This window comes from Homalodisca vitripennis, chromosome 4 (genome assembly GCF_021130785.1).
Source record: "Homalodisca vitripennis isolate AUS2020 chromosome 4, UT_GWSS_2.1, whole genome shotgun sequence".
NCBI classification, from domain to species: Eukaryota; Metazoa; Arthropoda; class Insecta; order Hemiptera; family Cicadellidae; genus Homalodisca; species Homalodisca vitripennis.
The window spans coordinates 155,699,538-155,818,043 of record NC_060210.1 but is presented as its reverse complement, the minus strand read 5'-3'; the positions used below and the strand labels follow the sequence as shown (position 1 = coordinate 155,818,043).

At 32.9% G+C, this 118,506-nt stretch overlaps 2 protein-coding genes across 9 annotated transcripts; one reads left to right on the top strand and one right to left on the bottom strand.

Annotated features, from left to right (window-relative positions):
* The first annotated feature begins 23,924 nt into the window (after positions 1-23,924).
* Positions 23,925-86,695, top strand: LOC124360360. 8 transcript variants are annotated; one of them, XR_006922241.1, is made up of 10 exons: positions 23,926-24,124; positions 60,444-65,041; positions 66,103-66,579; positions 69,937-70,107; positions 72,780-72,880; positions 73,020-73,146; positions 74,502-74,602; positions 82,659-82,744; positions 83,226-83,355; positions 84,413-84,536. XR_006922241.1 is itself a non-coding variant. In XM_046813917.1 (9 exons), exons 1-9 carry the CDS (start codon positions 23,970-23,972, stop codon positions 84,549-84,551), a joined length of 5,955 nt encoding a protein of 1,984 aa, XP_046669873.1. In that variant the 5' UTR covers positions 23,926-23,969; the 3' UTR covers positions 84,552-86,695. The 8 variants fall into 8 exon arrangements, 7 of the variants coding, with proteins under 7 accessions (XP_046669876.1, XP_046669875.1, XP_046669873.1 ...); XM_046813917.1 differs by lacking the exon at positions 83,226-83,355 and having other exon boundaries at positions 84,413-86,695; XM_046813918.1 differs by lacking the exon at positions 83,226-83,355 and having other exon boundaries at positions 82,659-82,740; positions 84,413-84,550.
* Positions 84,723-108,210, bottom strand: LOC124360362 (Bardet-Biedl syndrome 5 protein). The gene is made up of 8 exons (XM_046813924.1): positions 106,885-108,210; positions 102,477-102,625; positions 99,354-99,403; positions 95,383-95,510; positions 91,481-91,616; positions 90,971-91,072; positions 89,034-89,225; positions 84,723-88,855 (listed from the first exon to the last, which is right to left on the bottom strand). The coding sequence occupies exons 1-8, from the start codon at positions 106,929-106,931 to the stop codon at positions 88,616-88,618; spliced, it is 1,044 nt and encodes a 347-aa protein (XP_046669880.1). The 5' UTR covers positions 106,932-108,210; the 3' UTR covers positions 84,723-88,615.
* Between the last annotated feature and the right edge of the window lie 10,296 nt (positions 108,211-118,506).

The window sequence follows — 118,506 nt, the reverse complement described above, 5'->3', positions numbered from 1 at the left end:
TATCGTGACGCTGGACATCTCAGGAATAAAATGAGCTATAGATTAAACATTTTTCATGCAACCTCAGCGAAGCCTGTTATGCGGACACGTGGTACATTGTAATATTGTGGTGTTGAGAGTTTGGTTCCGAAACATGTAATAATAACTCAAATGTTACACTGGTACTGTGCTAGGTTTTAAGTGATTTATAATACATTTATATATGGGATTCTAATAAAAAATAGTGGCTTTTTAAAAATACTATGCCAATTCCAAGAAACTTACGTAATAGAATATATATGTATGTATTCCTATGAAACAATGAATATACTTTAATGTGGACATTTTGTTCTTCTCGTTAGAATTTGATAGAAACATTGCGTAATGCATATTTATAAATAATTTTAACCATGCATTAATTACATACAGTACTGCTGGTTTATTATAGTAGTCAGTAATTATCTAATTGAAGTAGTTACGACGTTTTGTGTCGTTATGGTGGTTTTTAAGTGATGATATAAAAAAACTTAGCACAACGAATATTTTTGAACAGAAACTTTTTACACGTATTAGTGGCATTGTAGAACGACATATAGTCATGGGTAAGTTTACAGCTTATACAGAACACTATTTTGGGGTAAATATTTATAAATCAATAGTCACAATAATAAACAAACATTCGTAAAACGTCCTTTCTTTAAATAATTCTCTACCCCTATGTTTTCTTATAAATACGGTCCTGCATTATTTTCAACTACGACCGAAAGTTTTATGCAGATGGTTATGCAAATACTTGTTTTACACGAATCCAGTTTGACAAAACCTGGAATTGGAATTACCCAGTTGCAGTGACGATGTGAAGGCAAGAGCCATCTACCGGCGACATGGAGAAACAATTATTAGACTCTTGTTAGCGTAGCGCTCCCAACAGTGCAGTGACAACACAATGAACTACAAACTAGTGTTCGACCTACCGATACATGATAATATATCGATGGTTTTAATCGAAACAAAATTAGTGTGTTATGACCATTGCGATGTTAAAAAGGAAAGAAAGTGAATTTCAAGAACGTATTGTAGTTTAGATACCATTACGTTTTATGTGTATGTATAAGTTATTTTAAAATAGCCTAATAGTAGTTTGTAAATGAAGACTCATACAAAAGTTAAAGCACATTACGTGACTATGGTAGAAGGGTTGATTCAATAGGAATGTTGAGTTCAGCTCCATTTCACCTTCCGCTCAGCACAGTGCCTCAAATGTGACTCTCCTAGAACCAGAGTCCACAACCGTCTGAAGAGGTTTAAAAAAGTCGGCGATGAAGACGTTGAAATCGAACTCTGCATCCTTTCGACATCAGGAATACTTAGACGACAGAGCTGGGTTTCCAGCAGCCACCCAGTGTAACATAGATGAATAGGTCTCTCACTAGGCTATATATCATCAGGTGCACAATTGAGTAGACAAACGATGTTTTGAGGCACGATCCCAAAAATCGGTGGAGTAATCTAGTTACAAATAAGGTAGGTCTGTGACAGTGTCAGATTCCAAATGCGCCAATAAGCGGAGGGGGAAGTAGAGCTAAACTCAAAATTACTAAATCTTATCAATACTCTTCTGTTAAAGCCGTATTTTTACCAGATAAAATATCGTAAATAGAGTAATGTTGTTTTGCGATTGGAGTGCTTATAGTGCACACGACGGGTGGAACGCACACTAACAAAAAACCCTCTATGCCATATAATTTCTTCACATATATCAAACATAGCTCGACAATCACGCCTCTGTGATCACCCGAATACATCATCAACCATTTCAGATACTACTATAAAATTTGACCATACACTTTATGTATTAAATAAGTAATCACGAGCGTAGCGTAGAAAATATATTACAAATGAAGCTTGAGAAAAAAGCTAAAAATACAGGGTATGCCAATGTTATTTTTTTCCTGCCGCACTTTGCACTCGCACTGTTGGCCATCCCAGTCGCGCTGAACCTTGCTGACAGGACACGATGAATTCTTGCATCGTGATATGGAATGTGATCATCAACATTCCTCTGACACCACAGAATATTAATTGTACTCTCTTACTGCGCGTAGTTACAGGGATGCAAGGCTTTTTATAAACTATTTTGACTGAGATGTAATTCTTTAATTTATAAGTCCTAATTCATTTCAAAGATGAAGTCAGATTTATTATTTATTTTAAATTTCATTGATGTTTATCATGAACCCAACATTTTCAGAAAAGACTGGAATTGAATTAGTGCTGCTATCTTACAGCGAAACGTATAACTTTCGTAGTATTCTTGTACTAAGGATAGTCTACTTAGACGCTAGTGTCGCTTGTGCCTAAGCGCTGCTCGCAGCACGGCCAAATTTTGATGTACCAACTGAATGTATACAAAGTCCGCGCCTTTGCAGTGTAAGGCTAACAAACTGTTTCATGTATCTGTTTAGTTGTTTTTGCCAGTTTTATACAATTTAAAAGATGAAAATTAGTGATTTTTGGTGCCAAACTTAAAGGTTAAGTGGGAGAACTCAAATGGAAGTGAAAGCAGACTTGAACGATGAATCTAGGTCTAAAGCTAAAATGTGACTACTGGGCAAGGTGAGCCTTGTTCAAAAATACTTCTTTAGAGCTATTTAATATGAGGGTCCTAACGCCAAAATCGTTTGTCCTGTGTCAATATGTTGGGCAGACCAACTGTATGCTGATTTTAGACGTAAGAACACGCCGCTTATTATTGGACCAGAGCTACTATGTGAAACACACAGACATGTTTCAAATTTAGGTTCTGCTAAACCCTAGAGCCTTAAATCTGTTAACAATGGGTACAGGGCACTGTGAGACCCAACTGGTCAGACCGAGTCCAGCAACACCAATCGCTGAGGAACAAACATTTGAACATAAGAACTCCAAAGCTTACCAAGCGGTAGAAACTATTCATGCTTTGGCAAAAAAGATATCAATTTAAATATGTTTTGCATACATGCATAAAAAAGAGCAGGAAAGTACAAAATGATTTTCCGCACAGCACTATTGGCACTATTGAATAGACGAATTTAAGAGTTTGAATCTATAATCGATCAACAATGGACTAGACATGGGTCTTATCCTCCATCCCAAGGTTTGCATGTTCAAATATTGTTCATCACATTTCAAGAGAAATTCAGAGAGACTTGGTAAATAAATTGTTAGAGAATAATAGTAAGTTTTCTCTCAAAATCGATGAGTCCACATAGTTCAGCAACAGATCGTGTTGTATTGTATGTATCAAAACAAAATTAGAAGGGATGGATTAGAACAATAAAAACCTAATATATGTTACTACTGACAGTGAAGCTGTCATACTCGGTAAAAAAACAACTAAAAAATAATTTCCCATTGTGCTATTTTGGTATTGTTATAATCGTCTTGAGTTCTTCTGTATCTTTCTTTGAAAAACCTCCCTTTATTCATGATGTTCTCGAAGAACTTCCCGAGCTTCTTCTGCTGTTACAAAAATCAAACTTAATCTTGATTCCAGCCCTCGAAAATATGTCACTTATAATAAAGGTTTTAAAAAGTATAGTCGATCAGATATTTCCTTGAAGTGGAAAGTTTTCGAAGCAGAGAATGCAATAAGTAACATGACTTTTAAAGGTATCTTTCTACAGAGAAAACCCAAAATTCTTAACATACTCTGGAACACAATTTTACAGGATTTAGTCTTATGTTAAATCTGTTTGTGACTTATTATTTATAAAACAAGTTTGATCCCCTGTTTACCAATACAAAGTAATCAGTAAGATTAAACGCCACGTTACATCTTAGTATTCAAAAGGGAAACATTCAGAAAAGATACCTACGAACTCAAAGGAACGATCGAGAAAATAATAAATAAGGACAAGTATGTTTATGAAACAGTCATTTATGAACATTTGAGTTTATGAGTTCTTAATGAATTATACGATGATAAATAGTTAATAGTCTATTTGGATTGTAATGTCAGTCTTAGATGAAAACAGTACAAGACGTTAACTACAGTATCTACACACATTCTTATATTTGTCCAATATTTAATTACAAATATAATAAGCTACATTGAGAAATATATCGTATTTTAGCAATGTTTTAATATTAAAATATAGTTACTACGGATGATGTATTGCATTGTATGTATTAATATGTAATTCTAAATTTTAAGTTCAAATTAACACTTATTTACTATTGCTGGAAATAAGTTGTTTCATTAACCTTTCCAGTCGTGTTGCCTATGTTTGGAATCACGAATTTATACGAATAATATAAAGTAGTCTGAGTTTAAAAGTTATTAACGCCTACATTGTGTTAATGATCTGTGTTCTAAGTATAATAACACTAATATACACTGTTAAGTTATTCGGTTCCACGAACCCACTATACTATAGGGATCTTCGGCTGTGCACATTTGAATTTCAATTATTTTATTCTATCAGGTAATCCTGCGTGCTTGGAAGTTGCGCGTCCATGAGAAATTGTTAACTAAAATTATTTAGTAGACCAAAACCCCAAAATTGCAATTCAAAATCTTTACATTTTTAGCGGGAGGCCTTCCGGGCCCTTCCCTTTTCTTGGGGATTATTCCATATACCCCCGACCGAACCCCGATACTTCTAATTTTAAAAATTAAGCTCTGCTTGAACGTCAGTTGTGATGAGTACTTCCATCATCAATTAGGTGATAATCAGTCCGACTCCAATGCCTTTACTTTGTATACTAATATAACGTAGTTACAGAACTGACATATATGATGATTACTTCCATCATCAATTAGGTGATAATCAGTCCGACTCTCTTTATTATGTATATTATTACAACTTACATAGGCGTAATTTGGGGGTGGCAAGGGGTGGCAGTTGCCACCCCAGAATTGTGGAGCCCGGTATTTTGCCACCCCAGAATTTTGAAGTAAATGTCTAAATAATTTACATATAACTTACTTAAAACTGGAAAATACAAGTCTACCAATAGGGAACCTTTTAACTTTATCAATTCTCCATTAATTTTGCTTAGTTTAGCACAGAAAGATAGCACGTCTTTTAAAAACTTGTAAATCATAAACTTAAAATGAAATATTGGTGTAGTAGAATTTACGAAATGAAATAAGGAACATTAAATGCGTGAAGAGCGAGAATGAGCAATGTAGGCTGCTTCTCGTCTGCCGTCTGGAAACGGCAACTCTGTAATACACAGTTGGCGAGGGAGATTTGGCAACAGGGCACCTGTTGTAGTATATTGTCTTTACAGCTAGAAGCAGACAACGTCTGTCGTGTCGCCTGCCTACTTTAACCTTACTCCTCAGTAGATGTATTCGATTAGTGCAGTTGCAGTACGATGTGAATTACATTTCAAGTGAACCGTCGTATGATTGCATGGACTAAGAGATGGTAAGTTTAGTTCAGTTATTTCTTATTTCGTAGGTTAAACTTAGGTGTTGGTCAGTTTCTGGAGTTTCCCCATCTTTGTTTACATCCAACTAGGCCTAATGCTGAAAAAATAGAAAATCTTTTTACTGACTAGATTTCAATAAATGGCCCCCAAAAAACATAACCTCAACTTCTAACTTTATTAGTTCTGCCAGTTAGTTCTGCATTGTTACGGTTATGGTTTTAGTTGTTTAAACATTTTATAGGTGTAATTGGTTGGTATAGGAGAAGTTTTTGCATATATAAGGGAAGTAGCTTGTTTTATAGTACGGTATGGAATACTAGGTTTATTTTTGTTTGTTTGGCCACCTAAATGCTTTTACCGATGTCATATAACCTCACATTTTAAACGCAACACTACTTTAACCTATATATGTAAAAATAACAACGATACCATCCAATCACCTGAAATTAAGTAATTTCAGCTTATACCTCTAATTAGGTTATGTTACTGTCATTTTAATAACTCCCGCCTTCCTGTGTTTGACAGCTGTTTTTGCAATGCCGTGGCTGTCAGGCTGCAGACGTTTGTGTCGAAGAGCCAATGACTAAAAAGGTCATACAAAATAATTAGTAAACATCCAGATCTTTTATGGTCTTGCAATTATTTAAAATACATGTTTTACAATCAACTCGTAGAGTAAGGCACTAAATGAACTTTATCTTTAGGCAAAAAAAGATTATGTGTAATAAAAATACCAGATTAATAGCAAATTTTAAACTATTTCGAAACCTGGTAATGTAGGCAGACTTGGGTTTTCGTGTACGCCTACAGCTTCTTAAGTACAGTTTACAGTATGCAAATAAAAAGTATGACTGTTTTAACTCATTGGCTGTTAGGCTGTGTTTATTCCCGATACAAATTTTACACAAAATTTCCCAAAATTACAAAACAAAACTTTGGTAGATAAATCAAAATAAAGTAAAAATGAAGAATAATGGTTTTCTTAAAAACACCGTTTTTGAGATATCTACCATTTTGTTTTATTAAATTTTTATTTATATCTCGAGAATGTTTTGACCGATTTAACTCAAACTTGGCATGGTTTTTATCTAATACAATATCCATATTCAGAAGAATTACCAATTTAATTCAATCATTAGTTTCAAAATGATTGCCATTTAAAATTTCTTAACCTAAATTGTATGAAAACCATAAACTTGAAGTCAAATGTCAGGGCATCTTTTTTGTTGCCCTTTCAATCCCCTATCAAATGGTACGATGTCAAAACAAAGAGATGAGAAATAGTGTCACACACAATAGCGCCCAAAATCAAAAAAATTGTGCAAAGCCTATGCATGTTATATTAGACTTGTATTAATTTTAGGTTTAGGACTCTGTGTTCTAGTAGCATTTTGCCATTATTTAAATGTTCTTTTGCTATTTCTTAATGGGGTTTTTTCAGGCTCAGAAGAACAAAAAAGGGCAGAGTTCGTTGCTGTCCTACTTTAGCTCAGGCCCAGCAAACAAAAAGAAACGGTTAGAAGATGAACTACCAGAAGGAGTTGTTTTGGAACATGAACCAGAACCGGCTGTAGTAGACGTTTTAGATTCGTCATCGGCTCAGTTAAACAACCACAACTACAAATGAAGATACCACAACTACTCCTACAGATGAAGTGCAGAGTCCTAGCTGTTCCTCTAGTTCATCTGACCAATTGACAATCACTGTAATTAATAAACGTGATCCTGCTCATGGCCCAGGTTTGGCTAAGGCGTTTTTTAGGGAAGGCTCATTCCAACCACGAGAATTAAATTTCCCTAAAACGGATGGTAGGAAATTTAGGCCAGAGTGGTATAAACTGTATCCTTGGCTGGAATACAGTCCTCTAACTGACAAAGCGTTCTGTTTTGCCTGCCGTTCGTTTTACAGCCCAGAAGAAAAAAATGCAGAAAATGTATTTACACTCAGTGGGTTTTCCAAATGGAAGAAAGCTGTAAAAGTATTTGAGAATCATGAAAAGAGTAACTCGCATCGAAGTAGTAACACTAAACTCAGTTCTTTAAGAGAAGCCGACAAAAGTGGCACTGTTATTGAAAAAGTAAATCAAAAGTATTCAGAAGAAGTACAAGAAAACAGATTGTACTTAGAGGCTTTGTGTGAATCCCTGATATTTTGTGGGAGACAATCTATTGCTCTAAGAGGTCATGACGAATCTACAGATTCAAAAAACAGAGGAAACTTTTTGGAGCTGATGAGGCTTCGTTCCAAAGATAATAGTTTAGTAAACAAATTCTTTGTAGAGCATCGCAAAAATTTTCAATATACTTCAGCGACTTTCCAGAATGAGCTTCTGTCCATAATTGGGGAACAAATTAAGTTGCACATTGCCAAAGAAGTTAAAGATGCAAATGTTTTTGCCATTATAGCTGATGAGACCCAAGACATAGCAAAGCACGAGCAAGTAGCTATTGTCTTGAGACATGTTAATGATAAACTAGAAGTTCATGAGTCGTTTGTGGGGTTTTACCGTGCTAGAAGAACTGATGGCGATACACTGGCAAATGTACTTAAGGACGTTTTGATTTCACTGGACTTGAATATTAAAACATCTGCGTGCTCAGTGCTATGATGGGGCTTCGAACATGAGGGGTCCCTACAAAGGAGTGGCAGCTAGAATTATACAAGAAGCCCCATGGCAATGTACATTCACTGCAATGCACATATATTGAACTTGTGCATTGTAAGCTGTTGCACAAGCGTGAATTCAATAAGAAACACCTTCTTTGTGCTTCAAAGTCTTTACAACTTCATTGAGAAATCAACTAAAAGACATGCTGTTTTTGAAAACATTCAAAAAAAGTGCAAAAAGCTTTAGTGGTGGAACAGCAACATTGAAGTCTTTGAGTGATACCAGATGGGCTTGCCGTGTCGAAGCAGTGCGTTCTTTGTTAGATAATTTTGATGCCACTCTTACGACACTACGAGAGATTTCTGAAACAGACCCTGACAGTGGTGGACAAGCCAATGCTTTGTTGAAAAATATGGAGGACTTCAACTTTGTATTTGACCTTCTATTACTCAGGAGAGTTCTAACACAATGTGACATACTGTCAAAGACCCTTCAGTCAAGCAGTGTGACCTATGAAGTTGTGAAATCTGTAAAAAACAGCACACTTGAAGTTTTGCAATCCTTCAGAACAGATGAGTTTTTCACCAAGTTGTTCAATCACTGCACAGAAATTGCTGACACGTGCGGGTTTAGAGCTGCCGAGTTGCCAAGAAAGGGCAAAATTCCCTCAAAAATCGGGGGTGGGAGTAAAGCTCCATTTGAATCTGTACAACAGTACTACAAAGTTTCAATCCTCTGGCCAGTTATTGATATCCTAAGCGAGGAGATAGAGGCCAGGCTTCAAGAAAACAACCTAGATGTACTTAACCACTTAAGCAAAGTTCTAGGTGGAAGTGATATAGACACAGCCAGTGTACAGTATGTGTGTAAATACTATAGTTTAGACTATGACATTCTTCTGTCTGAACTAAACTGTTTTAACAGAACGGAGGAATCAAGAAGCAAAAGTATCCAAGAAAGAGCTGACGTTTTTGTACAAACATCTTTGAAAAGTGTGTTCCCTATGCTTTTTGAACTTTTTCGTTTGTACTATACAATTCCAATGAACTCGGCATCGTGTGAGAGATCCTTTTCATGCTTACGGCGGTTAAAGACATATACTAGAAACTCTATTGGCCAGGAGAGGTTGTCTTCGTTAGCCCTTTTGGCTATTGAAAGGAGTGTAGAAATAGACATTTCAAAAGTAATTGATGACTTCAATTCAAGCCAGAAGAGAAGGCTTCATTTTTGTTTAAAACTAACTTGTGGATGCAGTCTGGTTACATAGAATAAAGTGAAATTTGTTTGATCATGTTTACTTGATTTTTCCTTTTATAAAAAACAAACGGGCTGGGCACACATAAATTAAAATTGGGCACACTTTTGAGTTGTGTGTGAACAATAATTACCTCACTTGTGGACCTTGTGGTTTAGTTAATAACTCAATTCATTAAAAATTATTGTTTTAGGCTAAGTTGTTAGCAGTAAAATTTTTGTAAAAATAGCTTGAAAAAGCTTAAAATACTAACAAATTTAAAGCCAGTTTCTTACAATTTTCCGGGGGAGGGCCCCGGACCCCCCCTCCACCTGGGGGGTATTCCATACCCCCCAGTAGATCTTGCCACCCCAGTTAAAAAGCTGAAATGACGCCCATGACAACTTAGTTACATGAATGAGCGCTAAGGCGTGTACTTTCATTATAATATCCCATTGTTATTATGTTGTAATGAACATTTCTTTGATACCACAGTCTCCATTTTGAATAATTCGACCTCTTACTCATAATAGGTATAATAGGTTCCAGTTGGAAAAGTAAAAATCTGCATTAATTCAAAATTCTTGTACTAATTCTGTACTAATTCTTGTACTAATTCTGTACTAATTCTTGTACTAATTCTGTACTAATTCTTGTACTAATTCTGTACTAATTCTTGTACTAATTCTGTACTAATTCTTTTACTAATTCTTTTACTAATTCTTGTACTAAGTCTTTTACTAATTCTTGTACTAATTCTGTAATAATTCTTGTACTAATTCTTGTACTAATTCTGTACTAATTCTTGTACTAGTTCTTGTACTAATTCTTGTACTAATTCTGTACTAATTCTTGTACTAACTCTGTACTAATTCTGTACTAATTCTTGTACTAATTGTAAAATTCTTGTAATTGGTTCCTTATTCTGCACAATTACACACTTTTTTGTGTTTTATAATTACGTATAACGTAGCTATTTTCTAATTTAATCCCATTCATCTTAGCTCTTATTTATTTTTTTTCTGAAGTAACAGAAATTACATAGAAAAAATACACAAGTGAACAAGCACAGTTACGTAGGAAACATTTCCTTGAAAATTCTCTGCTTTGTTTAATCATAGTTTAAGTCAACAACCACCCAAAACTACCTAATTAAGTCATCTAAAAAAGTTTCTTTCAAATTCTAAGAATATTTTTCCATGCATGGTGCATAATCTTTTTACAATAAACAAATCATATTCACCTTAATTATGGGTTAAAATTAAAACAGTAATTTCTCTCTTACTTTTACTTAACTATAATACAAACGGTAAATCTAGTTAAGTAAAAGTACAGTTTTACCTACCTTATAAGACAAAAATCAGTTTCTTAATTTCAAAATTTAACTGTTCAGTCTTAGAATATTTCTATGGTTTTACTATGATTGAGAATTATTGTTTAATTAATATTGAATAACTTTTCAAAATCGTCGATACTCTATGGACTATTTTTAAGTAGGTCACCTTACACTAATATTTAGATAATATTAAAATCTGTGTTAATATCATGCAGATATAATAAATAGTGTGTAACTCATTTCGTTAAACATTGGCACTGAACATTATTAGATGAAAACCTCCCGATCCTGTGGTTGATCTGTATGTACCAACTACAGGTCCGTTGTGTATCAACATAATGACCGTTGTGTCTTCATGTTTCAGAGCGAATGGTCCTCGCAGGAGTCGGCCGACCGAGTACCTCTGTGTCACTTCTACTTCAGTCACCCGTTTCGAGTGGGAGACGTCTGCCATGGTACACTGCCACTGCGACACCCGCGTCTGCCCGCCCCGGCTCCCTTGTCAGTAGTCTACACTTGTCTAGTTCGTAACAACTCATTAGTATTTATTAATTAAATTAAACTTATCTAATCATTCGTGGGTTATCTAATTATACCGTTTATAACATTTAAATTAAGTGTAACCAATGATTGTGGGATTGATTTATTTTAAGAGTTAAGGCTGTTCTTCCGGCTATATTGATTCTAGTTGCTTAAAAATAACCTTTTAACCTTAAACACTTAACGCCATTGTTTTTGCCATACAATTATCGTAGATGCCTAATTTCAAGAATATTATTATTAACCATTTCAACGTTATTTATTGGTTTTTAAACATTGTTAACTAAGAATACTAATTTTAATATTTTAAATTCATAGCTTTAATATACACCTATAATAATTCGGCAAAAAATAAGGATATAAAAGTGTTTTGAGGTTAAACATTGTACTTATGGAGGTAAAATCCAAGATCCAACTCTTAATACTGCAATGAATTTCCAAATGCCTATTACCAGATTTGCTTCAGATGCATATTTCGATATCCCAGTAGGAGTACTAGAAGTTCAAAAATTACACCATGCTTCCACTAATTAGTTGTATAGGATGTATCTACTAAGTAGTAGTTCACCATGTATCCACTATTTAGTAGTGTGGGCTGTATCTACTAAATAGTTGTATAGGATGTATCTACTAATTAGTAGTATAGGATGTATTTACTAATTAGTAGTATAGGATGTATCTACTAATTAGTAGTATAGGATGTATCTATTAATTAATACACACATAAAGTTATAAAACACAAATTTTCAATTAATCACAAAAAATCACACACCTATCGACTTATATTGCACTGAAATGAATGCAGACATTGTATTGCGACCTTACTGACTAATTGCTTGTTCCTGGGCAGGGCGTGGCGGAGGGGGAGAACCCGCGCCAGACGTCGCGGCGCACGTCGCTACGCCCCGGCTGCTCACCTCAAGGCTCACGTCTTCCTACACCCACCAGGTGAGAGACCCAAATTTGAGGAAATGCTTCCACCGCTACCACTCAAGCTTTAGTAGTCTAATTTACTAAATTTATACATTAAGGAACTCTCAGGTAATAAAACAGGCTACCTTGCGACACTCAGTTATTTGAGGCAGCAGATTGTCGTTACTACGTTGTTCTACTAGGCTCCAACACTTTTCTATTGATGCACATGAAACCGAATAACCAGTAGGCTACACAAATACTTTATTGTGTGGAACCAATACACCACCTTCATAAGTGACATAATAATACAATAATATTTATTTACTGTAAACGTACGAGTATGTTTGTAAAGACGTAAAATTTAATTGGAACTCAAATCAATTGGAGTCAAATCCGAGATAAATCTCTGTTTACACAAAACAAATCTCTGTTTATCCGAGACAAGTCTCTGTTTACCCGAAACAAATCTCTGTTTATCCGAGACAAGTCTCTGTTTACCCGAAACAAATCTCTGTTTATCCGAGACAAGTCTCTGTTTATCCGAAACAAATCTCTGTTTATCCGAGACAAGTCTCTGTTTATCCGAAACAAATCTCTGTTTATCCGAGACAAGTCTCTGTTTATCCGAAACAAATCTCTGTTAAGTCGAGAAAAATTATGTTTATTCGAGACAAATCTCTGTTTATCCGAAACAAATCTCTGTTAAGTCGAGAAAAATTATGTTTATTCGAGACAAAATCTCTTTATCCGAGAAAAGTCCCTATTTATCCGAAACAAATCTTTGTTAATCCAAAACAAATTTTTGTTTATCCGAGATAGTTTCCTGTTTACCTGAAACGAATTACTGTTTACCCGAAACAAATATCTGTTTATCCGAAACAAATCTCTGTTTATCCGAAACAAATCTGTTTTATCCGAAACAAATTTATTTTTAGTAAAAAAAATTCTGTTTATCCGAGACAAATCTTTGTTTATCCTAAACAAATTTCTATTTAGTCAAGAAACATCTCTGTTTATCCGAGACAAAGGCAATGTTGGAACATTTTGACTGAGACTGATAGCGCAATCTAAATAAAACAATTTTTGACTTATCAACAGAAATGGTCAAATTAACTATGGTCATTGTGGAACTAAAGTGCCAATCTCGGCTATAATACGGACGTAGCCTGGTGTGTTGTGGTGTGGGCGGGGGTGGGGCGAGGGCGCGAGGATGCACGAGACTCGGTCAACAACCCCTCCTCACATTATTCCACTTTCTGAAAAATATATGCTAGTTGTGCCGTTCATTATGCACTGACCCGACTGTATTAGCCGAGTCGTGTTTAATCCCTTGCCTTTAGAGATGGCAGATTACTTTTCGTCGGATAAAATAACACATTTCGGAAAGCTAATTTCTTTTGAAAAGTAAAACAGATCATTCCCGAGAATACGAAGAAATACATTTGAAATTAAAAATTCTCCTTGGGTAATTTATAAGGAAAATTAGGTCTTAATTAATAAATAATATTTAATTTGCTATGGTATATATAATAAATCTTGGCTGTTAAACTATTTGTTAAAATGATCAATACATGTGACACACACACATTTCGTCACTGTCGACTTGCTGACGTGTATATTTGATACATGAGCAATATAACGCGAAATAATATTTGGTCTGCCTACAATGATTACTAAAGTTATTAATAAATGTTGGTCACAAAATTATATTTTTATTTTTTATTAATAATTAAGTGACCAAATAACGTATTTCTTATTCTCGACGTATTCTATCTATGTTCATTACAAGGGTATGCCCTAATCGATAAGCAAACAGTACGATATGTGGTGTAATACATAAAGAGTTTAGAGGAACTGGGCCTTATTTTGAAGTCAAATGATGTTTATTGCGAGTAAAATTCAGAAGTTACACTTTAATAGTAATTTATTAACAACGTTTGTATATTGTTTCTTTGCCAAAACATAAACACATTTGACAACAAAACATGTTGTATATATAAAATATTTAAGCAAATAAAATTAAGCAAAGGTCAATTTTGCTCAGTCCACTATAGTAAACAAAAAGTAAGTGACGCCACTTACTAAACATTTCAATTATGTCTCATCAATTTGGTAAAACTTATTATGGACAACGCAATGTTATATATTTTCATTCTGTACCTAAATTTAGAATAAATTTGTAATATTTCGGACGTCAGATATTTTATACACTATAACGATGCAATACAACTGATGTTTGTTGATAGAGATCAGTTACAGATATAATTTATTGACTTGATCATGTCGTCAAGATACACAATATTCATTGATAAATCCATTTTAAATTGTAAACATCGAATTTGCATAATGGTTGATTAGCATAAATTATTTTGCCTGCGTTATTATTATGATATAACATTTCAGAATTATATTCCGATGTTTGTTTCACTTATAAAATAAAACAAAGTTTATTAGATTAATACTCAAAGTTCATTATTTCAACAGTGTGTCACGTTTATATAAAGCAAAGTAAAACAGTTCTTTGTTATTTAATAACAAGTATCTTATAGATTAACTAAAACAGGAAACATAGTGTAAAAGCCGTTGGTTACCTCTCTGCTACAAGGCCAGATCATTATTGATGTTACAGCAAGACAGTAAACTTCCTTACAGCAGAGATAAAGATACAGAGTAAGAGAAGGTAACAGAGGGACCCATTAGTAAATTGACATTTAGTAGTATTATCTGTATTTATTCATAATATAAATAACATGTTTTAATTTTACTATATTGCTATTAATAAAGAACTAATTTGAAGTACTGTACTTAAGTAATTCGATAATGTCAGGCTTCCAAATTTTGCTCTTTGAACCTTTTTATCTACTCGTATGAGTTGTATGGGCAGAGAACAAGAAGAGTTTCTGCTTTAAAATGGCCTCTGCTACAAGGCCAGATCATTATTGATGTTACAACAAGACAGTAAACTTCCTTACAACAGAAGTAGTGATACAGATTAGGAGAATGTAACAGGGGAATCTATTAGTCAATTGACACAGTTAAGTATATAAAATATGTCTGCATTATTTATATTTCACATACCATAAAATATATATAAACCAGCTGTTCCCCGAGGCTTCTCACGCTTTTTGTAAGCTTTGCTCGTGTATGAGCACTTCTGATTCAAGTGTATTATATTGTCAACGCCGATGTAGAGTTTACCTTGTTGACACTAACAAGAAAATCTGCCAAAAGTGTATGTTTATAGCCATTGTACACGTACATGTACTTAATAATAAAGTGGTCTAATATTCAAGCTATAAGGCCAAATAGAAATTCATTTGAAAGACAAATATCCATAAAAACTTAGCGCATTCACATAATGTGTGGTTATTATACACAACTATATTGTAATTGTAGTTTACAATGTGCAGGCGCTTTGATAACTTATATATTTTACAGCGCCTCCTGGTGGTGAGTTACATCAATGGGCATAGCATATAAACCTTCTACGTGGAAAAATACATATACATACAAATTTTCATAATGATCGGTCAAATAGCTTCTGAGTCTATAAAGGACAAACACACAAACATTCATTTATATATATATATATATATATATATATATATATATATATATATATATTATATATATATACTAATCACTGTGTTGAATAGAAGAAAACAAAAGAACTATTTTTCACTTCTATATTTCGGGGGATTTAATACCCCCGTCTTCAGGAAGTTCTAAATAAAAATTAATACAGAACTATAACATGTAAACAAAAATTAATAAACCTAAATATATATATAGATAACCAATTTGAAGTACTGTATATTTGCTAATTCAGTAATATTAGGTTTCCCAATATTCCTTTTTGAACCTTCTTTTATCTGCTCGTCTGAATTATATGGACAGAGAACAAGAAATGTCCCTGCTTTAACTTGAATTTATATCTTATGAGTCCGCTCTAAGAATTTTAAGAAAGTAGCGTTTAAAGGTTCAGATTAATTTAATATATTAGGTTGAAACAGTAATTGGTCACTATCTATGGCATTAATTCCCTGGGCATTCTTATACGGGGCATCGAAGACTCCCCAACCACCTGCGAGAACAGAGATGTTTATTGAGAGAAAACTCCGCCCCCTTTATAGGAATATTGTTGCTCACATCCGGATGTTATTAGTACATGCCTTATATGTAAATATCCAGTAGTATATGACTTCGGTTTTCATCGGGCACCTTTATAGGCGATGTCTCTAAGGACTACTGAGGTCACTGGAGAAAAACTAAAACTCCACAATACAACTCGCCGAAGTGGACTCAAGAGCTGGAGAATCTACCAAAAATATAACTGCACTTTTGTATGTGGATGATGAGGTGTATGTATTCTGCATTAAGTATTTTATACCTACTTAAGTTATGTAAATTTAAGGCGGATAAGAGTGGAGGATGAGTTAGTAATATGTAGGTAGTCTTGTTACCAGCTAAGTTCAGCTGGTTCTTAGCTCATACACAATGGAAACCAAGAGAGTGCAACCTGCATTTGACGTGTAGTCCGAACTATGTGGGATTCCGGTGTTGGCTGATTGAATCATTTTCCATACCCTTATATTTACCATTACTCCGTGACATTCAACGCCACATGACAGAAAACCCCGATTCCAGAAAAACTTTAACTTACACCGTCCTCAAAATAGTTAGAGTACAGGACTTCGCCACCAGTCTTGAGTTTATTCATTCTTGTCATTAATGATGATTATTACAAACAAACAAAAAACCACTTAGCATCCGACCTTATATTGCCCCCTCCATTAGTCCTGGGGTTTGATATCCCCAAGAAGAGTAACTTCATGCATCTCTATTTCCAGGTGAGATATCTCATTGTATATTGGGAGTAATCCACCCTATAAAACTCTATAACACACCCAATCTCGTTTCCACATGTCCAGAAATTTGGAAATTTCAGAAGAGGCTTCATCGGGAGGCTGAACGATCACTAGATTTTACAGTTACTTTGGATCTCACTTCAGAAACACATGTCACGTTAAAATCCTCTGTATTTGGCTTCGTGCTTTACGGAATAATACTCATCGTGTGTAACTATACCGTTACGAAGGGTGGGTAAAAAGTTAGTATCAATTACTATAAAGAGAAACACGTATCGTTTTGACAACACACGTAGTAGATGTCCAAGAGATAAAAGTTCAAGCAAACTTCTCTAACTGAGCTCAGTAGTCAGAGAACTTTTTCATCATATTTGAAAAGATAACTGCATCAATTAGTGAGTATACTAGGTACATCGATTTACACCAAAGTCGAGGTTCTGAATAAAGGTTTGACAGGCATTGTATGAACAGTATAAATGTCAGGACTAGATAATGGAATTGCTGTCAACGACAAGGTTTCTATCAGTTTGGTAGATACAGTTAACTGACTGAGCCATGCATGGTTGACGCTGTAGCCGAGGTACGATGCTCGTCCTACCGTATTGAACACTCTCGTGAACAACTACTCGGTTTGATGAGTGCTGTACGATTACGCAAGAATACGTTAATGTGCCGGAGGTTCAACTGGTCGGGTACACGAGTACGTACACAACAAGGCAAGACAATTAGCCAGTGTATGAATGGTAGCACAGAAGGGGGCCGTATCGACCGAGGCGGTTGGTGATCGACTTCTTAGTCGCCAACCCCCCACCGGCCACCACACAGAGCCAACCTTCAACCAGCAGGTGAGTCACCAATGTTTATCTAGGTGAGTCGCACGTCACATTTCCGCTTACATAGCTAACTAAATTTACGAGTTTTAAAATGTAATAAATTCTATTTGGATTGTTTAAAAAAACTGTTAAACTTATGTTTTGTAATGTATTATATATTCCTATGGTTAATAACCGATCCTGTGTGGTGTACAACACTCATTATACGTAAAGTACTTATATACTCTAGGGTTGTTATGTTTTGCTGCATTTTATAAACTTTTAACAGCTAATTAAATTGTATATTTCATCTATAGACAACCTATACATTTTAAGGTACCAAATATTCAAGTTAGATAATAAATATAAACAGTTCCAAATTTAAATGAACTAAAAATGAATTCAAAATATGCAGCTAAGTTCTTGAGTGACCAAGTTATGGTGTGTATTTGCGAAAAGGTGATAAGGGAGAAATGTGAGTGTTGCTTACATCAAACCATCGGAGCTTATTCGTTCAACAACACACAGGAGGACCGTGTATCTATCTATTCGTTATTATTTGGTCAAAGCACTGATAAGGGTGGGAGAGGGGAATTTCAGACCTCTTGCCGATCCGGATTGTTTGTTTCATCGAGATTGTTTTGGTTGCACGTTGTTTTAATTTTTTTCTCTTCAGGAAATGTATCTCAAGACGCTGATTATGGTTATTTATACTTAACGAGGATTAAACCAACCGGATACCAACTTTAAAAAAATCATACCTTAATTTAAAAATACAAAACCTTACTTCAGAGAAGCATAACCGTTATTTCCCTAGCAGCTGGGAAGTGGAATTTCACGCTAGTAAACAACGAAATCTAAGTGATCTTGGATATTACGAAAAGACGGTATTACTGATCTGTACGTTGTAGGTCTGAGTTCAAAAGAATCTCCGCGTCGGGCATCTTTCAACTTGGCCCGTAAATATATAAACAGTTGATCTCCACCACTGTTAAGGCATTCAAAGCCCAAGCGATTCGTTTCTAAACCAATCGAAGTCGGAAACCGCTGTGAAGATCAGGGATCATGACTTGACATAGCTTTGTAATCTCCCATGTAGTCAAACCTGAAGATGGAAGTCAGATAAGAGATGCCTAGTTTACCCTCATACACGTTATAATGGACCTTAAACACGTACCAGAGCAATCAATCGATCTCAGCTTATGGACGAAAATGTAATAAATACGAGTGATGAGATATTAAACACAACGTTTTCAAATTCTTCTGTGGATTTCAAAAGGGCATTATTTGTCCGATCGAGATATAGGCTGTGAATAAAAAAGCCATATAATTAAAGCCATAACTAACGTAGGTTTTCTGGTTCATTCCTCAAAGTACTTTTGCTAATACATTAAAATTCTTGAAACATTTCAACTGCAACTGAAAATTTTAGCCCGAAAATCTGGTAACTGAATATGGCTCTCAGCGAGGTCGAAACATTTAAAGAACACGATTGTGTTAACGACCATTCGGAGTGGTCGGAACCGGATGTAGATTATGAAATCAGATGAGCATATATATATATATATATATATATATTTATATAGGTACTTCTTAACAAGAGAACTCTTGTGTATTTAGTCCTTAAGTATATATAATACAAAATAGTGAGAGTTGGGATTTTATGTCTGTTTATATATTACTTAACGGACTACTTATTTCTAGTTTTACATTTGGTGCCATGTTAAAAGTATTTGCGTAATGCATTTATTAGATTAATTACATTTCCATAGTTAAATAACATTATTTATTTTATAGGTTTAAAATATTTTTTGCTCGGCCGTTGTAAAAAAGAGACGTATTTTATAAAATACGTAGATAAAACCTCGTAAGAGACATCTATATTATTATTTTACTTTACCTACAATGATAGTATGTGATGATAGTAAATTATGTATGACAGCAAATAATACTTGGATCACCATTAACCATTATACGTTTAAGTATTATTAAATACCAGCTTAATGTTCAAAATGTATTATTATTTATTATATTTTTAACGTTATGGAGACTTGAAGGTGATAGGACACACAGCATCACTAATGGTCTTACAATATTTGATAATTTATTATGTATAATCCTAATATCCAAAAAAGTCTATATTATTATACTCTTTTGAGTGAAATAAGACAGAATTTCCTTGAAAGAAGTAAAGAAGACATACAATTTATGAAATATGTTTTATGAGACGTCAGGATTTTTCACAACTGTTCAATAACACTTATTCGATCTGTGCCGTGCAGTGTTATTAGTGAGTAAGGTCACACAGATCGAAGGTATCATCTATCATCGAGGACAAAAAATAGAACACTTACTTATTGATGTGTGCACTAGTCACGAAGGCCTATAGTCAAATCTACAACCCCAAAACTTTACAGCAGAGCAAAAGCTGCACGTACTAACTTTTTTAGTTCTCTCAAATGTTGAGCATTGTTGATATTTTTGGGTAGGCTCATTTTTGGGAAGACAGAAGCACTTCTCTCACTGAAAAATACAATTAATTATTGTCCTGTGCTGTAACTTGATATTGACATTAACAATTATGCGACAATCATTAATTATAATAGCATGATAAAATTTGTTGTTCACATTTAATAACTGATGTTTAAGTCTCTTAACTATGTTGATATTCATGAGTGCACATGTCCAACCTTACCCAGATTTATTCTTTTTAGTATAATCTTTTACTAAAAATTATTTTTCCTGTTCCATAATGTTATTCACCACGAGCAGTTTTAAATTCTTTATACTATCTCTATCTGAAAATAAATTACCAACTTGAAAGATTTGTGTAAAGATTGCAGTTTAAGTGGTCGGAATAAACCACATAAGAAGAAAATAAAAGAACAAATCAACGCAATGTCTAATTTTATAGAGTAGGTTTAAACATATATACAAGTCTAATATTTCTAACAACACCTTTTTACCTCTGAAAGTTTAGGCTACTTGTATTGAAACGGTTGGGGTATGGGAACTTCCAATATGGCAGGGTTCCCGAGAGTATGGTCTCTGTTGCTAGTGGGCTCTAACAGTTTCACCATTTGACATTTCTGGCTGTTATAAACTTTTGGTAAATGGAAAACCGCTATGAAATAAAATTGATATACACTAAACTCGTTTTCACCTTTCGTCCAAAATTCATAGTCTTTTGTTTCGCCTATGGAACTATTTCGATTCATGCCATTTTCGCTAAGGTTAATGCATTTAAAGATGCTCTGGATTCTTTTAAAGAATGGGAACTCCACTCTTCGACTGTGAAAGTGATCACAAACACAATTTAATTAATTAACGTTCATACACTGTGTCTATAATTTACGTCATTCTTATAAACTCTCATACTTATAACATATGTACGGAGAAACGTTTCCGGTATCGGTATCATTTTTCGTGCAAGAGTAGATAAACACTGTTTTACAAAAACATTCAGGTTTGTGAAAAATTTTAAAGATGCATATATTTTTTATGTTAGTTGCATAGAAAAGAAATCTAGGTTGGCCCTATCGGGTTTAGCGCTCTAGTTTCTAAAGGCACTCTAGAATTATGCTTAATTACACTCTACCCAACACAACGTACATACCAGTTTGGTCCCAATCCATGTACATAGCTATTGAATAACTATCCTTGGATAGGCTACCATTGTCTGTAGATTGTGCACTCCAATACTGATTAACACCATGGACGGCTGAAATTAACGTTATCATGTTTCACCTTTTAATGCTTAATAGCATTACAATTTTACAATTTGAAACATAAAATTCAAGCAATTAAATACAATTGTAAAAAAAATATTAACCAATGGCGGGCCTATTACGGGAAATGTAGAAATATTCAGGTTTCGATTTACACATCGGCTTAAAGTGCTATAATCACGGGGCGGCAGATTTTTTTGGGAGGGGTGTTTTGCAAATTTTGGAGGATAACAAACAGAAATACATATGAACTAAAAAAAGTTCAAAAGAAAGTGATAAAATATATTATAACAAACCGTTTAAAACATAGGAACTTAGATTATAGAGCCGAGTAAGCCTCTAATAGTATCGTTGCTAGAATTATTAAGACTCTGACTGCGGTTCGATAATTATCCTTTTGCTTTGCTGATTACTGTACTTGTACAGTATTACAAGATATTACGTCACTAATGGAAAATGTATCGATTTCTCACTCACGATTATAGTGCAGATTTGATGAAAACGTCGTAGAGAAAGATTGACATGTTCCTTCAACGTGCGGCCATCGAAACAATACCTACTGCACGCTATATACGAGTACTACCTCTATAATCTCCAACACACAGATTTCATAATGTTTGCTAAACCTGTGCAACGATCTTTGCAATAGTTGTGTAGTGAGTATGGGTCCTGTCGATCGCCATTGGACAACTCTGATACGCAATCCACAATGATCACAGTTGCGAAAAAAATTACTTTGATAGTAGTTTTGTAAAATATATAATTACTTTAAAAATATGTTTTGAAACCTTAATTATCAATATTTTTCATTTAATATAAATGTGGCGCCTTCCATAAAATATAAAAACAGTTATTAAAAACTCGTTTATTAAAAGCAGTTTTTAATAAACCATTTAATTTATAGATTTTTTTGAACGATAAACCATATGTAAAAGAATCTTCAAGTGCATGATATATATATATATATATATATATATATATATATATATATATATATATATACACACACACAAGATAACAATATAAATATTTGTATCATCATAACATTGAAATAAAAATATTTATATTGTTATATATATACAAGATAACAATATAAATATTTTTATTTCAATGTTATGATGATAAAAAATTGAAATCAAACTAGCATGATGAGAAAATAAATAACTCTTTGAGGCCTCAAGGCACAGAGATACTGTATGAACAAGGAAACGAGGACGTTAGAAACAAAATCCCTCATCGCTCAGATTTCCATTATTCATTTCATTCATTTATACGAACTGTACACAGCTCTATTGTGTCGGTATGTAATGGTTTAGTGAGTGGCCTGTACATCTCTGTGTACTTAACTCGTACCAAACGTGGAGGCTGGAGGGCACTATTTCGTAAGTACTTTTTAATATCAGGCTAATGTACGTGTGGATTTCTAAGATTCACTTCAGTCCAACTCCTTCTATCAAACTGGATAATGTTTAAAAAGACATTACAATACTGTCTATTGTTTAACGATTTTGATTCCAAACACTTACACTATTTGTCTGTATTATAGCATTTTTTTTAATTTTCAGAACAATAACGAGTTTGAACAAATACAATAACATCACTTTGTTACACTATTGATTGAACTTTGAATCGTCGCTAAAATATTGATCAGTGCCATGCAGTGATTGATTGTATTACCACTACTATTTCCTACTCGATTGTAACTAATGTTCTCTATTAACCCTTTGGACTTTACAATTTAACAGTATTGTTGCATGCATACCCTTAAAGTAAGTAGGTTGTTGTTATTAGTAGTTATTATTATAATGTGCTTGAAATCGATTCCACACAGTAGGCCTACCCTTACTTGGCATATTACTCATTATTAGTACATTCACAGCCAACAGAAGCATGCTAAAACTACGAGTAACTGTAGTTCCAGTCACACAAACTATTGGTTTTGTTAGTAAATCTGTATTTATATGAACACATTGTAAAATGCCCGTTTTAAACGTTTTATGCAGCCCGTTACAGAAATTATAGGTTATGTCTGATAAATTTATTTCGTTGTCATTCAGGAATACCCCTCCTTGAATCTGCCTCTGTATGGCTATTTCTGTTGTGAAACTTAAATAGATCGCTTTCGCACTCTTTATTTTTGAAACGAATCTTAATTGATTGTTATAGCTTTTCAAACCATTCTTTAACTTTCATTTCTGTTGAGACACTGTTGAGGCTGACTTTTAATTTCTGTTGAGAAAAGTGCTATATGTGTAGGGTTTTTACATAATATTCATTCAGATCAGTGCCACTAACGCACTTCTTCGTCACGTGACCTGTAGGCTACACGTCATTGTCCATATGCAGCAAAATGACAAACTGTTTGTGGTATCCGACTTATTAAACATAGTCTACAATTTCGGTGTCGGTAAACTGTGTGTTGGTGGTGATGGTGAGGGGGAGGGGGGAAGTGATGCTCGCTACAACGTAGCGGACCAGTCAATTGGTGAGAGTCAATTAGTGTTGTGTGGTGTAGTCAGCATGCAGCATGGCCGTGTGGTGGTGCCTGCCCTCACCGTGTTACCTGGTTACTGTCGCAGGAGCTGCCCTCGTGCCCCGGACACCCCCCACGATAGAAGAGCTTCTCTGGACCATCCGAGACGCCTGGCCGCCCCCGCCTCCCCGCAGCCTCTCCCTTGACAGGTAAACTTCTCTCTGTCAATTCACATTTTCAGATGTGTTGTGTCTTAGTAACAAATGCATTCTATTTTTGCATACCAGACACAGTTTATTTTTCAAGTAGAGGCACAGCCTTGGCACTGACCCCCGCACCAATATTTGATGAGCCTTTGTAGCTAAAATATGGGCTCAAACAAACTTAAATACAAGAGAATATAAATTTCTTTGTTGCAAAGTTTTTAAACATAGTTTGTGATCACTGTCTAGTCTTAGCATGTAATCTAAGGGAAATCACGTAATTATTGCTAGTTGATTGGAAATCGTGACTGTTTTCCTCGAAGTAATTCCTTCCTTACAATCAATCGTATTATATAACTTTATGTATCCTTGATGTCCTCACCATGATAGTAGTTAGTTGTGAAACACTACACTTTGCATCAATAATGTTACATTTAGTGCAGATGCTATAAATTTAATATGATTCATCGTATAATGAATTCCATTCGATTTCGGACTGGTCTAGAAGTCATAATTCCGAGCAACATCAATCCGAAACAAGTCCAAATCCAAAACTTATTAAACGAATTTAAAAACATTTAATTTGGGTTTAGGTTTTTGTACTTGTAATATGTGAGATAAATTATTGTGAAAATTGCAACAATATTCACAATTATTTTTTTAATTTTCATACGTTTCCCCGAAGATTAAAGTGAGTGTAGGTATAAGTTATTAGTTGAAAGAATGTAAGTAGAACTAGCATGTCCGATGCGGATGGCAGCTCGCAAGGACGTCTGTTGTGAGCTGTGCTGGTGCTAGTTTCCAATCCCAAGAGACACAGCGAGCTTTTGTCTTGATGTCAATGAATGGAGTACCCTGGTAGCCGAGGGTTTAGAGTTTTAAATTACTTATGGCTCCTCACCGTTTTGATGGATTCGAAATTGACGCGCTGACAAACGAATTGTACTTTGCGTAGTTTTAATATCAAGTTATACTTCCTCTGCATCACAATATTGGAGGTACAATACTGAGGACTCCGAGAATATATAGGGTGGGTAACGTCAGTAACCTGTCCTACAGATACTTTCATGAGAATATATTATCAACCAGGACTTCATTAGTCTCAAAGAATAGGTTTTGATCAGGCAACACGCAAAACAAAATATGAATTAAAATACGTACCCAGTGTTAATGTTGACCAAATATAGGAACAGCACGCAGTATAACAATCTGTCGGTCAGAAGCGTAGCCAGAAAGTTTAAAAGGTTACAAATCGCCTATCCCACCATGAAACTTCATAAGAACGCAAGAAATTTAATAAAAGAGAAAAATGGATTGGATAAACAATCCACGATTAAGAAACGTAACATATGCTTAGCATAAGTCACAGTTATGGGATCGTTTCATCCTGCATGAACAAAGCTCTCCGTGCTTCTTTGAATATCCTGGTTACGCCTTTGCTGGCAACTCCGATACCTTAACTTACGATTCGTAGGTTATACGAAATTAAACAATATCTTGTTTTTCTCATCTTCCATATCTCTTTTTTTACATTTCGAATACCTGTACGAAAAAGTAAGGCGATGATGACATAAATAGACATCTCTAAAGTTTCTTCAGGCTGCAATGTAATGAGTTCAGAATAGTAAGTAAATGCTCACGGGACCTTGTAAGCTAACCGCAAGTCTCTTTTACGTAGTGTACACACAGAAGGAGTTCTACCCAACCAGTGAGCCCTAGCCTATATACGTACAGTAGTGTTGTCTGTCTGTCTGTCAGCCTCGAGCAGGGGGGGCCAGCGCATCACATCCACATTTAGACTCCAGATTCCACAGTCAGCTCGCCTCCCGCTCCCGCTTCCCGAGTCTCATCATGCTGACTTCTCGGTACTTGTATCAGTTGTAAGTACCTAACTGTCATTACTCATACCGGCAATGACCACCAGTGTTCGGCTGTGTATGGTAGATACAAGGGGGGTAAACACATTATATGTTGCCTATTTTCGTAAAACATGACAATTTTTTAGTACACATCTAATAGATGTACATTGTACACAATAATAATTATTAACTGTGGAAAGAAGCCTTAATTTTATTTTTGGTTACTGTGTTGATAAGCTTATCTCGCAATCAAGAAGTATCTCTGCACGCACTCGACCAATATTGAATCTGGTCACATACAGCAAACACAGAACACGACATGGCCCAAAACCACTTGAAACTTGGAAAACATATATACATCTTGGAAACAATAAAAACTACTAGGAAGCTTTTATTCGTCATTTTACATAGTCAATCTTAAAGTAGTAGTTATGTGTACTTGAGGTTATAATTAGAACCTCTATTATTTTAAGGAAACCAATCATCACTTTAATCATTTTACATTAACTTGGCATTGCCTCAAAACAACTTGGTGGTTCATTACATGGGCTAAAGAGATAACTTCAGGAGGGAAGGACTTTTATTTTGTCGTTGTATAAATCCGTTGTCACATGGTCTGAAGGTGTCAAAAATATATTCAGTGATAGTATACGGTTTATGTGATGCTTATAGAGATAGGATTTTATTTTTGATTCGAGCAAGTTTCTTTGCTCCAGTTCGCATTAGGCTATAGAGTACTGGTGTTAAGTGTAATCTTCCTCCACGAATAAAGCAAGCGCTTTGCATAAAAGAATAGGAAGCTGAAGAAGTGTTTGAAGCGGAAATCTAAGTCAGCGGATTTTGCTTGATACTTTGGAGAAATTCACATTTCGGATAATAGTTTAAATGTATCAGTGTTTCCCGCCTCTCTTTGCTTCAATTTGGCTACATACAGTAACATCTCAAATAAGTTTTGCTGCTTTCTTTAAACCTGACTTCTGGCGTTCCAACAGAAGAAGACCTGAAGACACCTGAGATTTATCTTCAGCAGCATTTGTTATGAAGTCCTCGCAAAAAGCCACAAGAAATTATTCAATAAAAATGTATTAGTTGTTCTACTGGATTGACCGAGTTTTCTAATAACATCACTGCACAATCTAGAAACATCGTTCTGTAGTATTTTGAATCCTCGGATTTATCTACCGTATTTCCTTCATTGAGAAGAATGACAAATGGTCTTTCTCTCCAACGTGGAATTGTCTGGATTTATAAAATAACGTCATATAGAGTTCTTGGCGGGATATTGGTAACTCTATCGTGACAATAAAAATATATGTATGTACTATGTGTATAAATTATATTATTTTTCCTTTAACTATTGCTAAAAGTTTGAAATATGTTAAAGCATGTTTAAAGACGTTTTACTTTAAGCGCAATGGAATAAACTGAATAATTCGTTCATTCACGATTCTTGTATGCACTTCGAAACTGAAATTTCAACCACCTTTAAAGCGGGCAAGTACAGGCGATTTATTCTTACACCACAAAAAGTGCGTGGATTGAGCTTTACAACGATATAGTATCCAACGCCGGGACTCTTAGGATTCTTTTAAAGCTTTGCATAAATAATCAAGACAGGTACTTTATCGTGTATATTTTATTTTAAAGTTTTTTAACTTTATTAAATGGGAGAACGATTTTCAAATACCCCTATCCTAATTCTAATAATATTATAATGCGAAAGTGCCTTTGTTTGTTGTTTTGCTTTCACGCGCAAATTATTTAACCAATTGTACTGAAATTTTACAAGGACATTCAGTGCAGAGTTAAAGGACAAAATAGTCTAACTTTTACTAGACACTTAAAGACTGTTATGAAACCTATCTTATTTGTCTTTCGACTGAAGTAGGCGTCTCAGAACTGTGTATGTCTTTATCAGGAAAAAGGAAAAATCAACTTAGGAACAAAAAATCTAAGACAGGGGTAAATTACAATGGCCGTAAATATAACCTTTTCAACAAATCTTCTTGATCGTGGCAAGAAGGCAAACTCAACATTAACGTCGAAAATATAATTCACTGGAACCAGAAGTTCTCATATAGGGACGAAGGGACGGGTAACTGCTAGTAATATTATACATCCAACATTGCCTTTGTTTGTTTGTTTTTGCTTTCACGCGTAAACAATTCAACCTATTGTACTGAAGTTTTACATGGACATTCTTACATTCCCTGGGATGAAAATAGGCAAAACCTACGAAATTGCGTGCGGAGCCACGGGTAGCTGATAGTAGTATTATAATTGGGAACTATAAAAAAAGAAACAAACTGAAGGAATATAATATTGCTTACATTATTAGTACTCAGAAGTCTTGTAAGTATAAAGCGGTTATCATGTCAAATTAAAACTGCAGAACCAACCAAAGCAACATATATCAACTATGAACCATTGCAATAATAACGAATGATGAAAATGAAAAATGAAAATGAAATATGCCTTTATTTAAGAGGCGGAGTTAGGGCTCAACCTCACATAATATACAGATATACTATGTACAGTGAATGATCTTAACTAATAACAAATTTTAAATTAAAATAAATGCTTATGAAATTAACCAAAATATATACATACTATTTAATAATTAAAAATAAAATTTATCAGCTTAATATGTAGAAAAATTCAAACAAAGTTAAATTAAAACTTAAATTAACAGATTACTTTTTAAAGAATTTCTCGTTATTACTACATTCATTCTCTCAAACACACAGCCCGACCACAAGCACGCCACGAGCACCGCCACCCGTCACCCCCACAGACCGGCCAGCAACAAGTCCTTGACCTTTGCCCCAAAACGAGCTCGGCCCTCTATAATGCGTATATCATCAGGAAGAGAGTTCCAGAGGCGACATGCCTGAACAGTGAACGACTTACTGAAGAAGTTCGATCGATGAACAGGAATTGACAGTAAGGTGGATCCCCTTCTCGTAGGTCGCTCACTTATATCGGAAATAAATTTGAAATGTTCGGACAGGTAAACAGGTGACTTGTTTTTGATAACTGAATGTAGAGTTGAAAGAATGTGAAGTTGGCGAAGTTGTTGAAGTTTCAGAAGCGATAGCTGTTTGAAAAAATGGAGTCACATGCTCATAACGTCTGAGATTGAAAATAAATCTGATACAATAGTTTTGAGCACGTTGAAGCCTGTCCGAAAGCTCAACAGTCATGTCACTGATCACAGCGTCACAGTAGTTGAAGTGTGGCAGTATGAGAGTTTTTAACCAGCATAACCTTGACACTGAACGGTAGATATAAAGCAAAACGCTTTAAACTGTGAATGCCAGCAAATATTCTATTACACGTTACCGTAACCTGGTCACTCCACTTAAGATTTGAGCTCATAGTAAGACCAAGGTTTTTCAGTTTGTTTTGAAAATTTAGTACGTGGTTATTGAGTTTCAGTTTTGGTGCAACGTTGAAGTCCAAACGGTCGATCAGTCTTGGGTTTCCCAATACCATTGCCTGCGTTTTGTCTTCATTTAATTTCAGCCCATGTTTATTTGCCCAACAAGCAATTGATTCAATGTCGTGATTGAGCAGAACCATAAACGTGTTCACTTCATCAGGCGAACAGTGTACGTAAATTTGTAAATCATCAGCATAAAGATGAAACTTAGAGTCATGATCAGAATGATGGAAGGATCAACGATCAAGGAACCAACAAAAGAGTTCCTTGATTGGTTTAGTTAAACCCTACAAATAAAATAAAGCCATGCCCAATGGTTGATCTTATCACATTTTGCCAAGAATTTCCCTATATTTTGGACTACTGTACATCGTATTGGTCTTAGGACTTTTACTAGGTAGACTAGCCATAAATATACGAAATACTAGCCTCCGCACATAATCAAGGTTGATTATTAGTCACAATTTATTCAGGTAAACAACAATTTTGACTCGAAAACTATGCATACGCTGTAATTTTTTTTTTATTTATTGATTATGGATATCTACTGACTATGTGTATTATTCAGACACTTATTTATCTTAATATATATATATATATATATATATATATATATATATATATATATATATATATATATATATATATATATATACCTAGACAAATATCTTTATTGGAATTGAATACTATCTGGCAGTACAAAAAAATCATCATCTGGAAAAGCATCAATTTACTGGATTTTAGTGAAGTTAAAATCATAATTCCAAAAGAAGTTCATCGTTTCAGAAACATTGTTTTTGTTTGCGTCAATTTTATTTGAATCACTGATCAACGGCATTTTTTATTACAAAGTTTATTTTTTATATTCATTTTATGCTGTAGCCTACTCCCAATTTAAGTGTTTTTTACGGTTACTTACTTTTACGTTTTTCATTACGTTTAAGAGTTTTATATAACGAATATGAAAGTGTATTCATTGAAACAAAGAAATTATAACAATTAGTAGTTATTTTTTAAATAAGTAAATACTAAAAACGCATCGTGTTATTTATTTATACAATATTGTAAATGTTATAAAAATCACAGTTTGAATCTTAAACAATACAGTAAGAACGTCAAGAAATAATTAATGTTAAAACCATACATTTTTCGAAACTGAAGCTGCCGGCCTTTTATAAGTGTAGGATGTTTGTGATTCGAACTATTCCTTTTCACAACAATAACTTCATAATTAATTGTGGCAATCATGTCGAAATGATCTCACAATAAAATATATGTTTTAACTAATTACGCTGTACTGTACAAAATACGTAAAACCCTTAAAAGATATCTCAATATACAAAAAAATTGTGAATAATCCAACAACTTTAACGTATGCATGTACTTGGTATTACGCCAATGTATAGCGTACAATCAAATAAAAACGAACAGAAAAAACCTTTTTTTTACCTAATAGCACTTATTAAATAAATGCTACATCCTACACTAAACATAACATTCCTTAAAGTACAGTGATTCACTGTAAAATACGTAGATAAGTTGGAACTATTCGTCATCGTTAAAAATAAACTAATCAGTCTCGCAGTGACGTGAATGGAGCGAATTGCCAAACATAGAAAACATTGTCTGCTCGTGACAGCCAAGCTCTTGCCCAGACATAGAGGCCACTTGCTGTCCGTAATAGGCAAGCCATTACCCAAACATAGAGGTTACTTACTTCCCGCGACTACAATCAATCACTAATTTCTAACATTAACAGCAGCAGTACAATAAGGACTATTCAGGGGCGGATTTCCCACTAGGCACTCTAGGCCAGTGCTGGCCCGAACTGTCGGCGGTGCACAGTGGGGCTTATTGACTCAAACCATTGTTTAACTAGATAGAATATCTTAGGCGCATTATATACGAGTCTATGCTTTATAGCATATGTACACACCTTTTTATAATATGAGGAAAAAGTAGTAATATAACACATTGTAAGGACACCAAACCACATCTAAGGTGATGAGTGGTATGTTAACTTCCTATTCCATAAAACATCTAGGCCCGCTGGGCCCCGCACTGTACACAGAGGTCATTACTATGTGATCGTGCAATGGAGCGAAGCTTTCGGCGCGCGCAGTGAAAAACCTGCAAGCCTTTTACGAAGTGTTTGGTAAAATATTATTAAGTTGCTGGGCTCGTGCTTGTGGACGGAAGGTGAGAAATACGTTTCAGAAGCACAAGGAGAGTACTTAACGGTTCCTGAAGATAGTCAAGACTTGGCTTAATGGAACGATTAACTTCTTGAGTAAAGGAGAGCAGCGAAATAAAAAGAAAATAACATCAAACCTTTTTACCAAACAATATTTTATTTGCGCAAATATAAAAAAATCTAATAATTATTAATTTATGTGTTCAAAAATAATATATTTTTACAATCTAAGGTAATAAATAAAATAATTTCAAAAATAATAATGAAGTTGAGTTGTTTTATAAATATTAAGTCTTTATTAAGAGTTGTAAAAATTGATTTATCGAGGTAAATATTGTACTTTATACGTAGCATTTACAATTTTGGGAAAGTATAATTCTTTCCAAATGTTGTACAAACATTCCGATTCCATATTCCAAAATTCTAAATTCCGATAAAAAGTCAACTATATTGTGGTCCTCATTTGAGTATATTTTGGGATTTTTAATCTTTATAACGTTAGGTCAGTTAGGTGTTTTCTAAACTTGTGAACAAGAACACTAGGGCTCCCTTTCAAATACAAGTATATAAGTGACAAAGGAAAGTTTATATAACTATTATATATATATATATATAATATAATATTATATATATAATATTTTATATTATATATATATATATATATATATATAATATTATGTGTTGATGTTTTATTTTTATTCTGTTCTTATAGCCCTATTTATATAATTTTTGTAATTTCCTGAAGACGGCTTAAGCCGAAATATAGAAAATGTTTATTACAATAATTGAAGAATTCTTATTGAAGATTAATATATATATAAGTAGATAGTAATATGGGGTTCCTGGCGCACTTTCGGAGCCGACCGAAAAGCAATGTAAAATACTGTTCAATGTACCATAAAGGAAGCTGAGAAATAACACAGGCAAATCTCAATGAAAAATTAACGAATCTACAGTCGTTCGTCTCCAAAAGCGATCGGTACATTACTATCTACTCTGTGGAATGAAAAATTAACCAAAATCTACAGCTGTTTGCTTCTACTTTCTTAAGCTGTGCTTTGTAAAATGTTGTCAAATCTGCTACGAATAAAGGAAAAAATCTTCGAAATCTTAATAAAATTTAATCAATTTAAAACATTTTTACTAAAAACATACTGTACTTTAATAAAAAACTTTTCTACTAAATAAACAACATGAACTCACCAAGCTCTCTTCAGTTTTCTAGCATTTCAAAAAACTTACAAAGAAAGACAATTTTAACAAGTTCAACGAATTACCAAAACATTTTAAAGAACAGTTGATACTTTCCTTAAATGATACAGAATTCAAAGAACTTGTAAAGTCTTTTGCAGAAAAAATGTCTAATGGAGTGTTTTACTATCGGCAAAAAAAACTAAAAAAGTAAGGGATTACATATTTAATATAATTACGAAAGATATTGAAAAGAAAGTAAAAAATAAACAAACAGAGAGTTTTCATCGTTTTTTTTATGACATTTTTCCCATATTATACGTCCTTTTCAAGATAATCAAGACTTAATTGATGAATTTCTTAGGAATTTTTGTGAGTATCAAGATTTATCAACACAATTCATTAAAGAGCATTATAGAATTTTTCTTATAGAATATAGCCACATTTTGTGTGAAACAAAAGTATTACTGTAGATAATATTCCATGTGATTCCTATGAAGAAAGACACCAACTATGGTTATCAAAACAGTACTATGACGTGGGGAGGGACTGCAAGTTTTAGAGTTAAAGACTTTATTCTACAAAGTTAATTGTTATAATTTCTTTATCTTTTATAGTCTTTTTTTCCGGTAACAATCAAGTGTAATTTTTCATTTTTGTTTAATTCTTTAATCTTTTTTCATCCAAAACAGTCATAAAATCTGTTCGGCAAGTGTACTTTACAATCTTCCAACTCGGCAATTATTGTAAACCCGAATTTATCTTTCATTTTCTCCAAATTCAAGATTCTATGTTTCTTCCTTTCTTCCAATTCATTTAACTTCTTATACTCTTTGAATTTACATTCACCAATATCATTTAACTCTTTCAAGAACTCCATTTAAAATAGAAAAAATTCAAAGTCAAAAAGTGCAAAACCATTTCTCGGTCGACCTTTTCTCCTCCCTCTGTCTCTTTTCTCTCTCCCTCTCTTTTTATGCCTATGACACGATCACTTCTGCCGTTTATAGGCTAGGATCTATATTCAGGCTAGAGAGAGAGAGAAGAGCGAGATACGGATAGAGAAATGGTTCCGGAATACGATCTGAATACTTCTGAACTTGGTGTTTTCTCCGCTATGGCCACTCGCATTGAAACAGTTTCAGAAGTAAACTTCCTAACCGACCAAACCGAATTCGCGGACATATATACTCAGCAACACAATAAAACAGCCCATCGAGAAGTAAAAATTTAAGAAATTAATTTAAAATATAATTTGAAAATTACAAGTAACAAAATGTACGCATATTTTAAAATAGGTAAAATTATCTAACATTTTTGAAAAAGAAAATGTTATAATAGTAAAACGGGAACACAATTTTTATTCTTAAAAGCAAATCTGCATTACCGACATTTTAGTTCCGAAAGATTGCGCTGTGTGTATCAATGACAGTCGAGGTGTGCTACTACAGACCGACCATCACGATAATCGCTTCGCCTGCGTCATATCCGTAGTGATATCACGCCGTGAGAGGCGCAATCGTTGGTTTACAAGCACCATTTAGTTAAATAAATTTTTCTATCTAAATGGAGCGCGAAAAAATATCATGTCCGTTCTGCAAAAAAGAAATTTTAAGAAAAACTATGATCGCCATTATAATTCTAAAAGTCATGAAAAAAACAAGCAAATTTACAATAATGAACTAAATTATTTAAGACAGTGGGCTAGAGAAAATAAAATTGCCGATCACGAAAACATGTTTAATATTGAGAAATTACGTGAATTAAAGAGAAATTTCAAAGTTGAAAAGAAAAATCTCGACCTATTTAATGATGAAAAACTTCATTCAATAGCTGAAAAGTTGGCTATCGGTACTAACGATAAAACCAAGTCTGAAATGATCGAAGAAATTGATAAAACTCTAAAGTAAAATCCGAAAATATCATTGATGTAGAAGTTTTATCCTCAATACACGGTCTTTTCAAGCAATACATTTTAAAACAAACTTGAACGACAATTCCATGTCAATTTACAAATATCTTTCAATTATGCGGTCAGAAATTAAAAGTTTAATCGAGAAATTTCAAGAAAATGTTAAAAATATGAAGGGCTATCTCTCTTTGGAATGTGAATACGAACGAACTTTAGTGAATGGTGAAACCGCAAACATGTCTAATGTATTTTACTATCAAAGCAGACGAAATCTTTGACGTAAACGACTTTATTACTAAGCAATTTAATAAATTAACACATCGAGAACAAACGAATAATCCAAATAAAGGTTCCGGATGGACATTTAAAAGTTGTAAACAACTAGTTTTGAGCCTTAACAAACACGAAATGATGAATGCAGGATCATACATCGATTTACCAAAGAATATCAAAGATAAAAAGCTTGTATAAATATAAAAAATAGAGATGATTTTTGCTTTATTTACTCAATAAGATGTGCTATTGAAAAACCAGAAAGAGACTGTGAACGTGTAAAGCAATACGAAAAAATTTGTGAATGACGAAATATTTTTCAGGTTTTGAGTATCCAATGTCTCTGAAAGATATACAAATATTTGAAAAACGAAGCTACAATTCCAAGTATAAGTATCCAACAATGTCTATCAATGTCTACAGTTTTGATGAAAATATTAACATTGTTCCGTTACAAATTTCTGAAAAATATGACGCTGAAAACAAACATTGATTTATTGTATGTTAAACAAGATGATAAATCTCATTATGTTTTGATAACCGATTTAAATAAGCTTGTTTCTTCGCAGTTGTCTAAACATAAAGAAAAGAAAATTTTTGTGTAGAAGATGTTTAAGCCATTTTTACAAATCTGGAGATTTAACAGATCACTTAGAAATTTGTAAAAATCATGAAGTTTGTAAGCCAATTATGCCATTTCCAGGTCAAACAACTAAATTTACTAATTATCAAAAGAAATTTAACCATCCGTAACGTAATTTATATGGACTTTGAGAGCATATTAGAAAAAATTTCCGACATGCAAGAACAATCCACAAAGATCGACTACAACCAAGATTCAGAGGCACATTCCTTATGGTTTTACTCTATATTTAGTGTCGAATGTGACCAATCGCATGTACAAACCGATATGTTATCGTGCCAAAAATGAAGAAGATTTGAAAAACGTCCCGACAAAATTGTTTGAAGAACTCAATAAATTATCGAAATACATAGCGAAAAAAATATAATTCTAAGAACATGAAACCTATGAAATTGACAGAAGAAGAAGAAATTTCGTATCAAAATTCAAACGTTTGTCATATCTGTGAATGGTCTGCTTATGATGTTGTGTCAATTCAGTATGGTTTTACTCCTGATAGTTGGAAAGATAAGAGTTATAATAAAGTGAGAGATCATTGTCATTTAAACCGCAAGTTTCGAGGCGCAGCTCATGCATGTGCAATCTAAATTTTGAAATTTCCTCAGAATATTCCCGTTTTCTGCCACAATATGTCAAATTACGATACTCATTTGTACATAAAAGAATTGGCTAAACAATATGGAAATGTTGATTTGATTGCAAAACACGATGAAAAATATATAAATTATTCTGTAAATTCTGGATATGGCTATGAATTCGAAGGTGATAAGCCAAGAAAATTCATCAAGTTTTCGTTTGTAGACCACGTTCAGATTCATGGCCTCGTCTATAGAAAAGTTAGCGAAAAATTTAAAGAAAGAAGACTTCAAACATACAAATCATTTTATACAGGATGGACTGAATGAAAATTATAGAAAGACAGCCAAATGACGAAGAAGAAATCTTTAAAATTCTATCTGGAAAAGGAATATTTCCCTATGAATTTATCGATAGTATTGAAAAACTTGATTACACAGAAGAATTAAGAATTCAAGATTTCTATTCACTTTTGACAGATGAGTGAAGCATATCTGAGAAAGATTATCAACACTACTTGAGCGTTTGGAACAAATTAAAAGAGAAAAATCTTGGAAATTACTCTGATTTGTACAATATCCAAGATGTTTTTAATTGCTTTGCTGATATATTCGAAAATTTCAGAAACATTTGCCTTAATTGTTATAAACTCGATCCGGCACACTATCTAACAGCTCCCAGTCTCGCATGGGACGCAAATGTTAAAATTAACGAAAATTGAGCTTCAGCTAATTAACGATTATAATATGTAATTTGATGATTGAAAAAGGCATTCGCGGGGGCATTTCTCAGTGTATTAAACGATATGTGAAAGCAAATAACAAATATTTGAAAGATTTCGATAAGACAAAGCCCGAAAACTATTTGTTTATACGTTGATGCTAATAACCTTTATGGGTATGGCCTAATGCAAAAACTGCCGTTTAGTGATATCAAGTGGATGGATCCAAAAAACGTACACAACTGCAGAATGGAAAGAAAACAATTTTGGAACTCACTGGCGACGAAGATTATGGCTATATTCTCGAAGTTGATCTTGGATATCCAACGAATTTACACGAACATCACAAGGAATTTAACCTCTTGCTCCAGAACATTTTAAAAACAAAACTTTGCACAACTCTACTGGATAAAACTGAATACGTTGTTCATTCGAGAAATTTGAAGTTCTATTTGGAACAAGGTATGATTTTGAAACATGTGAATAGAGTTATTGCATTCGATCAGAAGCCTTTTATGAAAGAGTTACATTGATTTTAATACTAATATGAGGACCAAAGCTACAAGTGACTTTGAGAAGGATTTTTATAAGCTGATGAACAACTCAGTTTTTGGAAAAAGTATGGAAAATGTGCGAAATAGATGCGATATTAGACTAGGAAATGAAGAATTTTCAATGAAACAGGCCAAGAAAACGAACTTCAAAAGCTTCACTATCTTTGACGACAACTGTATAGCGAGTCACATGTATAAACAAAAGGTTAAATTTAACAAACCGATCTACATAGGATTTTCAGTTCTTGACCTATCAAAATTGCTAATGTACGAGTTTTATTACGATAAATTAAAGAGGTTTGATCCAGATTTGAATCTGTGTTACATGGATACAGACAGTTATTTTCTAGAATTGAAACGTGATCCTTTTAAAATTATTAAAGAAAATATAGATGACTTTGATACAAGTGATTATCCAAAAGATCATGAATGTTTCACTACTAAAAATAAGAAGGTAATAGGGAAATTCAAAGATGAGTTAAATAGCGAAGTTTTAGAAGAATTTTGTGGTTTAAGGTCTAAGATGTACTCGTACAAATATCTAGATAAAAACCCAGTTAGGTGTAAAGGAATTAAGAGAAGCGTTGTAAATAAAACAATAAATATCGAAAACTTGAAGAGATGTTTGTTCGAAGATAAAGAAGAATTTAGGGAGATGACAGTCATCAAAAGTTATAAACATGAGTTGTACACTGTTACCATAAACAAGCTGGCACTGAACGCTAAAGATGATAAGAGAATTGTCCTAGAAAATAAGATCGATACAGTACCGTATGGCTATAAAAATGAAGCAAAATCTGATATATTAGACGAATTAAATAAACTTGGAAACTTTGATATGTAAATGGAAGATGATTTAATTCACTGTCACAAGTGTAAAAAGAAAACGAAAAATATAGATTCAAAAATCGTTCAAACTCAAAATGGATTGTATAGAATTGCTGCAAAATGTTCAAAATGTAAGACAAACAAGAGTAAGTTTATAAAGAATCCAAATCCAAAACCTGTTAAGCAAGAATTGAAGACTAAAGATGAGATAGAGATTGAAGCTCGAGAAATTCATGCACCAGTACGAAAAAAGTTTAAAAAGAGAAAAATTATAACATTAGGAATTGACGATTTATGGGCAGCAGATTTAGTTATAATGTCTAACTATTCAGATCAAAATGATGGATTTAAGTATATGTTAAATGTTATTGATACTTTCTCAAAATATGCTTGGTCAAGAGCTATCAAAAGAAAAAACGGCAAGGATATTTCAAAAGCTTTCGAAGATATAGTAAAAGATGCCATAAGGATCAATCACAAACCTCCTAACCTACTTCATACAGATAAGGGTTTAGAGTTTAAAAATAAAGAATTTAACGATGTTTTGAGGAAATACAACATTAAGATTTATCATACTGAAAACGAAGAGAAATCAAGTATTGTAGAGAGATATAACAGAACTCAAAATGAAAGAATGAAGGTTCTTTTTGAGATTAATAAAAACTTTAAATGGATCGATATTCTTCAAGAAATCGTAAAGAAATATAACGATACTGTTCATAGCACAATCAAAATGAAGCCTAAAGACGTAGATAAAGATGCAGAAAAAGAGTTATTAGAGTCGGTTTTCAAGTATGTTCCACCTGAAATTCACACGAAAACTAAATTTAAAGTCAATGATCATGTAAGAATTGTTAGTAAAAAACAAACATTTTCGAACAAATATAAGAACAATTGGTCAAGAGAAATCTTTGTGATTTATCAAATTAATAACACAGATCCTGTAACTTATAGTATAAAAGATTTAAATAATGAAGAAATAACCGGAAAGTTTTATGAATATGAATTGAAGAAGTCAAAACTGTAATATAAATTTTCTATATATAAATGGCGCATCAAAAGAAATGTACAAAGTGCAAAGAATTTAAAGATTTAAATGAATTTTATAAAGATAAAAATAGGAAAGATGGAATGCATTATAATTGCAAAGATTGTGAAAGGGAATATCATAAAGAATTATATGATAAAATAGAAAAATTAACTTTGGAAGATAAAGAATGTCTTAAATGTAAAGAAACTAAAAAAATTTCAGAGTTTAATAGTGATCACTATAGTAGAGATAAGAAAGACTCATATTGTAAAGATTGTGTAAAGAAGAATCTTCATAGATTATATTATGAAGATACTCAATGTGAATGTGGAAGAACTATAAAATGGTTAAATAATTATCAAAAACATTTACAAACAAAATATCATAATTCAAGAGTTTAACATTTTCATCGTGTAATAATTTTTTCTATATAAATGGAGTCTCAAAAGAAATGTACAAAGTGTCAAGAAGAGAATAGAAAAGACTGTTATTGTAAGGAATTATACGATAAAATGAACAAATTAACTTTAGAAGAGAAAAAGTGTTACTTTTGTAAAGAAATTAAAAATATTTCTGAATTTAATAACTGGCAGTATAGTAAAGATAGAAAAGATGCTTTTTGCAAAGATTGTGCTAAAAAAATTTTCAGCGAAAGTTATAAAAACGAAATGCCTTGTGAATATGAAAAAAAAATTCTACGATGGTTACCTAGTTATGCTAAACATTTACAAACAAAATATAATAAATCGAGAGTTTAACATTTTCATCGTGTAATTTAGATATTCTATAAATCAGTCGAGATTCTGCCATATTTGTAGTAAAATGATTTCCGTTGTATAAAATATTCAAAGATTCTTTCATTTGGTTGTAGAGATTTATACTATTTGGATCTCCTTGTCTTAATAAAATTTCCATTTCTGGGTAATCAATTTCAAGTTCTTTCAATCTTTTCGGTATTTCTCTCTTTTGAGCTCTGATAACGTAATAAGGATATTCCCACATGTGATTCTTCTTAATTAATACAAAAACATGGTGTTTTTTCTTAGCAAAATCTTTACAAACAAGGTCTGGTTTCATTAAGTCAATTTTTACACTTTGTTTTGCGATTATTTCCGTTTTTATTTCATCTTTAATTTGCAAGTGTTTAACTTCGTCCTCTAAATATTTAATCTTGTTTTCAAGTTTGTACTCACCAAATTTACGAATACTTGGCAAAACTTCTTTTGTAACCCAATTTTTGAAGATTTTTGCCTCTTTTTTATGTGATCTCAAAATTAAAGAATAAAGTCCAGATTCATTGATAAAAACAGTGTCAGGATGAAGATTGTTAAGGGGCCATTCGAATAGCCCCTTGTTTTTTAAGTAAAAATATTGAATTTTGTCATCATCATCAACATTTAATTTAATTGCGTTTTTTGTTTTTTCATAACCTAATATTTCACAAACATCTTTAGCCTTAAACCAGATTACATTGATTTCGTCTACAATCGTTACAATGTCTTTATTATTGAATATAAGTTGATTATTTATTGGATCTACAACTGTCTCCATTTAGATAGAAAAGAAATTTAACTAGTAATTTTTATTTTGAGAATAAAGCCCAGATTCATTAATGAAAACAGTGTTTTTTTTGAAAGTTTGAAGGCGGGGGCGAATCACCCCTACCTTCAGAATGTATGTTTTCGAAGCTTTTTTTATATTTTGGGGTCCATTTTAATCCTTTTTCAATCTTAAATATATTGTTGTTTTACTCTCATTATTTAATAAATTTCCCTCAGAGTCTTGTATAGTTAGAACGATTTTTTGAATTCTTTTAATATTTTTTCTAATTGGAATATAATCGATTTCATTCGGTTTTTCACTGATTTTTGATCCATAAGCAACATTTGGGAAAAATGTGTACAAAATTTCAGATTCTTTGTGTAAATGTTCGGTATGATTTTCAAAACTAGGTTCAACGAGATTGCAGTGCACTTCAATTACATCGAACGGTCTAAATTTTGGCGTTTTATTTCCTAAATATACCTGATTTGGCTCAATAGTTTCTTGAACAAACCCTAACAAATCTACAATAATTGCTGAAAACATTATTCTTACTGGTGATTTTATTTGAATTTTATTATAAAGATAATTTTTTTGCATTTCAAACTTGTTTTCGTCAAAGTTTAAAGATTTATCTGATTGTTTGAATGTTTTCAGATAATTTTTAAGGGAATTTTTTATTTGATCGAAAGTATAATATCCTTTGTTTAAACCATAGTATTTTGTTATGTTTTTCTCACTAAATCCTATGCAATAAGGAGAACTTTCACTAATATTTATTACAAAATTGTCAGAATAAAAACCGCTTAAACCGATAAAATAATTTGATTCTTCCTCTAAGTGTATAGGATGTTCCAAGTTTAAAACTAATTTAGAGCTTTCTGAAGTCAACTTGAACAGCTTCATTTTCGCAAGCGTTGCTTCAAGATGAAAATCTTCTATTTAAATGGAGAAATTTTTAAAACAAAAAGATCAGATAAAACTTCAAACGTTTGAAGAAAATAAGAAAGATCAACCAATCAGATTGTTAATTGTTGGTTCAAGTGGATGTGGAAAAACAACTTTATTATTGAATTTTATCTACAATAGGTTGATTCCTTATTCCAATTTGTACGTCTTTAGTAAATCTTTAGAACAAGACGCCTATAAAAAATTACAAGAAAGATTTGAAAATATTGAGAAAAACTTAAACAAAAAAATATCACATTTTTATAATGCTTCTGAGGACATAGTTCCGTTAAGCGAATGTAAACCCAATTCGTTAATCGTTTTTGATGATTGTATTTTGGAAAATCAGGACGTTATTAAGGAATATTTCGTAATGTCTCGTCACAAAAACATATCTTGTATCTATCTTTCCCAATGCTTTTCAAAGGTTGATAAACAAGTTATAAGAAATAACCTGAATATGTTGTGTATTTTTAAGCAAGATGATCACTATTCGAGAAAGATTTATAACAATTATGTGGGATCTGATATGAGTTTTAACCACTTTATTGAGTTATGTGATAAAATTTGGAAGGAAGACTACGGATTTTTAACTATTAATCTAACTTTGAAGCCTAAAAATGGCAAATATTTGAATAAATTTTCCAATATAAACGTGTGATAATCTAGTTGTTTTCATGTTTTTACGTTCACGTTCCACGTTCACGTTCATGTTTCACGTTCATGTTTCACGTTCATGTTTCACGTTCACGTTTTACGTTCCACGTTCACGTTTTACGTTCCGTGTTCTCGTTTCGTGTTCACGTTTCCACGTTCCACGTTCACGTTTTACGTTCCGTGTTCACGTTTCGTGTTCTCGTTTTCACGTTTCGTGTTCACGTTTCCACGTTCCACGTTCACGTTTTACGTTCCGTGTTCACGTTTTACGTTCCACGTTCACGTTTTTTACGTTCCACGTTCACGTTTCAAAATTTTCCTAAATAAATGGCGAACGTAACTTCAGAAGAAGCAAAAAAACTTGATCAAATAGAAAAGAAATTAATCAAAGAATTTAAAGAACAGATTCGAATTGATGAAAAAGAACAAGAATTTATTCAAAAAATTAATCAACCTGTAACATCTGCAATAAAAAATGTTGAGGGCAAAATTGAAAATGTTTTAAGCGATAATCAAAATTTGATGAATTTGGTTCCAGTTGTACGACAATTTGCTGATATTTCGATACCAGAATCTGAGTTTGAATTGCCAAAATTTACCATCTTCAACACCATTTAGACCTCGAATCATTGAAGACTCTACCATAGTTGAACCAATAAGTCCTGGAACAACGGATATAATAATTGGTGAAATTGGTAAAAAATTTCTTCCCTAGAGCAAAGGATGATAAATTTTGGGTTTGTATTGGGACAGAAAAAGAAAAGTTTTAATGATTGGAAATTTGCCCGTGAATTTTGAGCATAATGATATCATTATTAATGAAAAAACATATGAAGGAACTCAAGGTTTATGGAGATTATTAAACAGGCACTGATGTTCAAAAGACGGTTTTATATTCTGAATAAAGACTTGAAAAAAGTATACAGAAATAGTATGGAATCTGATTCAATTTACAAAAAAAATGATCCATCAACTAAGAAACCAAAGTCAAGTAAAGGTAAAAAAATATTCTCAATTTGATTAAACCAATTTGGGAAAAAAGAATCGAAGGATCAGGTGTGAGAAAATTATCAGTGATAATAAGATTGAGTACAGATATATCGACGATTTGACAAAACTCCGATGGAATTATTAATTTATATTTATGCTCAAGAGAAGGCTGGAAACAACAATTTTTTGAACGAAAAGAAAGCGATATTAAAGATTTTATTTCGAACAAACTTGATGAAATGATTGAAAAACCTGATTGGAATTAAATATTTAAAACGAGTTTTGCCGGCAATAAGTTCATCTATGATTGAGGGTAGTGGACTTTTTGAATGATTTTATCAACAATTTACCTTTTGAATTACACGTACCAACTTATCAGTATCTGGGCCTGGCACAAAACTCGAAAAAAGACTAAAAAGAGGAGATCCTGGTATAAAATAAATTAGATCAAGCTGCTATGGAACACGATATTTTTTTTATGCAAAACATAGAGACACAAATTCCAGACATATCGCAGATAAAGTTTTGCAAGATAATGCAATGGATAGATTTTTTATCAAAAGATGCTAGTTTAGGTGAAAGATTTGTTGCGCTTCCAACAGCTGGAGCAATGTTTTTGAAGAGAAAACTAGGAATGGGAATCGAAGAGAACTTGAAATTTTAACTATATAAATGGAGGTGAATGTAAATTTTCAGCAAAAATCAGGAAAGAAAAAATAAAATCCGCTTTTAAGAAGAAAATACCCGTTAGTATTCAATTTAAAATAGATCAACTAAGAAATGGCGAAGATAAGATATTTTTAAACAAATAGACAATACAATAAACTCGAAAAACATAAGAAAAACAATAAAGGAACCAGAATAGAATTTTCTTATAATCAGTTGAAAGAACTCAAAAATGGTGGAACTTTTGAAAGATTTATTAGATTTTGGAGAAAATATTCCAGTTGTTAAAAATGTTGTTCCTTATGTATCGTAAAAGCTGCTCCAATCGTTAAAAAAGATGTGATTCCTATTGTTCGAAACATTTTAAATTGGTTAGATAAAGAGTTGGAAGATGTTACAAGGATCTGGATTAGATGAAAAAACTTTGAATTACGTGAAATCAAACATTGAAAAAAAAATTTAAAACCTTTAACATTCGGGGAATTGGAAGAAATCTGCAAAAATATTAAACATTTTAGAGGAAAATCTTCATGAGGAGATACATTACCTGAAAAAGTTAAGAAATTTGAATGTGGAATTGTGAATTTAGACTCGATTTTGGGAAGTGGAACGCATTGATTTGTTATTATAAAAATGATAAGGAATGCATGTTATTTTGATTCGTATGGAAGAATTGAGGACAAACCACCTATAGAATTGATCAAATATTTGAAAAAATCAAGCGTCTACTACAATGATTCTCAGATTCAAGACTATAAAGATCCCCCAATTTGTGGTCATTTATGTGTTTTTGTTTTGAATGAACTGAGTACTGGTAAAGATTTTAAAGAAGTTGTTAACAAATTATTACTTAATAAATATGGATTCACAAAATATTTTTGACGTATTTGGAACACAAATTATTCAAAATGTAGATAATAGTTTCAATTTTGATAGTTTTTGAGAAATGAGTTTGATAACAAGTTAGAAAAATTTATTACAAAACCTTCCAGATTCAGATATTTTTGCTGTCGAGATTGAAGATTTTAAAGCAGAATATGAATAACAAACTTGCAAATTTCATGAGTTCAAATGAAGTTGCTGATAAAAATAAAAACATTGTGGAAAAAGAAGTTGATGATGGTGTAAAAAAATTATTTAACCAATTTAATGTCTCACATCGAAAAAGCTGATGAAATTACTGAAGCAATCAAAGTTGAAAAGAATTATGTTAGTTTGGCTAATAAGAAAAGAATTGTCGGTGTTTCGACCTGGTATTGACAAACATGATGTTGTTGTTAAAGAACAAATTTTAAAACCTCTAAAATTATCAGAAAAACATCGATATTGTTGATTTACATGATCCGAATGTTTAAAAATGCCTTAGATTTTAAAGGAAAAAGAATTAGCGGTGTTAGTAAAGGAATTAATCCATTTGATTGTTGTTGTAATGATTCAATTAGAAGATCCTATTAAAATGTTTAATGAACTAAAACAAAATTATGAGAATCATAATAACAGCATGTAAAGATTTTACAACAGAAGTCTATGAAAAACTTGAAGCGAGAAAGTAAAAGATCTATAAAAATTGTGATGAAAAATTTACAAATTTTGAGGAAAATTTCAATCTATATAAAGGCGATCTTTATGGAAAAATAACAAACTTTTTGGAACATTTCGCTAAATTTCAAGAGGGTTTTAATGAAACCGATAGAAAAAATGGTGAAGTTTTTTAAAAGAGTAGTTACTAATCAATCTTTACTTTCATGATAAATTAATTAAACTAGAAGAAAAACTTTGGCGAAATTAATGAAAAAGTTATAAAAAATAAGCAGTCTTTTGATAAGTTTAGTTTAGATGCCACAAAAACTTTTGAGAATATTTGATCATAAACTCTTGAATACAACGATTTATATCTCGATAAAGTAAATAAACTTAGAAGAAAACTTTAATAAATTTAAAGAAGATGTTAATAAAACTTTTGAAAATATTGATAACAGATTTAAATGGATTAGGCGGCTATGATGACTAATTTTCCTTATATAAATGGCGCTCATATATTGTGTGAGATGTAAAGAAAAAAACTGCAACAAATGATATAAAATATTACGCAAATATCAATGGGAGTTAAGAGAATTTTCTGGAAAATGTGCTGAATGTAACGCACTAAAAAGAGCCAATTTATAAAAACTTGATTTTGAAATTTTTTCCTAATAAATAGAGATGGCGGGACATTACATTGCTTTCGATCTTTTTATCATGCAACACGAAAGAGATTTGAAAAAAGAACATTGGGATGACATTTCTCAAAAATATGAATTATCCGAAGATATGATGAGATTATACGTAAACAAATTGAATTGGTATAACATTGCTAAATATCAAACTTTATCATCAGAGTTCATTCAAGAAAATATACATTATCAATTAAAAGATCATATGTCTGTTCTTTGTCTCTATCAACACTTGAGTATAAAGTTTTTGGATGAAAATAAAGATACAGTTGATTGGAACACATATTATAGATAGCGGTTACTATCCTGTGCAAATTTTTATTGAAATATGTGACCGAGATCGCAAAATTTAAGGAAGAGAATCATGAATATGACGAAGTAGATCATTAAAAATGACTCTAATCTTTTTAATTATTTTACTAAAATTTATATCTTTTCTTATAAAAACGTACATTAGATCGATGAAAAATGATACACGATGTTTAAAATTTCTAAATTTTCTCTTATTAAATGGCGGACTACAGAAAATATGCTAGTGATATTGAAAGGGCGGAGTTTAAAAATTTCTATCCAATTAGTAAACAACATTTGAATGAACCGAATAAAAGAACTGAGTTTAATATTGATTTTGGAGATAACTTTTGCTCGTCTAACTTCCAGTTTTTATATTTCTGGAACTTTAACAAAAACAAGATGGTCAAGCATATCTTGGAACTGATAATGTTAGATTAAATCGATAATTTTATACCGTTTTTTATTTTCTAAGATTTGAAGTAAGAAAACACAATAAATTGATAGAAGAAGTCGAAAAACTGTGGCCAATTAAGCACAATTAAAGGAACTATTTCGTATTCAAAAAGTGATGTTATTTCTTTCAAACTTCTAATGGCTTTGAATCAGATTTTAAATTTGGTGTTTTTGAAGCAGCTGGAAATTTATCTCATTTTGGATTAGGATTTTTTGAAAAATGTTACTATTCCGATCTATAAAGGAGGATTTTAATCTAAGTTTTTTATAAGAGCAGAAGACGATGATGTGATTCTGAAAGACTGCAACTGGAAATGTTATGCCTGTTGATGGAAAAATAACAATTACAGATTTTTTTATTAGAGTTCCAATGATTGATTATAAAACCACGAGTAAAATTAGGTTGATTGATTGAAATTACAAAAAGTCAAAACATTATGTTTAATTTTTCTAGATTGGCAATGTATTGACCAAAAAGGTATTTCCGGAACAACTTATTCGTTCGATATCACAAATATTTATAGAAATATCTTCAATCCAAGTTCGTTATCATAGGTTTTCCAAACAGATAGACAGAATAATCAAGAAAAAAATCCTTCAAAGTTTGATAGTTTGGATGTAAAAAATATCAGAGTAAAATTGAACGGTTCTTATTATCCAGATGAATTACAAAATTTAAACATTTTCCGGAGGTCTTTTCAGAATCATGTATCAGATGTATCAAGATTTTAAGAAAGTTTACTGTAATAATAAGGAAATGTATTACAATCCTAAAGAATTTTTAGCGAATAGACCTATTTATGTCATTGATACAACAAAGAGTTTGACAAATATTTCTGGTTCAAAGAACGATTATAATTATCAATATGGATTTTCAAAAAGCTGTTACAAACCGCGATTTGTTATGTTGTTGTTGTCTCTGAGAAATTTTTTAGCCTATGATGTGATTAAGAACGATTATTAGAGAAATTTCAGTAGTTAATGATGTTTCATATTATTCTCTTTCATTCCTTCTAATATTTCAAAAATATATACTCCTTTCGCCACTGAAAAATCCCGATTTCTCCCGTAATAATCTTTATAATCGTACACATAATATCCTAAATAGTTGTTACAATAGAATGAAATTATTTCTATTTAACTCTGTTGTAGAAATGTAAAACACAAACATTTGCGCTGAAAAATTTATATCTCGGCAGACTTAGTTCCATAATCTCCCATTTATAAAAAAAATCTTTTTGTTTTAAATGGAAGAGTATAATGCCAACTGTTACAAGTGTTCTAATAGAGGAGAAAATTATCGATAAAAGATATTTAGTTTTGTAGAGGTTGTAATTTAATTTTGTTAGAAAGACCTAAACCTAAGAAATTTCGAAATAAATTAACACATTTGAATAACCTGCTTACAAAATTGCAATATGGAGACAAGAAGCAAACAAAATTTGTTACAGAATTTAGAAAACAGAATAAAAATTTTTACTTATCTCTTGGAACCATTGACAAAATTATTTTCCTTTTCAAAGAATACATTAGGTTTGTAGGTATCGATACACACGTTTATTATGAAAAGATATTACCTGTATTTTTTCATTATCTGGATGTTGAATTTGTTTATGATTTTGAACCAGAAATCCTCGATGATTTTTATAGTACATTTGGAGAAATTAAACGAAGAACCTCTTAAAAAGAATTGCGGTTTAACTCACATTCTCCCCGACTTCTCGAGTGAAGGTTAGCGAATTTCATTTTTTCCGTCTTTAAAATTTTTTCTATTTAAATGGAGTTCTTGAAGGAGTTAAATGATATTGGTGAATGTAAATTCAAAGAGTATAAAGAAGTTAAATGAATTGGAAGAAAGGAAGAAACATAGAATCTTGAATTTGGAGAAAATGAAAGATAAAATTCGGGTTTACAATAATTGCCGAGTTGGAAGATTGTAAAGTACACTTGCCGAACAGATTTTTTGACTGTTTTGGATGAAAAAAAGATTAAAGAATAAACAAAAATGAAAAATTACACTTGATTGTTACCGGAAAAAAGACTATAAAAGATAAAGAAATTAATAACAATTAACTTTGTAGAATAAAGTCTTAACTCTAAAACTTGCAGTCCCTCCCCACGTCATAGTTAATGTTTTGATAACCATAGTTGGTGTCCTTTCTTCATAGGAATCACATGGAAATTATTAATCTACAGTAATACCTTTTGTTTCACACAAAATGTGGCTATATTCTATAAGAAAAATTCTATAATGCTCTTTAATGAATTGTGTTGATAAATCTTGATACTCACAAAAAAATTCCTAAGAAATTCAATCAATTAAGTCTTGATTATCTTGAAAGACGTATAATATGGGAAAAATGTCATAAAAAAAACGATGAAAACTCTCTGTTTGTTTATTTTTTACTTTCTTTTCAATATCTTTCGTAATTATATTTAAATATGTAATCCCTTACTTTTTTAGTTTTTTTGCCGATAGTAAAAACACTCCATTAGACATTTTTTCTGCAAAAGGACTTTACAAGTTCTTTGAATTCTGTATCATTTAAGGAAAGTATCAACTGTTCTTTAAAATGTTTTGGTAATTCGTTGAACTTGGTTAAAATTGTCTTTCTTTGTAAGTTTTTGAAATGCTAGAAACTGAAGAGAGCTTGGGTGAGTTCATGTTGTTTTATTTAGTAGAAAAGTTTTTTTATTAAAGTACAGTATGTTTTTAGTAAAAATGTTTTAAATTGATTAAATTTTATTAAGATTTCGAAGATTTTTCCTTTATTCGTAGCAGATTTGACAACATTTTACAAAGCACAGCTTAAGAAAGTAGAAGCAAACAGCTGTAGATTTGGTTAATTTTTCATTCCACAGAGTAGATAGTAATGTACCGATCGCTTTTGGAGACGAACGACTGTAGATTCGGTTAATTTTTCATTGAGATTTGCTGTGTTATTTCTCAGCTTCCTTTATGGTAAATTGAACAGTATTTTACATTGCTTTTCGGTCGGCTCCGAAAGTGCGCCAGGAACCCCATATTACTATCTACTTATATACATATATACAGGACCACCAAGTGCCTCGTTTCCGTAAATATATATATATATATATACGGATATATATATATCAGTCACAAATAACTTTACCTATCGTGGTTCATTCATTTTCCTCGTTTGATTAATTTTCGCTCCTTTTTAGTAATTGAAGGTAATACTGTACAACAGTATTAATTGTAAACAGTTTTGCACTATTAAATGTGAAAATTTAACAGCTAGTCAGTTTCTTATTTACAGTGCTTAATTTCTAAGCCATCTATTGATCACAGCTCGGTTGCCCGTTTGAGGTCGGGGTTGCGGCATTGTACTCTACTAATAAAGACCTTTAATTTGATATGTATATCTATCTACCTATGCTTACATTTTAGATTTTCTTCTGACTCCCTTTGGCCCAAAAGTTGTCAACTTTTGGTTTGACGGTCCGTCAACCTGAGGAAGCAGCAGGTCAATGGATATATATGTTAAATTAGACTTTTATGTCCAGTAACTTTATACCAAGTTTTCTTTGCTCTATGTTAAATCTTTTAAAAATATTTAACCGCCCCGGGACATTTTTAACATATTGTATGTGTTTACATATTGTATATGTATGCATATACATATATAGCATTAAAGATTCAACCCTAAAAGTGTGTTAACAATTACGTCTTACAACAATGGAGTGGAGTAAAATGATGACAAATGTCTACAATTCGTTATCAAAGTTCTAAATTCTTAAATTATATACTGTTTATTATTATTTTTTGTTGTACATTTTAGCTGATTTCACCTAGTTACATGTTTTATATTTTTGAAACTGTGCCCATACGACATCTTCCTAACTAAAACTTGTGTATTATATTAATCAGTGAGAGTGATTTTACAACTTGAGGCATATAATTTAATTACAATGAATATTGGTAACGTGTTAATCTATTAAAAACTGTTTAAACATGGTTATACATCATTTATATTCATTGAAATAGGGTTATTTTTGTTTAAACAAATTATTTTTGTTTGAAACCTTAAATACCAAGTATTAAACAATTATTTTGGTTACTGAGATTTTTGACAGCATAAAGTGAGTGCGACTCTACTTGCGGCGGCGGTGAAAACGGCAGTCAAAGGGCGCTCGCTTTACAATCTTGCTCGTAAACCAAAAACATAATTAATGCAATTCATTTTCTAACATTTCGATTCATAGGTGCAAATTTTTATTACTTTACTGTATCAGGTATATTTTGAGCTGTAAATTTAACATGTTGCAACAAGCGTTGTCTTGCTGGCAACACTGTCTGTCAAACAGATCTCATATTTTTGATATTCACGTTCAGTAATGTTTAGTGTTTGTCAAATAGATATTATATGGTTGACGTGTAGTAGTGTTTAGCGTCGTCGTTTTTTAATGAGCCATGCTTACCCCAACGTTTAGTTTCATGTTAATATATATTTTCTTTTTCTTTCCTGTTAATAATAATAATGAGTTATAAAGTAAGTGGTTCGAGCTATCGGAAACTTGCAAGTGAAAAGAAAGAAAAAGAAACTAACCTGTCAAAGACTTATAAAAAGGTGGACAGTATTTTTAAACTCTTGAAAGAAATCCAGGAAAAGTGGAGAAGGCTTAAGCACTTTAAGCCCACATAATGGATTATACAGGGTTAACAGACTTATGTTTGGTTTGAAGATTGATCTTTCCATTTGGCAATGATTCGTGGACAAAATATTACAAGGAATTTCCAATGTGTAGTGCTTCTTTGAATATATTGTTAAAGAAAGTTCTGCAGATGATCTTCATTCGAAACGTAACACTGTACTTGAACGTCTGAGAAACAACTTCAACTAACCAAGACAAGTGTAGACAAAGATGAGACGTTCTCCTCGAACCTGGATTACCAAATTGACATGTGCTGAAGCAAGGAAAGGGTCGAACTCGGCTATTAATTCTAGTGACACCATATACACCAGACAACGGTAGGAAGTTGCCTGGGTCCTCTCCTCTTCACTTTGTACACATCAGATCTGGACAACTATGTGCACTAATCCACAGTGCACATGTATGCCGATGACTGCCAGTTGCATATGCCCTTTGGGTTGAATGGGTTGGAGGAGGCTATTGCTGGAGTCAGTTCAGAATTGAAGAGCATACAGGTGTTGTCGGGAGTATATGGTCATAAGATGAACGCTAATAAATGCATTGTTCTCTACATAGCACTAACAGCTCAGCTGCAGTGTATCAAAGAGAACAACGTGCAAATCAGGATTGGTAAAGAGAACTGTAATGTATTGAATTACAATAATAATTATATAATTAATTATTATACATATTATAAATTGTTACTGGCAAGTTAAAGCCACAGCCAAAAGACCAACTGTAGACCAACTGTATGATCTATGATGCTGTGACGTCATATGGGGTGATTAGTTTGAATAAATGCCAATTGGCTGTTCTCATCACGCCACCAGATCGTACCACCTACCACTTCCAGTGTCCTGCCCTTGTCTCTCTCTCTGTTACCCTCCAAACCTTAACCGAGCACAGTCGATGATGTAAACTAATTCAGTCTTTTATTCCGATTCCCCGTAACCCGTACACAACAATTGGCGACGAGGTATTAATGCGATCCCGCGAGTGCAATGCAACCTGTTCGATTGTGCGTTAAATAATTTCTCCGAAAATTATAGTGGGAGGAAGTGTGTTCTGTAGTTTGGCGTCACGTGAACTCAAAATCGGTACATTTTGATGTTGGAAGACAAGGTCGTAAATTAGAAACATTTCGTCTTTATTTAGTGAAAACAGTAAAAATGGCGGGAATTATTGGCGGAATCGGTGACTTCGACAACAGTGCAGAAACTTGGAATTCGTATGTTGAACGATTTGAATTATTCGTTGACTGTAACAGTATAGTGACGACAAAAAGGTTAGTACGTTATAACAGTCGTGGGTGTGAAAACGTACAGTTTGTTACGAGATTTATGTACGCCGGAAAAAACCTTCAGTTGAAAAAGTTTGATGAATTAGTGAAGTTAATTCAGGACCCATTGTACCCGAAGCCATCATTCATAGCTGAAAGGTACAAAATTCAGCAAAAGGAATCAACATGGAAGGAGAATCAGTCGCAGAAGTACATCGCCAGCCTCAAGAAATTGTCTGCATACTGCGAGTTTGGCGCATCCCTCAACGACTATCTCAGAGACAGACTGGTGAGCGGCATCAGGAGTGAGTCGACCAAGCAGAGGCTGTTGGGAGAGACCACCCTAACCTTCGACCAGGCTGTGAAAAATCGTCTGGCTCAGTGGAAGCGGCGGAGAAGAACTGCGGCGGGCATTGACAGTGAACGGCGGCAGCCGGGTCCAGCGGATGGCAGCGCATCACCACCCACATGTGAGAGTCGGGCGGCAGCGGTGGCAGCGCGAGCTACAACGCAAGGCACGAAGTCAAGGTGCAGTGTACGTGCTGTGGGCAGTGTGGTCACTATAGGAAGCAGTGCAAATTGTTTGGTGTTGTGTGTCACAAATGTGGTAAAAGAAATCACATATCTAAGGTATGTCGATCTACTGAAAATTAGTAAGTTACAGACAATCAGCTTTCGAAAGTTAAGAAAGGTATATCTTATCAGTCTAATTTTCAAAACAAGAAAAAACAAAGATTATAAGATACATAATTTTGTAAATGATAGTTCAGAACTGTCAGATTCAAATAATTCTAAGAATTATGTTCAGAGTGATGAAAATCTTGAGAGTTATGTCGAGGACATACAGAATGTATTTAAAGTAAATGAAACTCAACCGTAAAAGAATTAGAGTTGACCCAATTAAGATTAAAGTCTAGTGCCAAGGGTCGAGAAACCATATTTGAAGTTGATACTGGAGCTAGTGTCACAGTGTGTAGTGAGGATTTTTATGAAAATAATTTTAGTTCTTGTAAATTGTTAGAAACGACCTAACTTTGAGTTCGTACACTAATGAACCTATTATACTGTGGGCAAAGTTAATGTTGATGTTTGCTATGAGAAAAATACATAAATGCTAGATTTGTATGTGATTAGAGGAGGTTCACATCCTTTAATGGGTCGTGATTGGCTTAAAGTTACTGGGAGTTTGACATTTCGTTTAAAAATAACTTGTGTGTTATAAACAGACCTATAGATAACAAGGCTAATTTTACGAGACAATGACGTCCGAGCTAACTAATCAATTTCCAGAAGTGTTCACTGAGAAAACTAGGTCAGTATACAGGCGAACAGTAAAAACTAAATCTAAAAGAAAATGCTAGACCTAGGTATTTTAAGCCAAGACCGATACCATTCTCATTGAAAAGTAAGGCTAGAAAAAAGAACTACAACGCTTAGTTGACGAACAAGTGTTAATTCCAGTAAGCAGCTCGGAATGGGGAACGCCCATTGTACCAGTATTAAAAAGAACGGTGAAATTAGGCTATGTGGAGACTTTAAAGTTACTCTAAATCAGTATCTAGAAGTAGACAAGTACCCTATACCTAGAATAGAAGATTTATTTGCAAATTTACAGCATGGAGAACGTTTCTCTAAAATAGATCTTAGTCAAGCCTATATGCAATTAAAGTTAGACAGTGAGTCACAAAAATTATGTACAATTAGCACGCATAAGGGTCTTTTCTCATATTGTAGAATGCCTTATGGGAATCTCATCAGCCCCAGGCATATTTCAAAGAGTTATTGAACAATCTTTGCATTAATTTAGAAGGCATATCAGTGTTCATGGATGATATTCTTATCACCGCACCTAATAAACGAAACTCATGTAAGTAGGTTGCAAGAGGTTTGTAAACGCCTGAGTGAAAAAGGATTTAAAGTTAATTAGCTTATTTGGACCGAAAAAGGGTTTACCTGTTTCGCAGCAAGCCGATTACAAAGATACGCATTATTTTTAAGTGGATACAATTTTGATGTACAGTATGTAAGGTCAGAAAAAGCATGGTAACGCAGACGCATTATCACGCTTACCATTAAGCACTAAACACGTTGTAAATAATAACAATGAACCAAGGTGGAAAGGTACCTATTTACACTGTATCGCTGAAAGTTCAGTACCTTTAACTTTGAAGATGTAAAAGCTGAAACCCAAAATGATCCTATTATAAAACAAATACATAACTATGTGATGTACGGATGGCCAAAATTTTTTTGTCAGGAGAGGAATTAGGGAATTGTTACCTTATTTCCAAAGGAAGGACGAGCTAACAGTTGAGCATGGCATTGTTATGTGGGGATATAGAATTGTTGTTCCTAACAAGTTGCGTAGCTACATATTAAATGAGTTACACGCGAGTCACTTGGGAATTGTAAAAATGAAGTCAGTAGCAAGATCCTATATTTGGTGGCCAAATATAGATGAAAACATTGAAAGGCTAGCGAACAATTGCTCTTCCTGTCTTTTGGAAACGTTTCTAGTCCTAGTAAGAGTAAATTACATGTTTGGCACTATCCATCTATGCCATGGGAAAGATTGCATATTGATTACTTGGGTCCTTTCAAAGATAAGACCTACTTGGTAGTAATTGATGCTTACACTAAGTGGTTGGAGAGTATTTGAAGTAGGCTCTACTTCAGCTAAGCTAGCTATAGAAAGTTAAGAGAACTATTTTATAGATTTGGATTACCTGTCACTATCCATAGTGATAATGGACCACCATTTACCTCATTTGAATTTAAAAATTTCATGCAACTTAATGGTATAAGACATACATTTTCACCAGCTTTTCATCCTCAGTCTAATGGTCAGGCTGAGAACTCAGTTAAGTATGCTAAACTTAAAATAAGATTGGCTTTTCAAGAAAATATTGATTACTAAAGTAGCCTTGAATAGGATGTTATTTGATTACAGAAACTCCGTTCATAGCACTACTAACGAGACACCTGCCAAATTAATGTTTAAATAGACCACTAAGATGCAGGCTAGATTTACTCAGACCTAATATAGCCAGAACTGTGCAATTAAAACAGGACAAACAAAAGAATATTTTGGCGGTAGAAAAACGAGAATTCTATTTCCTAATCAATCTGTATTAGTGAGAGATTATCGCTCTAAAGACAAATGGATAGAGGGCATTGTAATTAAAACAGTTAAATAATGTGATGTATTCTGTTATGACAAAAAAACTGGTCTAATTTGGAGTAGACATATTGATCAGCTGATAGGACTACACAGTAGTATTGTTGACAGTGACAGTCAAATTCCACCATTCAGGACCGTACAGTTGCGGAGCGTGAGACAGGCGCTCAGTGTCCGCCAACTCCAAGCCAGTCAGAATTAGTAACACTGACCTCACTAGATCAGCTCCCTGATCATACAACAGATACCCAACTCGTATTAGGAAACCTGTAGAGAAAATTAAACTTGTAAATAACTTACAGTACTTAAGGGATGACATTTAATAATGATATGTGTTATTTATATTTATATGTGTTTATTATAATATTTATTATTACACTTGTATTGTTTAATTTATCTATGACTTGTGTGAATTCAATTTATTTTGAAATTTGGAAGGGAGGAAATAAATGTTAATTGTATTGAATTATAATAATAATTATTATACATATTATAAATTGTTACTGGCAAGTTAAAGCCACAGCCAAAGACCAACTGTATGATCTATGATGCTGTGACGTCATATGGGGGTGATTAGTTTGAATAAATGCCATTGGCTGTTCTCATCACGCCACCAGATCGTACCACCTACCACTTCCAGTGTCCTGCCCTTGTCTCTCTCTCTGTTACCCTCCAACCTTAACCGAGCACAGTCGATGATGTAAAACTAATTCAGTCTTTTATTCCGATTCCCGTAACCGTACACAACAAGAACTTGAGCGTAAATGACACTGTAAATATGCTTGGCGTTGTGCTGGACAGTAGTCTATATTTTTATGACCATGTGACGTGTGTTTCTCAGAGAGCACTGAGGCTCTGACAGGCATGTATATGCTGAGATCCATCCTTTCAGAGTCCGCTAAGCTGCGTTTTGTCCTATCTCTCGTGATGTCAATGTTTTTATTACTGTTTTCCTGTATACGGCAATAGCATATCAAAGGAAGACGCAGAAAGAATTCTAGAGTGCAAAACACGAATTCGATTTGTATACGGTATCTGTAGATGAGAACACGTATCAACCTTTCGAGATGCTGCAGGACTCATGACTATGGATGCCGTGTGTAGGATGCAGACTTGCTGCCTAATAAACAATGTGCTGTTCCAGCAGGAGTCGCGTTACCTGGCAGAAAAACTATGCAGTCACGGCGAGATCGTTTGCCGCAGCACTCGGAAAAATGACCAAATTCACTTCAATGAGTGTAGAGATATGAGATTTTAGAGATTGGTCGAGGGAGGGGGTTTCTCCACTTCGATTCAAAGTTGTGCGACGTTCTACTACGTCACCTTAAATTGCTCAAAGCTCGCCATTTTAAAGTTAAGGTCAAGAAACATCTATTTTCACTTTAGTAATCGTTTTTGTTTTGGTAATCTTCCCGAGTAAGTTTTAGCCTGTAAAATATATTCTATTGTGTCATTGACGTGAGTTATTATGAAAAACATACGTATCTGAACTGAACTCAACCATGGAAGATGGGGTGGTTCCCTTCAGAGCAGTTTCTGAAACAAATGTCCCAATGACTGCTGGGGGGCAAAGCATCAATGAAATACAGCAATAAATACTGGGGGATAATGAATAATGCTGAAGTATAGTTAAAGTCGATAACAAGAAGATGAAGATGTACGGCAAGTCCACATGAGTGAAGCGCCTAGTGCGTCCAGCACTGCACTGGAGCGTCTCAAGTTGTGCAGTGGAGTAGGACCCTCACGAGAAAACTCCGAGGAATCAGCCGAGTCTGCTCCTTAATGTAGTCGCCAAGTGTCGGGATGCCAAGGGAGCGCACCATGACAGTGTTCCGAACAAAGGAAGAGGTTCCAGATAGGAAACGGACAGCCCTGTGTTGAAATTATTCGAGCTGTTTCCTGGGGGTAGCGGCTAGCTAGTTGTATACCACACAGGGCCGGAGTAGGTGTTGTATGGCCGTATGATCGAGGTATAAAGGAGCAGCTTGGTGGAGGTGGTAAACGGTGGAGATCGGCGAAGAAGTGGAGCAAGAGACATGTGAGCAGCCCGGCCAATCTGGATTCTGCGGGTTGCAGCAACCTTTGTCGAGAGCCGCTTGGTCAGCACCATCCCGAGGTGCCTTGTCGTCGTAGTCCATCGGAGTCTGTCACCCTGGATAGTAAGGACTTCCCGAAGAACCGAACCATAGTCCTTCCAGGTGAAGCATATCACCTCACATTTGTCCGTGTTGATCTTGATTCTACAACAAGTGAACCACGAAGACAGCAGATCTATTTGACGCTACCAGATCGACTGGACCATAAAGAGGGCGTCTGCGTAGAGGGCCGCGAAGGTCATTGACGACAAAGGCATGTCATTGGTATACCGCAAAAACAGGATTGTCCAAGAACTGATCTTTGTGACACACTAGCAGTCACTGGTCATACGGAGGAAGTGCACGTCCTAACAGAGACCGATCCAGCATCCAATAAGGAAGGAGCGAAGCAGTCCGAACTGACGTGGCAGAGTACTGCGAGACAACTTGTATAGGAGACCTTCGTGCCACACTCTGTCTAAAGCCTTACTTAAGTCCAGGCTAACTGCAGTGGTGAAGAGACAGTTATTAAAGTTGTCAACAAGTGCAGTGACAAGGGAGCTGTTTAAGGGCTGCAGAACCAAGATTATCGGGACCAGCAGCTTTCCGAGGACGCAGCCTGGAGACGGAGGCGGCAACTTTAGCAAGAGTGGCGGTTGGAAGTTCACCGACGTCTATAATGATTAATCATTATACTATTAAGTTTTTTGTCCTTTAAAAATAAGCATGTTATAGTATTTATTAGCATAATCATTACATTATAACATTCAACAAGTTATTTACTATTTGAACTATTGCTTATATGAACATTAGATATGTTCAGCACTTTAATGTACTGATTTTTAACATTCTCACATATAAAAAATGAATAAAATATAATCAAAATAAAATATATTCTCAGACACTGTTAATAGTAGATGAAAGGTAAAAATCATTTCTGGCCCATGTCTGTTACAATGTGAACATTTAAAACCATACAAACTGTATTTAAACAGGCATTAATTTCTCCTAATCTGTAGCCAGTGACAAACCACTGATACCAAACTATGCATGTTATATTGTCAAACCAATAAAGACATTTACTTGACTTTTTCCCTCTCATAAAATAAATAAATGAAATTTAAATATAGTATATACTATATATCCCATTATGCATTAGACACCATATTGAACGCCCTTTCAAAACTAAAATAAAGTGTGGCAAGAAAATTTAAATCATCCCACTTACTTGTTTGCTTCACACTAAAAATGTAATTAAATAACAAAAATACGTTTACATTTGTACTATCAGTATAATTTAATATTAAAACCTTTGAAAACATAGAAATATTATTTTGAAATGCATTGTTGAATCAAGATTTTAGATTATTACATCAATATTCTAAAAAGTTCATTACATTATCAAGATTTAATATTTAGTAAATTTATTTATAAACTACAAAATGATGTTAGTAATGATACAAACAAACAATGATACAAAATTATGTTAGTAAATATAGAAATGTTTAGAAAATTAAATTTACTACTCAATTTTTTTCTTTATTTATAATAGGAAATATATTTACTCATGTACTCAAATAGTTTGTGAAAACTGTGAGCAAACTAACGGATTATTTTCTTGCTACTAATGTTCTAGTATTTAAAAGTATGAATTATAGTTATCATATTATATAGTATTTTTCATAATATATATTAAGTTCAGATTAGTAGGATTTGATTAGTTTCCAATTGTGTCCTATAGTGTATTGTTCTAATATTTCTCCCCCAGAACTAATCATATTCTCTAGCATATATATATATATATATACAAATATTTCTCGTTGTTATTTAAATAATGAATGGCATTCTCTGCCTAGAACTTATGTTTAAAATGTTGTATTTATCTATTGAACATGTAAACAATTGATTTTCTGTTTTCTTTCTGTTTTAAACAGTGTATTGATATTTATAAATATAGATAATGTCCTATGATGGTAGTATTGTTTAAGTTGCAAATGAAATTAACCTTAATAAACTTACAAATGTGTGTACTGTCACAATTTTGACAAACCCTACACTTAATGTTTCATTACATTTTGTTTCATTATTTTCAAATGTTTCTCAATTTTATAGTTTGAAATACATTTACTAACAAACTGCTTATTTTTTCAGTGAGAAAAGAGACAGACCGAAAGCACCAACACTAGAGATGGGAACAGGAAACAAACTCAATGGGCAGTCAGCTCCTAAGATGGGTCTTCCTTATAGACGCTACTCAGTACCTGAAACCGTGATGAGAAAGTACTCTCTGAGTCGAGCGCAGACTTCAGCGTCTGATGTCGTAACAGTGCCCACACCATCAGTGCCCAGCATCGGCACCAGCCAAGACAGTGGGGGTACAAACACAAAGCGAATGTCCCACAAGGCCTGCCAGACCACCCCACCTGATAGCTTTGACTGTACCAAGACTAGTGTTGATAACATTCAACTTCCACACGGTCAGGAAGTAGCCATCCCTACTGTCAATATTATCCCTTCAGTTGATTTCAGTACAAAATTAGAAAATGAAGAAGTATTTTCAAAACATAGTTCAAATTCCAATGAGTTTAGCCAAAGTGAGGAAATTTCAGATAGCCATGGTTGTGTAAGCCAAGTGTACAGAAGTGAAATCAGTCTACCTGGTGCAGTTGCAGAGACGTCAATGTTCCTTACTGTTCCAGAACTTTTATTAGATCCTCATGACTGTCCAAAAGTTAACAGCGATGAAGAGGATTTTAATAGTGCCACTGTACAATTTCATGACACCAAAAATATTTGTGGGGTTGAGTCAGATGAGAAAAGGTATTTAGATATAAGTGAAATTTTAAATGATGAGAACTTCAAAAAAATGTTATCGCAACAAACAAAAGAGCAAAGGAAAAGTTTTCTTCAATCCAAATCTAAATCAGTCCCAGAATCCTCAGAACCTCCACAAAGAATAAATCGAAGTGGATCGGCGGGAGGAGAAACTCACACTGATGTAATGGTCAGTGCAGAAGATCGAAATAGTGACGACATATCTGTAGAAGGGACCCCAACGCCAGCCCTCACTTGTCACACATTTGACTCCCAAAGAAACACAAGTGAGTGTTACATAACTGACTGTGATATGTGCACAGCAGAGGGCAGAAAGTGTTGCAGTCTGGATGATTCCGGATCACAATCTTGTAGTTTCACCAGTCCCGAAATGATTACAACAAATGAACTAAAATCCTCGTCTGATTACACTACCAGCTCGATGACTCTTGATCAAACTGTAAGCGACCGAACAATATCCACTCAAGACTCTACAGTCAGTTTGACATCAATAACACCAGAAAGTGGAGAATCCAAAGGAAACATCAACATTTCACCTATTTTAGTAATAAACTCTGAGACAATAATAGTAGATACAATATCTCCTAGAAACAAAACAAAAGATAGAGAGATATTTCATCCTTCTGAATCAAGTCCAAGTGATAGTTCCAAATCTGATTCCCAACCAGCTGAATTACATTTCTCTGATTCATTTCCAGCCATAATAAGCTGTGAAAGTGCTATTGTATCCAAAATACAAGATAATAATTTACTGAAATGTGAAAAGTTAGACGGTATTGAAAGAAATAATGAACTATTGACCATAACTGAAACTAAAAGTGTACTTGAAGAGCCTATATATCCTGAGTTGAACAATAATGAAATTGATGTTATAAAAGAATCAAATGAAGAAGAGGAACCACAGCCAACTGAAAATTTAGAGCACTCAAGCACAAAAGATAATAAAGAAACTGAAACAAAAGGAGAGGTAGTAGGAAATTATTCTACAAATTATTTATATTTAACAGAAGAAGACTCTGGAACTAACTCAGATCAAATTGAAGCACAACGAGAGGTAAAAGGAAATTATGCAACAAATTATTTATATCTAACAGAGGAAGAATCAGGAACTAATCCTGAAGAAATTGAAGCTCATCGGGCAATAAAAGGAAATTATACAACAAATTATTTATATCTAACAGAGGATGAATCAGGTGTTAACCCCGACTCTTTAGAAATCAGCAGAAAGGAATCTAATGTAACAAAACAATCCGAAGATGACTTTGAAATGGATTCCCTTGCAATAAATGAGTCCACTGAAGAGGATTCAAATCTTCTTGAAAATTTAGGATTTTGTGAAGATTTATCAAAAATTCAGTATCCACCAAATATTAATGCTGTCATAGATGCACCAAAAAATGAGCCCAGTGATACAAATGTACAAGAAAAATTTTATGGCAATACTACCTATGAACTGCTTTTGAAAGACAATGTTGACAATAAAGCTAATTTCATGGGTAATGTGATGCCGGCAGTAGAAGATAAAGGAACTCCACTTAAATGTAATAATTTGTTTGACAAACCTTTCCAAGGTTCAAAAACAAAACTTTGTTCAGACACACCTGATATTTTGGATGAAACAAAACCAGAAGACAATGATATTCTTGATGAAAAGGATAATATCAGATTATTTTCTGACTCAGAAACTACAATGGGATCTGTAGCCGGAGGAACATACTGGGAGCTGCCTGGAAAAGAACTTGTCATACCTAGATTTTCCGCTTTGCCTCGGACACTTTCCATGATTGTTAATACATCATCTTTGGATTGTTCCAGTGACAGTGATCTTAGTTTGGCAGATAGTCTGGAAGATAATAAAAGTGATGACAAATCAAAAGGACTAAAATTGTATAATAAATATGATAATCGTTTGGTTAGAGGTGACATCATAGCATTACTCCCTGAGGAAACTGGATGTTCTAAAAAATCATCAAAAGAACCACAAGCTTATTTTTTATCCCTGACAGGAGAAGAAGGCAAAATAGAAGTAAAACAAATTCCAGAGGAATTAAAACAAAAACTTTTAAAACGGAGTAAAGAGGCAAAAAGGCGATCTGAGCATTCACTAAATAGCGCAAAAAAATGTAAGGGTAAACACTGTTCTAAGAAAAGTAGGAAATATCATAATCATCGCTGTACATCTACTATAGAATTCTCACCGAATAATAGTTATCAAAATACAGAACATTCTGAATCAACAGATAAAATATCTAAATGTACTCAGTGGGAGGATTTTGGTTCAAGCAAAGACTCATCCGACACTTTGGTCCCATCAGATTTTTCAGAAAGAGATAAGGATACAGTGTATGATGGAGAAGAATACAAAACAAAAGAAACAGCAACATCTCCTTACATGTGTGACCTATTACAAAGCCACCAACAGAACACTCTTACTGATTGGCTTGAAACTATAAATAATAGATCCACAGATTTAGAAGATAGTAAAGTTTCCAACGTGCATAGAAATCTCAATAAAAATTCTAAATTATGTGATAATCAGAATACTACAAGTGGTATGTCTGAGGCCTCCAAACATGTAAGCAAAGGGATTCAATGTAAAAATATGCCTCACATTGATTCTGCACTTGATGAAGAGATATCCCAAATACTGACTGAAACGTTGAAAGGTGACATGGAAAACCAAGAAAAAGAAGAGCAATGTAAATTTAAATGTATTGAGCATCAAGTTCCTTGGTCCAAACATATTGAAACTCAAGTTTCTGAAACAGATTTTTATGGGAAAAATATCTGTGACAATTATTACGAGAGTATGCAAGGTACAAATATGGACATTGACAATGATTATCCAATAAAATCTAAATCGGTACAAACAGTTGATGGAACAGTAAAACAAATTGATCTAGAAAAAGAGCACAAAAATAACTGTTCACTAACATACACTATGCAACATAATGAGTCAAACAAAATTAAACTGAACTTAAGTGGCTCCTTGAATGACAAATGTGATGTATTCGATCTAAACAATAAATGTTTAAATGACATTGTCGAAAACACTGAACGATGCAAAACCCCCATTCTAGGTGAAAGGGCTTCAAGCAAAAATGAAAATATGGAAAAGCAGCAAGAAAAAATCTTTGTTAATAAGCCTACTGCAAAGTTCAACTTGAAAACTACACCAACACGACGACCAGGCAACTTGAGTAGTAGATTTAGACAAAAGTTTGAAGTAATACCAGAAGAAAAAAGTGGTTCAATGGATTCTTCCAATGATGAAAGAAAATCACCATTACCAACAAGAAATAGAAGAGCTTCTATGCCCTCAGAAATGATAATGGCAGATATAGGAGGGCACAATGAAAACAAAAGTAGTGACAGCAGTACAAGTAGTAGTATCGACAAACAAGAAAGTGAAGAGTGTGACCACATCCGCAATGTTCAGACATCTCAAAATGAAGGCAATGACTACCACAGGCGACACACTATACATGGAAATTTAACCTCAAGACATACAAAAATGGATTCATCAAACACCTCATTTGAGAAAAACGAGCAATCAAGACGACACACTATTCACGGGAGCTTAGCTCTTAATTCCAAAAATGAATCCATGATTAAACAGTTGAATTTACTAGGAGGGACATTACTAAAAGGAAGAGTTTTTGGAAAACAGTCTGGGGTAATGTTTGGAAGATTTCGGCCAATAAATGAAGAAACACAAGTGCAAAAAGATGAACGATCCCTTGTAGAAGAACACTTAGAACGTCTAAGGAGAGAGTCATCAAAAGGGAGAGAGGCATTAGCAGTAGCTAAAACTGAAGAACAAGAAGAATTAGTGACACTTTCAAAAGGATGGATTAACTTTTATTTGTTAAGAGATAGCCAAGATTTGGGATCAGATGGCAGCATTGATGAAGGTATGTTGCAGCAGTTCATTATTAGTTTTTCTGTATTGATAGACAGATATTTTAATAGACAAATGATAATGTATTTCATTATTAAAATAAATCCAATAGATAATAATATTTCTGGCTCACATTAAAACAAAAGAAAACAAATACAGATAAAAACTTGAGATATTACAGCCTTATTTTTTTAAACTTATTGTCAGTGAAACATGTGCAAAATGATGTACCAGTAGCTCATTTAATATCCTGAATGCAAAAACTTATATCTTTGTTATTACTCTGTCCAGTCAAATTCAAATCTTTATTTGTCATTAGGCTATATTACAAGCAATAGACATTGTCATTGTCATACTAATACTAAATATACTATGCAGTATACAAATTGTCATAACTACAATAATGATAAAAATCTTCAATAGAATATGGTGCAGTCCTCACCAAAAAACTTGTAATTATTGTTTTGAATACATTAATACTTAATTTTTTTACATATTCAGGTAAACTATTATACAATTTAATTTGCATATATTTATGACTGTTTATCACTTTTTGGAGTCTGGTACTTGGTAAATTAAGATTATCACAATTCCTAGTATAGTGGCTATGATACACATTGCGCTCAACAAAATCAGATAAATGTTTTTTAACATATAATAAATTACACAATATATACAAGCTAGGTACAGTTAAAATCTTAAAACTAATAAAATATGGCTTACAACTTTCTATCTGACTTATACCAGCCATAACTCGAATTGCCCTTTTTTGGCATAAAAATACATCGTTAGCTCCAGGACTATTTCCCCATAAAGTCTTAGAAGATTGAATATAAAACTGGACTATGATTACAGTTCGGTTTTTCTCTGATTTCTCTTAAACAAAAGCATCTGAGGAAGGAAAAAGATTTTTGATTATATTAAAAACACATACTAAAACTATGTTACTGTGCTGTGTATAATGTTCCACTTTTATTATTTGAATAAAATTACTTTATTGTATTTAAAATATAAACAGTACCCCCTATAAACAGGATGTATATACTGAAGCCACTTTTATATTTCTGGTTGTAGGTTCCCAAGACTTGGCCAATGAGGATAAGTCTCGGCGAGCCCCTCCATCGATGAAGACTGTGACCGTAGTCAGTAAACCCGAGGAGGAGTTACGACACCAGTACACAGTACAGATTAATGCTTCTCCTGAGACTGGCAAACTACCAGACCTCAGCAGCCAGCATCATAAAAACTTCAAAACTCCATCCGTCAGTCCGGAGCTTATTCTACCGGATATCACACCTACTTCTTCACCCCCGACAAGCCCACTGTTACCTGAGATCCCAATATCCATAAAATCCGAACTTCCTCAGATACACTCTAAAAGGCAAGACAAGACAAAAAGAAGTACCAATGACAAATTCAAATCTAATAATAAAAAACCTGCAGAGAAGCCTGACAAAAAAGAAAAGATTCAAACCGGTGAAACAGACCTTCGTTATTTGAAACTATCTTCGATGAAACAGGAACTCCAGACTGAAAAGACATATTATGCAAGTAAGAAAACTTATTTTATAATAACAATTACTTTTGAAAAATATAGCGATCATCTCACAATTAAAGGGCCAACACTGTGTGTTTTATAGTCACTGAACTCATAGTACGCTTAAGCAGACTATGCTGAGTGTATATTGAGTTTCCAAGTCTTACCACACAAAATAATAACAATAATAATAATTTTATTCCCAAAAAAATATTCTTACAATTTTTGCACAATACGTACCGATACAATAATTAATTTTTATAACATACCATACTTAACATTTTATATAGATATAAAAACACTCACAAACACACATATGCACCCAATTACAATACTTACACTTGCAATAAATAGATAAAAACTAAATACTAAATCTAAGTACTAAATAAAATAAAACTAAATAAAAATACTTTTGAGTATGAGTACATAAGATTAATCAACATACTAAACAAAACAAAAGGCTAAAGAGCATGTTTGGATAAAAATAATTATATCAAAGATTGTACAAAAAGTTATTTAAGTTCTAATACCAATGGGAAAAAGTTATCCAAGGCAAAAGCCTGTTTGGAGATACTTTCATTTATTTAAAAAAGAGATCTTAATAACAGCAGCTACCTAATATTTACTAGTTAATTATTATAAACTTGAGTTCCTATAAAAAATATTAAAAATTTTGTTATTTATACACAATAACATATTTTAAGCCTGTAAAAACGATAATTGTGGTTTCTACGAATAATTCACCCTGAATTAATAATTTAGTTTTTAAACTAGAGGATTCTAAATACAACAGCGTCAAAAGCCATGACCTTCAAACATTCACACTAACATTTTTGGACTTAAACACAGCCTAATGCCATTTCTATTTTAAACTTAAAATATTCCTCCTTTGCACAGGCTAACTATATATATATATATATATATATATATATATATATATATATATATATATATATATATATAGTTATATATATATATATATATATATATATATATATATATATATATATATATATATATATATATACATTAGTAAGTAGTTTGCAAGGGCCGTGGCTAGCGTGTGGCGCACTATGAGTCTGAGAGACATTCACCCTTTCTATTGGAATTATGGAAATAAAAGTAACCCAATGGCTATAGGCATTTGGTGCATGTATTCACAACGTAAAAATGACAAGGCTAGTTTTATTTTATTCATTTAAGATTGCAAAGTCAAACTAAAAATCATGAATAAGTACATTAATATTTAGGTTTCATGTTATATGTACATTACAATTTTATTATCAAGGAGATTTACGAGATTTGATTTGATTTTGATTTGGAAATTAGAAAAATAAGTTGACTTTGCCTATTCAATGTAAAATTGTCAATGGCAATAAAATTATTGATTCTTGATTCTGGACAGGGCCTTAAGGAGGTGGGTCATGAACAAGAGCAGAAAACACCATGATTTGTTAAATTAACCTTAGTCTGCTTCCAAATCCCATGGCCAATAAGTGGAGGAGCTCTGTCTCGAATGCTTCACACTAGGTGAAGAAAAAAGTGCTCACAAAACTAAGAATATTATTAGTCAAAGAGTGATATGTGTTATTGTCTTATAAAACAAAACCATGCACACACTTTGTTGAACTTACAGTTTACAATAACAAGTTTTGCATATTATAAAATTGTGGTTGAGGATCAACAACTGCCAGCATTATTTTTCTATCTTTATATTTTACACCAAATATTATCTTTTGCTTGCTTCCAAAACAAACCTCTATAACGTCTTTACAAAAGAGGGCCTGAGTTTTCACTATAAATCGAATTCTGCACACTAGAATAAACAAATGGACATTTGAATTCTTTTTATAAGATTCAGATTGAAGGCTGTTAAATTAAAAATAAGTATTAATTTCATTGATAATAGCAGTATTAATTTATTGTTGGTAAAACTACTTATATGTTGTATCTACTATTTTACACCTATGCAAATCTCTATTTATTCACAAATGAAGGTCAGAGAGAGAATGCCTTCAATTGGCAAGTTGCCAATTTCTCTCATTCATCAGGCCCACTCAAGTTGGCACAGTTTCTCTACATCCCACATTCATCACAAATTGTTAGCCCTGCGACAATAGACTTCACTACTCTTGACTAACAAATGTTAAAATAATTTGTGATATACATAATTCTTATTTGACATAATTTTTGTTACTGACAGACAATTTCAGTATCTATTAAGTATAGGTTTAAAGTGTGACACACTGAGTAAACACTCAGCATGACACTGAGGTTTTTGCCACTATTTAAAAATAATAAACATATATTATACATATACTCAAACTTATTTTAAAATATATCCGCATTGATCACTTTGTTCAAAACACATATATTCTCAAATCAATAAACAAGATTATAAATAAATATTGAACCATTCCTCATTGTCAAATAACACTTGTTCAAGTATAGCAAAACTAGATATCTAGACTTTTAAGGAACTGACACACAATAAGCAACACTTACGAGTGTTACGTGGTAAAACAATAAATTACAACATAATTAGAATATTAAATTACAGTGTATCATTTTTTGTAAGAAGTTTTATTTTAAGTTATTTATAAAATACTAGTCTGGAAGTTATTTATACCACTAGCACAAGTACTATTAAAGTTATACCGTTGGTATAAAACTAATGATGATCCTTCAAAAAATTGAACCATTATTCTGGTTTTGTTGTTAAATAAATTAAAGTATAATGTGTTATGATAATTTTCATAAAAAGTCATTATTATTTAAACATATGTTTAGAAAAAAAGAGTTACAACATTTTTAAATCTTGTTTTGTGCATGAGAAATTAGGAGATTGAGCCATATTGCAACAATAGTTATTTTTATGGTTTTTTAGAGGAATTGATAACAGTAATGGATCAGTCCTACAAGCCTCCTTGCAGGGTAAGTGTGATTGTTTGACAATTTTTAATATTTGTATGGATTATACAAAAATCCTAAACTTTTTATTTAATTGTTTGAACATTTAGAAAGTATAAACCTTACAAGAAAAACTTGAAAGCACTTGAAATTCAACATTATTCTTCTTATGGAAATAAAACTTAAGGCAATTTCACTACAGCTATCTCTTACAGGATTTTTTAAAAATCAGCACTGAAGCAATTATTAAGGACAAAACAGGGCCTTTTTAAAATTGTTATCGTTTTAAAACTGCGTTACATTTAAAATTGTTTCATTATCTGCCTGTTTATATGATAACTCTTTATAGAAAGGTCCTTGAGATTTAAAACTTTCTACATAGATTCCTTTTGATCCAAAGGGGAAACCATTGATTCTGGGATCAAATGATCAAAGGGCAGTCATGAGCATATCTGTTGCAGGGTCAGGGGAAGTAGCCTGCTCTGAACTATCTCCATCAAGTAAGTCGTCATCATCGTCAGTAACAGCTGACAGCCCAACATTACCCAGTATTAAGTGGCCATCACGTCAGCTGCAGAGACGCTCACACACTCGCCATTCACGCTCCCAGTCCTCTCATCCTAACACTCAAGGTCACTATTATCAATTATGTAGTTATTGCAAATATAACAGGATGTTATACATTTGTTATTGTTATAATATGTTATAATATAAACTCTATGTTTTGGAGCAGGTATCTGTCTTTTTTTTAGGTGTCAAAACATAAGGTTAAGCATGCACAGAATAATTGACAATTTATGAATTGTTCGTCCATGAGATGTGTGTAGGATGTTATCAGTCTGGAACAGTTTTCAATAATTAACTCAACAATTTGGAACAAATAAAGACTTTCAACATATCTCCGAAGGGTTTGTAATAATTATACTTTATAATAAACATGCCAGAAGAGGAATAAAATAAGGCATACCCATACCGAGTTAGTTCAACGTATCAACATATTAACTGTGCTACTAGAGAATCATACAAATCTTTATCCAATATTCCCTAAATTTGGGTACAGCATTCTCTTTTGCAAATCCCAAACTAAACCTCGTTATTTAACCCATTTGGACCAAAGGGGCGTACACCCACTGAATACTGGACTGAGCATAGCTCAAGATGTACATCATTATAAAGGGGATGTTTAGCAGAGATGAATGCTACATAAAGAAACCTGGTATCAGTTATTATAATAGAAAATTCTTATTTTTTGGTTGGGCTTTGGACTTCACTTGATGTACATCTTTACATTACAGTTTAAAACAAAGTACATCTTGAGCTACGCTTACATTAAATTTTTTGCTGAACTCCTTAAAGACCATCCTCCATTGGATGTGAAGAGTCACTAACTACCTTAAAAACTATTTCTTAAGTCCAGTATTCATTTACTCAGTTTAACTTTCACAACTTAAGCTAAGTCAAAAACATTAAACCATCTAGAACAGGACCTACATTGTAAATGTTTCAAACTTTAAACTAGCATAATTTTTTAAAGAGTAAATATTTTGAGGTCGGATTTGTGGCATTGTACTCTATTAATAAAGACATTTAATTTGATGTACTACTCAGCCTATGCTCTCATTTAAGATTTTCTTCTGACTCCTTGCGGACCACCCCCCTGACATGGCAAAAATATGGTAGTTACTTCAAAAAGTACATTTATAGGTGCAGTAATGATGTACCAAGATTTATTGCTTTACCTGTAATCATTCGGAAATTATCAAGTCTGTGCAGGACTTTTTTTACACCCTGTATAGTAGAATGAAAGCAAACTATTCAAGGCTGAATTTGAAGTGATAAGTAATGGCAAATGATTTTATTTGGACATTGTGTACAAAATAGCAAAATTAGGGCCTTAAGGCCCTGTCAAGAATCAAGAATCAATAGTTTTATTGCCATTGACAATTTTACATTGAATAGGCAAAGTCAACTTATTTTTCTAATTTCCAAATCCAAATCAAATCAAATTACTCTTAATTTTTAAATATACAATAATTACAATTCCAAGCATAGTATACTGAAAATACTGCCACATGGGCCGAGGCCGGTGCGTGACAGCGAGCTCTTATTTAAAATAATGATAATGGAACAGACTTTTTAAAAATATATCCATACAGTAAGCACAATTCAGCTCACACATAAAGTCTTACAAAATGAAATAGTAGTTACAACAACAAAAATTAATATCTAAGCAAGCAGTTGAACATGTTATATATGCTGACACGACAGCAAAGCAATTAAAAGTAGTTATAGTAAAATATAGTTAGTAATGATAAGTGGGAGTGAGGAGAGACTCAGCGCTATCAGAGCCGACTATCCACAGCCAGGTAGTAATGAGTCATTTGAACAAACCGGTTGGTTGGGCCCGCAGGTCCCTTATCAATGGAGGCAAGTGCCTGTTCAATGAATTTGCCATGTAGTATGCAGTCATCTCGATGACATGGACGTGCACGCCACCCCATACAGCGGCCCTGGTAGAGTAGCTGTGAGAAGTGGTCCGACCGAGTACCACCTCCCTGTGCCTATAGGTGTAGACCATCACATTCCTGATTTATAACTGATGAATCGTGAGAATATCTGATTCTATAAACAACTGATTTGATGAAAAACGTTTGGGTTTATTTAGAGCTGCCTTGAATATTGATTTCTGAATAACATTTAATGGACCAATGATGATTTTGAACACCCCTCCCCACGCTATGATTCCATACGACTGAACATCTAAGTTTTGTCAATAATTATACCTAGGTACTTGTACTAGTCCAACCTCTCCAACGCAAACTTAATTGATTTGAACATTGAAAAATAAAAAAGCAAAAATCAGTAGTTATAGCACAATGAGAACTATTACGAATAACTAACTATTAAGAATTTAGGTCATGTCTTACAATTGGCCCCAAGATTTAAGTTCAATTAAGTGAAAGGTTTTCTTTGAAGTCTGATTGTGGTCAAACTATAGGTTTTACTGGTGGCAATCTTTGAAATTTCATAATCTACAATAAAGAGGTACAATGAAACTTTGCTATATTTCACAAAGTTACACCAAAAATATCGTCTAAAATCTAAATGTCTGTAAATTTTGTAAATCTTAGTGGAACTGTACTTAAACCAAACGTCTCATTGTAAAACTGTACCTATTTTTATATTTATAATCAGACAAGGCATGTAGTATTGTTTACTTTGATACAATTGCTAGGCCGATTTTCTCTAACACTACCATGAGCCAGGTGACAAGTGTTCCTAGTACAGTTCTGACATGTTACAGCATGTTGGACTGTAACATTGGCGGGCAGCAGTGGACACCCAAGCCAGCCCCCACCTGACGTGGAGATGAGGCTGAGTTTCTCTAACACAACCAGGGGCCAGGTGACAAGTGTTCCTAGTACAGTTTTGACATGTTACAGCATGTTGGACTGTAACATTGGCGGGCAGCAGTGGACACCCAAGCCAGCCCCCACCTGACGTGGAGATGAGGCTGAGTTTCTCTAACACAACCAGGGGCCAGGCTACAAGCCAATCTGACTCTGGACTCGGGGAGGATGGGCCCAGTGACCGGGGCAAGAAACAGCAAGCTCTACCACCCCCACTGGCTCAGAGCAATCAGTGGAAAGTTATGCTGAAGACACAACAAGGTGTTTGCTCTTTAACATGGTGCATTCAGTTTTTGAGTTAATATTTTAAAATGTATGGTCACAGGCAGCACTTTGAAGATAGATTCTCTGAAAACAAAAAAGTTTAAGAAGGAATTTTCTTTTAAAGTAGATATTTGGACCATTTTAAAATCAAACCACTGCTGATTAATAGAACATGAATATTTACTTGAAATGTGACTTGAGGGAATAACATTTTTTTTAAATACTACACTAAAATTTTTGTTAATCTTTTTTGTTCAACTTTCTCTTAACCATAAAAGCAGAAGTACCCATAAGGCAAACTAGGTGGCTGTCTAGGCATAAGCTTCAAGGTGTGGCAAAACAAGAAACTTTACCAAGATTTGTATAAATTACTGTACTTTCATTGAGCAAAAAAGTTAAATAAAGTGGGATTGTGTAACTTTGAAACTGAACTTTAATCAAATCAAACATTACTTGAATTTTTAGCACAGACACTGGGTAAGTTACGCATTAACTTGACTGAAGTGTAAGGTCCTATTTACCTACCCTCTATGACAGTGACAGTATCAAGTATTGCACATGGCTGTAGATGTGATGACATTGTGGTTGAATGTGGCTTTGTAGGTTTCAAATTTCTACGTTTTCAAAGTCCTCACTCATATCAGTGGATCACACACTCACTCATCAGTTTAGTTTTGACATTTTTTGTCAATGCTGTCTGTGTATATAGTCTTTATTACTAGTATCTAATGTGTAAGGCTTGATTAATGAGCATCCTGTACTTAAGAGCATGGCCTGGTGACTTTATTTGGTGGTGTACAAAAGCCACTTGACCAGATTAAAGTGAATTAATGTGTCACAAAAATTAAATAGCAAAAAATGAAACAATAAATAAATTCTACTTAAATGTTTGGAAATGAAATTCTTTCTATTAAAACTATTTCTGGAGTTATTTTTTAAATAAGAATAAACCTATATGTTAACCAGGAACAATAAAAATGTTCAAGTAAAATTTAAGTACAATCGGTCGAATAGTTTTTCGTGGTTAAATAGCACACACAAACAGATGCCATTAGATTTTTATAAAATATCATTAAATTACAGTACCATGCGTTGTATATAATAACACATGTTATGAGTGATTAATAACAAATTTTATGGTATATCACACTTTAATCAAGTAATTACAAATATTTGTGATTCAATTGTCCCTCAATACTAATGGTGTAAGTTGCATTACTTATATTTTATTATTTACAACTTGAATGTGGCCCTTATTTTTTGGTGTTCACATTTTACAAAATTGTTTTCTTAAACATATTTATTCACCTTATAAAAAATTAAGTTGCTCAAACAGTATAATGGAATTTCAGAAACAGACAGATCGAGCGACCCACCAAAAGGAGACAAAAGAACATGTCTGCCAGATTTCAGCTACACTCCAAGCACAGCTCGATCCAAAAAAAGTACAAAGGTAATAAAATCAAATTCATTCATTAATTTCCGTTCGAGAAAGTAGTGCATGGTCGCCATATTGAAAATGTTGTGATTTTTGTCTCGCGCTATTAAAAGAATTCAGACACCATTCCAATTTCATCTGTAGTAAAAGGCTAGAGTGCTCAACTCTGGCTTCAGTTAATGTAGAATTTACCAATTTACACTTACTGTCTTTTAAACAGTTGTTGGTTGTATTCAACTGTCTGTTTAAAGTGGGATGTTCACTATTATAAAACCAGGAGCAGGAACAATTTTGAACTCAGCATTACAGACTGTCATCATAACATCTGCAGCAAGAAGTATTTTCATTGAGTGATAAGTATAAGACCTTGTGCTCAGTTCTAAAAGGATGTAAGCGCCTCTCTAACTTCTTTTTAACCCTAAAATGAAGTTAAAATGTTAACCGTCTGAAATGTTCTCAGTCTTCTGCTAATACCTATATCAGATAGTATTAAGTATTTTCCACTGAGCCACTAACACGTCTTTTGGCCTATGCCTTAACATCATCCTAAATATTTTCATACTATTCGGAAGCAAGGTATTCTCGATTCTTATGAAAGAAATTTCTCCCTCGGACATAATCTATAAATTCGCCTCCTTCCATGCAATCCTGTCTTTCTCTGTGCTAGTTAACAATCTCTTGATTTTTTTACAAACGTAATTAACACATTATTATTCTTCCACAATTTTAATTTATTTTAAAAATGCTTTCGCCAGATAAGGCATCATGTGTTTATAATAAATTAAATTGTGGAAGAATAAAAAATGTCTTTTATATTAAAACCTGGTGGCTTCCATCAAGAATACAAAGCAGAAAATGAAAAACTTTGTCTCCTGTTGAAGCTCGAAGAAACTAGTTTCTCTCATGTCTCGCGATTGCTGACAGTATTGTATTCTAAATTATTTCCATTTAAGAAGAATTTTTTTGAAAACTAGTATTAAGTGTGCTCAACCTAAACCCTTCAGTAACCTGTTCAAAACAAATGTTTGGAAAGGTGTAATAAACTCATTTTGTTCCTCTTATTTATATAATTTCTCTACTTTGGACTTCTCATATCCTTCTGTAACTGATTGAGCTGAAGAGAGTCTCCTTTTCCTCTCTTCTACTGAGATCCTTTGAGTTTCGGAGTAAGCTTCTTGAGCATTCATTTTAAGGCTAGTAATTTGACCTCTCTTTTTCCAACAATGGATTCTCTAGACTCACATCCTCTTCTGAAGTATCGATTTGGACAAATCAGGCAATCTCTGATTTCTTATAGAAAGCCTCTCTGTCTCCTTTGTTTGGCCCTAATCATTACGAGTACACTCATTAGGGATGAATTTACCCTTTGTTATGTCATATAAATTTTGCAGGCTTTCATTTACATTTTGAAGGCTGGTAGAGTTTTTTAGTTTGGTTTTGTTGGTTTTAGTCAGTTGTACTTATAAGTGTTTCCCTTAGTAGTAGAGATCAAAAGGTACCACTAAGGAGCACTTATTTAAACTGAGCTCAATTAAACTGGAGGTCACCTGGTATCCAGAGTTAACATATAAAGCTCTTCTTTGACCATACACCCTTCGTGTGCTGTTCCATCTTGGCCCAGAAAGATGAAAAAGAAAGAATACAATGAAAACAATATAGAAGGAGCAAAGTTTTTGGATCACAGATGACTCTATAGTTAGTTTATAGGGTAAATAGCTAAAAATAGTAGTAAGAGAAAAGAATAACAGGTAGTTCTTAGTTGTGTCTGCACTAAAAACAGTTCTTAGAAAGAAGGGTAGGTAGCTGTGTGTTTCCAGGTCACACTGACTCGGTACTTGTGAGGAGTTATGATGACCGTCCACACTTCACATGGACTTGGTGTCAGACTGATCATATAAAATATCTCAACAATCAAATTCAATTCAAAATCACCTCAAAATCTCTCTGGTGTCTGCAGTGTTTTGTCTCCTTAATGAGTTCATGATAGACTCATCATATTTGTCTTGTTTCCATGTTTGAAATTTCACAACACACTACCACAAGACAAGGACGTAGCCAGCAAGGGGATCCAAGGGATCGGACCCTCCCAAATTTCCAATTTTTTCAATTACTTCTTTAGCAAAAAATTATTATTATTTAAATAATTCAGTATTACTGACATGCACTACTGAAAGATCGTTCTCAACTCATCTCATTGAAATGGGTCAAGAATTTTTAAAGGAATAAAATAGGGAATGAGCGGTTGACTGCACTTGCCTTACTTTCTGTGCATTATGAGAAAATATCATCTGTCTTGACAGCCCTCCAAAAAAAAATTGTTCCTGGCTACATTCTTGCCACAAGAACTCCACAACACAAGAGAGGGCACTCACTAAAAGCATCACTGAAAGAATGGCTTACAGACCAACCTTTTTACTCAGTTGAAGAATTTCTCCAAGGAACTATTGAGCACTGACCTGAGTCCACCATATTAATTTTTATGGTATCTTGACACTATTTTTAACCTTGATGATTATTAATATAGATGATTTTAATTCTGATGAGCCACTGGAATATCAGAAAGATATATTTATCTAACGATATGAATTTATTTCAAGTATCAGCTTCGTAGAAATATACTTACTGTGTACATGGATATGTTTTTATGATTAACATATTGTTGGTGAATTATAAGGTTTATTGATGAACACTAGACTGCTAACGTAATTGTAGCCTGTGTTTGTCATCCAGAAGGTCAAGAGAACAAGAACCGACCACTTTCTGGTGACAAATATGTCATGTTTCTTATATTCTTGTTGAACTAATAAATAATAAGTTTTATTAATTGATGAGCCCATATAGTAGGCTAGCAGTGCTAACGTGATTGTAGCCTGTGTTTGTCATCCAGAAGGTCAAGAGAACAAGAACCGACCACTTTCTGGTGACAAATATGTCATGTTTCTTATATTCTTGTTGAACTAATAAATAATAAGTTTTATTAATTGATGAGCCCATATAGTAGGCTAGCAGTGCTAACGTGATTGTAGCCTGTGTTTGTCATCCAGAAGGTCAAGAGAACAAGAACCGACCACTTTCTGGTGACAAATATGTCATGTTTCTTATATTCTTGTTGAACTAATAAATAATAAGTTTTATTAATTGATGAGCCCATATAGTAGGCTAGCAGTGCTAACGTGAATTGTAGCCTGTGTTTGTCATCAGAGAGGAAGTCAAGAGAACAAGAACCGACCACTTTCTGGTGACAAATATGTCATGTTTCTTATATTCTTGTTGAACTAATAAATAATAAGTTTTATTAATTGATGAGCCCATATAGTAGGCTAGCAGTGCTAACGTGATTGTAGCCTGTGTTTGACAGAGAGGAAGTCAAGAGAACAAGAACCGACCACTTTCTGGTGACAAATATGTCATGTTTCTTATATTCTTGTTGAACTAATAAATAATAAGTTTTATTAATTGATGAGCCCATATAGTAGGCTAGCAGTGCTAACGTGATTGTAGCCTGTGTTTGACAGAGAGGAAGTCAAGAGAACAAGAACCGACCACTTTCTGGTGACAAATATGTCATGTTTCTTATATTCTTGTTGAACTAATAAATAATAAGTTTTATTAATTGATGAGCCCATATAGTAGGCTAGCAGTGCTAACGTGATTGTAGCCTGTGTTTGACAGAGAGGAGGTCAAGAGAACAAGAACCGACCACTTTCTGGTGACAAATATGTCATGTTTCTTATATTCTTGTTGAACTAATAAATAATAAGTTTTATTAATTGATGAGCCCATATAGTAGGCTAGCAGTGCTAACGTGATTGTAGCCTGTGTTTGACAGAGAGGAGGTCAAGAGAACAAGAACCGACCACTTTCTGGTGACAAATATGTCATGTTTCTTATATTCTTGTTGAACTAATAAATAATAAGTTTTATTAATTGATGAGCCCATATAGTAGGCTAGCAGTGCTAACGTGATTGTAGCCTGTGTTTGTCATCCAGAAGGTCAAGAGAACAAGAACCGACCACTTTCTGGTGACAAATATGTCATGTTTCTTATATTCTTGTTGAACTAATAAATAATAAGTTTTATTAATTGATGAGCCCATATAGTAGGCTAGCAGTGCTAACGTGATTGTAGCCTGTGTTTGTCATCCAGAAGGTCAAGAGAACAAGAACCGACCACTTTCTGGTGACAAATATGTCATGTTTCTTATATTCTTGTTGAACTAATAAATAATAAGTTTTATTAATTGATGAGCCCATATAGTAGGCTAGCAGTGCTAACGTGATTGTAGCCTGTGTTTGTCATCCAGAAGGTCAAGAGAACAAGAACCGACCACTTTCTGGTGACAAATATGTCATGTTTCTTATATTCTTGTTGAACTAATAAATAATAAGTTTTATTAATTGATGAGCCCATATAGTAGGCTAGCAGTGCTAACGTGATTGTAGCCTGTGTTTGTCATCCAGAAGGTCAAGAGAACAAGAACCGACCACTTTCTGGTGACAAATATGTCATGTTTCTTATATTCTTGTTGAACTAATAAATAATAAGTTTTATTAATTGATGAGCCCATATAGTAGGCTAGCAGTGCTAACGTGATTGTAGCCTGTGTTTGACAGAGAGGAAGTCAAGAGAACAAGAACCGACCACTTTCTGGTGACAAATATGTCATGTTTCTTATATTCTTGTTGAACTAATAAATAATAAGTTTTATTAATTGATGAGCCCATATAGTAGGCTAGCAGTGCTAACGTGATTGTAGCCTGTGTTTGACAGAGAGGAAGTCAAGAGAACAAGAACCGACCACTTTCTGGTGACAAATATGTCATGTTTCTTATATTCTTGTTGAACTAATAAATAATAAGTTTTATTAATTGATGAGCCCATATAGTAGGCTAGCAGTGCTAACGTAATTGTAGCCTGTGTTTGTCATCCAGAAGGTCAAGAGAACAAGAACCGACCACTTTCTGGTGACAAATATGTCATGTTTCTTATATTCTTGTTGAACTAATAAATAATAAGTTTTATTAATTGATGAGCCCATATAGTAGGCTAGCAGTGCTAACGTGATTGTAGCCTGTGTTTGTCATCCAGAAGGTCAAGAGAACAAGAACCGACCACTTTCTGGTGACAAATATGTCATGTTTCTTATATTCTTGTTGAACTAATAAATAATAAGTTTTATTAATTGATGATGAGCCCATATAGTAGGCTAGCAGTGCTAACGTGATTGTAGCCTGTGTTTGTCATCCAGAAGGTCAAGAGAACAAGAACCGACCACTTTCTGGTGACAAATATGTCATGTTTCTTATATTCTTGTTGAACTAATAAATAATAAGTTTTATTAATTGATGAGCCCATATAGTAGGCTAGCAGTGCTAACGTGATTGTAGCCTGTGTTTGACAGAGAGGAGGTCAAGAGAACAAGAACCGACCACTTTCTGGTGACAAATATGTCATGTTTCTTATATTCTTGTTGAACTAATAAATAATAAGTTTTATTAATTGATGAGCCCATATAGTAGGCTAGCAGTGCTAACGTGATTGTAGCCTGTGTTTGTCATCCAGAAGGTCAAGAGAACAAGAACCGACCACTTTCTGGTGACAAATATGTCATGTTTCTTATATTCTTGTTGAACTAATAAATAATAAGTTTTATTAATTGATGAGCCCATATAGTAGGCTAGCAGTGCTAACGTGATTGTAGCCTGTGTTTGACAGAGAGGAGGTCAAGAGAACAAGAACCGACCACTTTCTGGTGACAAATATGTCATGTTTCTTATATTCTTGTTGAACTAATAAATAATAAGTTTTATTAATTGATGAGCCCATATAGTAGGCTAGCAGTGCTAACGTGATTGTAGCCTGTGTTTGTCATCCAGAAGGTCAAGAGAACAAGAACCGACCACTTTCTGGTGACAAATATGTCATGTTTCTTATATTCTTGTTGAACTAATAAATAATAAGTTTTATTAATTGATGAGCCCATATAGTAGGCTAGCAGTGCTAACGTGATTGTAGCCTGTGTTTGACAGAGAGGAAGTCAAGAGAACAAGAACCGACCACTTTCTGGTGACAAATATGTCATGTTTCTTATATTCTTGTTGAACTAATAAATAATAAGTTTTATTAATTGATGAGCCCATATAGTAGGCTAGCAGTGCTAACGTGATTGTAGCCTGTGTTTGACAGAGAGGAAGTCAAGAGAACAAGAACCGACCACTTTCTGGTGACAAATATGTCATGTTTCTTATATTCTTGTTGAACTAATAAATAATAAGTTTTATTAATTGATGAGCCCATATAGTAGGCTAGCAGTGCTAACGTGATTGTAGCCTGTGTTTGTCATCCAGAAGGTCAAGAGAACAAGAACCGACCACTTTCTGGTGACAAATATGTCATGTTTCTTATATTCTTGTTGAACTAATAAATAATAAGTTTTATTAATTGATGAGCCCATATAGTAGGCTAGCAGTGCTAACGTGATTGTAGCCTGTGTTTGACAGAGAGGAGGTCAAGAGAACAAGAACCGACCACTTTCTGGTGACAAATATGTCATGTTTCTTATATTCTTGTTGAACTAATAAATAATAAGTTTTATTAATTGATGAGCCCATATAGTAGGCTAGCAGTGCTAACGTAATTGTAGCCTGTGTTTGACAGAGAGGAGGTCAAGAGAACAAGAACCGACCACTTTCTGGTGACAAATATGTCATGTTTCTTATATTCTTGTTGAACTAATAAATAATAAGTTTTATTAATTGATGAGCCCATATAGTAGGCTAGCAGTGCTAACGTGATTGTAGCCTGTGTTTGACAGAGAGGAGGTCAAGAGAACAAGAACCGACCACTTTCTGGTGACAAATATGTCATGTTTCTTATATTCTTGTTGAACTAATAAATAATAAGTTTTATTAATTGATGAGCCCATATAGTAGGCTAGCAGTGCTAACGTGATTGTAGCCTGTGTTTGACAGAGAGGAGGTCAAGAGAACAAGAACCGACCACTTTCTGGTGACAAATATGTCATGTTTCTTATATTCTTGTTGAACTAATAAATAATGAGTTTTATTAATTGATGAGCCCATATAGTAGGCTAGCAGTGCTAACGTGATTGTAGCCTGTGTTTGACAGAGAGGAAGTCAAGAGAACAAGAACCGACCACTTTCTGGTGACAAATATGTCATGTTTCTTATATTCTTGTTGAACTAATAAATAATAAGTTTTATTAATTGATGAGCCCATATAGTAGGCTAGCAGTGCTAACGTGATTGTAGCCTGTGTTTGTCATCCAGAAGGTCAAGAGAACAAGAACCGACCACTTTCTGGTGACAAATATGTCATGTTTCTTATATTCTTGTTGAACTAATAAATAATAAGTTTTATTAATTGATGAGCCCATATAGTAGGCTAGCAGTGCTAACGTAATTGTAGCCTGTGTTTGTCATCCAGAAGGTCAAGAGAACAAGAACCGACCACTTTCTGGTGACAAATATGTCATGTTTCTTATATTCTTGTTGAACTAATAAATAATAAGTTTTATTAATTGATGAGCCCATATAGTAGGCTAGCAGTGCTAACGTAATTGTAGCCTGTGTTTGTCATCCAGAAGGTCAAGAGAACAAGAACCGACCACTTTCTGGTGACAAATATGTCATGTTTCTTATATTCTTGTTGAACTAATAAATAATAAGTTTTATTAATTGATGAGCCCATATAGTAGGCTAGCAGTGCTAACGTGATTGTAGCCTGTGTTTGTCATCCAGAAGGTCAAGAGAACAAGAACCGACCACTTTCTGGTGACAAATATGTCATGTTTCTTATATTCTTGTTGAACTAATAAATAATAAATTTTATTAATTGATGAGCCCATATAGTAGGCTAGCAGTGCTAACGTGATTGTAGCCTGTGTTTGACATCCAGAAGGTCAAGAGAACAAGAACCGACCACTTTCTGGTGACAAATATGTCATGTTTCTTATATTCTTGTTGAACTAATAAATAATAAGTTTTATTAATTGATGAGCCCATATAGTAGGCTAGCAGTGCTAACGTGATTGTAGCCTGTGTTTGACAGAGAGGAGGTCAAGAGGACTCGAGCCGACCACTTTCTGTCAAGGTCCAGGAGATTCTAGAGCACAACATTAGTCTGCATAAAAGTAGGTGAGTTGTTAAACTTTACATAGTGACGAAATACTAATATATTTTAATAGTTATTCTACTACTCAGGGCAAAGATGAATCCAACAAATCAGAGATCATTATAATTTGTACAGCCATTCTTGAGTTATAAATGGTGTAACTATCCCGATTTTGTTTTATGTACATAAATTTGACCAATTACATTCATAACCTTATTATTAAAAACTATTGATTTATTATTTACATCATTGCTACACCTAACAATCTTGGTAGGTCAGGTCTTTGGCGATCACCAAAGTATCCTCCACAACATATTACAGCTTACAAAGGCACAAAGCATTAAATTCATGTGGTAAGGTATGGACCAAGATTTCCACCATCACTGTGTGACATTATAACTACATTTTTTTTACACTTAGTAGAACAAAAATAAGTTGCCTTATGAAATACAATACAATTGGTTGAGTCTTACCTAAAATTATACTTTATAGATTTTTTTTCAGTTTCGGATTGATTGAAGATGGCTCTCCATAGCGAGGAGCATGAAATATTTCAAGAATATATTATTGTGTAATCAATGTTTGGATTCCTTGAGAACTGGAAGACTTTGATGTTAGTTATAACATTGGCTGGGTAAGCATAATAACTAAGAAAACTAAGTTGTTTGATGGTATGCATTTTAATAATATGAATCATTTAGTGGTAATACACATATATAAAACTTTCATCAGGTTACCAAAATGTATTATTAACAAATGTTATGAATTAAAAATTATTATAGTCAGTACTAAAAGAAGAAAAGAATTAATTATTACAGTTCTAAGTAAATGTTACTAATAACAACATTTCAAGTGTATATAATACCAACCCACCATAAATAACATACACAATTTGAAGTTATATTATATCATATCAATATATTATATCAACCACACACATACAATAACTACTTACAACCATTCAGTTGATTTTATTAATAAAAAATAATTATATCATATCATTTAAATAAATATATGAAACAATTAAATAGTAAAAATTCATTTACAATTGTATTGGAATTGATTTAGTTTCTGACTTGCAAGGTTTCGCTACATAACTGATGCTACCTGTGTCTCACATCACAGCCCTGACCAGTAATCAAACCTATTTATGTGTAGTCTTAAAGTAATTTTATTCATGAATTACAACTAGTGTTATTCAACTTTTTTACCGGTTGATTGAATCCATATTTGTCAAGATGAAAGGAACTAAAATTGTCCCTAATGAATTGAACAAACAAGATCAAACAATATTCACACCATGTTGATTGACTAAACGCCCTTGTGGCACATCCTAGGTCTAAAGTAAAGACCAAACCACTAGACAGTGCAAAGTTAGGAATTTAGAATACAATATAATGTTAGAAGGTAATAAGGTCATACTAAAGAATTTCGTTAAACAATCAGATGGTCAGAATACAATGGCAATTACTGGTGCAGTATCCCAAACCACAATACTTCCCCTGAGTTGGATTGAAGTAATTTAGATATTATTCAATTATTTAAAAGTGGAACAGGAGATGGAAATATCTTCCAATGACCATCACTTACTTGTTAAATTATACAAGTGGCATGTATTTAAGAAGGAGATGTCTAAAACACATCTGTTAAATTGTATGTAAGCAGCTAGCCTTACATGTTATTGCCTACAGTGTGACAGAAGGAGAGTGGGTGGAGGGGCTGAGTGTAACAGGACTTGCCATCACGCCAGAGCGCAAGCCTAGAGTGCCTACCATGAGTGAGCGAGATCTGACACGTCAGTGGTTCCACCGTTCCAGACTCTCTCAGTGATAATCTCAGTCTACAGACAGTGATTGGGCTTGGGCTTGGGAAAGAAAGGTTCAGAACAAGATTGTTTAATGTTTAGTTATAACAAACCTGAAACTAAAGCTAATAGTTACCACAATATTATATTTAAAATTTAACATTTTAAATGGTGAGGTTATAAATGAGTAGCCAACCTGAAGTGGAATCAAGAATTTTATTGTCATTAAACATAATATACGCAATTGACAAAGTCAAGTGTTTTACCATACTTAATAATTAATTCATAGGTTTTTTTAATCTATGGTAACAATAGTGATGAACTACACATTCTATAAAACTATTTATTGGAGCCGGACTAATTGTAAGTTGAACAACAATATGAAATATAGTTGAACTTATATAAAAATAAATACTTTAATTGCTCCTAATATTTTGTGTAGACAAAATTAACTCTTTGAGTGCCACAATGATGAAGTTACCATCAGCTGCTATGTGAACTGCCATGCTGACAAATCTCCGCCACCATCACATTTCTCTATTAGTCCAGGAGCTGAGAGCCAATTTGTATTTTATAACGCTATGATCTGGTTATTTCTTTGAAATCAATAGAGGAATTTTTCTTAAGACAGAAATCCATCATCAGTCATGCTAGTTTCGGTGGAGATTGACATTTTTCCAGATCGTATCTTTAGCTTGAGACACTTAAAACTGACAGTTGGACACATAAATAAAAGTTTTATTACAAGATATAAAGTCAGTAAACTAGATAACAAGACTAAAGTTATTACTTTTAGCCAAATAATCAGATTGTATATAGTTAGTTGGTGCTGATTAAACATTTATTTACGTGTCTGAAGATTGGTTTTTAAGTGTCAAAAGCTATAAAAAAATATGATCTGGTAAAAATTATTGTTTCATATTTTTAATCTTTTCAATACCCTACCATTTCTAGCTCCACCAAAACAAGTCCATTTGACGATCGAAGAGAAATTCCTCTATTGATTTCAAATAAAACAAGATCATATTCTTATATAATACAAATTGGTTCTTCCTCCCTGGACTATATTTTTATGTTTCTTAGCCTTTCAATGTTTAAATTAATGCAATATTTGTAAAAATCCAATTCAGAAAAATTATAAGAATATCAAAGCAGCGTTCAATATGGCGCTGCCATCAGTTGTGAGGCAGGCAGTAATCCAGCCCAGAATTATGTGTAACCTATCCACATATTAAATATCTGTATATATTTTGCAAATTTCTTCACATTGTATAATTTGTGTTTTAGTAATATATAATTATTCTTTAGTGCTGCACTGCAAGTTTTTTACATCATAAAAACAATTTAATGCGTTATTTAAATTATATAATGTAATCTAAAATGTATAAAGGGTCTATATATGTGCATATAACACATTGAAATTTTGCTAATTTGTTATTAGAAATATTTTCTTTGGGAGTAAAATTATTTCCATTGCATTTTTTAAATATTTATAAAAACAGCAATGTAATTCAAAAGAGTACAAAATTTTATTTTTGAAAATAGCACAAAATAAGAATAAATTTGGTTATAAAAGCATAGTCCTATTAGAAAAAACATTTTGATATTCAGTATTATAAGTTGCTATGGAAATAACAAAGTTAAAAAAGTTTTACAAACTTTCTACATAGCTGAGATTACCAGGTCTGGCATTTTCAGAAATTAGCTGAACATAAAATTACAGAATATTTGGTCATGGCACTGAAAGTGTTAAACATATCAGAAAATTAAGTTATCTACTCAAAATAATATCAATTTGAAAACACTGAATTAAAAGTATTTAATACCACAAGAATGTTGGGATATTGTTAAAAACAAATAATTACAGTTTCAAATGTGTTTATTTTGATGTAAATTACATTTTTACTAAAAAGGCAGTAAAATGTGTATGTAATTTTTTTTAATAAAAAAGGAAAATGTACTAGAATGAAATGTTATCATAGTTATTGTTATTGTTTATGAAGATTGAGATTTTTATGATGATACAAGCCAGATTGAGATGTTACTCAGGTTACTAATTGATATATCTCCTGAACTGTATATGTAACTAGTTTTAGTTATTTGTTATAAAATGTGTTTGTTTATAATTGTGAAGTATTTTATACAAATATATAATTTATATTAAATTTAATTCTTGTTTCTTAATTTATTGTTAAATTTACTCCCTCAAATATTTGATAATTAAAGCTTTTATTCAACAGTAACAGGGTTTGCAAATAGCTTCAAATGAACATAAACTGCTGAGTTAAATGGCTTGTCATTTACATACGGTAAAGTTTGAATAAGGCAAATGGTTTTATACATTTTTTTAAATCTACCTTTGTATTGCAAGTATAAATTAATAAATATTACTATTACTTTAGGGGGATTTTAGTGCACATGTTTATAAAACAAATCAGGTCAACTAATTTCATATGAAACACAAATATCAATAGTCATGCATTTAATAATCAGCCCAAAACTTAGGCAACAGAATTAATCTCATGGTATGTGTGATATTAACGGGAAAACCTGATTTAAAACCATTGGAAAACACCAAACCCAATTGCTGTTAAGTCTTCTCTATCGGTTCAACAACTTTTCCTAAAATTGTTTTGATAATGAGTAAATCTAATTAATAAATTTCAATTGGTTGATTTACTTCTATTAGTTGTTTTCTTTCAGTAGCTGTGAATGAAACCAGTCGACTGAATTCTATTTTTGTATTTCTAAAAATGCTATAGACCATTTCAATGAATTAATATTGTTCAACCAATAGTTTTTTCTTTTTTTCATTAAATGAATTAAATCTGATAGTTTGTTGTCATTTCTGACATTCAGGCTTCTGTTTTTTAAATGAATATTGATTAAATTATGTTACAGAATGTAAAGATTCATTTCTCAAGATATTTTAACGATTATTGAGAGTAATATTTCTAGAACCAACATATTAAGTTGCCTGTGTAGTTACAATATCGGAATCTGGTTTATTAATACAGATCAGTGTAAATTTGTCGTTAACACTAGTGAATATTTTTTTTAACACTAATTCTTTTCAAAAATGTTCTCTCTTAGTAACAAGTTAGGAGTATGCCACACCACTAGGTGTCAATGATGTTTTGTGCAAAATTTCAGTATTTCTTTCTGAAGTTCTGCAGACATATAAAAAGACAGACAGAAATAAAAATTCTCCAGCCTCTCGAACGATAGGTTTCACTAATGTCATACTATATAGGGTTATCCAAAATTCTGAGGTTATCTCTCATTTCTAGACGGTTTGACCAATTGAAGTAAAAATTTTGAGATCTTTGTAGGTTAATGAGAAACCTACTTTTTGGCCTATCAAAAAATATTGGAGGGCGGCTTACTCCAAATTTTCAAATAGCAACCCTTCACATGAGAAACATTGTTGGACATAAAATAAAAAAAGAAACATTTTGGTGCAAACCAGAAGTCACTATCTATTACCATTCCAAAATGGCAGCCTCTAAATAGCGGGAAATGGTTTTCTGATATTTACAAGCGGATTTACATGAAACATGGCTTGTGGGGGATTTTTCAGGCAAGAAACAAACCTGATATTAGTTATACAATTTATCCACTTTTTTCCAGGACGGCATCATCAAACAAAGGGAAAAGAGGTTATCCTTTGTCCCCCGGATATTTTTCAGCGGATTTGAATGAAAATTGGTATTTGGAGGATTTTTTGGTTGAGAAGCACAAATTTGACATAGATTTTGAGAATACCTACATGTTTCTAAGGTGGAGGCTTCAAAATTGCAGGGTAAATTTTGTCTACAAGAACGTCTTTGCCCAGCTCATTGAGGTAATTTCTGTCTTTTTTAAATGTTCATGCTACATCCCAAAGTTTTTATTACTTTGATACTTTTGTTTTTCCTTAAAATGTAAAAAAGAACTCTGCCCACCACTGGAACCGACACACTTATTGAGTTGAGCCATTTTTTATACAATCAAAAGTGTTTCTCTTCAGACATTTTTCAGTTTTTTTTGTTATAAGAGATGAGATTTTGTTATGAATAGCCAAAACTATATTTTTATATTTATTGAGCACTTAGACAGCTATAGTGGAGGACTGTGGAGGTATGACCTGCCAAAGGGATGCTAGAGTGTAGCCGGGGCGAAGAGGCTGCACTGCCAGGCCAAGTTGAGGGCAGTAGACAGGGGCTGCTGTCTGATCACCAGTCTGACAGCTGTAGGTGGCAAGGCTGGTGGTCAGTTCCCCTTCTGCCACTGCCTCTTCCACCTCCTGCACCTCCTCTGCCACCACTGCCGCCTCCTCCACCAGCGGAGTCTGTATATATCGATACATTCAACTTTGCCTTATATTCCACACTTTCCTATAAACCTCTACACTTGTCTCATCCAGAAGATGGTAATAAGAACAGTGATGGAGAAAGCAAATGATCATTACTTAATTTCTTCGTTGTCCATTACTTGGAGTTATTGTTGTAAAACCTTGTTCTACTGACCTGCATACTCATGGTGTACTGCACACCAAACTCTGGCTGCTGGGTGTGGATCGTATACAGAGATGCTAGTTCTCGTGACACGCTCTGCAGCTTGGATAATGGATCAATCCGGAACCCCAGTACATAACCTCCACTCGATGAATTGCTCTCAACTACCAGAGCTGGACCAAACTTTGATTCACGAATTCTCACCTATATTAATCATATGAAAGTAGCAGATAAAACCAGACTGTAACTTCAAAATTGCCAGAATTTATAACTTATTAATTAATAAAGTGTTCACACAAAAGATAAATTTGTAAACATTTATAAATTTATTATGTTTTATAACACTACAAAGAACAACTTTTTGATACTGAAATTGAGAGGAAAACTGGTACTTTATAGTACTACTGTCCAGAGGCAAAAAAAAAAATATATTAACGCTCATACAACATTTTTCTTGCCTCTAATCAGCTCACAGATTGCTTAGTAACAAACTTAAAGGAAATGTTGATACTGTATTACTTTTTCCATAAAAATATCTTTATTTTGTCCACCTACAACTATATATATATATATATATATATATATATATATATATATATATATATATATATATATAAATTAAACCAAATTTATGGATTATAGCTATCTCAAGAGTTGTCTTTGCAAATTTTAGGTAGCTTACTCAAAGATGGTTTCAATTATAAAAGTAAATTTTTCTACAAATGTTCATTTACGTACAGGAAGTGCAGAACACTTACAATTTGAGAATTATGTAACAAGTTTTTTTATTTCTTACTAAAAACCTATTGGGTAAAATTCAGTATGTCTTTCAAATTGGAATCGTTCAAAAACAGATTAAAACAAAAATGCTAGCATTTATTTTTTTTTAGAATAGAACATTACATTTTGAGGATTGGAATCTTTCCCATTCTTCATGATCAAAAATCTTAATACAGACTTGAAATCAAGAACAAAACGTAGGGCTGAAAGTATCTCCTCCTATTCCCTCCAACTTTTACCATTCATCCAATTTTGTTTGTCAGATGTACCATACGGTACGGAATGTAACAAATTGAGTTTTTCTTCATCCTCTAAGGTCCTGTGGTATGTAGAGCTAAGAGCTTTATAGCTTGTGAATCTTCACACAGATAAGAATCACGCTTGAATATTTTCACGTACAATTTGTTCTGATGAAGACTCTTGGAGCAATTTGAAAAACTTATAAATACTACTAAATGTAAAGAATACAATACTTTTCCAATTTATTTATTTTTTGGATGAGGCCTTTCGAAAAATAAATAAATTGAAAAAGTATTGTATTCTTTACATTTAGTAGTATTTAATTTGTTCTGTCATCAACATTTTTACTTTAGCAAATTCATTGCCAAAAACTGATTTGTGTTTGCTTCACTATAAAGTTTTTTGATAACTGAAGAAGAGGATAGATTCCAATCATTTAAATGTGGTTCTCTATTCTTGTAACATTTAACGATGCAAAAGTCCAACATCCTGTTATACTTTCAAATCAAACATTGTCAATAATAAATTTTAAACAAGGAATAAACAAAACATTTATTATGTATCAATCATATGGTGTATTATTGATATGAAGCTTTCATATAAAATAGTACACATAAAATACAATAATATATTATTGCAAAGAATTTCAAAAAATGAAAAATATATTTATACAATATATACAACAATTTAATACAATATGTTGAATGGGTTAAGTCCTTATAATAAGTTAATGATAAAACACACGCAAAAATGTAGTTTACTCAAGTTGTTGTATTATGTAAGTTCATAGCCAAAATACAATCTACTGAACCTTGTGGCCGCTGAGCCAAAATATTTTCATAATAAATAGTATTAAGAATAAACTAGCAACTGTTTTCATACCATTCGAAATTTCACATTATAAAATAACAGCTCACAACAAAACTTACTGAAGCTATGCAGATGTAAGGCAGCGAGACGTTGAAATTCTCATTCATTTCTGCGTACCATACAAGACGAATATTTGATATTATAAAAGATCCAAGATTTCCCTTTAAACAAAGTTGAGAACAAATTAAAATACCATAGCAATCTGTATAGTTTTGTTAATTAATATAACCTTTGAACTAATTTTAAAGGATAATACATTTAAATGGTAATTAATTATATTTACAGCATTTATCTTTTGAACAAACTTGATTGAATTGATAATTAAATCACAATATATTTAAAAAAATACAACAAAAACAAATGTTAATAAAAGTAATACCAAATACCTTGTATCAAATATTTTAGAAACTATAAAAATTGAGTTACTCAGAAAACTTTAAAGATAAATGACTGAAAATTGTATATAAAGATATAAAGTGTTGAATTTGTTCATGGTTATCTGTGAAAGTAAAGGGTAATTTCACAAAAAAATAAAATAAACATTCTGATTGTAATTTTATAAGACTCACCTGATCACTAGAAAGATTCCATACCCCCTCCACTGTTGTGTAAATTGATTCTAGAGGGAGTATTCTTAGTTGTTTATTTCGCACAACTGCTCCTCTTAATTTCATATCTCGATAAATTCGAGATGAAATGTACGCTCTGTAAAACAAATAATACTTTGTGAATACTATATAACACAAAAAATTTGTAAGATTTTTTACAGTAAAAATAAGTAGACAGGGTGTAAAAAAAGTCTTACACTGCCTTGGTAACTCCCGGACGATTACAGGTAAAGATAGACATCTAATGGAGAATGCTCTACAAGGAGTTTTACCCCAAGCTTAGTTCAAGATGTACATCATTATAAAGGGGTTGTTTAGCAGAGATGAATGCTAAAGGGAAAAACCTGGTATTAGTTATTATAATAAAACATTCTTAATTTTAGGTTGGTTTTTGGGCTTCACTTGATGTACATCTTGCATTACACTTTAAAACAATGTACATATTCAGCTATACATACATTCACTTTTTTGCCGAACTCCTTGTAGACCACCCTCCACTGGATGTGAAGAGTCACTAAATACCTTAAAAATTATGTCATAAGTCCAGTATTCTTTTACTAAGTTTAACTTTTACAACTTGAGCCAAGACAAGAATATTAAACCATCTAGAACAGAACCTACATTGTGAGTGTTTCAATTCTAAACCAGCATAATTTTTTTGGTCAGATTTGCGGCATGGTACTCATAGACCTTTACTACTCAACCTATGCTTTCGTTTAAGATTTCCTTCTGACTCCTTGTGGGCCCTGACATGACAAAAATATGGTAGTTACTTCAAAAAGTACATTTAGGTGCAGTATTGATGTATCAAGATTTATTGCTTTATCTGTTATCGTTCGGGAATTATCAAGCCCGTGCAGGCCTTTTTTTATACCCTGTATATTTGTACTGTAGTTTTAAACTTTGGGTAGTATTAATATTTAAACCCTGATAAATGTTGAGTAATATTAATTTCAAACAATATGGATATGAAGGGGAAGGGTATACAGGGTGTCTCACGAGTAACCCAACAAATTCTAAGGTGGTTTCCTCTCATCAAAATAATGAAAAAAGTTCATACAAACATCAATTGTATTGCTGTTCTTAACTAGGTTAGTTGCTCCTCATTTTGCAACAAGTATGGGTGTTCTCACTATCGAGGCCATTTGCACAGATGTCTGAGTGCATGAGACTGCATTTTAGGAGTGACTTGGGCTGCTACATAAGCTGATCATAGATCGCAATCAATCAATGGCGTCACTTATCAGAACACTGTTCTTCATTTCAGAAGATATATTTTTTTTGTTTTGTGGTGATACGGTGCATTCGCTCTAGGATCTCTGGCAATCATGCCATATATATATATATATATGCCAGATCAGTGCCATGCCCACTCTTCTTCCAGAGAACCACTGAAAATTAAAGTGGCAAACAGATCTTCTCACTAAAAATAATTGTTCTTTTTAAGTTTTACACTTGTTGTAAACTTGCGTATTATCAAGTATTTTTTTAATTCAATGAAGCACATTTTGTAGTAAATTGAAAAGTTTTGGTTTTGTGTCATCCTGTTTTTGATTAGGCCTACTTAAAAACTCATTTTACAGAACAAAAATTATTTTATAGCAAATATAATTATTTGTTTGGATACAGCTTCTTTACGTCACATAAAGAATTTTAGATAGCCAACAACAAAGACATATAAGGAAATATAGCAAACTTAAAAGCTAAGCAAGAAAATCTCAAAAACCACCACTGAGCTCTTAATTAGAGAAAACTTCAAGAGTGTATGAGGGAGGCTAGACTTTCTGCCCTGAAAAATTGCTGGCCCAACTTTCTACCAAAAATGTATAACATGGCCTTTGAGTAAAACAGGTTGGAAACCCTTGATCTAGAGGATTGTGCATAGGTCCTGAGAGGTTACAATTCTCTCTGGTGCAATAATTAAGTCATTGGGAAGACAAGGAAGTAATATAAAGAGTATACAAAAACAAAGCAATGTTGTTGGTTTTGGCTTAATAGTTTTTATGATAAAGAAAAGAAACTATGTTGCCATAGGCCGTATTATTATTATTACTTGTGTAAAGTCTGTAGTTATTTTCACAATTGACTGCTATTTGTATTTTAAGACCCTGAAGATTCTATACATACGTCTAGAAAGTTTTCACCAAAACAAAAGATTTTTAAATATTTTAGTATTATTTTGAGACTTGTACAGACTAGAATTGCTGTTCAATCAATGTTCAGTGCAACTGACAGTTACCTACTTTCCAAGTCAGTATTTCTTCTGTGTTAAGTAAGTTATGTATCAAGACTTTGTATTTAAAATCCTTTTTTTATCTGTTCTGAGATGAGGTGTTACCTACTTTCCAAGTCAGTATTTCTTCTGTGTTAAGTAAGTTATGTATCAAGACTTTGTATTTAAAATCCTTTTTTTATCTGTTCTGAGATGAGGTGTAACTATTGTTTCAAGAAATGGATTAATTTCAAGTGTAAAACAGCCTCTCTTGCATCAATGAGAAATATCTAGAAATCCTTTGCCATTTACCATTTATTTAAGATAGATTTTTATCTCACCAATAAGCTCTAAAATGTTTGGTTCCACATGCACCTGTTCTTTATACAAAAATTTACTGGTTAATAAATTATGCAGAAAATTGTTTAGCGTGATAAAGGTCAGCAGGCTAACTTAAAACATTTTATTTGTTACAAATAGGAATGGGCTAATGCAAAACAAAATGTATTCCGATACTGATATCAAAATTGTGGTTTAGATTCTCAACAATATATGTGCGTACATATGAACATATATATGCATTCTTAGAGAGGCCATGTTTACAAGGTAAAAAAATATTAAGAATCATCAATTTGTTTACTGCCAAGCAGTGGACATCTATGCATAGATGCTGCATATGTGTAGTGACGCACGGATACACGTAGGAAATAGGAAGCAAAACATTATTTTAAAAAAAACAATAAAGTATTTATTTATCTAAGCCTTTTCATTATAGCAATTGGCAATTTGAAAAATGCTGATCACCTATCGCTTTCAAATAGACATAGCTGACTGGTGTTGGAGTCAAGTGAAAGTAGCTGCAGTATTGACAATTAACAATACCTCTAAGTATCGAGTATCGGAATCAATCCATCCCTACTTATAAAGCCATTAATTCTGGTACAATAGGCAAGATCAAGTTCAGTGTTGTTTATCTCTCCAGTCTGGTTACCAGTGAGTGCTACTTGGTCTTAAGAATACAAAAGTTGCACACTTCAGGTCACTTAAGCAGAAAAGAAAACAATGCGTAACAGTTTACAATGGAACAAAAACAACTAACAAATTCTGAATATGTTAATTTATTTTCACTGTTCCATTGCTGAACTGTTACTTATTGTGAAGAAACTTGAGAATGGACATGCATGGGCGGACTAAACTTAGAACAAGCCAGTAATTTTTATCTGATTTCAACATTTAAAGTGTCTTTTGGTTTGTTAATACATTTTTTTCTAAACAATTTTAGTTTTAAAATAATTATATGACAGCCAGTTTTTAACTTTAAAATTTAATTTACAAAACTGGCTAAACTTTTATTAAAAATCATACTCACATAACGAGTTTAGAGTTTGGTTAATGTTTGTTGATTAGTTTGGAAAATATAACTTTTTAAATAGAAATACATACAGAGAGGTAGACAAAAAGGGATATACCATTGGTTGCATTTAGTTTTTATCACTTTTTGGTCCATGAACAGCAACCAAAGGTTTATAGTTATATTTTCCAACACCACATATATATATATACATAACAACACCATTACTATATACTCCCAAAAACCAATAGTGTGAATAAGCTTAAGAAACAACAATAGTCTTGAAACGGAATTTCCTACTTGTGAACTCCCATGACGGAGGTGAAATGTCTTGTGTTTCCAGCCACCAGATTGGTAAAAATAAATTCAAAACGAGAATTGCCATACTTTGTTAAAATGTACAAAGCCTCAGTCGTACCCCTCAGTTTCTGAAAAAAGAACATAACCTGTAAAAGGTACTATTAATTTTTTCTAAATTATTTTTCTGTTAAATAAGTGGTGAAAATAGTAAAGTAGTAAAGTGTTTTTTTTTTAATTCTGATACTACTAGTGATTTTATGCCACTATCACTACTTCTTGTGTGAAACAATGTCAAAGCAATACAGAATCCCTGAAAAAGAATGCTGGGATTTTGTACAGCTGTTACTTACTGTTAAAACTAATCAAGATCTTCCATGTAGCATGGGAGGAAATGTTGACCTTGGCATGCGCAGAACAGCTGCACAATGGCAGTCCACTATAGCGACTGACACGCCTGGTGCCAGTAGCAAGTATAATGTTTAAGGCACAACATGAAGCACAGTGTGTTTCTGTAGTACACATAATTGAAATTGATTGTTAGTGTGCAGCAACGGTTTTGAGTTACACATCAAAGTCAAAATTCACCAGATGATAAAGCAATTCTTTGCTGGTTTAACCAGTTTCATGATACAAGAGTGTGTTGAAAACACATTTAACTGGCTGGTCAAAAACAAGTGATGATAAAATCTAAGAAATCTGACAATCTTGCATCAGAAGCCCGAAAAATCTACTGTGTGATGAAATCTTCAGATAAACATGCTCAGAGTCCACGATGTTATTCATAAAACATTAAGACTTCATGCCTACAAAATTTAGTTAAGACATCAGATTAAACACACCGATCACCTTAAGCATACAGATTGCTAGTTTTATGCTTAATGAGATTGATGACAATCCCAATTTCATCAAAAGATTACTATTCTCAGACGAAGCTACATTTCGCAAAAGTGATGTTGTTAATCGTCACAACTGTCAGATATGGGGTTCTACATAACACTTGGTGAGAAATTGAACACAGCTTTGATATCTACAGAGCAACAAATGGAGCTCACATCAAAATGTATTAAGGTACGAAAACAAATTTGTTCCTTTCCCTTCAATTTGACGTTTAAATCATTTAGTTATCTTAAATAGTTTTTTTAAGTAACGGCCATTCAAAATCCCAGCATTCATTTTCGGAGACTTTGTACAATGGTGCAGGCCCTATAATAGCCTTAGACTTCATTAGGAGCATTATTATTATTCATTAATTATACTTAAAGTATACAAAAGTAATGAATGAGTAAAAGAGAAAAGCTGCCGTAAATGTTACTGCTTCCAATTTATATCAATTCTGTCCCCATAGCTCCCTTAAAGTATTAGAAAGTCACTTCATTTAGTTGAAGAATTTTTTTAGATAATATATTTAGCCAATGTACATTGTAAAGTTTAACTTTATAGTTATAATTATTTTTTAGTTTGCATGCAATTTTTTATTTGTAAATCCGGTCAAATAATGAATAAAATATGAAACTTCTGAACAATAAAATTATCGTCTGGAGTTCAGAGATAATGTCAGTATTATTACTTTATAATATAAGTACTATAATAAAGTATAAGTACTAATACTATGAAGCATTAGGGGTAAGGAAGACAATAGCAGCAATGCACTATCTCTGAATGACATTAAATATATGACGAGACAGTGAGTCAAAATACGTTGATTTAGCAAGCTCTAAGCCTTTGCTCTAATGCCAGTGCACATTCATATATTATTCACATGTCACATTGAAGTATTAAAACTGTTCAGGGTCACTATTAAAAAAGAAGATTGAGAATAATATTTCATCTTAATTTTTAATAGGGTAGCATTGGCCAATGGTTGCGTTATTTAACTCCATAAATGGTTTATGAACTAACAGAAGATGTATTAAAAGCCTAGTAGTGTCTAAAATTTATGCACTAGACAGTATTCTTATCAAATACCAGCCATGTTGTTTGTATTACTTTATTAAAGTAAAAACTACTAGTAAAGGACAAAATAATATGTAAGGCAGACAAATGTTACAAACAAAAAGAACATTAGAAAATGTGCCAGTAAATGAACTCTCCAAATTTCAGAAATAAAGTCCTAAAGATTTAGATGAACCAGATTCAAAGCTCTACATGGTGAGATTGACATTAGAAGGCTTGCAATACAAACATGAAAAACTATTATTATGTATTATGTGAAGGGGTGCAAGTGTACTATATACAGTCGTTCACCTTTACTTGATTCACAAAAATTACATAAAAATAAAACATTTATCTTTTTTCATTGTTTAGCGTGTTATAATCAAAAGCATTATTAAAATTGATTTCAGACATAGATTTTGATAATTCAGGAACTGTCAGACATTATGTAACAGTGGTACATGTAATTTGTGGCAAACCCAGCTGTATTGAAAATTGTCTACTTATTTATTAACACTGATTTTGTGTATAGTGATGTCTGACATTCTGGAACTGTCAGACATTTTGTAAACAAAACAATGATACAAGTAATTTGTGACAAACCCAGCTGTAGTGAAAATTGTCTACTTATTTATTAACACTGATTTTGTGTATAGTGATGTCTGACATTCTGGAACTGTCAGACATTTTGTAAACAAAACAATGATACATGTAATTTGTGACAAACCCAGCTGTAGTGAAAATTGTCTACTTATTTATTAACACTGATTTTGTGTATAGTGATGTCTGACATTCTGGAACTGTCAGACATTTTGTAAACAAAACAATGATACATGTAATTTGTGACAAACCCAGCTGTAGTGAAAATTGTCTACTTATTTATTAACACTGATTTTGTGTATAGTGATGTCTGACATTCTGGAACTGTCAGACATTTTGTAAACAAAACAATGATACATGTAATTTGTGACAAACCCAGCTGTAGTGAAAATTGTCTACTTATTTATTAACACTGATTTTGTGTATAGTGATGTCTGACATTCTGGAACTGTCAGACATTTTGTAAACAAAACAATGATACATGTAATTTGTGACAAACCCAGCTGTAGTGAAAATTGTCTACTTATTTATTAACACTGATTTTGTGTATAGTGATGTCTGACATTCTGGAACTGTCAGACATTTTGTAAACAAAACAATGATACATGTAATTTGTGACAAACTCAGCTGTATTGAAAATTGTCTACTTATTTATTAACACTGATTTTGTGTATAGTGATGTCTGACATTCTGGAACTGTCAGACATTTTGTAAACAAAACAATGATACATGTAATTTGTGACAAACCCAGCTGTAGTGAAAATTGTCTACTTATTTATTAACACTGATTTTGTGTATAGTGATGTCTGACATTCTGGAACTGTCAGACATTTTGTAAACAAAACAATGATACATGTAATTTGTGACAAACTCAGCTGTAGTGAAAATTGTCTACTTATTTATTAACACTGATTTTGTGTATAGTGATGTCTGACATTCTGGAATTGTCAGACATTTTGTAAACAAAACAATGATACATGTTTTGTGCATGTGCATGATACATGTGTGTGGTATCAATAAAAACATTCCAGAAACCATACATTCTGGAACTGTCAGACATTTTTGTAAACAAAACAACGATACATGTAATTTGTGACAAACCCAGCTGTAGTGAAAATTGTCTACTTATTTATTAACACTGATTTTGTGTATAGTGATGTCTGACATTCTGGAACTGTCAGACATTTTGTAAACAAAACAACGATACATGTAATTTGTGACAAACTCAGCTGTAGTGAAAATTGTCTACTTATTTATTAACACTGATTTTGTGTATAGTGATGTCTGACATTCTGGAATTGTCAGACATTTTGTAAACAAAACAATGATACATGTAATTTGTGACAAACTCAGCTGTAGTGAAAATTGTCTACTTATTTATTAAGACTGCTTCAAATCATACTGTGCATAGTGATCATATTTTATAAGTGGAAGCTTACAGAATTCACAACTTTTGTAGAAATAGACAGCACACAGTTGAAACCAATAGCTGAAACCATACATATTGCAACTAAATTTTACTTCAAGCACACCAAATAGAAACAGATATATCTTTACAATAATAATAATTAATATTATATGGAAACATTGTAATGGCATGTCCTATACTCAATATTTAATTATCTCATTGTTCATTTAACCTTTAAACAGGCAATGAACAAATCTTCATTGTTTATGGTGTGTCTCAACTGGCATTAACAAATATTCCGTTGATTAATATCACTCTCTTTCATCACTTACTAATTCATATTAAAACCACATGATTTATATACCATTGGAAACGTGATGAAAAGCTGAATAGCATGATATTTTTACTTGTTCGTTTATATTGATTATGATATCAGTGGCAGTCACCATAAACTAGCATACTGCAAACTAAACTAACTTTGTACAATACTTTGAGATTTTAGTAAATGAAATTTGTATTCATAGAGTAAAACGAAAATATAATAGACTGTAATGTCAAAAATCGGTAACAGTGTTTCATTTCAACGCACTCTTGCGTTGTAGTACCCTCACTAGCTCACCCAAACTTTTATTATTTTAACACTGCCCTAAAATCTGTCGTAGGCCTACTAGTAAAAAATGTGGATTTATCATGTGGCAAGATATCTCGAGAAATATTTTATCTCTAGACTTTAAATTTGGAACAACACTTCATTTCTACATAGACTTGAAAGGGTTCTACGATAGTGCATGTCCAACCATGGGATTTGGCTGAACGTAATTGAAGCCTATCTCTAAGTAGGCTGACACAATTTCTCTTTTCTCTGAAGGGAGGATAAAAAATTTACTGTATGACTTTATATCTATCAGTCCATACGACATTCATGTATGCAACGTTAGCGAAGCATGTTACGTGAAACATGGGGTAACGTACTCTTAACTTGTAATTATATAGGTCTTTAGCGTTATTAACACCAGTTCTAAACAATTGAAAGATGTAAATGGTAAATTCTATATTTTAGTGGTTCTCAAACAGTATCGTCGCTAGCGGGAGGATATTGGGGTGATCAAAGAAATTTAAAATATTTCTTTTTTACCTTTTCGTTTGTTTTCATCTTTCTAATCTTATACATAAAAATGAATCGTGAAACGTGTTTATAAGCGCTAATCTCTTTAACGACTGGGCCAATTCGACTAATTCATTTTATACAATATTCGTTGGAGTCCGATAAAGGTTTTTATACAGTGAAATTCGGAAAAATTTCTGGAATACTTTAGAATTTGGAATAATAATTATAATATTTACGAAAAACAATCTAAAAAGAATACAAATTCTATCTTGCAAAAAGCTTATTATGACAATTATTTAGAAATTTGAAATGAACATAGTTGAAACAGTTGTATATTATATCCCTTATACCGGAAGAAGAAAACAAGCGACCAAACTAGTCTTTTTAAGCTTTTGAATGCATATATTTTCTTGATCTAGGTAAAAACAAAAATCAAATATATTACCCTAAATATTGTAGACCGGAAATAGACACTTTTCATGTAAGTTATCTTCCAAAACCTACATGTGTACATATTTTCTTGAACGGTTGCAACAACGCAAACTCTATGAAACTGTAAATAAATTAGACAAGAAGTGAAGTGAAACGACTGAAATAGATACATTTAACCACAATAACTTTTCAGAATTATGTAAGTATATTTATTTTCTTTGTTGTAATAAAAAGGCAAACCCAATTATGGCATGTGAAGTATCTTAGATCGAAAATAGATTACAAGGATCAGTAGTAGACGTTTTGACAAAAGTAGGTCTTGAAAACCAACATATATATATATATATATATATATTTTTTTTTTTTTTTTTTTTCTTAATGAGACAATAAGACAAAACACTGAAGATATCTTTCAACGGATGTAAATTCAAGGGGCCGGAAGTATATGTTTTTAACCAAAGCAGGTTTCTGAGACCTGTTTTTATTTCCTTGATTGGGATGGAAAGGGACTTAACTGTGGCGTCAGAAATGTAATTTAATTAAACCAAAAATATATACTTCGACACGCGCAAAATCTGAAATAACCCAGTAACAATTTTATTTGACTTTTACATCTCTTAACCACGGGCATTAAAATAATAATGACGAGATATATGCCTACATTAGAGTGAAAAAATTTCATAAGATTCCATGATAAATGATTTCACTAAGAAGGACGCTCTTAGATTTTGAACATTGCGTGCAAAGCCGCGGGTAACTGCTAGTAACAAATATGGTAATAATTATTAAGTACTTCTGGATTATTTACATCTGATTTAAAAGCAGCAAGAAAGTTTTTATACAGCTGATGTTGAGAGGTGGAAAAGGGTGGCAAAATTTGAGCTTCCCCCCCCCCCCCTGACACAATATGTAACTGCAGCTCTGTTCTGGATATTATTTTAGCATTGATATAAAATTCAATTAAAGATCAAAAATTTTAAAATTTGCACTTTACATACAATATATTGAGTTCCTTTGATGTTATGACATGGAATATTTACTGTAACTGGAGGGGAAAAAGGAGAGGGATATGTTATAATATAACTTAATGAGCTGTTTCCTCCATGACAGTAATTTGAGGAAACAGCCAAGAACAGAAGCCTCTGGCAATGGAAATGAAATAACAAGGCAACCAACCTATAAATCATTGTGTGAAATTTTTGCTTAAAAAGCGAAATATGTTCCTCAAATATGCCTATTTTTGTTTCAAAATTATCATAGGATCCCTTCATATTACATCAATAAGAAAGCTCTCACTAAGAAAGCTAACAAACTCTGAATTTAGGATTCTTCTTTCTGATCTACAATAGTAGAAATATTTTCAGCTCTATAATAAAGTATCATGAAATGTTGCATGGTAATTGAAATGGGAATATATCTTTTAATGGCCATCACTTCTCATAAGTGTTATGACATTCAGAAAAGACATGTCTATGACGTCTCTGATATTCTGTAGAAAATTGTATGAAAAGCAATGGGTAGTAGCTAGTGTCTATATATACATACATAGTTATTTGTAATACAACTTATAAGACAATACATTTTTAAATACTCAATATGAAATGCTAAACTTACATAAACTTATTCTTGCAACTGTTAGAGAATGCCAAAGTAGCCTTAAATTAGTTATTATTAGCCTTCCTTTATCTCCACCATTTCCTTTTGTATCTTCAACAAAATCAAGGCGATCTATCACCTTCTCACCAGATCTCATTTTCATTTGTCTGAAAACATATGCAGTGTTATAAACTGAAGCTTAAATATAACATGGTAACTTACCATAAAACTTTTAATATTTTATAAAACTAAAAAGTGTACAAATATAAGGTATTAAAATTTTAATCTTTATTACTAAAAATTATTAATTATACTGAAGTCATAATATGTGTCTAATCCTGATTACAATAATACAACACTACAGGGTTTGGGTTAATTAGGTGATTTTGATTAAATACTAAGTGAATGACTGTATGAATGCCAAAATCAGACTGTCAGAGGTTTGTCAGATCAAGCTAAATCATTAAAACCAAACAAGTTACTATGAGTTATTTAGTTAGCCAAATGATAAGAATATCATCTTTATGATCTCATAGCGAAATTTCAAATCATTTATATCTACTGACAGAAATAGCTGAAAAGTGAATGTACTTGAAATGAGGCTGCTCAACTTTACACAAGACTAAGTTTTTGATAAACTAGAAGTATCTGAAAAATACAGAAATGCAAGCAGATGTCAAAGTTATGAATAATTTTAAATGTATGTATGTATATATATATATATATATATATATATATATATATATATATGTATATGTATGTATATATATATATATATATATATATATATATATATATATATATATATATATATATATATAGTTTATACAGTAATTTCACACACTAATTTTTACTGCTTGCAGAAATATCAGGGACATATTGCCACCCAAATTAGCTATTAAAAACTGAAAAAACTTTAATTAACAAAGAAACTTATTTTTTAAATCCAAAGATTTTTTAGTATATAACTTTTTGGTTCTATTTTTATAATTATAGTTGCTAATACAACGTTCTTAACTAAAAGTCTTCATGATCAAAACAAAAGCATCTCTGTGCATAATAATCCACATCAACGAAAGCAGTTGTAAAAACCAATCCACTTGGAATTAAAGAAGATACTACTGGTGTGACATCAAATGTAAAATACAACCAGTTCAGCACTGTATTAAACTATTGTTTTATAGCAATAAATTAATATGCTCCTGACATCTTCCATAAATCTCATTATATCTTTTACAAATCAAAATAACTTCATGGATAAACCTAAGAACGTCACATTTAGGATTTAACTTCCTTAATTATTAATTTCATAATTATTACATCTCATGAGTATTATTGGCTCTGCCATTGGCAATAAAGAAATAAACTTCATGTTACTTAAGCAGAATCTCAAATATTAAGGTGTCTGATGATACCATTGCTACAATCCAAGAGTTGCTATGTCTGATGCAATGAAATTGTAATCATGGTATTGGGGTTTCCTCCTAAGGTTGATAATTGAACTCACGTACGCCAACGATAACTCGGTCACAACTAACCAAATCATATCGTTCTTGGTGCATTACAAATTACAATAGATATAGTAAAAATTTACACATACATACATCTATACAGATGTATTTATTAGTTTATTTAAAAAATTCTTTTAATGTATACATGCAAATTTTCCTAATTGTTTCATATGTGTGTATATAAACCCAACACTCCCAGTTGGAAATAAACATATATTCTTAGCCGGATTTTTAACATCAAGCATAAGTCAGCTTTGGTAAGGCTTGATACCTACCAAGATTAGTTAATATGCACAATTTTACATTTTTCTGCCTTTGGTTCTTCATTGAAAGGCATTTTAAAACCCACATAAAGGTAATTTCTTTAGGTGGTCAAGTCATCATTTTCTAAACAATGTAGCTAAAAAACTATTAAAGCTAAATAGCTTATGTGCTTTGTGGCATTCTTTTTCATTTGTAATACTCTTTAATTTGATATATGACTCCAACCTGGCCTGGACAGCCCACATAGATCACCTCTGCAAGAAGCTCGCCTCCAGCACCTATGTCATAAGGAGGTTAAAACAAATAAGTAGCCTGGAAACATCAAAAACAGCATATTTTTCTTTATTTGAATCCCACCTCAGGTATGGCATAGCAACCTGGGGGGGAACAAGTAATGCCAACATGGAAAGGCTCTTAATACAACAAAAAAGAGCAATAAGGTGTCTTGCAGGCATTGCCCCACAAGAAAGCTGTCGAGATGCCTTTAAGGAGCTCAAGATCCTCACAGTTGTGTCACTCCATATTCGAGAAGTTGTCCTACATGCAGTCACCACAGCACAGACCAGACACAGGGACATACACCGCCACAACACTAGACATGCTGCGAACTTTGCGCTGCCACCTCACCACCTCAGTCTATATGGGAAGAAGCCATCATATAAAGGTGCAGTCTATTTCAACCATCTGCCAGAACATCTCAAGAAAGAACCAATCAAGAGGCTCAAGAATCAACTAACCATATGGCTGCAAGAAAATCCTTACTACACAGAAAAAGAATTTTTTAACACCTGAACCTGCTTTTAAAACACTTTATATTGACACAATGTACTGTTCTCTACGAATATGTCATTAAAGAATATTGTCTATTGTCTATTGTCTATTGACAAGACTATGTTTTGTAGATTTTGAATTCTCCAAAAAACTATTTAAAAAACCCCCAAAATATGTCCCTTTCAATTTTTTTGAAAAAAAAAACATTTTATTCATGCTAATAATTGACTACATGCAGGATGGTCCAGGAGGAAAGGAAAACATTTTAACAGATGATGGTACACCTAAAAATAAGACAAAAAATCATATAAACAAATGTCTGCAAAATACATTGTTAATGAGATAAGGCTAGCGAAAGATTTTGCCCAGATTTCCACTTTAAATGATACCGGACTAAAACCATTAGAACTGTAATTAAGACAAACATTTGGATCATTTCATATGAATTTTGACCTGAAAATTGAATAAACTAGGTCCCAGAACTGTAAGTTACTTAGTTTGTAAAATAACTTGCTTAAAAGACAAAACTTAACGGTAAAACACATTTCTTATGTTTGAGAAACTGTAATTTCATTAAATGGCTAACAAATTTATAAAATCCATTACTTTAATAGTAAAGTAATAAAAAATCAGATTAATTGGAACTGATCAACTGGCATGCTACAGTAATGATTTGAATTGTATAATTTAGAATATGCTATTGACTTTATTTACATCAATTTTTTCAGAATAAAAATTCTCTACAGTTTGTGTTCACACCATCAGAATTGTAAATATCTTACACCAATTCAGGAACATTCTCGTTCAAAATTCTTCCATGACAGACTGTCACTTTCTATTTTTCATGTGGCCCTGCAATGCTAAGTTCATCCAAAAACTAGCCACATAGTCAAAATAAATAATATTAATAAGACTTATATCCAAAATTTAGTCTACAACTTCTTAAGAATTTAACTCAAATTGATTCCATATGTAAATTTAGAAGTACTAACCAAATAAGAAGTAAAAAAAATTACTAGCAATGGAGACAACTTAACACCTAACTGGTTGCAAAAGTTACCTTATTACCTTACTTAATGTGGTACATAAAAATGGCTGCTCACACCAAACCGGTGTGTACTCCATAACAATTTTTTTTTTTTAATAAGAACCCATTTACACCCCATTCCGAAATTTTGCATATATCTAGTCAGTCACAGCATGAATAAAATATATTTTTTTCCAAAAATTAAAGGGGAAGTATTTTGGATTTTTTAAACCGTTTTTGGGTGGATTAAAAAAAATCAAAATATACAAAACACAGTCATGTGCTATATCAAATTATAGAGCACTTCAAATGGGAAATGCCACAAATTTGAACTCTTTAGCTTTAACATTTTTTAGCTAAGTTGTTTAGAAAATACTAGTACATGACCAAAAACTACCTTTTTGTGGGTTTTTGAAAGCCTGTTACTCAAAAATCCAAAAGGCAGAAAAAATGTAAAAATCTGCATTTTAACTAGCCTTGGTAGGTATAACTTCCATACAAAAATCATCAAAATCTGAGAGGTCAAGATCGGACCATTGATTGTTTTGACGTGGAATGGCCCAGCTGTATCATTGTCAACTATCAAATACCGATGATGCATGCAAAGACATCTGACTGGAAAGGGTTCAAATAAAATCTGTGGTAGTAATCAAAATGCATACTATAATATACATTTTCATAACACAGATTTTAATAGTACAAAGTAAACAATCTCACACACCAAAAACACAATTACAAGCATTACAACCTTAGTTTTTCATATTTAAAGTTCAGGTTCTTCCTGTCCATATATGCTCATATTTCTTCCCAAAGTTAAAAACAGTTTAATGTGTTATTTTAAATGAATACTTACGAGATTGGAACATCAAAGCGAACTTCTCGATCTTCCCACAGCTCCATTAATGAAATAGACCTATTTTTACAAAAAGTTGAATTGGTTATTAATTAATGAATTAACAACTTAGATCTAAGTACAAAATGTAGTATTCTATTTTATATTTAAAAGCTATTTTCTTACCTTATTAACATGCTAAGACAACAGTTTACCGCCAAATACATTGGTACTTATTGTGGTTGACATTTCTCCTGTCATCTCTAATAGCAATCGAGCCTAGTTTGAGGTCTGACTTTCCCACATATTTACATTTTTTAATGACTTTAACTTTACAAAAAGTATCACAAAATTTCTCTGTCACCAACAATGTTAATAATAATTACCATTTAATAAATAGAAATGACCTTATCTTACCTCGCCACAAAACAAAATTATTTGATAAACAGAGTTTTTATGCCTGCATTCGTCTTTTTAACTCCTTACCTCTTTACTAAAAAAGTATTGCTGATGACAGGGAATTCCTGAATAAACTTTATATGTTTCTTATTTTAAAAAAATATAGTATTCAAGAATACTTAAAAAGAAAAAATGTAGACCTCCACAATTAGTTTATATTATTGTAGGTTACATGGCTAATTCTGTTTGGATTTAGTACTTTTATATATCACGTTGTATATACATGTATCTTGATGATTGTGCATACATTTTATGTTTTTGATAATAAATTAATTGAGTTGAGTTGACTGAAACAGCTACAGACAATCATTACATTCCCAATCTTCCCAATTTTGCAGTGTCTGTGACTAACACAGTAATCTCCTCTTCTTTTTCCAAAGAAAAGTTGAATTTTCTCAATTTAATTCAATCACTATAACACTGACTATATCCCTTCTCAAAAAAGTGGAACAAGAATCCTCAAAAGTATGTGTGTTTGTGTACATTGCACCAGAACATTAAATTAATGATGAATGGAACAAGAATTTAAAATTTAATTCTGGATGATGAAATGTCTTTGAAATCTGATCATTCCTGCCTGGCCAAGATAATGCACTTTCAAACATTTAGCGATGCCCTAATATTCCACCTTAATATGAGCTGTCCTAACAAAAAATAAAAAAAATTATCCAAAATAACAAACTGTACTTGGATGATGAAAAGCATTTTGACATTTTTGTGAGAAATCAAGAGAAGACCTTGAAGCAATGACTTCTAAATGTTTTCGAGAAATACAGAAAACACATAAAAAAGTTATTCAAGCAGTAAACTCATATAATGTCTGAAAATTATATTATTTCTTCAAAAAATTTGTTAAAACTGTATGGGACTTCTCCAATACAAACAAATCTAAATCTAAATTCGGGACAAACTTAAGTGTGATACTGAGGGGGGCTGCAAATGAATTGAACAGATTTTTCATGTCTATAGCTCGTAAATTAGGAAATGGTTGTAATTAACTATTACAACCTAATGTATATTCCACATGAAAACATGGTCCAGTGATGTCACTGGAACTGAACACCTGGTATTGAAGAAGAGCTTGATCGAACACATAACTAAAAACTCAAATAATCTTAATTAAAATGTCAATTTAGCCCATAGAAATGTTCAAAGTATATTCTGAGACCAGTAGACAAACTAATTAACTTTAATTTTCAACAAGAAGTGTTTCCCACACTCCTAAAAACCATGAAAGTTATTTCAATCTACAAAAAGGATGACTCATGCTCAACAAACAAGTGGATGTCATGATTTGCGTACCTACTTTGGCATGCAATTGTGTTAACAGTTACTGAGTGGAAGTAGTAAGTTAGAAATCGCTGTAGCTGATGTGCCAGCAGTGATCGTGAATCGTGACTAAGAATTTATCATTATTAGTTAAGAAACTTTTATTGTTACTAGATTTTTAAATTGGAAAAACGCTTCCGAGAAATATTTTTTTCTCATGGAAACAGTGAATTCCTTCAAGCTGTTGTTACAGCTTTAATGGCTTTTAACCAAACTCTAGTTAGTTAGCATTCAGTTATCTAGCCAAGAAAATTCTCAAATGCTAAGTGCACAAAAAACTCTTATCAGCATCATGTCTTTGATTAGGTATTCAGCAACTCACATGCTTGCATTCAGAAGCCACACTGATAGTGAAGGAAATTTTTATGACCCTTTACAGTTGAGGGCATAAGATATACTAAAGGAATGGCTACTAAGAAAGAGATTGTGGCTTTCTAACAAGAACCTTTTGAGGTGATTCAGAAACTATGGAGTAAAATATAACATAACATGATGAATATTTTGCATTAATAGTGGCCAAGACAACAGACGTCTTGACAAAAGAACAGATATCCTTGTCTTGGACATGTGAATGGTGACTCTAAGATTTTTGAAAATTTTATCGGCTTATATAAAACATCTTCAACAACTAGGAAAACTTTAACCAAATAATACAAGATGTTCTAATAAGATACAAATTGGGCATCAAGAATTGCTATGGCCAGTGTTATGATGAGGCTGGTAATATTAAAGGACACATGAGAATAACTCAGGCTTGAATAAATTAATTGGAACCACGTGCAACTTACAAACACTGTTTTAATCATTTGCTGAATTTAGTAAACTGCTATTGAGGCTGTTCCTGAATTTTTAAAATATGTATAAACTAGCTAAGCATTTAAAAAACTCATCCAAAAGGAATGACTTTATGCTTCATTATAAATCAAATGAGAATAACAATCCTGCTCTGACAAAAACCACTAAATTAGATGAAAACAACGGACAGTTAGATTTAAATACTTATAAAAAGTCAATTTATAATAAAGACTATAGAACATAAATTCCTAAAGCATATAGCATGCTATCTTTAAAAAAAATCTAGCACATTGTTTCGTTTAGAACTCTGAGTCTTGATTTTTTTTAAATAACTCGCAAACTTGCTAAGAAACTGCAGATAAGTGATATCAGCATATGCTATGACTTGACCAAAGTTGATTATATGAAATCTCGTTCAACAGCCTTGAGGACAGACATAAGAAGTTTCATGAACTTTGGAGCAAAGTGAATTTATAAGTGAATAGCAGATTTGGATTTACTTCCTGTAACTCTTTCCTATATACAAGTACCTCTTAAGCGGTGAGAGAAAAAAATGTTGCTATCCCTACCTGTAACATTCTCAAGGCTAAAACCATATCTGAGAAAACATTACATAATATTATCAAACTTGATGTCAGACATTAACCGATTTTAATGTCCTGTTATTAAAGTGTCCAAAACATTGAACATGTTCTGTATTTTTTTAAATGCTATCAAACATGTCTACCCTGTGAAGTAACAGTTAGTACTACGTGGCTCAAGAGTAGGCTACTTTAAATACAATTAAAAACAGCCTAAAACTTAATTCAATTCGAGATCATCGTTCAAAACTTATTCAAAGTAAAACCATTTTCCATAAAAACAGTTAAACCATCTATAATTTGAAATAGCTACAACGTAATTGGTTCAGCATTTTGGTTTCGGTTGTTTAGATAATCATGAACATTGATGATTCGATTGTGGTGGTGGCCGCTTATTATACTATAGACTCAGTTGTTTATAAAGAAAATTCCTCTATTGATTTCACAAGAAATTGGGCTTACACAATTGGTCCTCAGATTCTTGAGTATAAGTACTGTACTTAGTTTGCAGGAGTTAAAAAACCAATCGAGAGAAACATTTTAAGGAGAAATAAGGGAACAAGAGATTTTTATTGAAGGTATGCAATGTTCATCCCAAATTTTACACAAGTTTTATCAATATCAGTTTAGAATATGTGTCCAGTCTGCATAGCTTTTGCCCAGTATATAAAATAGATGATTTATAAATTTTAATTTGACTTTTGATACATCAGGAAAGATCAATATATTTCAGGTATTGTTATTAACCATGCAACAAACACCATTAAATAGACATTATAAAAAAAAGGTTTGTTATCACAGTGTTGTTATGCTATGTTACGTTATGATAACGTTAAATTTGTCGTAATAAATCAAACTAATGGTCATTAAAATAAAAATATTCAAAAGACTTTAATATCTACTTAAAAATCTATTTAAAATTAATATCTACTTAATAATATTAGGCTAACTCTGTATGATTTCAAAAAATGAATGTCCTCGTACACGACAATAACAAGAATCGGAAAATGTATAATGTTATAATACAAACACAATTATAATACAAAATATAGATCACAACACAATACAACCAAAACTAACAATATTATTATTTACACCTATATTCTGCCTTTCGTGTTTATTTTGTTTAGACCGTTGGTTACCATGGCAACGCGCGACATCACACATAGAGGAAAATAAATCATATTCGAGTTACAACAAACATATATTGTATTGTAAATAAAATAGAGCTATGGAAAATGTAGTAAGAAAATAGAAAAATAGAAAACTTAAAAAACGGGAAAAACATTGTTCATAAACTTTTATAAATGCCCTATTTATCTATTTATTTCGTTTTAGTAAAATACAAACAATAATAATAACAACATGATTATCATTGTAATATGATATTTGCCTTTGTCAGGTGCTAGAAGAAAAAACATTTCTTTCATAAAACTTAGTAATGGCAAATGTGCTTAATTATGACATTCCTTCAAATCATATATCGGCAATAAATAAATTTAAAATTAATAACTGACATCGCGTCAATGGCGTAAATAAATTATTATTTCGCAGACATGAGTGAAACACCTGGAATGTGGTGATAAGGAGTACATAGTCTACTTATCGAAAACAGAGTAATGTTTGAAGTAAGAGCAACGAACACTGTGCTTCCTAATTTGTAGTGACAAACCAACAGGTGATAATTTGACATTTTTCTTTTGAAATTTCCAGAATAACCTGGGTGAATTGATTTCCTATCCTTATATACATCTTAACGTTGCATCCCTGTCGTCTTGATTCACCCTTTTATAAATGCTACAGGATCAGTCTTGTTCTCAATAAATTCTTAATTCAATAAGTTTATTTTGAGATCACTTTTTTCCGTGCTGTCATCAACGCTCTTCTTCAGCATTGCTTGTCACTTTACAGCTCTTTCGCAAATGACTAAGGAAGTCATTTAAATTATTATTACCGTATTTAATTTGCCATTAACTGGTATCTTTGATTTGAAAGTCATTTAAAATTCTTAAGTTTTGAAACATTGCTCACACAATTGATTTATTAATTTAAATTGTTCATGTTTATTAGCCTCTGGATTAGTTAAACGTTAAACCGTATGGTAAAAACGTATTTTACCTTAACAATCCTTGATTTTCATTATTTATTTATTCTTGAGACGGTTTCGATGACGAAACATTATTGTCAGTTGGGCTTTTAGAAACGTAATTATTGAATTCCTTGGCAGAGTCGTAATTTTTGTTACAGTATCATAATAAAATACAAACATAGAACATTTCTGTACACTCAGTAAGTTGGCCACAATGGCCGGGCCTAATTTGTTTTGTATCAAGTATCAGTGCCTGTCAAAGTGACTAGAGCAGATACGCCTTACTGTCACTTTCATAACAATACTTTTTTTTTGACAATTTTATTTACAATCTGTTCAGACATTCTGAGAACAATAAGTAAATTAGATAAAATAATAAATTAACACGAGTTAGACTCTATCCAGCGATAGAGCTAACACAAATAAACAAGAAAGTTTGAAATTAGAACCTAAGAGGTAAGTCCAGGATTGAGTGTCTCTTCAGACGTGTACCTGACGCACTATTATCCAACAGGTTCATCGCAAGATAGTTCGGATGAGAATACAGCTTGTCTTGGTACTTCTTGCTGTAGCGAGTTATTTCCTCTTTTACTGTGGGAATTTTGGTGTCTTGATGTATTAATTGATTAGTTATATACCACGGAGCTTCCAGGATGTTCCGAAGGACTTTAGACTGAAAACGTTGGAGAATTTCGATGTTGGAGTTACTGGCTGTACCCCAAAGCTGTATACCATAAGTCCAAACAGGTTTCAAAATCACCTTGTATACTAACAACTTATTTCTTAATGATAATTTCGACCTCTTGTTTAAAAGCCAGGATATTTTTTTGAATTTTGAGTTTAAAAATAATCTTTTGTGCCAGATATGAGAACGCCAAGTTAGTCTTCGGTCTAGATGCATACCCAGATATTTCACTTCTTCAGATTGGGGGAGGAGGACATTATTAAGAGAGACAGGTGGGCAGTTAGCAGGCCTTATTGTGAAAGTTACATGAGTGGACTTGGTTTCATTAACCTTCACCCTCCATCTCACAAGCCACTCCGACAAGTCATCCAGCTCAGATTGTAGTCGTTGGGATGCAATTCCTGGGACTTCATGAGAGGCTAGTATAGCGGTATCATCAGCAAAGGTGGCCATGGTGACATCGGCTCGTACAGGTATGTCAGATGTGAAGAGGGTGTAGAAGATAGGACCCAATACACTGCCTTGTGGAACTCCCGCCTCAATTTTGTGGAGGTCGGAGTATTCGTCTTGAAATTTGACTCGAAAAAACCTGTTTGACAAATAGGACTTGATGACATTAAAGAAAGAATGAGGAACTAGTAGTTTTAATTTATAAAGGAGACCCTCATGCCAAACTTTATCAAAAGCCTGACTGATATCAAGAAAAACAGCCGAGCAGTATCTTTTTGCTTCCAGATCTTCCTTCACTACATTGACCACACGATGAATCTGCTCAATGGTAGAGTGCTTCTGGCGGAAACCAAACTGATGGTTGGGGATAAGGTTGCCGCTATCAATAACTTGCTGAAATCGTTTTAGAAAAAGCTTCTCAAAAACTTTTGAAGTCACAGGCAATAGACTTATGGGCCTATAAGAACTAACCTGATGTGGAGGCTTCCCAGGTTTAGCTACCATGACAATTTCCGATAATTTCCACTGTGCTGGAAAAATGCTCAATTCTCAATATTGCGTTGAAGACAAAAGTCAAAAACATAATAGCTTTCCTCGGCAGTTCTTTTAAAATCCTTCCTGTAATGAGGTCATACCCAGGAGCTTTGTATGGCTTCAATTGTTTCACAATTATTTCAGTTACTTCAGAGGGAGTAAAGGGCTGAACAGGAAGTGATAGTTGGGTAGGTGATTCTAATAAGTATTCAATTTCTGGGTCAGGAGCTTGAGCTGAGTCACTGGGCTTGAAAACATCGCGTAAGTGCGTAGCGAATACTTCAGCTTTCACCTTATAACAATACTTACCACATGATTACTATGTTTTGCACAATGCATATATTGTTAACGAAAAGTAGAAATACATACACAAAAAACGTATATATTTACAGGTATATAAGAAAATTTAACATTTTTAAAAGTATTTCCAATAGAAATTGTATGTTTAATTTTAGCAAATGTAACGAATCAAAGTAGAGGTACGCCTGACCAAATGCCTGTGTAGCACGCTTCTCTGAAACTGCACGCAAAATTTCAAGTCTACAGTTCTTTTCATTCTTGAGATGTCCTGCGGGAAGACATATAGGCACTATCAGACAAAAAAGAAATGTTTAAGATCTCCAAGCAAGCAAAGTAAAAAATTTTACCAGCCTACTGAGTGATAGGCTTAAATGACGCTCAGCAAAATTCCATGGATAGACATGCAGCATATTTGTGTACGTAGAAACTATGTTTCATGCAAAATTCAAAATCTACAGATGCAATTATTGGCAACATATCGTGGATAGATAGATTATGCAAACGCTCAGCCAAATCTCAGATAGGGACATGCGCATCATCAAACACGAAGTTGCCTATTTAGAAATAAAGTTACATGCGAAAGTCCATAGATTAATTTGTTCTTTATATATCCAGTGGGAAAACAGACAACATCAGGTAGAACGGCACAACAGGCAGGCAGAAAAGGTATTTTGTCAGAATTCTTAGTGATAGCTGGGCAAAATACAAGTACGTGTCAAGTTTACAACCCCATACTCCTGTTCGGGTTAGGCCAAATTCAGGGATAAGAAGAAAATGTAATAAGTTGAATTCGGAGATGAGGTTAGGCAGAGATTTAAGTAAACCAAAGCGTGTATTAACATTTCTGATTGATTCACTGAGTTGGACAAGTTCAGTTGTGACAAATGTCATGTCTTCAGCAATCTCCCAACTGTTTTAGAATTTGCTTATGTGTTTGAGTTACAAAATAACCATGAAAATAAGCTTGCAAAGGGTAATCGGAGAGTTTTGCGGAATTAAACTGACTCGTTCTTAAAGGGGTGAAAGGTTATTTTACTTATTAAAATTTCTAGTATATATATCTTACTTCGGGAAATAGATCTCCTTGGGTGACAGGCCTTACTAACAGCCAGCTAAATCCCACAAGTGGCATACAAAATTATCCAATTCCCTCTAGCATTTCCAATTTTTAAGTGGTAGTTTATGGATAACTAATCTACACCTCAAATGTGTACTCAAAATATCCTGTGAACAAAAAGAGAGAAGAAAGCTTTATCAGTGCTCTGAGTGTTAGGCTTTGCTAATGCTCAGCCAATAACTTTCCACGTTAACATCTTCACAGTGGCACTAATCATGTACGACTGTATGGCAATTGGAGTAGTACCGTTAGTAATGTGCGTCCACTGCAGTCAATGTGTTTAACTGTTAAGTATGATACATATCTAGCAACAGAATATGTTGTTAATGGAATTAAGTTTTTCAAGATAAATTAAAATTGTAGGTAGGCTACATTTTTAACCTATCTCCTAATATGGTCTAGTACTATATATAATACACATTCATTTAATACAAGAACAAATATTTTATAGTAATAAATTATTTACGATCTTGTGATAAGAGAATCTGATATTAACATTAAGAAATTGAGCTAATTGGTATAGTTTTATATTTTTATTCTTTGTTGACTGTCTATACACATACATATAGAAGACTTCTTGACCTGGTGGTTAGCTTTGTTCACTATTTTCACTTATCAATTATTATGCTTTGTTACAAGGGTGCGTCAATCCACCCTTGCTACCTTCTAGTAGAGAAGTAGATTGATCTTTAAGTTGCGTTGTAATACCTATACATCTTATTTGCCGGCTATGACGATCATTATATTCCTACAGTGTTCGATTTTTATACTTATAACTCATGTTGGCGAGTTTTTAATTACGCTAAGTTGTTATTATGGTACTGATCCTGAACACAATATTGATAGTTCACTTATTAGAAAACAGAGTCATTCTAGATTTGTATTTTAATGTTAGTAATAAGTATATAAAGCCCACATTTTCTGTCCTTTTTTAGATAGAGTACTAATTTTAACACTCAATTACACTTATGCCACAAGTCCCACAATTCTAGAATGTATAGGCTACTAAAAACAATCTTGAGAGAAAAAATTCAAATAAAATGTGTAAGTAAAAAATTGTTATTCACTTGTGTTATGAGGATTTGGTGCTGATGGATACATTTTACTTTTCTCAATAGATTCGTGTTCTACGTAAAAAACTTCTGAAAGACTTTCTAATTCTGATTGTTCATGTAATATAGGAACATGAAATATGGAACACAATAATTATGTTTTATGACTATTGGTTTCAGAATTGAATAATTTAATAGAAAATACTTTTAATATGAAACTGCCCCTTTGTGTAAAATATTAATTCATAAAAAAATTGTTCCCGTGGAAAAACAGATATAACACCTTATAAGGACTATAATTATAGTGTTCAAAAAGATGTCTTTAAGTTTTGGATTACACTTTTATGTTTTAGAAACTTTTATTCCTCTATATTAAAAGTTTCTCTCTGTATCATGGTATCACATCTGTTTCTTCAACTGAAACGCAAATGTTTTCCGTTCATTCATATTCTACAGAAAATAATATGGCAATTTCATGTTGTCTTTCAAATTTAGTCATTTTTTCCCAAACTTTGATACGTCAACACAACGAATATGTTCTAATTTTCACTTTGTTATTTTTTATAAGCAGTAGAGATTAGAAAAAAAACTGTTCAAACTAAAGCGTTTTATTTTGTATGTATAAATTATGAACCCGTTGCTGCAAGTACAAATTACAGAAAAATAACACCCAGGAAACCCCTGTAATGAAGTGTTTGATGTTCTTAAGTATTGGTACGGTAAGAAGAATAATTAGGAACCGGCACTTAATAAAACATACGGTACTATAGTATAGATGAAAGGGTTGAAACAGGAAAGTAACAAGACATCCCCACAGTGTCGTAACCTGACCATAGATACTCATAGGAGTAGTAAAGTTTGGTATAATAGTCAGCCAACCAGCAGCCGAGAGAACATCGAGTTAAAGGGGCATCATATGCAATCGTTTCAACCGGAAATCATAGTCATGACAGTTATGCCAATCTCAGAAGCCTGCTCTAAAACCTCGACAACAGAGGTTAAGGCGCTTACGGGGCTACCAGTCATTCCCGGAACTGCACCTGATGAGATCATGGTTCGACACCCAACTCGTCCATCCAGCTCCAGGTGCAGTGCAGGAGTTCTCAAGGGAACACCAAGTTATGGATATTAGGATTAATGGAATAGAGCTCATGTGTTTACTGTATGTAGACGGTAATAGAATACTTAATAAAGCAGACCAGCTTTTCATTTTAACTAAATTTCTTATTTTACTTTAGTGACCAAGGATAACATGTCTTTACAAAGACTAGAGCGGAAGAGGGTTTTCCCCTTGAACAGAACTTTAGTTTAGGATTTCTTTGAGTATACATGGATTCCATGTAAAAAGCCCATGTGTTTGAGTGCAGTAATAAAGTTTATCTAGATTGTGCCAAAAAAACCAACGTAAAAGATTTATAAGTCATCAATATTTTGGATTTGTATAGATTAGTAGTAACATCAAAATTAAATAAATCTCTGTGTTCCAGGATTCAAATGTTAGCTTTGATGGAATTAGATTTCTGATGGAGAAGCTAAATGCATTTAATTTTTTATTGTATTATAAAATATTTGGACAAAAATGTAATAAAAATAAGTATTGTGTAAAAAAACATTGGATTTTTTAATAGAAAACCAACATCTTTCATTTAAATTTTAGTATTGAAATAGAAGGTTACAGAAAGGAAAACAGGTCTCAGAGACCAGGTGTTTCCATTGACTTAATTTAAAATATGTTTCCATAAGCATCAAAAATTCCCTACCATTTAAACTGGAAGTACTTTCCATATAATCTTCATAATGTAGTGTCTGCATAGTCTTGATGACTTATCCAGGAATTAAAGGTTAAATTCTCTATGTTCTAGAATGAATCATCCTGCAGACATAATCAGTTGCTGTATCAAGAAACCTTAAGGAAGTGGATCATGCAGTTCTTGTTCTGAATAGTATGATGAATGATTATTGATTTTTATTAGTCGTTTGGGCTGAATATTTTTTCTGTACATAGGAATAATTTATTCTGTTAGTTTAAAACTATTTTTCTGTTATTGGTATTTGGTGTTTCTGTTAGTTGAAATCAGTTAAAAAATATTTAAATTGATTTCACATCAACTTCGTGAAGACCTACAGATTTGAAATTTTAATAGCTCAGAACTAGATTACCATGTGTTATGCACCATCAGTAATTTGATGTTGGAGGACAACATAATATGTGGAGTCAGTGTGCCATCTACCATTATAAAGCTTCAATCAAC

Excerpts from the sequence above, each read along its gene's own strand:
- LOC124360362 (XM_046813924.1), bottom strand. The coding sequence starts at position 106,931 with ATGGAGCTGTGGGAAGATCGAGAAGTTCGCTTTGATGTTCCAATCTC. Across the intron at positions 102,626-106,884 it reads CGCTTTGATGTTCCAATCTC|ACAAATGAAAATGAGATCTG; the intron begins GTAAGTATTCAT and ends ATATGTTTTCAG. Across the intron at positions 95,511-99,353 it reads CTACAAAAGTTGTGAATTCT|AAACTGAGGGGTACGACTGA; the intron begins GTAAGCTTCCAC and ends TTCTTTTTTCAG.
- LOC124360360 (XM_046813917.1), top strand. The coding sequence starts at position 23,970 with ATGGCCGTGTGGTGGTGCCTGCCCTCACCGTGTTACCTGGTTACTGTC. Across the intron at positions 66,580-69,936 it reads TGAAAAGACATATTATGCAA|GGTCAGGGGAAGTAGCCTGC; the intron begins GTAAGAAAACTT and ends TATCTGTTGCAG. Across the intron at positions 74,603-82,658 it reads GATCCAAAAAAAGTACAAAG|AGAGGAGGTCAAGAGGACTC; the intron begins GTAATAAAATCA and ends TGTGTTTGACAG.